General features: G+C 41.8%; 8 protein-coding genes across 9 annotated transcripts in view; 5 read left to right on the top strand and 3 right to left on the bottom strand.

The window, feature by feature from the left end:
* The window catches only part of LOC308303786 (uncharacterized protein), a gene marked incomplete at its 5' end in the record, with an annotated part of 150,924 nt that extends 140,109 nt beyond the window's left edge, over positions 1 to 10,815 (top strand). Inside the window, 6 exons of the mRNA XM_080748280.1 lie at positions 1,619 to 2,567; positions 3,408 to 3,531; positions 5,789 to 5,872; positions 6,443 to 6,715; positions 8,183 to 8,251; positions 9,066 to 10,815. Of these exons, the coding sequence (XP_080604406.1) occupies positions 1,619 to 2,567; positions 3,408 to 3,531; positions 5,789 to 5,872; positions 6,443 to 6,715; positions 8,183 to 8,227 (1,475 nt within the window). The 3' untranslated portion in view covers positions 8,228 to 8,251; positions 9,066 to 10,815. The remainder of the gene's footprint in view (positions 1 to 1,618; positions 2,568 to 3,407; positions 3,532 to 5,788; positions 5,873 to 6,442; positions 6,716 to 8,182; positions 8,252 to 9,065) is intronic.
* Positions 10,816 to 55,638: 44,823 nt separating this feature from the next.
* LOC308302702 (uncharacterized protein) lies at positions 55,639 to 61,017 on the bottom strand. Its single transcript, XM_080746993.1, has 2 exons — positions 60,725 to 61,017; positions 55,639 to 58,375 (listed from the first exon to the last, which is right to left on the bottom strand). Exons 1-2 carry the CDS (start codon positions 60,927 to 60,929, stop codon positions 57,240 to 57,242), a joined length of 1,341 nt encoding a protein of 446 aa, XP_080603119.1. The 5' UTR covers positions 60,930 to 61,017; the 3' UTR covers positions 55,639 to 57,239.
* A 2,052-nt stretch (positions 61,018 to 63,069) lies between these two features.
* On the bottom strand, positions 63,070 to 68,715 carry g6pc1a.2 (glucose-6-phosphatase catalytic subunit 1a, tandem duplicate 2). The gene is made up of 5 exons (XM_080747663.1): positions 68,386 to 68,715; positions 67,709 to 67,818; positions 67,303 to 67,426; positions 64,497 to 64,612; positions 63,070 to 64,281 (listed from the first exon to the last, which is right to left on the bottom strand). The coding sequence occupies exons 1-5, from the start codon at positions 68,616 to 68,618 to the stop codon at positions 63,779 to 63,781; spliced, it is 1,086 nt and encodes a 361-aa protein (XP_080603789.1). The 5' UTR covers positions 68,619 to 68,715; the 3' UTR covers positions 63,070 to 63,778.
* Positions 68,716 to 69,316: 601 nt separating this feature from the next.
* On the top strand, positions 69,317 to 75,502 carry LOC308303316 (glucose-6-phosphatase catalytic subunit 1-like). Of its 2 annotated transcripts, none has more exons than XM_080747665.1 (5): positions 69,317 to 70,183; positions 70,732 to 70,841; positions 71,604 to 71,709; positions 71,912 to 72,027; positions 72,935 to 75,502. In XM_080747665.1, exons 1-5 carry the CDS (start codon positions 70,131 to 70,133, stop codon positions 73,438 to 73,440), a joined length of 891 nt encoding a protein of 296 aa, XP_080603791.1. In that variant the 5' UTR covers positions 69,317 to 70,130; the 3' UTR covers positions 73,441 to 75,502. The 2 variants fall into 2 exon arrangements, with proteins under 2 accessions (XP_080603791.1, XP_080603790.1); XM_080747664.1 differs by having other exon boundaries at positions 69,317 to 70,348.
* A 1,902-nt stretch (positions 75,503 to 77,404) lies between these two features.
* psme3 (proteasome activator subunit 3) lies at positions 77,405 to 86,245 on the bottom strand. The gene is made up of 10 exons (XM_080747023.1): positions 86,105 to 86,245; positions 84,625 to 84,657; positions 84,446 to 84,508; positions 83,827 to 83,931; positions 81,978 to 82,026; positions 81,020 to 81,138; positions 80,453 to 80,589; positions 79,199 to 79,253; positions 78,913 to 78,999; positions 77,405 to 78,736 (listed from the first exon to the last, which is right to left on the bottom strand). Exons 1-10 carry the CDS (start codon positions 86,144 to 86,146, stop codon positions 78,656 to 78,658), a joined length of 771 nt encoding a protein of 256 aa, XP_080603149.1. The 5' UTR covers positions 86,147 to 86,245; the 3' UTR covers positions 77,405 to 78,655.
* A 901-nt stretch (positions 86,246 to 87,146) lies between these two features.
* Positions 87,147 to 103,921, top strand: nbr1a (NBR1 autophagy cargo receptor a). Its single transcript, XM_080748049.1, has 22 exons — positions 87,147 to 87,416; positions 88,152 to 88,214; positions 88,410 to 88,428; positions 88,618 to 88,640; positions 88,964 to 89,146; positions 89,489 to 89,566; positions 90,306 to 90,553; positions 91,423 to 91,542; positions 92,486 to 92,791; positions 93,174 to 93,333; positions 94,091 to 94,390; positions 94,497 to 94,616; positions 94,928 to 95,003; positions 95,110 to 95,220; positions 96,597 to 96,761; positions 98,252 to 98,437; positions 98,576 to 98,742; positions 99,230 to 99,672; positions 99,921 to 100,006; positions 100,766 to 100,853; positions 101,457 to 101,556; positions 102,134 to 103,921. The coding sequence occupies exons 1-22, from the start codon at positions 87,315 to 87,317 to the stop codon at positions 102,341 to 102,343; spliced, it is 3,354 nt and encodes a 1,117-aa protein (XP_080604175.1). The 5' UTR covers positions 87,147 to 87,314; the 3' UTR covers positions 102,344 to 103,921.
* A 688-nt stretch (positions 103,922 to 104,609) lies between these two features.
* tmem106a (transmembrane protein 106A) lies at positions 104,610 to 112,448 on the top strand. Its single transcript, XM_080748282.1, has 8 exons — positions 104,610 to 104,797; positions 106,310 to 106,588; positions 106,928 to 106,991; positions 107,378 to 107,549; positions 107,886 to 108,026; positions 108,624 to 108,667; positions 108,941 to 108,991; positions 111,237 to 112,448. Exons 2-8 carry the CDS (start codon positions 106,435 to 106,437, stop codon positions 111,343 to 111,345), a joined length of 735 nt encoding a protein of 244 aa, XP_080604408.1. The 5' UTR covers positions 104,610 to 104,797; positions 106,310 to 106,434; the 3' UTR covers positions 111,346 to 112,448.
* A 997-nt stretch (positions 112,449 to 113,445) lies between these two features.
* Positions 113,446 to 117,445, top strand: arl4d (ADP-ribosylation factor-like 4D). Its single transcript, XM_080748045.1, has 3 exons — positions 113,446 to 113,551; positions 115,746 to 116,045; positions 116,689 to 117,445. Exons 2-3 carry the CDS (start codon positions 115,872 to 115,874, stop codon positions 117,121 to 117,123), a joined length of 609 nt encoding a protein of 202 aa, XP_080604171.1. The 5' UTR covers positions 113,446 to 113,551; positions 115,746 to 115,871; the 3' UTR covers positions 117,124 to 117,445.
* Positions 117,446 to 144,179: the final 26,734 nt, after the last annotated feature.

Below are 144,179 nucleotides of genomic sequence, written 5' to 3'. Positions count from 1 at the left end.
CTGGCTTTGTGTTGAAGTGTCCTTGAGGAAGACACTGAACCCCTCACTGCTACCGATGAGCACGGCGCCTCCGCCATCGGTGTGTGAATGTGTGCGTGAATGGGCCAATGTGACGCACATTGTAAAGCGCTTTGAAGGAAGTAGCTACATACGGTAAATATGTAGCATCTACATGTAGTATACTGTAAATGCACCATTTACCATTTCGTCGCTGTCGGATGGAAACATATTTTTGGATCATTGTTTTTTAAAACATTTAAAGCCGTGAAAATCGCTGATCCACAACCGCGTTGTGAGCTTGTAGATAGGCAATTTTCTCTGCTTTTGTGTGAAACTCTTAGTAGATACATAAAAAAAAAGAAAAAAAAAAAAAAAAACGTTTAAATATGGCGATAGAAGGTTTCTGTCCGACAGCAACGAGGTATAGCCAGTGGATCTGTATCAGTATGTGAGTCATTTGGCTCACTACGAGCGGGGTTGATTACTGATGAGCAGTAATTACATTTTGGGGACAGGCCTGGCTGTCGAGTGAAACATAAACCCTAGGACCCTTTTTGTTTTGGTATCTGAACCTTTTGCAGATGCCAAATGACCTTCAGTATTAATGTTTACAGTGAGCATACATTAGAATGCTCTCTATCTTGAACTGTGTTTCCATCTTTGCTATACTCCCATTTCTGTTTCCCTTGTGATGTGCTCGCTGTAGATGTATGTGTACTAGCACTGCTTCAGAAGTCACACTGCAGTCTTCTTAATCAGTGTTTCTCAAACTTTAAAATTTCAAGGTCTCCCCTTAACTCTGACAGTGTACAAATGCAACCAAATGAACCCTAACGGGTTCATTTGGTTCCATTTGTACACTGTCAGAGTTACAGACTAGTATGGGTCAATTTAGACCCCCATAAAGGAACCCACAGAGTCCCTGGAATCCACTTTGAGAAACACTGTTCTTAATTATATCGCCTGAATACATTTGAACATAATGTGACAATCAGTGGTGTAACATAACTAAGTACATTTACTTACTTCTACTCCACTACATCTTCCAAATATTGTACTTTTACTCCGCTACATTTATTTGAAAAATGTAGTTACCAGTTACTTTGTAGATTATTTCAAAACCACTTCAGCCCTATATACATTTTAGCCATTTGAAAATAGACGATCTACAAGCTCACAATGCGCCGCGGTGCGATGCATTGTGAGCTTGTAGATCTTCTATTTTCAATATATTTGTATACATTTGAAAACTTGTGAAATGGGACATTTTGCATATTTCTACTATTGTACTTTAAGTACATTTGGATACCAATACTGTTCAACTTTTACTCAAGTAAATTTTAAATTCAGGACTGTAACAGAGTATTTCTGCATTGCCGTATTGATACTTTTACTTAAGTAAAAAGTTTGAGTACTTTTTCCACCACTGGTGACAATAGGTTTATTCAGTGTGAACTTTGATCGACTGCTGGCAACCATAGCAAACATGTGTGTGTGTGTGTGTCTAGTCAAGTGTCAGCTCTCATCTCATCCCTCCACCACCACTGTACCCACCCTCCCCCCCACTCCCTTTCCTCCACCTTCTCCCCTCCCTCCATCCCTCCCTCCGTCCATCCAGGTTACCAGAGCATAGATCTTGAGATGCAGACCCCCACAACGCTGAAGTACGCGCCCCCGACCCCGCTAAGTTCCGACGACTTCTTTGGCGAGGACAATGCTAGCGCAGACTCCCCTAGTAGGTTGACCCCCGTTAGGCCTAGTGACCTCTCCCTTGCCCAGACCACCACCAACGGCGGCAGCCCGGCGGCGGAAGAGGCTGCCGGAGCCGCGGAGGCGCCCAACGCGGTGGCGGAGGATACGTCCCTCGACGCCAGAGGGAGGAGGAGTCAGGGCGAGGCCCCCGCGCAGGAGGAGGACACGAGACCGATTCAGGAGACGGTGGCCCCGTGCGAGCGAGCGGATAACGACCGGAGGGCGGCGGAGGCGGGGAGAGTGGAGACGAGGGCACGAACCCCAGAGGCCCCGGAGGCCTTTGAGAAGGAGCCCGAACCCGAACCCGAACCTGAGCCCGAACCCGAGGCCGAGCCCGAACCTGAACCCGAGGCCGTGCCTGAGGCCGAGGCCAAGCCTGAGGCCGAGCCCGAACCCGAGGCCGAGGCCGAGCCCGAACCCGAGCCTGAGGCAAAGGCAGAGGCGATCGCTTCCTTAGAGGAAACGGGAGTGGACCAGGGAGCACCTGTCGAAGCGTCAGACCATTCAGCCTCGGACACCACCGGCTGGTCGGAGACGAGAGAGGAGGGGTCCAGTGGTGGAAGGGAGGAGGAGGAGGAGGAAGAGGAGGAGATGACCCAGGAGAGGCTACGGAGTCTGCTGGAGGACATAGCGATGGAGGAGGGAGGCTCGGAGGACGAGGAGATGACGGAGGAGAGGGTGATGGCCATCCTCAGTCAAGTGCAGCAGGCAGAGAAAGACGTGTGTTCAGTTTCAGGTTGGCACGCTGACAAGACCGCCGATGGGACGCAGCCACCGAGTCCTGGCACTGCGAGAGTGACGTCGCATGGAGGAAGGTAGGACGGCGTTCACTCTGTCTGCCATCTCATCAACCTACACACTAACATCTTCAGCGTTACTCACATCTGCAAGTACATTTGTGTTCTTGCAGATGTTTGGTAGTCCAAGTCTTTTATGCTTTTTTCACTGCTGTTACACTGCTGACATACTCCACCCCGACTATTAAATGACTTCTCTCATACTGGTGCTGAATGATTTCAATCTATAATTCTTTATTTCGAAATGCTATCAATATTTATAAAGGCATTTTGCTAAATGTCACTGTTACCGGCAAAATCTCAAGTGTGCTGATCCATACAAAATAAATGTATTATGAAATAGAAGCTTAGAAAATATGACAAAAATCGTCGACTACCTTTTTTCACTTATGAAAACCAAATCAAAACTAAACTATGATGACTAATACTAAGACTATGATGACTAATACTAATTTATGTTTGGTTACGCTTGGGTGTTGCACTCTGAAAATAGCAGATCTTCTAATAGCAGATCCGCTGCGACACGTTGTGAGCTGGTAGATCGGCTATTTTCAGCATGCGACCAATTGTAAAATCAGGCATTACGACGCCACCAAGGCCAGCTGAAAAACATTTTCATCTGCAAAGTCAACTGTAGATTTAGTCGACTAAAATCATATGATATTTACTCGACTAAAACCAGACTAAAACTGAAACTTTTCAGATGACTAAAATTCAGTATGACTAAAACTAAATGGAAAAGACTATGACTATAACTATATAAAAAATTGCTCTCAAAATCAACACTGGTCTCCACTAAAGACATTCATTCCTTCATTCTCCCTATGCGTTCTCCCTCCGGCCACGGCCTTCCCCCAGCTCTGACAGTGCAGCAGACAAGGCAGAGGCTCAGCTAGACAGACAGGTGGACGGCAGCACAGCGGGACCAAGCAGAGGTGACAAGGACGAGGAGGAAGGACATCAGTCCCAGCACAAAGTCCAGGTGAGCTAAAAAAGTTCATGTAACCTCTGCGAGAGAGAGAGACCACACTTTTACTGTGCACCTTATAACAGGTAAATATTTCCCATGTAACAATGAAAGTCTTTAAGAATTATGTGGATATAACCCTTGTTCATATGTTCAAAACAAGCCAAGATTGGGACACTAAAGGAATATTGAAACTGACAACACAACATAAGTGCTCATACGCGCACGTGCACACACGCACGCACACACACACACACACACACACGCACACACACACACACACACACACACACACACACACACACACACACACACACACACACACACACACACACACACATATAGGGGTGACTAAATGTACTGTATGGTGCTGGACTGCGTTCATCAGGAGGATGTTCTGCAGTCCAGTTCTGATGACGAGATGACCGTCACCACCAGGGTGTACCGCAGGCGGCTCGTGCTCAAGGTACCGGCCCGGCGCGTGTCCGCTAGCGCAGGCTGTGTTTGGTGCAGCAGAGAGAAAGAGATGGGATCAGAGAGTGTGTGTATTACTGTATATTGTTGTTGTCGGGTGGAAACAGTGGTGTGTTCTAGACTTCTTTTTTAGGGCATACTATAATCTATGATCCGCGGCTATTTGTGTGACCAGCGCATACGCCAGTGCATAATGCCTATCAGATACGCTAGTTTGAAAGGTTCACGAGAGCATACTCTTAAAAAAAAAAAAAAAAAAAACGATTTAAAATTGTGAAAAAATATATGAAAAAAAAAAACATACATAGTTCTCAAATACATTTTGTGGAGTAAAAAGTACAATATTTGTATCTTAGATTTAGTGGAGTAGTAGTACTGGAAATTGGAAATACTCCAGTAAAGTACAAATACCTCAAATGTTACTTAGTTACTTTACACCACTGGCAGATCTACAAGCTCAAAATGCATCCCATCACGACGAGTGTAGATAAGCTACTTTTGTGTAACACTGTAGCATGACAAAGTAGGGCTTTCATTTACAAAAAAACGTAAAAAAAAAGTTAAATTTGAAGATACCGCACCAGGTTTCTAGCCGACAGCGACGATATGTGCTTGATAGAAAGTATGTGTGTTTTTGTTCAAGTCTAAAATAATTGAAGGTTTGTGGAGAAATTGAGGAGAAATGTTGCGCCTGTGTTGCGTGAGAGAAAAGGGTCGTTTTTGTGTGACGTTTGAGCTTTGCCACTGAATGATGCAACAGCTACACAACGCTTGGGAGTGTTAGCCGCTAAGCATCATGAACGGTGTGATTACATGCTCAGGCTTTCCCATTTGTTATCTGCCAGCAAGTAGCAAGGCAATGGTATCAAAATAACCTATCCAAGCACAGTTCTGAGGCGAATTTGCACAGGTTTAATATAGGTAAAAACTGTCTCTGTTCCCATGTTAATGGACCCTAATAGTAGAATTCAGCTGAATATCAGCATGGTGTTGAGTTGTATCTAGTGCAGTATGGCTGAGTCATTCCTTAGGTGACATACTGTAGGTTTGAATAGATGTGATAACTGTAGTCTTTTTGCTTTAAGCACTAACCTTGGTTGGCTTTCCCAAAATATATCCTAACCCACCAGTGTGGGATTTACTGAACATAAATGTTTTGAATTGAACAAAAACATAACAATGAAATAAATCTATTTATTTCAGGTGTTAGACATATTGACTGACTAGGTTTTCCCAAACTCTTTTGACCTGCCTTTAACTATAACCTCAAAAACATTGGCGTTTGCATTTTACACCTTAAAAAAGTTTTTTCAACAGAGTTCTGCCCCCCAATGAGAACAAATCACGGTATACTTTGTTGTATTGCGCTGTGATATTGGAGATCTTATGTGCTCACTATTAGTTTCAGATATTGGTGGAACTCACTGTAAATCTGCGATACGGATTTGGCCTTAAACGGAATGTTTGCCAGTCAGTATCTTTGTAAACCCCCAGTCAGATTCTGGCTATTGATTGACAATTTTGCACCAGTCCAGTCTTCAAAGTGACCAGTCAGGGATCAATAGGACTATAAACTCTCCTGTCTAACTCTCTGATGGAGAAGTGCATGAAAAAGGCTTCCTTGCTGCACCGAAGCCGGTGGTGGTTTTATTGTGAAATGCAGCGTATTTTGTCTTTGCAGGTGAACAAAAGAAGAGAATGACTAATAATAATGGCTAACAACCTTCATTTCCTACCCATTTCTTTTTACCTTCCCCGCCTCCATCTGTCCGTCTGTCGGTTGGTGCTTCCACCCCAGGGACAACAGGCCAGGGACATTCCTGCAGAGTCTGTGACGGAGGAGCAGTTTACAGATGAAGACGGGAACGTGGTCACCCGAAAAGTAACCCTTTCCTCACCTTCCTCCATTAACCCCTCCACCCCGTCCAATTTCTACACTTTCAGAGTTGAATTGGTTATCAGGGTTCAAAAGTTCTTACTGTAACACAGACAGATGGAAAGACACAAATTGTACAGCACTCAATACTATATACTCTCTACCTTAGAGAGTAACTATGAACTGAACCTGAACCTAGGGCTGGGCAATTAACCCGAAATATATTATTAGAACCTTGCTAATGTAAGTAAATTGAATAATCAATTTTTTCCCTGTCATATATCGACAAATTGACACAAAAGTAAAAGTAATTTTTATAAACGATAAAAAAAATCTATTAGTCTGATTAACTACTAATATATATATATATATATATACACACTAGTCCTGTGCCCGGGGGGTGTGCAAGTGTGCACAGTATCTAAGGGATTGAATATATATATATATCTAAAAATTGAGGCAAAGGTTTGAAATAATGGTGACATTGATTTTGAAGTCACATCGCCCAGCCCTGAACCCCATCCCCTCCCCTAACATGCTTCCATAATGCACCTCCCCCACCCCCACCCCTTACAGGTGATCAGGAAGGTGGTGCGCCGCTCTGAGGAGCGGACAGGAGGTGGAGGCGATGCTGTGGGAGCAGAAGGAGATGGTGTGGGTGATGATGATGATGATGATGGTGGTGGTGGAGGTGGTGATGGGGTAGCAACAGGTGGAGCGAGCTCGGCCTCCTCAGGAGGAGGAGGGGGAAAGAGCAAGAAGCGTGGCAAACGCTCCCGCCAGAACCAGAAGACAGAAGGCTCCGGCAACTCTAAGGGCCCCAAGGAGGCCCACAGGGTCAGGACTGAGGTTGGCGTAAGCCCCTAGCCCCGACCAGTGGTGGAAAGTACTCAGATGATTTACTTAAGTAGAAGTGTCAATAGCACAGTGTAGAAACGCTCTGTGTTTGCAAGTAAAAAGTCCTGTGTTCAAATGTTTTGTAAAGTAAAACTACATCAGTTGTATTGGCACCATTCAAAATGTGTCACTTGTACATCTAAGCAGATCTACAAGCTTGTAGATCGTCGGTTTTCAAATAGCCGAAGTAGAAAATACGGTTTAAGTGGTTAATGTTTGATTTGTATTAACATATTTCTACAAAGCAACTAGTAACTTAAGTTGTCAAATACTTTTTTGTGGAGTGAAAAGTACAATATTTTAGAAGTATCATTTACCTTTAAAAAAATGAAATGCTTGGTAAAAGTACCTCAAAATTGTCCTTTAGTACAGTACTTGAGTAAATGTACTTGTTACTTTCCACCACTGGCCCTGACTAACCGCCTCCCTCGGCCGAGCCGACCATTCAACCGCGCACCGACTTAGAGCATGGGCTGTAGTTTTGGCTTCCTGGTTTCTCAAAAGAAACTCTTGTTCAGGGATCGTCTGCAGCTGGGCTGAGGCTGGAATAATCTAAAAATGTCTCCACTTTAAGATGGCAGTGTGTGACCCCATTTCACAATGCATCACATAGGATTGAAAGTTCAGATGTGTAAATCCGCCTACCAGCCCAGTGGAGATGATAACAGTGCTGCTGAGATACTTTGGGGAATCAGTCCTTGTTCCGACATAATGTATCCACTCTAGCTACAGTATCTGCCATAGCATACAACACCACACACTCAATTTAGGTTCATCTTTATAAACAAGTGGTTGGTTGTGTTCCATATCACACTACTATTTAGGCTGTATGCTAGTATGCTAACGTGGATACATAGAACACATAGCCATGTAGCGCATGGAATGCCATGGCGATGGCACAGAGCATCTATCGTCTGATGCTATAACACTGTAGTGACTTGTAGTGGCTGTGTGCGTGCGCGCGCGCGTGCGCTCTCTGAATTCACTTTGTGGGAGTTGAGAACTGTTGATATCACTGCAGCCGTAAACTAATATAGAAAATAGAATTGTGAATCATAACATCTCTTCTTTTTCTCTCATTCACTTCTTTCAGTCTTAGCATGTCCCATCATGGCCACGAAAATAATAATAATAAAAAAATAACATAGTAAAATAGCAACATTAACTTCTTGTCCCTTTCCTTCAGCTCTTCTTTATTCCAACATGTTTCCAGCTGTCTCCTGAAGTAGCGAAGCTGAACGTTTGCTGTGTTTCACATTTTGCATCCAGAGTAACCTTTAGGCTGAGTAGTGTACTAACTTCCTGTCCCTTTCTCTCTTTTTTCACTCTCTTAAACTTTCTCTCATTTTATTTTCTCCTTTGGTAACCCCCCATTCTGTTATTCTTTTGCCCCCCCTCTCCCTCTCTATCCCCCATCAGTCTGGAGAAGGAGCCAAGGGGAAACAGGGGAAGAGGAAGTCGTAACTCCCCAGTCCTGAGCTGAGTCAGGTACGTGGCTCCTGTTCTGTATGCATTGATACTGATGGCAGACCACAGGAGTAGTGACGGAAAACTTTTCATGGCGTGGCTCTGCAATAGTGATGGGAAATCCTGTTCATTTCCGTGATTGAACGAATCATTTTGTTCACGGTAATGATCCGTTCAAACGATTCGTTCACGTTCATGGTTCATGGCGTGATCGCCCCGCGATAAACACTATCGCGGGAGGGTTTTTATAATGTTGCGCGTACAGCACCAACCTCCTGTCCTGGGCTAGGGGGAGGGGACGAAAGCGCGAAAGAAACATTTTAAGGACACGAATGAATCGTTCACGAGTCTTGCTAATGATTCGGTTCTTATGAACGAATCACCCATGAACGACACATACTCTGCAAGAGGCTAGTAGAATGTGTGTGTGTGTGTGTGTGTGTGTGTGTGTGTGTGTGTGTGTGTGTGTGTGTGTGTGTGTGTGTGTGTGTGTGTGTGTGTGTGTGTGTGTGTGTGTGTGTGTGTGTGTGTGTGTGTGTGTGTGTGTGTGTGTGTGTGTGTGTGTGTGTGTGTGTGTGTGTGTCTTTCTGTCTGTCTGTCTGACCATTAGACCTCTACAGCTGCCTATCACTACATATGTTATAACTGATTGAAGCTCACAACACGTGGCGGTACTTTAAGTAAATTTTGATGCCAACACTCATACTTTTTTCATACATTTTGAATTACGGACTTTTACTTGTAAGAGACTATTTCTATATTGCAGTATTGATACTTTTACTTATGTAAAATATGTGAGTACTTTTCCCACCACTAACCAGGCTTTATGTTCCAGGTCCACGGAAGCCTATTCTTCGACATCACAAACCCTAGGAGGGGCTCAGTTGTCTGCAGCCCTTAGAAGAGCAGAGCCCAGTCAATCAGCCCACCTGTGTCTGTCTGAAGCTTTCACTTTAAAACGCATGGTTTTCAGCAAGACAAACTAAATGGGGAGAAAAAAAAGGACAATTATTTGATTTCGCATGAGCATGTCACCAAACTCACTATTACTGTCAAAACGGCTAATGACACCTACAGTATGTGGACACACACGTGGACGTGAGCAAAGACTTCCTTGTCAGTGACAAACGAAAAGGGGAGCGTTACAACCACAGCCACACACACTCCTCTGTCTGAAGGCATCTGTGGCCCATTATGGCACAAGTGGCAAATGTTGATTGTTGACGACTATGGAAGACTTTTGAAATCCCTCTGTCAAGACACTCGCCTTATATATTTTTTCCTCCTGGACCCAAAGTAGTGGGCGGTACCATGTGGTTGTTTTTGTTTGTTTGTTTTTTAATGAAATAAATAATAAATGGGTTGATTTTATTGTATATAAATTACACTGTATAAAATCAAAAAAAAAGGGGGAGGGGGGGGGGGGGAGAATCAGTTGCTTCACATATTGGTTATGCACTGGTTAATTTAGCTTGTTGGGAAGCTTTGCAAAGTCTGTGCATTGGGTTGAAAGTCCAATACAATTCCACTGCATTGGATTTTTGGGTGTTTGCGACCTCTCGTTTTTGAGAAATGAATACAATGGGGCTAAATAATTCATGTAAATGTGAAAGAAAAAAAACAACTGCTTGATTTTAACCAAGGTCGTTTCTTTAAAGCCAAACTGCTAATCTAAAATCAGTTTTGTCTGTGGAAGAAACTATTGTCTTCAGACTACAAATATTTTTGCTGCATGTGATTTTACTTTATTTTAACAATTTCCTTTTCTTTTTTTCTTCCTAATGCAAAACACTGTACTGCAATTAGAGAGGGCTTGGTGGTACTTCTGCCTGTTTGAGCTCATAACATGACCATTTGTCACCTCACCTGTAACTTGTTTTGTTTTGTTTGTTTTATCTTACTTTTTTACAAGGATTGGACATGTACAATAAGTACACACGCCTCACTTGAGTGGCAAGATAGCCAAACTTAAATGTTAGGCTTCAAATGTTAGACTTTCAGATTGATTTCATGCCTTCTACAATTTCCAAGCGAGAAAAAGCACCCATTGTATCAGAATGTAACCCGTAAACAGGCACATTGTGTGAGTTCCAAACAGCAACCAAACCCATGAGTGTAACAGCAATTAGAAGTTAACAGTCTATCTGTAAGCCCATCGTGTGTACTAGCAGTGTAACTTTAGGCTCATAGACCTGCTGTGGTTTTAAACTGGTACGATTTTTATTTTATTTTGGGGTTTGGTGACTTTTACATTTTATTTCATCAGCTGTCTACACAGGAAGTGAATATGTGATTATGAACCCTATGCAATCCTGAGTCTCTAATGCTTTGTTTTCTCTGCAAAATGAATCAAGAGTGTGATCTGGACCACAAAGGGTTCCAACTCAGATGTCCCGTTCCTCTGTAAATCAATGCTGAGTCTTTTGATTCTTTTTATTTTATTTTATGTTTTTATATATATATAAGGCCACCTAACAAGCATCCATTGTTGATGATAGAACTGATACCAATGTGTATGAAGAACCAACATAGCCTACACTGGATGATCCAAGTAATTATTTAAGCAGAAAATAAATTGTTTAAACTGTAAATAAGTGAGTCCATCCATGTTTTCCTAGAGTTATTCAGAAGAAAGACAGGATGCCTTTCTTGGATCTATTGGGGGAAAAAAAATGTGTGCACACGCACGCACGCACACACACGCACACACACACACAGACACAGTATACTAGGATATGTGCTCAAGGATATGTGCTCTGAAATTATGTACAGGTGCAATTTTGTCTGGGACCACAAGAGGGCTGAGTAACTGCAGATGGCCGCCTAATCTTTGTGTGATATGAGCTCTAACACAGAGTAAAAGTAATATAAATAATACAAAATTATCTTTTCTGTTTTTATTGAGCCCGAAGCCTGGCCCGGCCCTACTAATTTACTTACTTACTTATTTAGGGGCCTACCTTACCCTAAATCTCGGGTCAGGTTCGGGTAAGGTCGAGTTTGGGCAAAATATCAGAACTCTAAATCCAGGTTGACCTGTAATTCCATGCTAGAGTCATTCACCTTCAGTTAAAAGGCTAACATACAAAATAACTAGGGCTGGGATGCGATTAAAAATTGTAATCTAATTAATTACAGGCTCTGTGATTAATTAATCGCAATTAATCACATTTTAATCGCACATCGATATTTGACCTGAGAAGCAATTTTTTTCAAGTAAAACACATTTTGTTGTACGAGTGAATCAATGAGTGAGTTTTTTAAATCAAAAATTTGCATCCACTGGGCCAAGCAAAGCGCTCTGATCGGCTACTTCTCCCTTTGCGTTTGTTGTCTCTTCTTGGTTGGTGCATCGCTATGATCGGTATGCCCAAAACTGAAGGTTCTGTGGTGCAAAAACTAAGTGCGATTAAAATGCGTTAATTCTTTTAATCGCGTTACATTTCTGTAATTAATTAATCGCAATTAATCAGTTAAAGTCCCAGCCTTAAAAATAACACTTCAATAGTACTAAGAGTCTACAGGTAGAGTGATGGTGTAGACTGGAGGTTTAAAGATCAGACTCTGAGTACAAACATCCAGTGTTCAAATCCCAGTCCTACTGAGAGCCTTCACATTTTCAAGGCTGAAATACAAAAGAACAAGTCAAAGCAATAAGAAGCTTGTGCTCAGTGACTGAGCTATGGTCTGGTGGTTTAATGAACAGGCTCTTAACTCAGAGACTACATGTCCCCCCCCCCCCCCCCCCACACTTTGACATTTTCAAGGCTAAAATCCAAAACAACAATTCAAATCTACGAAGAGACACCTGCTGGGAGCTCACAGGTGCCTTGGCGGTGGCGCAGTGGATTGGACTCAGGAATGGAGGGCTTCGTCAGTTGCCTCTGCTGCAGGCAGATCACGGGTTCAATTCCCACCATCTGCAAGAGGCTCTCTGTGCTGCACTTTGTAACTTTGTTTTGAAAAGTAATTCATCAGTCTCAGCGCAGAGATTTCATGATCAAATCCCAGATATCATGGTAATTAATTAGCCTACTATTTTTGGCATCACATAGAGAAGATATTCAAGACAATATCACTGGTTTTCATGAGTTAGGGTTAGGGTTAAATTAAACCTAAACACTTACAATTCAATCCAAAAGCCACAATTCAGTCCAAAAGCCATAATTAAATGTTGCACAAAAAAAAGGACAAATATGACGCCTTTTCAACAGACTCTGTCTGTCCTCTGCCCACTCACACAACCGGCGGGCGACGCCGTCCATACGACGTGCATACGACGTCCAAGTCAGACCTGCCACACAAAAAAACAACCATTATCAGGCCAGCGGACGGACGCCGTCAATACGACGTGCATACGCCGTCCAAAGTCAGACGTGCAGTCTCAGACCTCACCACCAGTCGTCGCAAAAACACGCATGTTGCTCCCTTCCTGCCTTGCAACCGGCGGACCATCTAACATATCTAACATATAATTTTCCGAATGTCTGTCTGTCTGTCTGTCTGAGTGTCTGTCTGAAACCGCGTTTCTCCTCAGTGGCTGGTTCTGGCCCTGTTACAGATGTTGTCCAAAATCATGCAGATCGGTACACAGTATCTCTGTAGCCGTTAAATGGAACGGGTATTTCTTACATTGATGCTCCTACATATTAGCATCCCTGCTAGAAAAACCAGCACAGACCAGCACAATTTTCATGCTGGTCTGTGCTGGTCTATGCTGGTTTATGCTGGTTCATGCTGGTCTGTGCTGGTGCTGGTGCTGGTCTATGCTGGTCTGTGCTGGTCCCATGCTGGTCCACCAGCACAGACCAGCATGAACCAGCATAAACCAGCATAGACCAGCACAGACCAGTACAGACCAGCACATGTTGTGTTTTACTGCTGGTCTGTGCTGGTGCTGGTGCTGGTCCAGCACAGACCAGCATGAACCAGCATAGACCAGCACAGACCAGCACCAGCACAAACCAGCGCATGTTGTGTTTTACTGCTGGTCTGTGCTGGTGCTGGTGCTGGTCCAGCACAGACCAGCATGAACCAGCATAAACCAGCACAGACCAGCACCAGCACAAACCAGCACATGTTGTGTTTTACTGCTGGTCTGTGCTGGTGCTGGTCCAGCACAGACCAGCATGAACCAGCATAGACCAGCACAGACCAGCACCAGCACAAACCAGCGCATGTTGTGTTTTACTGCTGGTCTGTGCTGGTGCTGGTGCTGGTCCAGCACAGACCAGCATGAACCAGCATAAACCAGCACAGACCAGCACCAGCACAAACCAGCACATGTTGTGTTTTACTGCTGGTCTGTGCTGGTGCTGGTCTGTGCTGGTTTATGCTGGTCTGTGCTGGTCTAAGCTGGTCATATACAAATAGGGACAAACACCCATTTTAACTAACAGGTTCCAGTGGCGCCGAGGATAAGTGCAGGACTGATGTGCCGGAGGTAGTAAGTTCAAATCCCACTCACACCCACAATGTCAAAAATAATGTCACAATCTAATATGGAATACAGAACAGGATTCAAGCACCAGAGCAAAGAGCAAATTAAACCAGCAAAGACCTGGTCCACTTCTCAGGGGGGTCCCCCGGGGGTCCCTGACCACACCAGCACAGACCAGCACCAGCACAGACCAGCAGCGCTGGTCTGTGCTGGTGCTGGTCTGTGCTGGTTCATGCTGGTTTAGATGGTGGGACCAGCACAAACCAGCACCAGCACAGACCAGCTAGAAAACACAACATGCGCTGGTTTGTGCTGGTGCTGGTGCTGGTCTTACTGCTGGTCTTGTGCTGGTTTTTCTAGCAGGGATGCAAGCACCAGTTAAAGTTACTTTCCATCCCTCATATACTGTGTGCACAGTGCACATCCCATAATCCACACACTGCACATCATTTCGGAGCTCATATCTTTGAACGGGTAAGGGCTAGTTGAAATAAATACAATAGGCTACCGACACAAAATACAACAACATGAATATGACTAATACTGTGTGGTGATTATGATGATGATTGGTTCAATAGGTAGGCTTGAAAGAGCTAGGTCAAAATCTTCCTCTTTTCTAAGTAAATAAACGTTTATTCAAACAGGTGAGGCAAAGCAAGCAGGGGATTGAAGAAGACCGATGTTAGCTTTTTGGGAGCGTTTAATATTAATATTAATAATCATTAAAAAGAAACTGTTGGAAACATAACATTAAGAGACCCATAATGTGTCTGTGTGACCGACCCACAGATGGGGTCGCGCCAAACGGAGCCAACGCTTGGGATACAGTTTGGTCTAATTCTGTAATTAAAGCAACAAAGTAGATTTATTTGAGGTAATTGTACTCTAAGTAAGTGTGTTAACATGTTCTAGGAGGAGTTGACCCCCAAACCCCCGCTGAGGCGGGGTCGTAAACCCGATGTTTAAAAAGTGTGAAACTGTTGGAACTTAGAATCTGAACGCCGCCGCTCCGGTCGTCGCGGCGGCGATGATTGCCGATGAATGACGAACTGGCGACGCCAAGAACAGCATCTGCTGGAAGCGGGATGTTGTTTCGACGTTTCAAATGCGTCTGGAACCGGGACGGTGTTTCGCCGTTTCTGCGTTGCAAGAAGACGAAACACCGTCCCGGTTCCTGACGCATTTGAAACGTCGAAACAACATCCCGGTTCCGGCAGATTGCAACGCCAACGCAGCTGTTGTTCTTGGCGTCGCCAGTTCGTCATTCATCGGCAATCATCGCCGCCGCTGCCGCGACGCCCGGAGCGGCGGCGTTCAGATTCTAAGTTCCAACTGACTCAGTTTCACACTTTTTAAACATCGGGTTTACGACCCCCCAGCGGGGGTTTGGGGGTCAACTCCTCCTAGAACATGTTAACACACTTACTTAGAGTACAATTACCTCAAATAAATCTACTTTGTTGCTTTAATTACAGAATTAGACCAAACTGTATCCCAAGCGTTGGCTCCGTTTGGCGCGACCCCATCTGTGGGTCGGTCACACAGACACATTATGGGTCTCTTAATGTTATGTTTCCAACAGTTTGTTTTTAATGATTATTATTATTATTATTATTGTTACCCTTATCATTATTATTATATTATAATATGATATTATATGATGAAATGAATATCAATATCTATACTGTAAAGTTCAGTGGACTGAGAGAGACGGTCTCAACCCCAGCCTCCACTCAGCAGGGAAGCAAAACGCTGGTCCGCTGGGATGGAGAGTGACGGTCTCATCTCTTGCAGAGTCGTTACAATAATATTCTCTCACAACATGGTTTAGTTGGTGGTTCCTGCAACGCTCCTTAACGGGACGCTGGCGAGGAGCTGACGCTGAAAAGAAGTGCTCCTTCCCCCACCATCTCCTGAAGGCCAATCTGTCTGCTTTCGAGAGATTCTAGGCTGACTTGCAGCAATGAACTGTAGGAGGACTGGGAATCGAACTTAGAACCTCTGATATGAGAGTCTGATCATTAGATCACTTCACCATCTCTCACTATAGATGATACCTGGTGCTTTTGGTGTCCCTCCCCCTGTTTTCTGAGAAGTAGGCTAAAGGTGTGGGGTTATGTCTGGAAGAACCCTGTCCAGCTATACTTTTACAAGAAGAACTAGAATTGTAAATGGTGAAATTCAACTGACTTTATTTAGTTCAGAGTTTTAGCCTTGAAAAGGTCAAAATACTCCAATATTGAACTGTAGGAGGACTAGGAATTGAACTTGGAGCCTCAGATATGAGAGTCTGATCCTTAGACCACTACACCATTTCTCACTATAGATGGTACATAGCGCTTCTGGTGTCCCTGGCCCTGTTTCCTGATAAGTAAACGTGTGGGGTTATGTCTGAAAGAACCCTGTCCAACCATACTTTTACAGGAAGAACTAGTATTGTAAATGGTGAAATTCAACTGATTTTATTTAGTTCAGAATTTTTGCCTTGAGAGGTCAAAACACTCAAGCAATGAACTGAAAGAGGACTGGGAATTGAACATGGATCCTCTGATATGAGAGTCTGATCATGAGACCAGTAGACTATACCATCTCTCACTTCGGACAGTTTCTGGTGATAACTAAAAGTGTATGCTTATATCTGAAAGAACTCTGTCCAGCTATACTTTTACAGGAAGACATTTTAAATGGTGAAATTCACTCGACTTTTTTCTGGATTCAAAGAATTGACAGTCACCTGAATTCACCAATGGGCCTCCATGTACCTTAACAGCATGGGACTTGAACCTCCGATCTATCTGTAGCAGAAGCAACCAATCAAGCGCACCACACCATTGAGCCATGGCACCTTTGCACCCTCAATAAGTATCTCCTTAAGTATCTCCTGGTGCTTTTGATAAACAGTAGGTGCACCGGTATTTGAATATTGAACCTCTGTGCCAAGAGTCTGATCTTTATACCACTACAATATCTCTCACAACAAATATTTTCTGGTGCTTTTGAGTAATGTATTGTGAGCTTGTAGATCTGCACATTTTTGGCTAATGTTCCTAAGAATAGCTACGCTAGGGTTCAAGTGATTAATGTAAAAAAAAACATGATCCTATCACACAAAGATTTAGAGGACCCCCTGTAGTAATTCTAAGGACCCCCTGTTGAAGACCCCTGTTATGGATACAACATTTCATTGTCTCACCTAATCCAGGTCATAATGTTCTTGCTTAAACACATCAGAAGTCAGTCTGCAAAGGAAAGGTTCAGGTAGGATTGAACCTACAATCTCCAGAACATGTAGCAAGTGTCTCTACACGCCCAGCCATCTGCTACTTGACATTCAGTTTCAATTTGATTTAAGGAACAAGAAACAAAGATAGATTAATGAAAAAATGTTTAACAGCATTGTGTGCTTGTCTAGATATTTGGATGTTTATGAACCACAATGGAAACAAGCTTTTCTGTCATTATCCCCTCCCCCACAGGTACAATCTTAACGGTTTCCATTGTGAAATAATTTATAAATGGTGAAATTCAACTGCCTTTTATTTACAGGCAAGTACTCCAGCAATAAAGTGTAGGAAAACTGACATCTGAACATGGAACATCTGAAATGAGAGCCTGTCCTTTATACCACTGCACCATCTCTCAATGCAGACATGCTCTAGTGCTTTTAATTAATTATTTTAATTTTGAAAATCTCAAAGTACTTCAGAAATGTAGAGAACTGAGACTTGAACATGGAATCTCTACACTGAGAGTCTGATACTTAGACCACTACACCATCTCTCACTGCAAGTTTGAGAATTATTTTGTATTTTAACCTTGAAAAGGTCAAAGTTAAACAGCAATGATATGAAGGAGACCTGTGATTCAAACATGGGACCTCTGTACTACACCAGCTCTCTGCAGATGTTTCTTGATGCTTTTGAGTACTTCTTTTGTATTTTATCCTTGAAAATGTCAAAGTAGACTAACATAGGAGAACTGAGATTAGAACATGGGATCTCTACTGAGAGGCGACCATTAGAGAACTAATCCACCACTCAGTCACATTCAACAGCTCATCATCATTAGACTTGTAGACCCTAACTCTGTCACACTCAACAGAGGCAAACACTCCAGCATTGAAGAATAGGAGGCAGGGGATTTGAACAAGGAGTTAAGTCTGATGACACCACTAAAACATATTTAGCAGATTTGTTTGCTGATGAATTTTAAAAGAAAATGTAGGATTTAATTTATATATTGCCAAGATTCAAGGGGGTTATATGCCACAAACACCTGCTGTTATTTCCTCTTTTACTCAATGCAAAGTATATGTCTTGCTTCACTGCAACCATCACTGCCATCTTCCTGCTTTAATCGGAAACAAAACGACTCATGCATAAAAGTTGATATTTCCTAGTTGATTTAGAAAGGGTGGCCCATGATTCAGTGTAACCATATTCGGCAATAGCTTTTACTTTAACCAATAAGATAGACATGATAGACAGGACACAAAGATAATTTCCCTACACCTCTTGTGATAAAAGCAGAGCAACAACTGAGCCAAGGGTTTCAGTCCGTCTCTCTTTGCTCGGAACATTGACTTAGAGGTGTGGCACAGACTTTGGTGGAAACCCATTCCTTCCTCTGGGAAACTTAACTATTTTTAATACAAGGTAGTAGTTTGTAAACGCTGCGCTGCCTCATCACTGCTGAATAAAGACTTGCAATTATACTGTACTTACTGTAATTACTGTACCTTGCCCCAAGGTTTCGATACAGATTTCCTTTCCACCTGGTCCATCCACACAGAGCCACAGTAAGTCTGGGTGAGTAGAGTACTCTAATTGAAGATTCTCGGATGAGTATATTGACCTGTTCATTACTTGAGTATTTCCCAATTTCCAATATTGTTCTACATTTATTTAAAAACTTTAGCTATTGTTACTTTTTTTGTAACTAGTTTGATTATCACAAACATAACATTTGAGAAAGGACTTTCTGCCTAATGAGTACTTTTACTGTTGGCACTTTAAGTACATCCTGAATGATACCAACTTATTTCTGCACAGAATAGTATCATTAATGCTCAATGGTGAACAGGTCAAGAGCTATCAAAACCCAGAAATGATATGACATTTCAATCATATACATTTATCCTATTGTTTGGTTTGTTTGTTTGTCTAGTTGTTCGTTTCTCTTTTAACATTGTTCTTGTCCTTGTCCTTTTTTGTTTAGATTTGTCTTCTTTTTGTGACCTTGTGTGGGGTGGGGTAAGTAATTTGTTGAGTAAACTACAAATTGTTCTTTTCTGTTGTACATATATGTTGTGCTATAAAAATAAAGCACCAGTCCAAATGTCAATCAGTTTAAGCGCTTTAATTATACATTGGTTATTTGAAATGAGCAGATCTACAAGCCCACAATATACGTGTGATGTTGTGAGCTAAATCTGTGACAAATGTAGAATACTGTTGTGGGTGGGAAAAAAAGGAGAAAAAATTGTATGAGGTGTACTTCTACCTGGCACAAAATCTTTTCAGATGGTGGTCCGCCATCCATTTAGGGGTCCTACATGAAAATGTTTGAGAATCACTGATTTGGCTGACAACTAAAAAGCACAGAAACATCAGAGGGACCTGGTGACCTCTTTCAGAGTAAAGGAGCATCTCCTTTTGGGTTAGAGATGTAAGACAGTGGTCTGGTTACCTTAAGGTTTACAGTTCTGTATGAATAAACAGACCATTGCTGTCATGTCCTTTTTGGTGTGATATAATCTCTCTCTCTCAAATTCAAATATGCTTTTTTGGCATGACAAGCATTCTTACATTGGCAAAGCATTACTCTCTCTCTCTCTCTCTCTCTCTCTCTCTCTCTCCTTATAGACATGGCAGCCCACCAAATTACGTCCTCTGTAGTTACAGTTCAGCCAGGCGTGTACCAATCCCATATGGGCATCAAGTCTGAGGCGTGGAGTAGCGGCCTCTACAGCTGCTGTGATGACATGAGCACCTGTGAGTGTCTGGGCCTGAAACAAAGCCTGTGGGTCAGAGACAAAATGGGGTTGCAAGATGACAAATTAAAATAAATGTTTTACATTTTTGTTCCTCCAAATATTTAATCAATTTTGAATATAAGAAGAAAACTTAGACTAGGTCATCAAAAACAAAATAAAGTATTCAAGTAACTTGTATGTTTATTTTCAAATTTTGTTCCTTTTAAATGTAACAAAACCATATGGGCCCACCTTGACACCCGATCCCCAAGTTATCATCCCATAGATTGGGATGAGATCAGCAGCAAATCATCCTGATTTGCTGCTGATTTCATAACTTGGGGATCGGGTGGCCTTGACCACATGTATCATATTATTTTCATTTTCTGTCCTGTGTGCATCCCTGACAGGCTGCTTTGGTTTGTGGTGCCCATGGTGCTTGGCTTGTAAGACTAGCTCAGATTTCGGAGAAAATCTGTGCATGCCTTTGGTGGACTTGCTGTTTGGGGCTGCTGTCCCTGCCACGGCTCTGGCCATGAGGACTGCTATGAGGGAGAGGTATCACATACAGGTATAGGCAAAGGTTAAATCACTTACAGCCCTGTACTATTCAATTGTCCTTTAAACACTTTCTTAAAACACACTTGTATTGTATCAGGACTGGAGTATAACTATAGCTGGTTCCATTTGTACACACTCAATGTTATTGGGGTCCTTGCAAATAAAACATTTGAGAGCCACTAGTAATAGGCCTAGTGGACTCCTAATATGCCATAGTGTCATAGTAAATAAGTTGCCACAGACAAAGGACAAAGTCTTACCAAGGACAACATTTGTCCGTGTACAGACATGTTGATGACCCCTGCGTCTGTGCTCTCTCCTCTGCTGACTCCTCAGGGTTCCATGTCTGATGACTGCTGTATTGTCACGTGCTTCCACAATTTGGCCTGGTGCCAGATGGCCCGCGAACTGAAGTACCGCAAAAGACTCCTGAGTCAGACAACCACTCAGACGACCACTGTGGTCCAAATACAACCCCAATAAGGACCCCCAAGACCAGGGGTCTTCAACAGGGAGTCTGCGACCCCGAGGGGGTCCTCAGAGTTACTACAAGGGGTCCTCCAAATCTTTGAGTGATAGAAACCTTTTTTTCTCCTTTTTTATATTAACCACTTGAACCCTAGCGTCCATATTCTGAGAACTTTAGCCAACAATTGCATATCTACAAGCTCACAATGCCTCATGCTGCGAGGCGTTGTGAGCTTGTAGATCGGCTATTTTTGGCATAGAGCTTTGGTGTAGAGGGGAAAAAAAGAGTACAGAGTGAAAGGTCAAGTTTATTAAGTATTGATAGTTCAAGTGGTTAAATATCTGAAAACACAAATTGACTGTGCTGTCAAAAAATGAAACTATATGGAATCTATGAACAGATTGTGGGGGCCCCTGCTTCATCTCTCTCTCAACTAAGGGGTCCTTGGCCTGAAAACGATGAAGACCCCTGCCAAAGACCCATACTATTGAATGCTCTAATTGTATGGCAAAGTATAAAAAATAAATGATATGTTAACCCCTTTGGTCTTTTATTGCATTCGATTCACAAGTCTGGTTAAAGGACTCCAATTTTCACTTGTATAAAAGTATCAATACTGCACTGTAAAAATAGGAGTTCAGAATTAAAAATGTACATTAAAAAAATATATGTATAAAGTACCCATTTTGCAGAATGTCCCATTTCCCATTTTCACTAATACTTGTAGTGGAGTACAATATTTGACTCTGTAGCGGAGTAAAAGTTAAAGTATAGAAATGTTGAAATACTCCAGTAAAGTAAAAGTAGTTCAGTTACTTTCCACCACTGCAAGATATGGTCTATAGGACTCTGAGGTCCTCAGAGTTACTACAGGGGGGCCGCCACATCTTTGTGTAATAGGATCATGTTTTTTACATTAATGATTTGATCATCCCCACGTTTTTAGTGGAACAAAAAATAGCAGATCTACAAGCTCACAACACCTCGCGTTGTGAGCTTGTAGATCGGCTATATTTTGGCACAGAGGATTGGTGTAGAGGGAAAAGAAAAGCAGACTAGAAGGTATTGTCAGTTCAAGTGGTTAAATGTATGAAACTAGTATACACATTAATCCTACCTACACTGACGATACTGTGCTGTCAAACAAGCTGTATAAGAAATTGATGAACATCTGCTACACCAGGGGTCCTTGGCCTGAAAACGTTGCAGACCCCTGTTCTAACCTACATTATGGTATTGGTGCTCCCCCTGCTGGGAAGGACCTGAAATGTCTCCTGGCTGTATGTCTTTGATAATGAGAAAGATGCTGAGGGAGAAGCATTTTATGAACACATTAATGGTCAAACTGACATGTCTGATATAGGAAACAGGGTGAAAACTAACAGCAACATTATCTACCCTCTTCATCTGCCTCTGTAACTTTCTTACAGGGGTAAGAGGGGCCGGGCAAGTAATCCTTCAGGAAGCCACCACTCATGCAACCCGTATTTATTGTCATAGCTGACTGAACAAATCCAAAATGTATATAAATAAACTACATTTTGGGCAAGATTTTCATTATTTCCCCTTTAAAAGGACAGATCGATAAGCTCAAAATGCTTCATGTTGCGACACGTTGTGACCTTGTGACATCAGCTATTTTTGCTATATTAGGGCTTACATGGTTTAATTAATCTCTTGCTCAGTAAACCGTGAATTCAACATGCTGTAGAGATTGTGCTGTTTTTGAGTCGTACTCACTCCTAGTCTCCAACCATGGCATAGTTGTTTAACATCCCAATGAAAAAAACTCACTGCCTGCCTGGGTATCTGACTTTTAAATAGAGTTTACATCATAATGCACAAAGTGAAACACACACTTGTATCAAACCATTGCTGTCAGGGTAATCACAGCACATTTATTTTGAATAACATTAGGACGCAACTTTCGACATTTCTTTTTAAATAAGTTGAGTCCCTGAGGGTTTTTTAGCCAATTATTTTCACCCCTTTTTTCGCCCCAATTTAGTAGTTATACCAATTGATTCCTCCCCACACACATTTCTGTTTTGTCACTGCTGTTGTATCCTACTGACTCACCTGCCAGTGAGGAGCCCCCACCAGGAGGACATAGAGCCTTCGTCCTACTCCTCCCGCCCAACACTCCCTGCTGACAGGTGCTGCTCCAGCCCGTAGGAATACATGCAGTTGACTGAGAGACCTTATTTCAAACACCCATACCAGTTACCACCATTACAGACATGTTAATTGTGAGGTTTCGGCCCTGTGTATCTGACCGTGTCTTTTAAGATCCTCTTTCCGTAAAAATGTTTTACCACACACACCGCAGCCGTGAGCTCTCTCCTCCTCATGAACACCCATGTGCTTGGTCAGCGAGCCGCTCGCGCTGAACCTCTTGCCGCAAACATTGCACAAATACGGCCTCTCTCCCGTATGCGCCCTCATATGGATTTTCAGAGCTCCGCTTTTGTAGAACCTTTTCCCACATACACCGCAGCTGTGCGTGGACTGTCCTGTATGGATCATTGTGTGGGTCTTCAGAGTGCCTCGCTGTCTGAAGCCTTTGCCGCATACGCTGCATAGGAAAGGTTTCTCTCCGGTGTGAATTCTCACATGAGCCGTCATGTATTCTTTAAAGCTGAAGCCTTGGCCACAGATGCTGCAAACATATGGTTTCTCCCCTGTGTGAACTCTCATGTGTCCCATCAGATTTCCGTTTTGAGCGAAAGCCTTTCCGCAAACGGAACAAACATAGGGCTTTTCACCCGTGTGGGTCCTTAAGTGCATTTCTAGCTGTCTATGTCCCTCAAAGTGTTTTCCACAAACCTCACAATCGTTTGTTGTAATGTAGGTTTGCAAGTGAAGTCTCAAACTCTCTTCAGATTCAAAATGTTGCCCACAAATGCCACACAGGCTGGCATCCTTCTCCTCTTCTTGTACGTGCTTTAAAAAAGAGGCCCTATAGCAAAAAGACTTTTCACATACTTTACAACTGTATTTCAAGAGAGATGACTCATTGCTTTCCTTGCTCTTAGATTTTATCTTGTTGGATATTTGAGCTCTCTTCTTTGACTTTTGTTTTGTTAACCGAGCCGTTTCCTTTGGTCCATCTCCTTCACGGTCATCAGCTTCACTCTGAGATCCTTCGCTTCCCTTCCAGTCCTCATCACTGTCACCAACCTCACTTTCAGAACAGTTTGCCTCTGACTGTTGATCTTCTGCAGTGGCTGTATCCCTGCAGCTGTCTTCCTCGTTGTGGGTTTTCAAGTGCAGCCTCAAGCTCTCATCCGACTCAAGATGTTTCCCACAGACCCCGCAGAGGTCTGTTCTCTGCTCATGGTTCAGCACATGTTTCAGAAAAGAGCGTTTATACCGGAAAGACTTCCCGCAAACTCTACAACAGCTATTTCCTAAATTCTGACATGCAATTTCGGTGCCATGTTGCCTCGTTTGTTTTTGAGAATTCTGCATGAAAAGACCTTTGCGGAAAGACCTACCGCACATTTCACAACACCCGGCACCCTGACTTATGTTCTGTCTCTTTGTTTTCTTCCATTTTAAAGACTGTATATGCGCATGCTGCTCCTTGTCACTGTCCCCGTCTTCTGCTGGGGCTTCAGAACAGTTTGAAGAAAGGTCCTGGTTCTTACCAGGCTGTTCTGACAACCCTGGGACCTCTCTTTCAGGCTCTTTTTGTAACTCTCCTTGCACGTGTTGGGGATCCGTGTTGTCCTGATACTGATTGGGGCCTGTCGTCTCCTCACAGTGCTCCTTCTCTGGGGTAACCCCCTTTTCAGAGGTTGACCCAGTGGGATCCGCTCTGTCTGGAGAAGGGAGACCAAATAAAATAATTCAGCATCCAAAATAATTCCTTTACCTCATGAATTCACCTTAGTAACCTACAATGGGATTAGTTCACTCTGTTGGCTGCACTAGTATTTTGATGTTACCCAAGTTGGGGGTGATTTTAACTATACTAATAATTAATACAAATTATTAAAATAGTGAAAAATAAAAACACGGCACCGCTCATCTGTCCAAGTATACTTGGGTATTGTGTATCTCCTTTCGGAACCTCTCCCTCCGCTATATAGCTCCGAGATGAGGTTCCTGGAAATGACCCAAATTAGATTTTTCCAGCGATGGTTCACCACGTTTACAAGATTCTTATCTTTACCAAACATTGTATCCAAAAAGTAAAGGTCGCATACCCGTCTCTCAGATAAATCGTTTTTAAGCGGTGGAGAAAATCGAAGCTACCTGGTATTGAATTAGTTTTCAAAATTCAAAATAGTTTAATTTGTGGAAAAAAAGAAGGCACTCCATGGATATTTGTTTTCAATTTTATTTGGGTGTGGGTAGTGTATTACAGCTTAAGGGACATGGATAGGGGGCACTGGCCGGAAAAAGGATGCTCTACTGCTCTAGAGTCTAGATCAATTCCATTGTTTTTCCCATGAACCCACTCACAATGATGACTGACTAATAAAAATGTTCATAAAGTGTCCCACAACAGTGGTTCTCAACCTGTGGGTCGGCCGGTCAGGACCCCCAGGGGGGTCCCTAGATTATTAACTTGATGTGCAACATTGTTTTCTCAGTCAACAGTAAACAACCCAACATAAAGTTTAAGTGTATAGAGGGTATCTGCATATTTCTAAAGTGACAATTTAAGGCCATTTTAAAACCTCTACAATGACAAATTAAACACTGGCCAAATTGTCAAATATTAGAGGCAGAAATTGTAAAAAATACATGCTCACAACGGATCTGATATTTTCACAATAGAACCTTGTTATACAAAATGTAATGCTTCAACTCTTTGTGCTCATCAGGTTGGAGGGGTCCCCAGTTAAAATATGATTATTTTGGGGGTCCCAGCCTGAAAAGGTTGAGAACCACTGTCCTACAACATTATTAAACGAGCAATTAATTAACAGACCTGCTTTGTGTAAATATGTCTCTCTGTGATCCAGCAGTTTCCGTTGGTGGTTAATCTCTCGCTGTTGTGAGTGAGACACATCTGCCTCACATTCAGCCAACATCATTTCCAGGATCCTGAATATCTCTTCAGCAACCATTGTTAGTCTCTTGTGGACAACTGTCCTCTGCTTTTTAGGTGACATTTCTAAAGTACATAAAGATATGAGTTGAATTAGAGCAGTATAGTCCAGGAAATCCCTTGAATGAAAACAGATAACATTTCCAAAATATAGCAGCAAGTGTGTATCGTTTTTATGCCTCGCTGAGGATAAGTCACTTAATGGGATATTTCACTTTCAAAAAAGAATTGGGACATTTTGAATCAAGCAACTTCAAAACTGTCTGGGGTGTTCACAAAAGCCTGAGTAGATGATAAAATTACCTAATTTTTTGGGAAAATGAAATATCTCTTTAAATGCCTTTTTGTTGTATTCGTAATCATTTTACACACTGTTCTAATACATTCTGCCCCCCCCATAACAAATATTAGGCTTATTATAATTACTAATAATGGTAATAATAAATACATTTATTCTAAAATGTCCAATAAGAAATTTAATTCAAAAGAACATCTCTTCTCTGAATAACAGAGGCCAACAATTGCTAAATCGGAGGACTTCCATGTTGTGACTTGTGTTGCATTTTTTCATTTTAGGGTATTACAGGACAGCACTTATATTAGTTTTATAATATTTTAACTCCCATAGTAATGACATGAACGGATGAGTCCCCAAATAATGATGTCATGTTGTTTACAACCAGTGGCAACATGCTGTTACGCCTAAAATTATACTCCGTAGTGCGGCGGTGTCGCTCGCCAAAAAGAACAGATCTACAAGCTAACAACGCGTCGCAATGCGACGCCTTGTTAGCTTGTAGATCTGTTCTTTTCGGGCGCGACACCCCCTGCTTCACATACCTGAATTGTTGTGTAACATCTTGTTCTCTGCTAACGTTATGATTCTCTCCACTGCTCCCAGTATGTCTTCTGCGGCGGCGGCTAATCGCTCAGCAACAAGCGCCTTCAATGCTTTAATTGTAGACATTGTGAGTGTGTATAATGGAGCGCTTATCAATTCGCTTGGATCTCCGAGATCGTGTTTCAAACAACCTGCGTTAAATGATTGTGAAAACTGCAGATAATAGTAGATAAACACCCCGACGCCTCCATTTTGACCGACAATGAGAACTTCCGGGGTTCAAGTAAAAAAAAAGAAAAAACATGTCCTGCAAAATTAAATAATATCACATTTCATTGGCAGTTGAATGATGTGCAGCGCCAGTGTGTATGTGCAAGCCAACATTCTTGCACAGAATTTCACGTGTACAGAAGTACAGACAGACACGGTCCAAACAGCACTTTTAAAACCTAGCCCACTTTTGTGCCGCTATAATAATGCAAAAGGTTTGTAGTCCTCCTGTTTTTATATGGACCATTGTATCGTTCTATCTTATCTATCCTATAATTAATTCAAGGGCTATATATTTGTCGGGAGAGTGTTTTCTGCAGGTCTTTCAGTCCGAGTGTATCAAAGGGTGCGTTCGGAAATGCGCACCTGCAGAAAACACTCTCCCTATATTTGTCCATGTCGGTATAACTCAAGTCAAATTATGTGAGAAGCTCCATGTAGATCATATTTTGGTATGATAACCCTTTGAGTCAGAACATTGTCTGCATAAACACACAGTGAACACAATACTGGGCACACCAGTGGATGATGTCTACAAAAATAATCACAATAGTTCTGTTTGAACAACCATGTGTTGCAATGTCCTTACAGTCTCACTACTGTAAATAAATAAGTAAAAGCATTGTAGGCTATACTGGAGTACTGATAGAACATGAAAATGCGAAATAATTATTGCCTTGAAACATTTAAAGGAGTAGTTCACCCCCAAAATGACTTTTTTTCTATTGATTACTCAGGCCATGGAGAGTAGAGTTCAATAATACTTTTTGGTTTTTGTCACATTCCTAAGACAAAATTTTGATTTGAGTAAATTTACCCCCATTGATTCCGGATGGTGACCCGTTTCGAAACGGGTCACCATCCGGAATCAATGGGGGTAAATTTATTGTTATCACATTTTTGTCTTAGGAATGTGACAAAAACCAAAAAATATTATTGAACTCTACTCTCCATGGCCTGAGTAATCAATAGAAAAAAAGTCATTTTGGGGGTGAACTACTCCTTTAAGTAGCCTATTCTGCACTTAAAAATAAAGTACATGTGAAATAACTTCATTGTTAAAGGACAACTTTAGTTTTTTTTTACAACAAGGGTTCATATTTTAGATTGTAATTACATAATATAAAAGATGAGTGTTCAAATTATTTAATTTACTTCTTTCTATTGTTTTAGAGATTCTTATTTCAGTGGTTGGGGGCATGCATACAAGTGGCTAAATATGTCATTTTACACAGAATAAGCCCATTCCCAAGATACAACGCAACCTTTCATGGCTGGATGTGACTTATGGGGGATAGAAGTGTTACTGTAAATAGCAATAAAGAAAGTGCTGGCTTATTGTCTAAAAATACATATTTAGCCACTTGTACGCATGCCCCCTTGCGTACACATGCCCCACATTTTAGCACGGTAAACGCGATAAAACAAAAGAACGAAGCAAATGAGAACATTTTAACACTCACTTTTTCTTTTCTCTTATTACAATCTAAAATATGAACCCTTGTTGTAAAAAAACAAAGTTGTCCTTTAAAATGGGTCTCGAAATGGCAAACGTTTTCATTTATTCTAAATGACTGTATTATTAGAACTTAAAATATGGATAAAAATTGGGTAATTAATTCAAATTTGGTTCAGAGAATGCATAATTGCATATGCCTACATTGAAATTTCAATTGTAGAACTGAACTGTAATCCTTCTTAGGCGATTAAATCAAGTTATAGATTTTTAAACAGGACCTAGGATTTTTCACACTTTCCATCATTCTGATCGGTTATATTACATTATGTCAGATCATTTCACAAAATGCTTCTGGTTACATTTTTACACTTTATTACACTGAAGAATACAATCAAGTTCTCCTGGGCTTCATAAGGTAGCAAACAGTATATGCTTGTTTGGGAAATCAAGCAAGGAACTACATAGATTACACCCATAGGTGTTGTAAGCAGAGTCAGCAGACCAATGGATTATTATCCATAAAAATACACAATCAATTTAGAAATCACAAACATCAAGAAAATGGTCAGTTCACTGTGTGCATTGAAATGTTTTTGACAAAATATTCTGTCACAAATTGTGCAGCTGGCTTGGACTGGCATGTCTTATGCACTATATATTTGGCTGACAGGGACATAAACAGGCCTCCAAGTTAAGGGCTTTGCACACAGGACCGCTGCATTTTTTCCGTTTGCCGCGTTGGATTTGGTGTGCAAGGCTGTGCGGAATCCACACTGCGGATCCAAATAGGAGTCATAAAAGGAGTCAATGAGTTTTTACCGCATGCGTCAAATCGAACTGGGTTAAGCCCTTTGCACACAGATGCGTTTTTCTCACACGGAAAAAAAAAAATCATTTTTTTGTTGATAGTATTGAAACGCACAGCCGCAGCCACCTGCCGCATGGCAAATTCGGAGCCGGTGTGCATGAGGTCATAGAGAATCATTGTTTTCTTTAAAAAATATATATATATATATTGTCAGTTTTTTCCGTGCGAAAAAATGCGTCTGTGTGCAAATCCCTTAAACATGTCTAATTCGGCATTGTTGGACTTGGAATTACATTGTTGGGACTCTTAACATGGATTTTATTGCTGCCAGCTCCGGAATAGCAGAGCACATAAATGGTGAGTAAACAGGATCCCCTTACATATTACATTCAACCTCAAATGTAAAATACATTGAAAAAACACACATAATAATAAACTATTTATAAAGCGAGTGCTTTTACAATACCAGGATAAAACACAGCCATGAGTATAACAACATAAAAAATAAAAATAATCAGATGCAAACATGGGTGAATTAGCTCATGGTGAGCCGCTGTACATAAAATTGTAATAAAACCCAAATGCTATGCTTACCTTTAGCAAACAAGAAAACAAATATCTGTAGGTAGCTGACCTTATATAAACGTATTGTTATAATTTAAATTATATCCCACAATTTTGTAACCCATTTTTCACCGCATGAGGTTGGGAACCCCTGCTTTAAAGATGCAGTGCCATGATTTATTTCCCCCCTAAAACATGATTATTATTATGGGGTCGTGAAATTGTTGCTTTATTAAACTTTTTTTTTAAAAGTTTTTAAAGCATTCATGTTAAAAATAAATCATGATTCTGTTCATTTTGAATAGCTTGTATACATGATTACTGTGCAATTGACAGTTTGTTGATAGTATTGACATTGGTTCTCAGTTATTAAAATGGCAGTGGTATGGCCAGTTGGCCACCCTGCTTGCTGTACCATGTACATGTTGTGTACATGTTATGTCATGTTTTAAAAAGAAATATGTTGTAGCCCCGACCCTCCCACCCTACGAGGTGGTAGGGGGTCCCTGCACAATCTCCCAATCAGTTTGGGGGTCCCTGGCCTGAAAACCTTGGAAGATCCCAGGTGTAAGCAATTAAATAGTTTGGGAATTTTGTTTCTAGCTGTGGAAACAGTGGGTCATTTTCAAATCGGACATAGGCCTAAATGGGTTAATTATCAGCAGCGATATGCCGATATCATAGCAACGCATCAGCAATTACACCTGCCCAACTTTTTTATGTTTACTCTTTCTTTTTTATGTTTACTCTTTCATGAAGTTTCCGGTCTCCTCTTTCATGAAGTTTCCTGTGTCTCCGCATGCTGTCTTCCCGAGAAAGCTTTTTTCCACAGACTAGGCATTCATAAGCTTTAAGAGGTATGTGCATTGACATGTGTTTTTTCATCGTTCCCTTTAGACGAAAGCTTTGGTTACAAACACTACACTGAAATGGTTTGGCCCCTGTGTGTATAGATATGTGTTGGGTCACATGATCCTTTTGACGAAATCGTCTGTCACAAAATTTGCAGCTGTACGGTTTTTCACCTGTGTGAAGTAGTTTGTGTTTATCCAATGTACTATTGTGGCGAAAGCTTTTGCCACAAACTGTGCAACTATATGGTTTTTCTGTTCTATGTACTCTCATATGTGACTTCATTAGCAATTCCGACCTAAAGACTTTAGAACAAATTGTACACGTTAAAGATTTTCCGTCTGTGTGTTTGTCAGTCATATGTTTTGCCAGAGCAGTTAACTTAGTAAATTTCTTACCACAAACATTACATGTCCTGTGAGCTTCAAGGTGAACTGTCAAACTCTCGGCATGCAGTAAATGATGTCCACACAACCCACAATCATTTAAATGGACATCCACGTGTTTTAAAAGATCTACATCATTATTAAAAGCTTTCTTACACACTTTACAACTCAGAGGTGAATCTGTCCCTGTCTTACTTGAAGACCTCTGTGTGGAGGTGCGCCCATCATCATCTGTTGGTTGTGTTTTTTCACAGTCCTCTCCATCAGAATTAACTATCACTGGCGGACCGGTATCCTTTGGCTGCTCTACACAACTCTTCAACTTCTTCAAAGGGTCCCTATGTTTTTTAACCATGCTAGTGACTTTTCGTTTCTGTGAATTTCTCCCTGACGGACGTCCCTTGATCTTACTTGAAGATGTACCAGTGTCTTTTAGGGGCTCTGGACAACTCGCCGGTGATGTTTCTTCTTCCACTGACATACCGGCGTCAGTGGTACTTAGTATTTCACAGTCCTCTCCATCAGAATGTGTGTCCCTTTGTATTGGTGGGGTATTTTCTTCAACATTACTTTCCGTGAGCACTGATGTCACCTTGGAGCCGTTTGCCTCTGCTAGGTCCTCCTGTGGCAACTCAACGTCCCCCTGGTCCAGACTGCAATCCCCCTGGTTCTTCTCAGGGGAAACCTCCTCCTCATTGTGGATAGGGAGGAGGTGCAGGAGATCTATAAGTTGTAAAGGGATTAAGGGAAGTGTATATTAAGAGCTAGAGCTGGTAATGCTGAACAATTTTGGGAAAATATTTAATTGTGATTCCCAGTCCAATATCACAATCCACTCTATGTCAAGTCCCACCCGTTGTCCCGCCCCTCTTCGCACCCATTGGTTGCTGTGTCTTGGTGGGACAAAAGTCCTTTCTCTCCATCCACTACCATTGAAATTCAGTTGCTTCTTATTGTTATTCTGTGTATTCAATTCTCATTTGAAAATGGGTTCAGTAAAAATGAGCCTTTCAGGTGCAGTATAGTGACTGGACATGTTTTTAAATGTTTCCATTTATCCAAAATGATGATTTAGCAAATTCAGCAGGTGAATTGAGAGTCAAATTGAGGTCAAGCTTTGATTCTGCTTGCAGTACTAGTGCAGTGCCAATTCGGAAAAGTGTACCCTATCATAATGCATTGTTCATGTGTTAATGCAATATACATATACAAATATATTGTATCCTTGCTTATGCCTTTTGCACATTTTACAACCAATTTGAACACTGACTGCATTATGTAAATAGATGGTAATACGGAGTATGTATTTAAAGGAGGACTTCACCACTTTTCAACCAATCTTCATAATAGGTCCTCACTAATGTTCATGATAAAATATTAAAAAAAAAGAAATCTACTCAGTCTGGGTCTCATTGGAGAGCTGTGGGTGGGTCAAATCCTTCCACCGGTGACATCATCAATGGGAAATGCAAGCTAATAGAAACTGCAGACTTTCTATTCCTGAAAAGTTGCAATGTTAAAGTGGAAGCCATTGTTCTCGTGATAATAAAAAAATATATATATATATTTTTTCAAAAATATTGTTTAAAAAAAAATCTGTCAAACGATGATGTCACCAGTGGAAGGATTTTGACAGCTCTCCTATGAGACCCAGACCGAGTAGAAAATTATTATTTTTTGTCCGGAACAACTAATTTCTCTGTGACCACATCCACCTTCATTGTCTCCACCAGCCGAAGGCAGGGGGAGAGTATGTTTTCGCCCCTGTCCGTGCGTCCGTCCTCCGAGTTTGTGTACAGCTAATCTCCGGCGCAGTTGTCCCGGTCGCTGCCAAAATTAGCACACACACTCCCTGGATGCCAATTCAGAACCTCTGCCCCACATTTTTCAAATGGCCCTGTTCTAGCGACACCTTGAGGCCGATTTTTGCAAAATACATTTCTGTACACTACTCCTACAGATTTTGACCAAAAATCACGCAAATCGGTAGACAGTGTCTCTACAGTCATGTGATTGACACAGATTTGTCTGATTGTCCATATTCCATCCTGATTGGCTGATATTGGCTCTCAAAGTTTGTAAGATTGGTCCATTTTGGACAAAATGCCTCAAATCACAAATGCAGAGTGCAATTAACATGAAATCGCGCACACACGTTCCCACTAGGCCGAGGAAGAAATGCCACTAGAAATCAGCCTCATGGTGGTGCTATAACAGGCCGATTTGTGGTTTTACCTATAACTCCACCGATCAGTTTCAAACTTTGTAAGCGCACTCCCTGGATGCCAATTCAGAACCTCTGCCCCACATTTTTCAAATGGCCCTGTTCTATAGGGGTGTGCGATATTATCGATATGGCAATACATCGCGATCACGTATTTGGCGATACTGTATCGATCATTCAGGCCGTCCTATCGCGATACTTTTGGAGAAAAAAAAAAGAACATAACATGCGGTAATCAATGGGCTCTAATCCTCGCTCTGTGTGTGTGTGTGTGAGAGAGAGAGAGAGAGAGAGAGAGAGAGAGAGTGGAATCAGTGGAGGGAGGAGCGTGTGTGTGTGTGTGTGTGTGTGTGCGTGACTCACGTCTCACGTTGAACAAGAACAACAAACGATAATTCCAAATAAAGTCCACGGGAGTAGTAGATATGGACAACACTTGTTGAACCTGGCACTTGTTGTCCAGGATAGCATTTTTAGTTCCCTTAAAACGACAAGTTCTACCGAAGCTAGCTTAGCATTAGCCTGACTGACTGTGGAAGGGACATGGAGGGAGTGTTGCCTTTCTTGCGAGAGAAACAAGCAAACAGAGCAAAAGTGTTGCCTTTCTTGCGAGAGAAACAAGCAAACAGGTATATAAAACATCTTTGGCAGCCACTAACACATTTCTTAACTCTCTTTTCTCCTCCAAATAAATTTGCCTAAATTAAATAGGCCTATTATTGATTCTGCTTTTAAAGAAATATGCTATTAACCAAGTAAGCAGAAATGTTATTGAATATAATTGAAAGAGAGTGACATGGTGTGTTTTTTGCCTTGAAAATAATCAATGGCAATATTGCCTGTCTGAATGGGAAACTTTTTTTTTCATTAGGAGGAATTTCCAATGTTCAGTTAATTCAATGTATGTATTTTAAGCTCTACAAAATTTGTTTTCATTCTTTTGAATTTTGCAATATATCGCAATATTATCGCAATGTATCGTGATGTATTGTATCGTGAACCAAGTATCGTGATGAGTATTGCATCGCGAGATTCTTGCCAATATCCACCCCTACTGTTCTAGCGCCACCAAGAGGCCGATGTTTGCAAAACACATTTCTGTACACTACTCCTACAGATTTTGTCCAAAAATCACGCAAATCGGTAGACAGTGTCTCTACAGTCATGTGATCGACACGGATCTGTCTGATTGTCCATATTCCATCCTGATTGGCTAATATTGGCTTTCAAAGTTTGTAAGATTGGTCCATTTTGGACAAAATGCCTCAAATCACAAATGCAGAGTGCAATTAACATGAAATGCCACTTCAACATTTTTAAATCAGCCTCATGGTGGCGCTATAACAGGCCGATTCGTGGTTTTACCTATAACTCCACCGATCATTTTCAAACTTTGTAAGCGCACTCCTGGATGCCAATTCAGAACCTCTGACCCACATTTTTCACATCAGCCTTTTATAGCTCCACCAGGAGGCCGACTTATGTAAGACACATTTTTGGATATTACTCCTTCAGATTTTACCCAAAATTAACACAAATCAGTACACAGTATCTCTACAGTCATATGATCAAGACGGATCTGTCCCGTATTAAATATTCAATCCTGATTGGCTAAGATTGGCCTCCAAACTTTGCAGGATTGATCCGTTTCAAACAAAATGCCTCAAATCAAACACAGCGTGCAATTGTAATGAAATTGTGCAATGTGCACGCACAATCGCAAAAGGCCAAAGAAGAAATTACATTACAAAATGTTCAAATCAGCCTCATGGTGGCGCCATGAAAGGTCTAAGATTGGTGAAGAACACATGCCACCCTTTTTACATTGGCCTATTATAGCACCACCAGGACACGTGGCTGGTGGAGACCTGTGCTCGGAAGAGCACTTCTTCTAGTTTACTTCTGTTACACAACACTGCTTCTAGCTCAGCAACACTAGCATGGATTTTTTGTCTGCCAGACATATATTATTTTATTTACTTAGCTGCGCTCTCTACAAATCTGGTCAGTGGTATTTATAGTGACCAGATGTGTGTAGTCTGGGATCAGTAGCATTTCGGGTTTCTGATCCGGTCGAGAGCGGAAACATGTTGTAGTCATCGGACGGACTACACTTTAGCCGGAACTAGGGGTGGGCGATACTGGATAAAAGCATTATCACGATATGCTTCATGCAGTATCACGATACACGATATTATCACGATACTGTTTTATGCGGGTTTTTAGGTTTATTATGATTATTAGACCCTCACATATATTCTATAGATAATCTATTCATTTGTATGCTGCAGATAGAAAGATAGATAGACTAATCTATGATTTTTTTAATGATAACATTCAGATTTTTGATTAAACAATTATCATTTTTTACCTCAAAATATTTACTAGTTGGTGTGATGATGGTTCAGGTCATTCAAATGGGTCCCAGAAATGTTTTATGGGTTCCCTTAAAATGTTATCAGAGTGTTGTGAGCTTGTAGATCGGCTATATTCAAAACAATTTGGCGGGACCTCTCTGGGGGTCTCGACCCACAGGTTGACAACAACCCATGCCTTACCATTGAAACTTGAGGGAAAACAAATTACCTTATGGTTGGTTTATTAGACCCACACAGATATTCTATAGATAATCTATTCATTTTTATGCTGCAGATAGAAAGATAGTTTTTTTTTAATGATAACATTCAGATGTTTGATTAAACAATTATCATCTTTTACCTCAAAATATTTACTAGTTGGTGTGATGATGGTTCAGGTCATTCAAATGGGTCCCAGAAATGTTTTATGGGTTCCTTTGAAATGTTTCTTGAGTGTTGTGAGCTTGTAGATAGGCTATATTCAAAACAATTTGGCGGGACCTCTCTGGGGGTCTCGACCCACAGGTTGACAACAACCCATGCCTTACCATTGAAACTTGAGGGAAAACAAATTACCTTATGACCAACCAAAGTCAGGAGGTTTGTTATGATACAAGCTTTATTTTTAGAGAATTACTCACTCATTATCATCCTAGCTTTTCGCTTTTCTACTAACAATAATGGCATGGTTTTTATGACTAAGCCAATTATATAAAATAGACGCAAAATAGACGCGACGATTTCACCGCGATTCGCGACGACACACGCATGCATCAATGGTGAAAACATAAGCACTTTACAAATAGCAGCAAATAGCTACTTGTTTATAGTTAATAAAAACAGATGCATGGATTTACAAGGTGATCTAAATCATCTCATCAATACTGCCAGAACACACAGCTATGGATGAGACTCCAGCACAGTTCAGCTTTGCAAGCAGTGAGATGGCTGATAGCGATAGCAGGACGGATAAGTAGTTTGCGTCCTGTTAGTTTAATGCATCCATTATAAAAAATATGCTTCAAAGAATGCAGGCCAAGCTGCATCACTGCTTTACTAAAGTCCCGTGAAAGTGAAACTAAATCGTGGACCACTGTGCCGTGCTCCTGCACACAATCACAACTCAGTCAGTGCTGTAGACACTCTGTAGCCTGTCTGCGTGCTGCACGGGGGAGGGGCCGTGAAAGCAGGGGACAGATCCTCAAACTATATGACACGTTGAGCCGCGACACGTTATAGCTTGTAGATCTGTTCTTTTTGGCGAATTACACCACAGTACTATAGAAGTATAAATTAAGCAATAGAGCTGCGACTCATGGAACGTGCACTCGCTGTATCCAGAGCCTTTTCTAAATGACTGTTTGTATCACGAGAGAAACGATATTCTGAAATGGCCTATCGTGGCAAAGCTGTATCGCCGAGACGATAATTATCGCCATATCGCCCACCCCTAGCCGGAACGACCAAACCGGAAACAGTTTTAACCCAAAATAATTCCCCGCGCTTAAAGGCATAATTTAGCCTACCCAATAAACCTCTTGATGCGGCATAGTTTTGCTTATTTGGGGAAAGTTAGCTTGGTATATCTATATTTTAGTCCAATGACTGGCAATTCTCGAGCATATAAATAGGGATTGGGGAAACAAACAGGGGGGACCAAAACAAAGCAACACCACTTCTGACTGTTTCCGGTTTAGGCCACGCCTGGACTAGACTCGCGTGGCTAGACTGTTGACTCCGCAATTTGCAAATGCTCCTCATTAACGGCCGGGCTACACCAAGCCGTTTTTGCGCGCGTCAGCGCGTATGCGGGTCGTGCGCGTTTTGGATAGATCCAATGTATATCAATTCAGCCGGCTACACCAGGCGTACGGATAGCGCGAACCACGGATACGCATTCCCTAAAAATAGGATCGGTTCTATTTTTTAAGCACGCGTATGCGTTTTGTACACAGAGTCAGACTATCTGGTCTTCCTCACGTATACTCCCTCCTTGGTGTAGCCTGGAGCGTTTACGCATACGCAAGCGTCTTCATGGACAGTACGCGCGTATGCGCACATTTTTTGGTGTAGTCCGGCCGGAGAGATTGTGGAATAGTTGTCTGGCTACACGAGACTACGCCTAGACCGGATCACACAGCCTGTTTAAAACGAATACCAGGCTTTCCTCCGAGGTGGAAAGTCTGGTGATGCGAGGTTAGGTTAGATGTCTGTGTAGGACATATTTTAGTTTCTGCCCACAAAGTCTATCATATCATACAGAGAGGTGGAGTCCTGATACGTTTCAGCCATGGAGAATGTTTCAACAACATAAACATTGTTTCGATGAGTAGAGTAATGAAAAAGTACTCACATTTTATACTTAAATAAAAGTATCAATACTGCAATATAGAAATACTGTTACACTTACAAGTAAATGTCTGGAATTCAAAATATAAAAGTAAAAGTATGAAAGTATTGGCATCAAAATGTACTTAAAAGTACCAAAAGTAAAAGTACATTTCTTTTTTGAAAATAGCAGATCTACAAGCTTACAATGCAATGTGAGCTTGTAGATCGGCTATTTTCAAACCACCTTGGTATAAAATAGGGCTAAAGTAGTTTATGTATGTTTTATAATATAATAATGTATATCTGCCAAGTAACTTAAGTTGTGAAATAAATGTTGTGGAGTAAAAGTACAATATTTGTATCCGAGATGTAGTGGAGTGGAAGTAAAAGTTTTCAAAATTGTAATATACTCAAGTAAAGTACAAATTCCTCAAAATTGTACATAAGTACAGTTACTTATTAAATGTACTTCTTTACTTTACACCACTGCTTAAATGTAATAAGGACATTTACGGAATACATATTTTTGCCGCCTCAAAAATACAAAATAAATAAGATTTTGAAGGGAAAAAATTATGCCAGTGTTCTCAGGGGTCCACTGTTCCGGACTACCGTTATCTTGAGCGGCACGTTGATGTTATTTACACATTGTGTGGTCTGGTCAACAATTTGCAGAGTTCAGTGAGTTATCAACCAACCTGCTCTTTGTAAACGAACGTCGGGTTTCAACATGGCGTCCAGTAGCTTCGTTGCGCGCTCGTTTTCCTTCTGCAGACGAGACACGTCCTGCTTGTACTGGTGTTCAACCTCCCAGATGATCCTCGCGGAGATGCCATAGATCTCTTTGGCAGCTATAGCAAGCCGTTCGTTTACCAATGTGTTTAGCAGTTCGAGTTGATCCATGATCAAGAGTGATTTAATATAAAAAACGTAAACGAGAGCTACGTAGAACGAGAGTGGATCAAACTGAAGATGGCGTCTGGCATATCACTTCCGGTTGTGCCAGTCAAATGTTTTTGTTCTTCAAAGACGGATTTCCGGCAGACTAGATACATATGGATGTTGTATTACTGCCTCCTGTGTTTCATTTTAGGAATTGCACGATTTGGGAAAAACAACAAAAATCCATCTCTCTACCCACTCCTTGCAATAGACTTGATGTCCTCTCCCCTCAGTCAGCACAGCATATTATTCACATCTTTTACTTTTTAGGGGGAGAAATAGGCCTATATTACATTATTAAGTTAATACTCAACAACTTATTGTTCTGCTTGTTGGAGGAACATCCAACTTTAATCATTACACTGCATGTACTGTACCTTTCAGCCGAGCTGCTCTAATATGTAATAGGGCACATTCTCTTTAGGATCTCCAATATCATTATGTTTCTGCATGAGAGTTTGATGGTGATAAAAACTATGAGGTGGTCCCAAGGGCAAAAGACTAGTCTGGTAAACCATCCCGGGGTCGTGTGATAATATGAATTCATGGTGGTTTACCAGGCTAGCAAAATACCACACTAAAGTAAAGTATATTTTTGTACACTTTGTGTAATAAATGCAGATAATATTTGTATGCTTGTGTTTGAAACCCGTAGCAACAAATGGATTCCTCAATAACCCTCATAATCATAAGTGGAAATATGCAGATAAAATAAAATGTAATTCTGATGTCAACTGCTTCAAAATATATTGTAATGACTGGTGGGGTGAAGATTCCCAGGAACAGACAAGACAAGCCAACTTCTTGATACAGGAAATATGTTTATTTCTCAAAAGAGCTCCATGGGAGGGGAGTGCTCACTGGCAATCACCCCTACTGCCCATGGCCATGTGGTTTGGTAACCAGTCATGACATATATGAGACAAAACACAATTGCAAAATGACATCAACAACATTAATCACAATAAACGTAAACATTTCCTAACTCAAATAACACAATAACAAGACTAGAAACTAGAAAGGTGCAATTCTGGGAAATTGCAAGTGTGGTTGCACTGACAGAGTTGTGGGTTGCGGCCTGGACCCAAGGAATATGGTAAAGCCTGGTGGGCGAGGTTAGGAATATGGTGGAAGGAATAGCGTCGGAGGCCGTGCGATTAAAATTTGGTGCTGATCAGATCCTGCTTTGTGATATATGGCGTCTTGTTCTTAAGAAATATTATATTATTATTAAGCCCTATTATGTTGTCTTCTGAAATCATTTAGAGAGGACTGATCCTCTCAAAAAATTGTGGTTTTGCATCAAACACCTAGACATGTGATTCAAATTTGGGGTTGATTGGATGTTTCTTTCATGATTTTAGGCCTTTTTTTTGTCAAATAGGCCCCTTCCACTAACTTTGGAAGCCTATTACAAACAGTAGGGACTATCAAAATGTGTAGGCTACATTATTTTTGTTGAGATTTTCTGTTCTCTTTGTGCGTTGATGTGTTTGATCAAATATTCTGTAACAAACTGTGCAGCTGTATTGGTTGACCCATGTGCCTGTATGAATTATCCACAGAATCACTCTGATAAAATAAATAGATAAATTAAACTGTCCAGCCTGTTCATTTTTCCTCTGTTCCCTTCTTTTACACACTAATGTGTAATCCAGAACTGTCAACTCAGCTGTCATTACATTTGAATCTAAATCTAATAAATTATCAAAATATGAATTAGTTCAAGTACTAATAATTATTTTTGGTAATTAATTGAAAATCACATATGTACAGCATTAGCTGGTGGAACAAGGCCACATCATGTGCACTTAATTGAAAAGGCATTAAGTGAAAACGATTATAAACCTTTTCACTGGAACCTGATTTGTAAGATTTGTAAGATTTGTAAGATTTTATTGAAGGAAAGCCCCATTGCGATGCAGCATCTCATTTTCAAGAGGGACCCAAGTGAACCTGACATACAAAAACATGAACAGCAGGCATACATACATATAAACATACATACATGGGTCAGTGACGTGACGCCCCAAAAAACATGTTTTTAAAAAAACTTTAAATAGCAGGCATAAAAATTATTTACTTTTGTTCTACTCACTCTCAACTTTATGGAAACACATTTTGTTTTTAGATATTTTATTGGAATCAGACTTTATTGAGCAGTTTGTTGTACTTGTGCCTAAAACCGTCATCTGGTGTGACATGACAATAATTGTTCATAAAATGAAAATGGAGTACACCTTTCTTAAGTTACTCACTTTATCAAAGTCCTTTATCATAACTAACCTGTGATCCACTATAGTTTTGTGAAAATTAATTGAATCTGTATATTTTTTTCATAATCAACACTCTGTGAGGCCCATGTTGTCGATCTTTCAACATATTTTAATTTTATTCTGACAAAAACTTTCTTTAAAATTACACAAATATTTGTGACTCTTCCTGATACTATTTTCTATGTAAACCATACACATTTTTTCGGTTTCATCATTAATAAAGGTATGATTTCTCACTATTTGGTATGTCACACCAGATGACTTAGTGTCACACCAGATGACCATATCTTCATGTGTCAAAGCAAACTGTGTTTTAACCTACCTATTAGTGAGTACTGAACTTTACTGATTGATTAAACAATTACCCAGGAAAAACAGCAACAGTAAAATTGCTTTAACATTAAATAACATGGCCTTAATATTTCTGAACAGGATAGTATTGTTGGGCCTTAACATAGGATAACAAAGAATTGTAGTAGTAGATGGATGATGAGGATGTGCACAGGAATGCTACGCACACCTAAGTCTTCTGCCGGCCCACGGCAGAAGGATCTTAAAGAGACAATAAGGTGCATAGCCACACTGGGAGCCAAGGCAACATTTTATTAACACCAATTATTGGAAACAACTCAGCATTCAGGTGTATTACTTTTTTCTGAAGTCTCCTGAACTTGAACACAGCATTTTGAGTTGAACAAATTTATTTACGAATCATGTCGTTACACCACATCTCCACTAGCTAAAGAGTGCTGGGTTGTGCAACTCCGAAAATAGCTGATCTACAAGCTCTCGCAGCACAATGCGTTGAGAGCTTGTAGATCAGCTATTTTCGCTATGTTTGTCTCGGGTCCTACCTTACCTCATTGTCCAGTCCAGTGAGTGAAAGTACAAAAGTATTAGATTAGATTAGAATAGACATTTAGACTGCATTGTACATCAGCCAGTCACATTTGGTGAGGGTATAGACATTTAGACTGTATTGTACATCAGCCAGTCACATTTGGTGAGGGTAGCAAACCGTTTGCCCTGTTGCGGTTCTGCTATGCCACAGACAACTTCCTGCTCTTTGTAGAAAATGCAGTCTCGCCCCTTTGGCCAGACAAAACCATTTTTAATTTTTCCAAGTTGATTCATGCAGTTTATCTCTAGCCCCTCCTTATTAATGGTAACAATCTGCCCCACATATGGCTTTCCCTCATATTTGATTATGACAAACTGTCCTTGTGTGTATTCATCTGAGGAGGTGTCTGAATCCTCAGCTTGGGCCTCTCCAATAGATGCACTTGTGTCCAGCACCTGAGTAGAAGACCTTCAGGAGGAGACATTTAAATGTAATTTATTTGTCAGGTAGATTGTTTTTAGTAGTAAAATGTAATTACTAGCAAGTCCTCAAGTTTGCCAAGTATGTTATACTCACTGAGCTCCGGAAGCTGTTTTGGGCCTGCAGCTGACCTGGGAAGGGGGCAGTTCCGCAGATGGGCCACCACTTAGTTAAGGAAGAAAAGGAATGAATGGATGACATAAGTTACTTTATTGTCATTAAACAGGTACAATTACAGGTATCATAAAATTGGCAAAGAGAATGATTTAGTTATACTTAACTCATCACTTGTCTTGTCACCTGGCACCTCAGCCCTGGAGACTTGGTCGAACTGTAATTTCCGTGGGTTGTGACAGGTGCAGATCTGAGGAAACTGGCAGAAACAACTCAGGTCTCTGTAAACTATCTTTCCCGGGAAGATAGAAAGAACCTGGTGCGTAGTGCTGATGCCAGTCACTGGACGCACTGATGGAGGGACCATTTCATCCATGTTGGATATCTTCTCTTCTTCGATCCACATGACAGTGACTTTTTCAGAGGACTTCTGTAAATACTCACACAGATCCCTCGGTGTTTGTAGGTCACTGCCTCCGAGGACATACATGTCTGCCTTACGCTTCAGCACCCCTCCCACACCATCAGGTGCGCCCTTTCCATGGGAACGCTCTGAAAAGTTCCAGGTGACCCTCTTGAATCCCCATGTATAAGGAATGCTGCTCATGAGGAAGCAGTTTGTGCGATTCCGGTTACCACCCATTTTCTGTTGTCAAGTGTCTTATATTAACTGCTTATAACGGATAGTTATTATAAAGTGTTACCACAATATAAGGTTTAGGTTTCTGTGAAGGGGTTTCTGCTCTGTCTGATGAATTTGCTGTATCACCGAATGAAGCTAAATTAAATTATGTAAAAATGTTTAAAACGTTGTTTTAAACATGTTAAAATGTTTTAAATGGACAAAAGAAACATGGGACTTGTTATTTATTGTTATGTCTGTAGGAAAATACAGTATATATCATCTGGTGTGACAATCAAGTCATCTGGCGTGACAAGCAGATATGTCAGACCAGATGACGAAGTGTCACACCAGATGACGTTTTCTGCATTTAGGACTACCTTGAGGCTACCAGGTACACATTAGCATGCTAACAACATGCTAGCTATAACAAAACAACCTAGATTTACATGTAATTATGACCAAAGTTTCAAATAACTTTTGCTTTATTAATGAAAAAGGTGTCACACCAGATGACATCCAGAAGTGCCACACTTGTCAAAGTTTCAACAAGATGGCATTTCATGAAAATGTTAAAATCATAACTCACCTCAGACACCTGTCTTGCAGTTGTGCTGGGAGTGCTGAATAGCCTTACAGAAGAAGGACCTCTCTAGCCCAGTAGGTGTCCAAATTATTGCCTGTTTAATTTTTCCAAACTAGTGTCACACCAGATGATTTTGGTTTGGGGGACAAAATCTTTTTGATCAGAAATGACTGAAAACATTATGCTTGGACTTTGAAAAGATATAGGCTCACAAATAGACATTTTTTTTTGCCTAAATTCATTTTTAAATGAATTTTAGCAATTCTTTTTCTTAGTTTTATTCAAGTTCCCACTTTGAGAAACAAGGTCGGGACAGTCACACCAGATGACATTTACCATGTTTGGTTGAAGATTCTGAAGAAATGAGGAATGAAATGTTTTAATCTTGAGTAAGTTCACATAAAGCTTAATGTCCTGCACAATATTCAGAAGGTTTTTGACAAATATATTTTTTATTTATACATGTTTGACACCGAGGACAGCGAAAACGCTACGTCACGTCACCCACCCACATACATACATACATACAGGACAGGGATACAGAAACATACTTACACAGATAGCTTGCTCACCCTCACCCACCCCCTCCCCAACACCCACCACTTCAGCTGATGCGCAAGTAAGAGGCACAATACAAATACATAAACAATGATTATACTTACAGGTACGGTCAAATTAAAAACACATACAAGTTGTTTCAAGATGAGAGTATAGGGAAGTCTTGAAGTGACCAAGTGATGAAATAGATCTTAGAGATAGAGGAAGATTATTCCAATCAGATGGAGCTTTATGGCTAAAAGACCTTCGTCCAACCACCTTAGTTATTGTTGGTACATCAAAGTAAGGATAACGCAGGTGCCTAAGTGGATATGATGAAGTAGATTGAACCAAGTACTCTTGCAGGTAGGAGGGGCATTTAAAGTAAATACATTTGAAGATGAAGAGAAGCCAGTGCATTTGCCTTCGTGCTTTGGGCTGCAGCCAATTGAGCGAGTTGTACATGTGGCAGTGATGCGTTCTATATGGACACCTCAGGACAAACCTGCACAGAGAGTTGTTTAAGACGTTAAGAGGCTTAAGATGCGTATCTGTGGTGTTGAGGTACACAACATCAGCATAGTCAATGATGGGGAGTAAAACTTGAGAGATAATCCTTTTTCTAACTTCAAATGAAAAGCAATTAATTGAACGGTAGAGTGAGCTCAGGCAACCATACGTTTTCTTGATTGCGACCGTAAGGTCGCAGTAAACCTCCACCGGCCGTCCGTCGGTCACACGTGCGGTCGACCGCACGTCACACGTGCGGTCGACGTGTGATGAGGTCACGATGAGTCATCTATGCCCAAATATAGATTTCTAGGTCAGATGGCCCATAGAGTTTGTGATGTCAAACCTAGCAACCCAATATAAACAAACCTGATGTCAGACCTGAAGTATCCTTTTATACCCATATATGGAGATACAGAGATCTCCATATATGGGCATATTAGAAAGCCCATATATGGGCATATACGGATGACATCAGGGATATCCATATATGGGCATAAAAGGGACAAGGGCTTACAGTTAAGAGATCTCCATATATGGGCATATCAGAAAGCCCATATATGTTCATATACTGATGACATCAGGAATATCCATATATGGGCATAAAAGGGACAAGGATTTACAGTTAAGAGATCTCCATATATGGGCATAAAGGGACAAGGACTGTTACAGTAGATATAGAGATGTCCATATATGGGCATAAATGAACAAGGACTGACAAACACTGAGATCTCCATATAACCTATGGGAATATAAGGGACGAGGACTGTCAGCTTGTAGACCTATTTTCTAAATATTGTTGTACATTAAAAACTTGAAATGGGTCGTTCTGCATAGTACTTGGGATTTGTTGATGTAAATGTTCACATAGAGTGTAATAATTGGTAAAACAAACTTTTGGCCTATTTGTGGAGATAAGCGACCAACGGTCGCTTATCTCCCGATTAGGGAGTCTTACTGGTAATATAGTCAATGTGTAACCTGACTTTCGCCAGATAGTTGCAGCAGTGCGTAACGCTCTGCCTTACATCTGGGATCTCTCGGCCAGACTCTATGTAAGGGGCGGGCCATTTTTTGAATTTCTGTAGCAGGTGATTGGATGTGGCCGTTTCTATCACAGTCTGGGAGTGCCAACTCCAACCACTCATATTGGCCTGTCTGCATGACGTTGCAGACAGGCAACGTCATGCACTCAGGCAACGTCACTCTATTGGCTCAGAGCCGCTCAGAGCCCGCCCATAGCTGCCGCTGATTGGTCCGGCCCGGGACTTTACGAGTGTTATCAACGCTGGCGGACCGAGCCCAGATGGTAAAGCAATGCAACGCAATGCTGCCACCATCTGGCGAAAGTCAGGTAAGTCAATGTGTGGTTTGAAGGTGAGTTCTGGATCAAGCCAAAGTCCAAGATATTTAAATGAGTCTACTTTCTCAAGATAGGAGCCATTTGAGAAATTGATGCTAACACCCAGAGAGCTTGCTTGACTATTTCTTGAGCCAAACACCATACTGCAAGACTTCCCCATATTCAACAGAAGTTTGTTGTTAAGGAGCCATCTTTGAACTCTGTTAAAGTCAGACTGTAATGATGATTGAATTTGTAATAAATTAGAGCTAGAATAGTAGCTTACAGTGTCGTCGGCATATAGTTGGATTTTGCTGTGTAGGCAGGTGTCCGGTAAATCATTAATAAAAATGGAGAAAAGGAGTGGACCCAAGGTGGAGCCTTGGGGGACACCTTTCTCAACAATCCCGTAGTCAGACTGAGTATCTTGAAGGACAACACACTGGCGCCTGTTATGGAGGTAGGCATTGAACCAAAGAAGGGCATTTCGCTGTAGTCCAATGGAATAAAGTTTGTCTAGGAGTAGGTAGTGGTCTACCACATCAAAGGCTTTGGACAGGTCTATAAAAATTGCTCCAGTGAGTTGGTCGTTACCTGAGGATAATAGCACATCGTTGGTAAATTTTAATAAGGCTGTGGTGGTGGAAAAATGTTGCCTGAAACCAGATTGGACCGGGGATAGAATATTGAAGCGGCTCAGATACTGTGAGAGCTGATTAAAGATGAGTTTTTCAAAGATTTTTGCAGTGGTACAGATGATAGAGATGGGCCGGTAGTTATTAGGATCAGATGTGTCACCATTCTTAAAGATGGGAGTAACTTTTCCACATTTCCAAATGGATGGGAATGAGCAGGTAGTCAGAGACAGGTTGAATACATCTGCAAGGGGAAACATTAATGTGTGGGCAGCAAGTTTGATGTACTTGGCCTCAAGGCCATCCGGACCAGCACCACAGCTTTCCTTTAGGTCACAGATCACACGATGAACATCCAAAGGTTGGATCCTCTTAAAAGAAAAAGATCCATTTTGGCTGTTCACTGATAGGGAACCAGATGTGATATATGAGTTTGCATCCTGGGAACTAGCAGAGATGGAGGTGAAATGATTGTTAAGGGCTTGAGACATGAGTAAAGGGTCAGAAATTATTTCATTATTAATTTTTAGCTGTTTTATCGAGCTTTTATTGTTTTTGTTGAGAAAATGATTCAATTTATTCCAAAACTGTTTAGGGTTATGGAAGTCGTGTTTGAAGCTGTTTTTATAGAAGTCAGATTGAGCGTTCCGTGTTTGGGTTTTGCATTGGTTTCTCAGATGTCTGTAGTTTTCCCAGTCAGCAGGTTCATTGGTTGTGCGATGTTTGCGCCAGGCTTTGTCCCTTTGTTTAAACAGATTAATAAGATGTGCACTTATCCAAGGTAGACGCCTTCCCTTAACTCTCATTGTTTTGAACGGAGCGTGAGTATCAATTACACTAGTGATCTCTGAGTGAAAGAAGTTCCATGCGTCCTCGACCGTAGGAATTAGCTGAAATCTGTCCCAGTTAATGGAGATTAAGTCATTATTAAAATGATCTACATCAATATTCCTGCCTTGTCTTACTGTAATATATTTAGGGGGAGACTTTGGTATTTTTATTTTCCAGACGCAGAAAATAAAGGAGTGGTCACTTAGGGCATCTGACATTACACCAGACATAGAAATTCTTTCAGGATTGCTAACGAGTATCCAATCTAACAGAGTTGAAGACCCTCGAAGAGGATCCACCCTTGTGAGTTCAGTGATTAACTGACAAAGATTTATACTGCTTAATATTTTCTTGTCGTTAGAGGAGGCGTGGCTTAGCCAGTCTTTATTAAAGTCACCCAGAATTATCAGCTCATTTTGCCTCCCCAGGGAGTTAATAGTTGACAGTATACATTCAGTAGAATTAGTTGGGGCAGAGGGGGGCCTGTAGATGTTTCCAATGATTAAATGTTTATTGTCATGGAACCTTATATTAATGAAAAGACATTCAAAGTTGACAGGATCAACAGAGGGGGTGAGACGCTCAGATATTAGATTGGATGAAACGTATGTGGCTACCCCACCTGCTCTGGAGGGCCTGTCAGCTCGATATAATATAAAGTTATCTAATTGAATTTCTTTATCAGTAATTTTGTTCTTCAACCAAGTTTCGGATATAGTGATAATGTCGGGATTGTAAAGACTGACCCAGGCTTTAAGTTTATTTATTTTTGGTGCAAGGCTCTGTATATTTATATGAATGACCTTTAGTCCTTTAGCTGATTCTATTGTACCTTTTTCAGAGATAGATCAATGGAGTAGTGAGCGGAGGTAAGAGTATAACGTAAGAGCAGCAAGCAAGACACTAACAAAACAAAAACAAACAAGAACAGGATCAAAAACAATAACAAGAACAAGAACAAGAACAAGAACAAGAACAAAAACAAAAACAAAAACAAGACAAGACCAGAAACAATTCCGGGGACAAGGACAGCAGCGACACAGCAGACATACCACACAAAGCCGTCACTTGACGACATGGTTACCAAGCAGTTATCCAGTAGGCTAAGCAGCATAGTAACATTGGGGTGAGTGTTCGTAAGACTAGGGTGTGTTATTTAATGTGTTTAGCATTTTTTAGAGACAAGGAAGGTAGAGTAGAGGTAGAGTGTGGTGGTGCAGTGAGACAGGACTGGGGGACGAGAGGGACAGGCCCAACACAGCACAGAGAAGGCAGGTCCCATCGATGAGGCATCGAGGTACATTCGGAAGGAGACAGACCACCCCCGCCCCCCGCCCCTCTCCCCCCCCCCCCATGAGACCCGCCAGTCCCCCCTACCCAGTCCAGCTCCCAGTACCAACACCACATCACCATCCAAGTCAGCCCAATCAAAACACAGGACTGTGTAAATTATCTTCTAAAGCCAAACATCAGGAAGGTATTGTAATGGAACAACAACAGCAATCATCATAATCAGCATTGATATCGGGTCAGCAGGACCAATACCAGAGCGTGAGTGCAGAACAGTTGATTTAATATAACAGATATATACATTTTTTCTTTATATATATTTTTTTTATTTCTTTTTATTATTATTTTTATTTTATTTAGAATACATTCGTTGTTATTTTGGGTGCAGGAGTGAGAGTGTGTGTGTGTGTGTGTGTGTGTGTGTGTGTGTGTGTGTGTGCGCGCGCGCGTGCTTGTTTGTGTGCGTGTGTGCACGCGTGCGTGCACAATGCAGCAGCCAGTGATAGGAGAAAGATAGAAAATCGAACCTCTGTTCGAAGTGGAGCTGTGTGTGTGTGTGTGTGTGTGTGTGTGTGTGTGTGTGTGTGTGTATTGCAGTTGAAAACAGCGCCCCTCCCTTAACATGTGTGGTCAAAAAAGGTACTACACCACAGGCTTGAGGCTACATACAGACAGACCCACCCACAAACATACATACCTACACACACGGCCACGTATAGGGAAGCTTGTGTTCCACACAGCTCCAAAAATAGAGTCAAGGGAAATAGATTTTTCTATTTCTATGTGCATTGATTTTTAGTGCTAATCGCTCCATCTGCGATTTGCAATAAGTTTTCCCGTTGCCTCAATAGTCCTTAGCATCCTCATTGACATCAGTCACACAAGGAAAGTATAGTGTTTATGCTTGTCACTTTTAGCCCTGCGGGCTGAGGGAAAGCGTCACAATAGTTCGCTGTGCGGGAGAGGGGCAGGGGCTTTGTATGCGTTTTAGCTGCAGTTCGTGTGTGTGTGTGTGTGTGTGTGTGTATGTGTGCGCGCGCATGCGTGTGTTGACCGTCAACATATAGTTTATCAACTGAGATGACAGCTTTCTTTTTCTCCGCGAGGAAATCTTTCCTTATGGGGAACAGAATTTTGCGCCGATCCATGATCTCACGGGGGAACTGGTCATTCATCCCGAAGTTAGTTCCTTTGAGTTCCCTTCCCTTTTGTTTTACCAATTCTTTTTGTTTGTAGTGTTCAAACTTAACAATTATCGGTCTGGGACGTTCACGATCTTTTATCACCGCACCAAGACGGTGAACCTAATAAAAAACATAAAAAGGAAAAAAGACTGCATGGGTGCTTGAAAGTTAAAAAAAAATCACACCCGTGTGAAGTGGAGCTGTGTGTGTGTGTGTGTGTGTGTGTGTGTGTGTGTGTGTGTGTGTGTGTGTGTGTGTGTGTGTGTGGATCATGTGTACCGATTTTTGTGACATTTGAAGAAAATATGTAGGAAAAGGAGCAAAAAGTGTGTTTTGGAGAAAATTCAAGATGGCGGAAAATCTATCATGGCGCAAATGGGCGTGGCCTATATGGGGAGATGCGTCATGACCCAAGGAATCCAGGGAAAAAATATTTTTAATTTTCCGACCTACGGTTCAAGAGTTACAGGCCAAAACGTAAAGTGGGGTGTTATGGCGCCACCATGCGGCCAAATGACACAATTATTTTTTATTTAATCCTTGAAATCATTATGAACCTCCTCTCCAAGTCTTGAAACTCTAGCCCCTATGGTTTGCGAGAGACAAATAATTGAATGTGAGTTTTTGCGATTCCCATTATAAGTCAATGGGGAAAATTAATTCACTAATAAATTAATATCAATTAAACTATTGAACCTTTCTCTTAGCAAGTTACTAGCCCACGATTCCCGAGTAAGCCGGTCGATTTGACATATGGCGCGAGTGTGTGGTGGCAAAACTGTGGGACTAGTAGCGTGCCGAAGTTTAGGAAGTTCAGGCTACATACAGACACACACACACACAGACAGACAGACCCACACGGCCACGTATAGGGAGCCTGTGCTTCACACAGCTCCAAAAAAAAAAAAGTGTGACGAAGGCGCTCTTTGGTGGGGGACTGAAAACTTGAAACCAAGGCACTCTTCTAGTGAAAACGTTAAAAAGCCTTTATTATAAGATGGCTAGTTCTTCAGGGTATATGCCCTGAAGAAGGCTGTGTAGGCCGCTGAAGAAGGCTGTGCAGGCCACTACGCATGGGTTATCCCAGTTTTAATCATTTCAATATTAACAAAGGCTTTTTAACTTTTCCACTAGAAGAATGCCTTGGTTTCTTTTTCCGTAACAAAAAACAGACGTGAGACTGAGAGTTCAATTCACCTACAAGTCTCCAGTATTGGGCTTAAAAAGCCATACCAACAGCAGCATTTGAGGCTGGCTGAGTCCTAGCCACAGGTGCACCAATCCCAACAGCAGCACAATGCCAGCACATCCACCACGACCGGCTCGCATAAGCCAGCATACCAACCGTTGGTTTAACCCTTTCAGTTCATTGTCATAATCTTTTACTGCAGCGCTGGGCAGTGTTGCCAAAATTTGTGAGAGAAATAAGCCAAACAAGCCAACTCTTGCAATATAAATAAGCAAAAAAAACAAGATAGTTTAGGTAAATAAATTGACTTGGCAACACGTTTATATGCATGCCTGACAGAGAGAACCCGGAAGTTCCCTTTCGACTTGGGGGCGGGGCGTCCCTCCTGCAATCGGCCAGGAATGTTGTCTATAGACATAGACTTTTAGAATAGAGAAGTCACAGGATTGCTTCTGGTATCCATCAAACCACTGAGTTTGATGCCCGGACCTGGATGCCGTTTTGGTCATAACATTTCCTTTTTCAGTCAGGTCTTCAAGCAGGAGCCGGCTAAATAATTTTGCACGTTGGATGAGAGAGGTCCTACAACATTTCACTCACTTACTAGCCCTACTAGGTCTCGGCCCCTGAGTTCTAAGTAGTCAGATTCACTTCTACTGGTTGTCTTTTCATGAAGTCTCATAAGCCTCAGCATGCTGTCTACCCGAGCAAGCCTTTTACCACAAATAGAACATGGAAAAGCTTTCTCGTCTGCGTGCCTAAATGTGATTTTTCCATTGTTCCCTTTAGACCATGGGTCTTCAACAGGGGGTCCGGGACCCCTAGGGGGTCCTCAGAGTTACTACTGGGGGTCCTCCAAATCTTTGAGTGCTAGAAAGTTTTTTTCTCCTTTTTTATATTAACCACTTGAACCCCCTAGTGTCCTTATTCTGAGATCTTTAGCCAAAAATAGCAGATATACAAGCTCACAACGCCTCGTGCTGCGAGGCGTTGTGAGCTTGTAGATCGGCTATATTTAGCAAAGAGCTTTGGTGTAGAGGGGAAAAAGAGCAGTCTAAGTACAGAGTAAAAGGTCAAGTTTATTAAGTATTGACGGTTCAATTGGTTAAATATCTGAAAACACAAATTTACATGAATCCAAAATACACTGATGATTGTGCTGTCAAACGATGAAACCATATGGAATCTATGAACGGGTTGTGGGGGTCCCTGCTTCATCTCACTCTCAACTAAGGGGCCCTTGGCCTGAAAACGTTGAAGACCCCTGCTTTAGACGAAAGCTTTCCTCACAAATAGTACACTTGAATGGTTTATCGCCTGTATGCGTTGTCATGTGTTTGGTCACATGATTCTTTTGACGAAATCTTCTGTTACAAACTGTGCAACAGTATGGTTTTGCCCCTGTATGATTTACCATGTGTTTGTCCAATGTACTTCTGTGACGAAAGCTTTTTTCACAAACTGTGCAACTGTACGGCTTTTCTGTCGAATGAACTCTCATATCGTCGTTGTCGGGTGAAAACCTTGTATGTCCAAAACCGTTCGTTTTGCATTTGCCATTTAAAAAATGATTTAAACTAGTGAAAACAGCCGATCTACAAGCACACAACGCCTCGCACCGCGAGGCATTGTGTGCTTGTAGATCTGCTGTTTTCACTACTTTTGTGCGACAGGCTTGTATGATGAAGCAGGGCTTTACTTTGCAAAAGAACGTACAAATTTGAAACTTGGAGATACGAGGTTTCCACCCGACAATGATGATTATGTGACTTCAGTAGCTTTTCATTTCTAAAGATTTCGCAACAAATTGTACAAGATTTTACCTCTGTGTGTTGGATTCTCATATGTTTTGCCAGAGCACTAAACTTAGTAAATCTCCTACCACAAACATTACATGTCCATGATGTCCTGTGCCATGTAATGTTCAACTTCTTCACAGGAGAACTTTGAACTTTCACCAACATACCACTGTCTTTTGGTGGCTCTAGACAACTCTTCAACACCTTCACCGGTAATGTTTCTTCTTTCACTGACGAGCCAGTGCCTCTTGGTATTTCATGGTCCTCTTCATCAGAATGTATGTCCCTTTGAAGAGGTGGGGAGTTTTCTTCCATGTTTCTTTTCATGAGCAGTGATGTCACCTGGGTTCTGTTAGCTTCATCTAAAGCCCGTATCAGAGTCCGGTCCGCGGTGTAGTGCCGTGTAGTCTTTTTGAGTCATAAAACTACAACGTTAACGCTCAAAAAGACTACACGGCACTGGACCCGACTCTGATACAGGCTTTAGTCCTCCTGTCTCCTACAATTCAGTGGCAGCTCAAAGTCCCCCTCCTCATTGTGGACAGGGAGGTTCAGGAGTTCTAGAAGGTGTAAAGGAACATTTTATATTAACAGCTAGGAAAATATATATATACCCAACCGTAATGCATTGTGCAGTTTTTGCACATTTTATAAAATATCGACTTTAGGCACCCCCAATAACATCCATACTGCAGTGCTGACATGATTATTATGTTTAATAAGTTTAATTTATCCAAGGCCCTTTGCAATACCCATTACATTCATCCATTCACACAGTGAATAGTCAATGTGTTGTTTTGTTGATTGGGGGTGGGGGCCAATCCTCCATCATTGGGGTCCCAGATGAAAAGTTTATAAAATAAAATAAAAAACATCAAATGGGGTTCTGGGGCCTGGGCCTAATGAATATCAAACTGGGGGTAGCCTACTTGTAATTGAAATGTTTGCGAATCATTTCTGTGCATTGTGTAGTTTCCTGAGAATGGTACAGCCCTAAACCAATTTTTACATATAATTGAATTAATTATCTGCAGTATTTACGAACCTGTTCTGTATAAACGAACGTCGGATTTCAACATCACATCCAGTAGTTTGCGCTGGCGTTCGTTTTCCTTCTGCAAACGAGACACGTCTTCCTTGTACTGGTGTTCAACCTCCCAGATAATTCTTGCAGCTGCACCATAGATCTCGTTGGCAGCTACTGAAAGCCCCTCATTTATGTGTTTAACCTGTTTAGTTTATCCATTGTGAATATTGAAGAAGACCAAATTAACCAAATTAAAACGTGGTGCGATTGGATGGATGGAACAGACACAAAGACGTCTGCTTCCGGGGGAGCAGCTAAACGTTTTTCTACAGGCAGACTAGATACATATCGATATTATAGACCTATAATTGCTGCCTCCTGTGTCTCATTTTAGGAATTGCTCGAAAAACAACAGCAACAAACATCAAAACCCCTTCAATACCATGGACTCAGTCTCATCCTCCCCAGCACTGCATATTCATACATTTTCCTTTTCAGGGGGAGAACATATTTAATACTCTTTTACCCTTCTTTTTTTTTTTTTTTTACCCATTCTGCAACTTTCTGTTCATCAGCCAAAGCGCACCCAAAGTCTTTTCAAGTCAATTCTTGTCAATTCTCATGTCCCAATTAAGACCATTTTTGTGATGTATTTATTGTATTTTTGTTGTAAACAACTTTTTTTAAAGAAACGAATATGTCATGAAATAATGTTGTAACATTAATATTATAGGTTTACCAAATTTACTCAAAATCAGTTGCTGAAATATTGTGCAGTGAATTAAAATGCAGTCCATTTACCAAGTTAGCATCCAGCAGTTTCTAATTGAAAGATTTCCAGTTTCCAGGTTCATGTTGCTGGCAAGTAGACTAAAATGTATTGCTCCTGATATTCGTGTCGTGAAGAATACCACATTTCAGGGCCTCCTCTTCATCAGGTACTGTATGCTTCTGGAAATCCAGCCGGGTCAGGCGCCTTCTACATACATTACACCAACAGGTGTTGTCAAGCAGACCAATGTTTTAGCGTCCACAAAAATGACCAAGCATTCCAGATGTAATTTGCTTCAAAATATACTGTAATGACTAGGGCTGTCAAGATACACGATTATTTGACAATTGTCGCTTAAATAATTGGGATAAACAATTTAATTGTATATCTGTAGTTGATTGGAACATTATGAATACAAATTACATTTGTTTGGCTTCGTAAACAAGGTGCACAATGAAGATATGACTAATTAAATTACTTTTATACTCATACTGGAAATAGCTGATCTACAAGCTCAATACAAAACATATGTAAACTTTTAACATGGAAATGACAATTTAATTATTGATGCAAAATAAATTGCGATTATGCAATAATGTAATAATTGTGACATGCTTAGTAATGACTGATGGGATGAAGATTCCCAGGAATAGACATGACAACTTTGTGATCAGGAAAGCAGTTTATTTGAGGTTCTCAACTAAAAGGGCTCCAACAAACCACACCTTGCAATAACAAAGACGGAGAGGGGAGTGCTCACTGCAATCTTCCCTAATGCTTATGGTTTGGTAACCAGTAAATGTGACCAAAGTCACAAAATGACCCAACTCAAATAGCATAATAATATAACACAAATATACATTAAGTGTGCGACAGCAGAGTCAGCCTCAAACAGCTTTCATGCCATTAACACCAAATTAGTCTCGCGTGGCCAGACTGTTGACTCCGCGATTTGGAAATGCTCCCGTCATACAGTCTGGTGCATCGAAAGAAGAACGATGAGTACCGGTTAAAGCGGAAGTGAAGCCTCCTCGTCACTTCCGTTTCCGTCTCACATCGCGCACATTTATCATTATATAAATAAAAATCATAGATGCATGTTTAGCTTGCTGCTTAGCAGAAATGACATTTTAAAATATATTTTCTTGAACGGTAATGCCCGTTTCCATTACTCGCCGTTCGGGAGCTGCTGTTCCAGACTCTATATAGCATTCAGAGATAGTGGAATAGTTGTCTGGCTACGCGAGACTAACACCAAATCAACTGCCTGGATGATCCTGATCAGGTTTGCCTGTATACAGCTAGAAATGTGGGACTTTTCATCTGCCTTATGAATACAATACACACAAATGGGAATATACATGACTGCATGAATTGAAAGTAAAATAAATAAATCTTACATGGACCATACCATCCATTATCATCTTTATAAATGTAAATGCAAATTTGGTGGTTTAAACTTTAAACCATATTAACTGACGGCTCTCCAAAGACGCTTTTAGCACTAACCCATGTCTAGTTAAAAAGAAAAATGCCCACAATTTTTTATTTTGGTGATAAGACTAGTTTATATTTTACCGCATCTCATGCTAAACTATATAATAATGTTGTGCTCCATCACAATCAGGTTTCAATTCTCTGCAAGGTGACTGTCACCACACTGAAATGGATGGGGTCCTGTCTCTTCCATAAAAAAATCAAAATAAAAAAGAAATCTAACAAACAGTATTCTATGGGAAATGTTCAGCTAGCAGTAATGTCAAGCATAGTATTAGTTGTAGTCAGTGCACTAAACCAGGCCACCGGTATTGTCTTTTAAATAAGATTTGAATATTGTTCAATATAATTAAATAAAAACTAGCTTTAAAATTTTTCCTGTACTGCTTTTTAACACTAATGTGTGTCAATCAAATCACATGCAGCATTTTACACAATGTCCGGTTCTGTGAACAGGTTAAGGATTATGAATTGTTACCAAATATCTTTAACGCATTTAAAACAGACTTGTGAGTTGAATCTACATCATAGACATGGGATATACAAACTTCACGCTGTATATAATAATTCTGTTATTTTAAACCCATCGTGAATAGGTTTACAGCAGACTAACGGACACCCCTATTGCCAAGTAGCCTGCCGTTTACCAATGTGATACACAGTGGTATGTCAGGTAAGCTTTTATTACTATAGTCTTCAAAACCACCTACAAATTTTGAACAGTTTTTTTCTATATTAATGTAATTCTTCCTTTTTTGAAATCTGGATTTAGTGTTTTAGTCAGAACTGACAAAAACAGTCCATGACTAGAACTTTCAAACAGGCTGGCCAAATCATTTTGCTTTTCATTCATGTTTTCCCATGATTTTTTCATAAACATAAATAAATTATGTTAACATTAAAAAAGGGGAGGGACAAAAGATAAATGTAATCTGCTCTACGAAGGACTTCCTAAGCATTCCGCTCCACTTCCCTCTACTGGTTCTCTTTCATGAAGTTTCATATGTCTCAGCATGCTGTCTAACCGAGCAAGCCTTTTACCACAAATTGAACATGGAAAAGCTTTCTCGCCTGCATGCCTAAACATGTGATTTTTCATCGTTCCCTTCAGACGAAAGCTTTCGTTACATATGGGACACTTGAATGGTTTCTCCTCGGTGTGCGTTGTCAGGTGTTTGGTTAAGTGAGTTTTTTGGCGAAAACTTTTGTCACAAATATGGCAGGGGAATGGTCTGTCTCCTGTATGAATTCTCTTGTGTTTATCCAATGAAGCACTGTGGCGAAAGCTTTTTTCACAAACTGTGCAACTGTATGGTTTTTCTGCCCGGTGTATTCTGCTGTGTGACTGCAGTAGACCTTCCTTACGAAAGGTTTTACAACAAATTGTACAAGTTAAAGCTTTTCCCTGTGTGTGGTGGAGCCTCATATGTTTTGCCAGAGTAATAAACTTAGAAAATCTCTCACCACAAACATTACACGACCTGTGAGCTTGAAGGTGAGCTTTCAAGCTCTCTGTAGGCTCCAACTCTTGGCCACACAGCCCACAATCATTTGAATGCTCTTTCACGTGGCTTATAAGAAGCTTCTTGGTATCAAAGGATTTCTTACACACTTTACAAACCAGAGCTGATGAAGCATGACCTGGTAAATTATAATCCTTGCGTGGCTTTCTTGCAGTCCATTTTTTACGTTTCACCGACGTACCAGAGTCTTTTGGTGGCTCTTCACAACTCTTCCACGCCTTAAGAGGTGATCTTTGTTCTTCCGACACACCAGTCTCTTTTCGTTGCAGTGGATTTCTTCCTGGCGTCGGTGTGGAGAGGTGCTCATCATCATCATCATCTGATTGTTCAGGTATTTCACAGTCCTCTCCATCAGAATACATGTCCAGTGGTAGTGGTGGGGTGTTTTCTTCCACATTACTTTTCATGATCAGTACTGGTGACGCCTCAGATTTGTCAGCTCCATCTGGGTCCTCCTGTCTCATCTCCTCTTCTGGTGGCTGAAAGACCTCCTGGCCTAGACAGTGGTTCCCCCTTTTCTTCTCAGAGCAAACTTGCTCTTCTGACAGTTCTAGAAGGTGTAAAAGAACATGTATATTAACAGCTAGCCATTAGCTCAAATGGTTTAACTTTGGACCATAACAACTACTGGGCTGGCTCAAGAGGAACACACACCGAACACGGGTCTGCCGCGCCGATACCCTGCTGTTCTATTTTTCCAGCGTTGCCGCGCAGTGAACATGTTCGCCAATGGTTCTCCCCACTGGGGGAAATGGATGTGCTGTGTGGCAGCGCGCCGCTTCCAGTTGGGGTTACCGCGACGTAACGCTGTGCAGCCGCCCGTGTCCAGTATGTGCTCCCCTTTAGAATGTCATTTCGACCTTTGAGGCACCGACCAAACCGCTTCCATATCAAGTACTAGGCTTGTTCTAAGTGAGGGCGGCAGATATTATGGCCATCTTAATATACATTATAGGCCTAAAGCAACAAAGCAGCACAAGCAATGAGGGCTTAGATATTAGTTTGTTGTCTCCTTCGCATCTCCATAATAAGCGTGCTCACCCAAATGTTGCTCTGTGCTACATAGTTAACGTTAGGCAGCGTTAATTTTGACAGCAAATTCTGTTTAAGTCTTAATAATAGCACACCTTTAATTTTAGTCTTCTGAAATGGTTTAGTAGAGATGTGCCGATTGATCGGTGAGTGATCGCGATCGGCCGATAATGCCTCTATCGGCTTTGCCTCAAAGCCGATAGAGGCAAAGCCGATCTACAAGCTAGATCAGCTATTTACACAATATTTATCTGTGGGACTGAATGTAACCTCATCTTCAACTCCAACAATTTGAATTGAATACTAAAGGACCTCAGCCTGCAATCTCCTAATGTTTTTATACTTAATACATAATGTCAATGTTTTGTAAGAAGAATCATTAAATATATAAATGCTGCTACATAACACAATAAATAGAAGAATTTGATGCTGTGATCGGGAATATCTGTATCGGCCCCAAAAATCGCAATCGGAGCATCTCTATATGGTCTTAGGACTAAACATCTAAAATCGTAGTCTTTTAGTCTTGGTCAACAAAATTAACACTGATGATAGGCATTTAATTTGGATTGTGATATCAGATGCAATACAGTTATTGTCGCTCCAAAGTACATAGATTTACGTGTTATATATTTGTTTTCAACATGCATGAATAAAACTATAACTAAGTCCAATAAAAAGATCAATCACAACTTCTGATATTTACAAACTAGTCCATATTTAGAAATCAATCGTTAATCATATAATTGGAAATTGAAGTTTGGGGCTTTCAGGTCAGCCCTAGTATTTTTACATGTAGTTTGAATTGGTATGTGCATCAGTATGCCTAATTAAATTAGGTAATAAGAATGCATAGTTGTTTTTTTTAAGTCTGCATCCGCCTGCAAAAAAAGAGTTGCGATTTGCACCTTGTTGTCGCCATTGTTACATCCCTATTAGCACTAATTCAATTGCACCGAAAACCCTTTTCCATCGACGACAAGTAAAAGTGGTTTGATAGGCAAATCTTTTTTTTTTTTTATACACGGCTATACGAAAAAATTTTATTATTTAATGTTGGGAGTGGGACTAAACAGCAACATTGTTGTAACGTTGCGATAAAGGGAAATGGCGGGCTAGCCTAGTTGTGAATTGTTAGCATTTCCATTAGCAATAGACTACTTACTGTTGCCAACAAAACAAAAATCGTCTTCTAAATCATAATTTCCAAACAACGTTAGTTGACTGTATGTCTGTATAATGTAATGTAATATTTAGACGGTTCTCTTAACTTGGATGTAAAACTACGCAACAAGAGCCAACGTGCGTTGCCAGGATGCGACGATGGGCTCTTGTGCTTAGCATTGAAATGGCGGGCTAGCCTAGCTGTGTTAGCATCACCATTAGGCCTACTTACTGTTGTTGCATTAAAGCAAAAACACTTGCCATATTCTAAACCTAAATTATAGACAAGTTTTCCTGAATAACGTTTGCTAGCAGTTTCGTAGTTGACCATGAATGTAATATACACACAACAGTCAGCCAGTTCTCTTAACTTGGATGAAAACTGTGCAACAGAGCCAACGTGCTTTCCCAGGATGGCTAACGCCGGACTCTTGTGCTTTTAACGTGACTCGGGCGTGGAGTTTAGATCAGATTTATGGAATTTCTTAGATTTGTTTGTTTTTGGAGTTTAAAATGTATTGAAAAATAAAAATATTTTAAAAAAAGAAGAAAAAAAAACATTTGGAGTGTATATATAATTAGATGTAGGAAAAGCAAACTAGATGTTTACTCCAGTCGTGGACCAATAAAAAAAAATCAGTCCGCGACCCACACATGGGTCCTGACCCAGTGTTTGAGAACCAGTCTTATGCGGTCTACCAACCTGATCTTTGTAAACGAACGTCGGGTTTCAACATAGCATCGAGTAGCTTTCGTTGGCGCTCGTTTTCCAACTGCAGACGAGACACGTCTGCCTTGTACTGGTGTTCAACCTCCCAGATGATCCTCGCGCCCATCCCGTAGATCTCCTCGGCGGCGATAGAAAGCCGCTCATTCACCAAGGTCTTGAGCATATCCAGCTTATCCATGATTAGGACGAGACGAGTGTGAGCTAACACACGCTTGGAACTTGACTGAAACAATTAAACAACTCTGATCGTCGGACTCACGCCTTCAGTGTTGTGTGTTCTGCTTCTCGAATGTTCCGATAACACAAGCGCACTTTATTCTTCTTATGGAGTTCCGGTAGGGCTATACTTCCGGCAAACTAGACGCTCCGACCTTGTATTGTTTGCTGCCCCCCACCGCTCGTTTTAGGAATTGCACGATTTGATTGTCTGCTACATTGTAATTATTTTGTGATTTATTATTCACACATTCTCACGGTTTATATGGAAAAATAAATACATATCAAATGTGAAATATAATAACATTTGAACAATGTACTATATGTGTGTGTGTGTGTGTGTGTGTGTGTGTGTGTGTGTGTGTGTGTGTGTGTGTGTGTGTGTGTGTGTGTGTGTGTGTGCATTGATGGTAAAATAAGTGCAGGCAGACAGTAAGTGTATAGGCTTATGCAGTGATGACATAAAGTTTAAACTATCTACGATATTGCTTAAACCAGTTAGAAATATTCAATATTGCACAGACTGGGTATTCTAAACAATTATTAGATAACGCTCTTGGTAGGTACATGAGTTCAAATAGCAAGAACAAGAAGTGTTATGTGTGTAACACTTCAAGCAGAAGTTGAACCTTCCTTATATTCAAATGTTACTGTCAGTTGATAATGTGGTTCAGCTGTTAAAGCGTGCAAGAAAGAGCCTGGTTGTTTTTGATAGACAAGATTTGCCCCAAAGAGATTGTGACGAGGATGAGGGGTATCATATCAGAGATGATCTTGGACACTCGCTTCCAGATCATACAGTTCATCTGCTACTTTTGTGTGATGCTGTTCTGTAGTATAATGATGAATGAAGGGCATTCGTTCATGAAAAACACACAAAAAGTTATATAGACATGAGGTTTCTGCCCAAAAGAAACAATATGTCATTGATTCTTGCGGGGGGAATTTGTCTGAAATGCAGCATCTAGAGACCAGCTCCAGTAAGGCAGGACAATGCCTTGCTCAAGAGCCCTGTCAAGACAGAGTATGTCCCTATCATGCATGTCTTTTCAGTGTGTGTGTGTGTGTGTGTGTGTGTGTGTGTGTGTGTGTGTGTGTGTGTGTGTGTGTGTGTGTGTGTGTGTGAGTGTGTGTAGTAATTCAGCAAGTAAAGCACTGTCACATCATGAACATTTACAAATGTTTGGGCCTTTCACAAATAGAATGGTATTCTCCAGACAGACCCCACGGTTTGCAGGGGCCCTGAACCCCAGTTTGAGAATTACTGCTACTGCACTACTATCGGTGACAACAGCAACACAAAAGGGACTTTGTGAAATTGTGACTACAGGATAGTTTATCACATGATGATGACACTCACACTACATTGTTATGAATATACAGCAGTTTGTTATAGAGCATGTTTTTAAAACATTGCTGTCAAAGAATGTAATTTAATTGAATCACAAAATAAAGAATGACAGCTCAAACATTAACAAAAAACGTACTGCATAATAAAAATAGAGCCAAACCTTGTTTTGACAGGTGTTTTACACAAGCCCTGGCTCGTGTAGCTTGACCCTGACACGGCATGTGCGATATTGACATTCAGGGTATAGATACCAATGGGTTGTCCAACTCCCCAGTTTCATTTCCATGCAGGTGATAATCCTGGCTGTGCAAACAAGTGACAAACGTTTTTTACACGTGGCTTGTACATTTTACAGCGATGTTCATGTATGTGACAAATAGTAGGAATCTTAATCTTAGGGATCTTAATATGTTTTATAATTTTTGAACGTTGATTTCATAATGGAAGTCAATGCTGAAACCCAAATTAGTGGCCAATGGCCAATTTCTTTTTAATGTCAAAGATGACTTACAGCTACTCTGCCAAATGCCCTGACATCATCCATTAAAGGATGTGATCACTGTTTTCTTTTTTATTTTCTTTTTTAAACTGGTCCAAAAAGAAAAAACTAAACATTTTTTCTACTAAGAAAGTAAAAACAAAATAATATTGAATGAATGAATGCTGGAGTGGATGGGAACTGTGTTGATGCCTGGAGGATACTATATATTATAGCCGTTTAGGCTACAGTGATTCCATGGTGTAGTCAATTCAGTGCTCAGTCAGTTATATTTTAAACTTTTTTTATTAAATAAGTTCGACACAATTTCAATATCAACCTTTAAAAAATAACACAAAATAACATGTCAAAGCCCTGAGCAAAATTGCTCTTTTCCTTTACAATGAAAGAATCTTGCACTCGCTGGACCAATGTGTTGATCCAATCCTTGAGAATCCTAAACCATTCATAAATTACAGTATACAGTATAAGACAAAAGTCAAACCATGGGTTCTTGATAAGTGCCATTGTACATGCTGTGTCATTTGTTGCTCGCTGTTCAGAGCAGTCAGAATTCCTGAGCACAGGTGTCGAGAGTCCAAACGATGCCAGCGTCAGTTTGTGTCTGCCTCCCAGACAATCTATACACAGTAAAACTCTTAGTGTTCATTTACCTCCAAAAAGGGCAGATATAGGCCTACGGGTGGTATACAGGTCCATTTGGTTCCATTTGTACAAAATGGTACGGGTCATATACAGGTTCACGAGGGTCCATTTGGTTCCATTTGTACACGCTTCAGAATTAAATGAACACTAAGATATTATTACTGTGTATCATTTCATGAAGCACCAGAGCAAAAAGCTTTGGGCAGACCAAAATGTGTCACATGCAGGGTGCAGACCGCACGCGGACCTGGGCAGACCTGTCACACGCAGGCTCCTGTTTCATCAGTTTTGTGCCTTGAGTTCTCGTGTGCTCCTCTCACGAGCTCTTCTTGTTCTGCAGGCCCAGGGCGCTGTCCACGCAGTATGGGATGATGCTGACGGTGACCAGGGGCACGGTGGCACTCTTGCAGAAGGACAGCAGGTAGTAGAGGGAAGCGGTGTGCGTGGGGGGCTTGAAGGAGTCAAACAGGTGCAGCAGGAGCAGGGAGCTGATGATACACAGGGCCTTGGCCAGGGTGCTGTTGCTTTTCTTGGTCTCGGTGTAGAGTGGAGAGTGCAGACCTAAGCCCAGGCCAAACAGGGTCCCCATGTTGCGCAGCAGGCTGGCGAAGGGGGTACTGTCCATGTGGACCCACTCTGCCTTTATGCACCACTTCTGGGCTTTCTCCAGCGTCCACAGCAGGTCCACACCCAGAGCCTTGAGCAGCAGGTAGAAGCCAACGGCGAAGGAGGTCAGGAAGAGGGTGACATAGAAGTAATTCTTCATGCTGGCACTGTAGATCCACTGGATTCTGCTGAAGGCCTCGGCCACAATCATACCTGATATAGAATGAACCACATCAAAACACATGAGCATCATTTGACAAATGCCAAACAGTAGAATATAACATTATACAACTTAGACAAGGCTTCAGAAATTTATTTGGTCTTACTGCAGAAAAAAAAAGAAAGATTCTGCACAGAATCATGGCACAGGTCAGGATATTGCAAGTAGGGTTTCAGGCCACCCAATTGATACATGTTATTGGACTGACCTGTGATGACACCGGCTATGACCTGATGGGGGAAGTGAGCGGCAATGAAGACCCTGGAGAGACACACGCACACCTGGACACCCCAGAACACCGACCACAGAATGGCCTTCAGATACCTGCCGAGATAAAGAGCCGATGAGCGTCAAAATAAATGTCTCTAAAAAGAAAAATCAATACAACGTAAAATTGCTCATGGCTTGTTTTCAAACAAAATGGAGTCATCAGATCAGATGTCATAACAATATTATATCACACCTCTAAGTTCTTAGATTTGTAAATATATATATATACATTTCTCACAAAGGGTCGCGCCAATTCTTGACTATCTGGCCAACCACAGCGTTTCTCTGACGATTCTAGTTGTTGTTGGGAGTTTGTTCATGTTTTTGTGAGGGTATCAACCCTAGGAGACACGGGGAGAACATGCAAACTCCACACAGAAAGTCCCTATCGCCAACCCCACCTAGGGTGTGAGCGATAGGGCCTAAACATGGAGCATGCAGCATGCTGTTTGGTACTAGGTACTTTCTTAACCACACAACTTCTGATTTGAATATTTATTTTACAGATGGGTCCCCACTTAAAACAGTACAGACATTTAAATACTTAGGTCTTTGGTTAGATTCTGAACTTTCTTTTAAATATCATATTGATTCAGTTAGGAGTAATGTAAATAACAGACTCAGATTAATGTATAGGTCAATAAATTGCTTTACTTTTCAAATAAGAAAACACATTGTTCAGCAGCTTTTACTTCCCATTATTGATTATGGTGACATTATCTATCAGAACACTTCAGAGACACATCTTCATTCATTAAATGTAGCCTACAATAGTATCTGTAGATTTGTACTCAGGTGTCCCTACCTTACACATCACTGTGTTCTGTATGATTCGCTCAACTGGTTATCTCCTCATGCTAGAAGACAGTTTCATTGGTTACTCTTTATTTTCAAATGCATTTATTTTAATTACCCCTCATATTTGAAGCAGCATTTATGTCCCTATAGTTCGAGATATCCATTAAGACATACTCAACAACCTTATTTTGAAGTACCTAGTAATTTACAGACAGAAATTGGGAGACGTTCATTTAAGTTTAAAGCACCTGATGACTGGAATAATTTACCTATTGCAATTAGATCAATTACCTCATTTGCTGTTTTCAAAATGTCTTTGTTTGATTCACTTAAATGCAACTGTTCCTGTTTTTGATTTTCGTTTTATATAATTGATGTTTTCATTTTATTTGGACAGTTTATTATTATTATTATTATTATATATATATTTTCCCCCCCATTTATCATTATTGTCTTTTGATGATGTGCAACAGATGTAGAATGGTCTTGGATGGTGCATGTGAGAGCCCTTATATGTTTTGTCAATGTATTATGTTTGTTATGTGATTGTTTCATGTCATTGTTTGTGTGTTGAGCCTGAGGACACTCTGGAAGACGAGATGCTGCATCTCAAGTGTTTAATCCTCCAATAAATTTTCAAATCAAATCAAAAAATGGAGATGTGGAGAACACTATATATGGAGATAGTCCAGTCCATCATGTCATATGGGACTACCGTCATAGACAGTAGCCATTGTTAGGCCGGAGTCAATGGCTGTCTGTCTGACTGTCTGTACAGGAAGTGATGTCACATGACATACTTTTTATGCCCATATATGAGTCATTCTGTACCACATCTCCATGTTTAGGCCAAACAGGTTCGCTCCATTTCTCCATGTATAGGTCCAAATGCCCAACGTCGAGCTTGACAAGGAGCGAACCTTGTCAAGCTCTTACTAGTATAGGCAGTATACTGTATGTTGTCACTGTCGGGTAGAAACCTCATATCTCCAAGTTTCAAATATCTATGTTTTTCATAAAGTAGCCTAAAGCCCTGCTTCATCAGGGTCGCACAAAACTAGTGAAAATAGCAGTTCTACAAGCACACATCGCCTCGCGGTGCGAGGCCGATTTGAAAAGTATGGATTGCAGTGATAATGTTTCATGGATGGGATCAGCGCGTATCTTGGTATAGACATTTCACAACCAGTCAATGAGCTCCATCAGAGCCCTTGTCTGGCAGGGATAACTATTCAAGGCTATCATCATTTCCTCATCCTTGAGACAGTAGGATTTGGACCAGGCTGGGTATACATAGGTCGCTGCAGAACCTCATCCACCCTTTCTTCTCTCTCCTTTTGGTATCTTTATCCTCCTCCTCCTTTTTTTTCTTTTTTATCCTTCTCTTTTGGCTACTGTCTATGACGGTAGTCCCATATGACATGATGGACTGGACTATCTCCATATATAGTGTTATCCACATTTCGTGACATTTCCTGACATCACACTGACATCACTCCCGTACAGAAGGAAGGTTACGGAAGGAAGGTTACGGAAGGAAGGAAGGAAGGAAGGAAGGAAGGAAGGAAGGAAGGAAGGTCACTCAAGCGACACGGTTTTTCAGAGTATATGCGACCTTCGGTCAACAATTATACAAAATATAACTAGAAGGGACGATATCAAAAGCAAAGGCATGATACCCCCCCCCCCCCCCCCCCCCCCCCCAGCAAATCCACCCCAGATCCAACTCTGACAGTGTGTCACAACATGTATACAACCCTGCAACAACACCCCACATTCACAAGGTAGGTCAATAATCAACCAATGTGCTGAACAGATAGGACGTCTGCATGGCTGATAAGCACTGGGAAAGGAAGATGGTAAACAACGCTAACGTCATGGAGGGGTGATAGAAGGACTTTGAAGAGTTCAGCTCTGCAGAACTGCCAGCTGGTTCTGGAACTCACCAGCTCTTGTTGTCTGTGGATTTTTTGTTGGTATATTTCTTCTTGCTGGTCGAAATGGCCAGGATGGCAGTCACCAGTGTGTAATAGACACCTGCTGCTCCCATTGCGTGGCCGGATGGGCTGCCTGCAGAAACAGACATCATGGGTACAGTACATCTAAGTAGTTGTAATAGTAATATTTCTCTTCTTTTTGTTTAGGCATGGCACTCAACTCAAACCTTATTTGTGCCACGGTCTAAATTTAAAAAGAGATTATATTAGATTATATTAAAGATTAGATTATTATTCATCAAACATTTTGAAGACTGCTTTAGGAATTATGCCATTTGGACGTCAGTTAACCTAAATAATTACAGTAAACTAGGACTAAAGAGCAAAAGGTGCATGTGTGAATGACAGTTCTTACCTGGTCCAGTTTCGCATGTCATAGGGTACTGTTCAATATGAGGAGCAATGCTGTTGGCATAGTAGGGTGAATCATGCACCCACCAGTAAGGTCTCTCCCCAAATAGAATCCTAAAGAGATTAACAGGAGTATATAGTGATTAAACTGCAACCTTTGGTGCCTAACAGTCTCAATAACACACAATAGTCTTCATGAATGGTCTGGCCCTTAACAGAATGAGTTAATAATAATGACATGCCCAAAATAGGGACACCATGTTGAAAGTTATTAAACTGGCACAACAATGTGTGTGTGTTTATTATACACACACACACACACACACACACACACACACACACACACACACACACACAGCTTTGGACACTTTGGAAAACCGTGACCTACAGTATACCCTACAGTAAGATCATTTCTGCAACACTGCTCTGCTAAACATAATATGAATATGAATAGACTCTGGGAGAAACAAATAACTAGAAAGGTGCAATTCTGGGAAATTGCATGCGTGGTTGCCTATTTATACACATCATTTGCAAGTGTCGTGTGAAGCTTGACCAATAATCAAGCTTGCAACACTCTTTTGGGGTTTACTCTAGTCTTTTGGGGTTTACTCTATAAAGTTGGAAGAGAACAATAGTGCGTTGCACTATAGGGCAACCGCACCAATTACTTTGACTCACCATTTGAATACCAAGTTAAGCCAGTCGCCGATCACCGCCACCCAGATGAGCTTGATGCCCACTGACGATCGCAGATGGAACCAAAGGGGGAAGAAGATAAAGAAGGTGTTCCTGAGGTCTGCTGCCCATGACACCCAGAGGAACAGGCCCTGGGCATCCTTGTAATTGGTCTGCAGGTAGTGTGTAGTGCTCACCCCAAAGCCCTGCAGGGCATCCATTACAGTGTTAATCATCTTAGCACCGCTCCCGGTGGGAATTCTCTGTGGCTCAAGGGAGTAAGAGTAGACAGAACTGTCACGATTCGTGAGATAACCCAGAGGCTTTTTATACTGGAGGGACCCATCACCAAAACGCATGCACAACTGATCTTTGGACCTTGCACATGTGTAATAAAACACAAGGAGACTGGGCAGTTACGGGAGGTACGTGCTGTCACTCTAGACAGATCTCACGAAAAAGTGCAAAAAATAGCAGGGAAAAAAAGAAGAAAAATGCTCCCAAAGGAAGTGTACTGATGATTGATTAATGAGGTCCAAGTTAATCCTACCACAGGGGCCTACAGTTATAACAAGATCACTATGGGCTGTTCTTTGTCACTTATGAATGGAAAAGTACTGTAATCTATCTAACACTACAGTATCTTTTGTAATTAACATTGCCTCTGGATATAAACTGTTAGGCATACACATGGAAATGGTCAAGTTTAAAACCCGGAATAACGATTTTCCTCTTCTATTTTTACTATTATGTTATTTTATTTGACCTTTATTTAACCAGGCAATCATTAAGAACATCTTCTTTACAATGGTGGCCTGGCAAAAGTGAAAGGCTCTTGAGGGAAGGGGGTAGCCAAGTGGTGGGGAAATAGTTAAAACGATTAGGCCTTACAATGTATGTACAGTATATAAGGCTTACATACTGTACAGTAGCAGCTGGCATTACATGTGACATCAAGTATTACATAAATGACATGACATTTGTATCTCTGCAAACCTTTAGACGTTTGGTGAAATAGTGAAACCAATCACAGTCAACCGGTAATGAACAGATCAGTTACATAATTGATTGTTGACGATTTGGGGGAAGAACAAAAAAAGTAAAAGAAAAAAACATCTCTTGCCAGTGAAGATCCTGCAGTAATCTATTTTCTGGATTATGTAAAAGGGTCAATGATTAAATGATTGGCCAGGGGTTGAGAACAAGATAGGCTAGCTAGTCATAAAGGAAAAAATGGACGTAAAGGTTAGGCCTACATGACCTAATGTTTTTTGTTGTTTTTAGGATACTGGCCTCTTTGTAACAATATGTAAAGTGTTACCTCATAGCAGGTCAAAAGGCCATCTGAGAAAACGGAAATAGTCACTCACATAATAAACTGGCCAAATAGAAGCACCAAACTGGAATGATGAATTTCATCCACTTTGGACCCAAAGTGATGTTTTCTTTGACAGATGAACGATTCCTTAAATTCTACATTCTATGATGGGCAATTGCTTGATCAGCAGAAGGGGCCCCAGGGGTGTAAAGGTTACCAGTCTACACTATAATGAAGGCAAACAAATTCCCTAGCCTTGAGTAAAGTCCAGTGGGGATCACACATACACAGCAGAGCGGGGCTTGCCAAAACTTCCTAAAAAGCGAATTGGTTTGACAGCCTTTCACGGCAGAAAACACTCAGTGAAACACTCACTCAGCCGATTCTCGTTCCCCAGACACAGTGCAGTGTTCTCAGGGAGACCAATATCATGGATCTTCTCCACAGTTGGGGGATTGAACTGGCAGTCCACCTGCAGAATAAGTATGGCCAGTATGAGAGCTGGTTTAGCCTGGCGTCCACGGTGGCTGATCTGCACACCACGTTCTTCTTTTTCTTTCCCATCTGGTTCCACTTGCATAGAGCTGTAGCGCTGAGGCTTATCTGGGTGGCCGTTATTGGGGACTGGCTCAACTTGGTTCTGAAATGGTAAATCTTGTCTTATCTTCTTTCTATGTGCATTTAGCGATTTATTAACTAAATTAACTTATTCTAGGTAATTCTATGATATCTGAAACACATTAAAACAGGCGTCTCAAACTCAATTTACCTGGGGGCTGATAATCTTGTCTTCTTACCAGTGTATTTCTCAATGTTACATATTTAGTCTTTCTTCACTTTTCTCCCCTAATGCCAGACTTCCAAACGTGCTGCCAGACAAGTAGAATGTGGAACACAGCATAGTGGTTGCTGAATCATTGCACACTGATTATTATTTTCATGTGGGAATTGTTGGAATACTAAAAAGATAAAAGGGAGTTTGAGAATCTTTTTGTTTGTTTTTGTAATATTTTTTACCCTGTTCATGGCAGGGTTCTTTTTGGGGAGAGGCCGTATTGGTGGGTTCATGAGACACAGTTCTACAGACCAGCACAAGCCCCTGCACTGCAGCAGTTTCCCATCACATGTGAGACAGGACCAGGTATAAATAATTCACAATTAGGTTACCTAAAAAAGTATGATTGCCACAGAAGTTAGATCTCATATTTTCAACTAATCAAAATAAACAAATGGTTTACAATTTTTAATTTGTCTTTTATAGTGAACCAATTTTGATTTACTTGTTCCATATGGTTATTACTGTCACAATACCAAAACCTGAGGACGCTCAGCACTCTTTAAGTGAATAAACTGATATGATATTAAATACCATGCAGGTCATAAAGGCTTGTACCCTAGTTTTTTGAGCATTGTATTGATTTCATGAAGTGGGTAAACTAACTAAACACATGTACAGTCCTACATCTTGGAGGAAGAATTTGGTTTGGACAGCACAGTATCTCATGTTTGCTTTTATTTATTTTTGCCGATATTGTGATGATTGCACCTACTCTAGTCTGTGTATTTGTATTTGATTTTGTGACTGCGTGTGCATGCATGCATGTTTTGAGTGTTAGTCGAACTGATGTTTGAAGGTTTTCTTTTTTTTCATAGGGGGACCTGGAACATGTTCAGCTTGGCTGCTCAAATGAAAATAGAATGATGTGTATGCCACTTTTATCAGGGCTTTTGACAGTATTTTTTAATTTGTGAATCTTAAGTGAATCTAACCTGTATATCTATTAAGATGTACAGTAGTAAGCTCACAATGTGTCAAATCACGACGTGTTGTGAACTTGTGGATCAGCTATTGTACTTCTGCCATACAACAAAGTAGCCTATAAAAGAGAGCTGATCATTGCAGGAAGCCCTTCGGGTCATGCCATGGGTGCTGCAGGGGTGTGGTATGTGATGGTGACAGCTCTACTCCTTCTGGCAGCAGAGAAACGGTGCCCACCTCTTCTCTACAGGTGCGTCTATATATATATGGCAATAAATCTGTCTGAAAAGTGACTCCAACTATTTCATGTTCATACTTTGATATAAACATGATCCAATATGAAAATACTGAATACTGAACTTGTTTAAGACTGGGGCTCTGACAGGTGGGTCTGGGATCATTGCTGCAGGTGGGGTTGGGTTATCTATTATTCCTGGTTACCTCTCTCTTAGGTTCTTGCAGGCAGGCCTGTGGATGCTGATGGGCCTGATAGAGATCCTAGTCTGCATGTCCAGGGTCTACATGGCTGCCCACTTCCCCCACCAGGTCATTGCTGGAGTCATCACAGGTCAGTTTACCTGCAGAGAATAGACTGACAACTGAACCTATTTGATAACCAACCACCAGTGTAGAGTGCACCAGGACTTTGTGTTTATTTGGCTGCAATTTATTGCCTATTTCTGTTAGTTAAAGGACTTAAAGGAGTAGTTCACCACTTTTCAACCTGTCTTCATATAATAGGTCCTCACTAATGTTCATGATAAAATATCACAATTTTTTCTACTCAGTCCAAGTCTCCTAGGAGAGCTGTGGGAAGTTCAGAATCCATAGTCTTGTGACATCATCATTTTCCAAAAAAAAAATTTAATCAATATTTTTGAAAAAATATTTAGATTTTTATTATCACGAGAACAATGGCTTCCACTTTAAAATTGCAACTTTTCAGGAATAGAAAGCCTGCAGTTTCTATAAGCTGGATTGACAATCGATGATGTCACAAGACTATGGGTTTCTGACCTGCCCACAGCCCTCCTCTGAGAAAAAAAAATAAAAAAAAATAAAAAAGCTATTTTTGAGTGAGGACCAATTATATGAACATAGGTTGAAAAGTGGTATCTCCTGCTGTGATGTACTACAACATTATGCACCTCATAGCATATAAAGTCACTCCCACTTTAGACAGGCTGGCAACTACAATTCTAAGGTCATGAAGCAAACAATACTTACGTAGTACAGGTACAGGCCAATTAAGTACTTTCAACCTGGCATATCATTATAGGCAAAACATTTCTATGTAAATTATATACAGTGTATATAAAAGAAAACAACCTGAAAAGTGCGACCTGATATATAATGACTTTTGTCGTTTATTGTTAAATAGGGCTTAAGTGGTTAAAAGGCTTTGTTTGATTTCTGCCTGGTGAGTTGTAAGGTTATGGCCACTGCTTAATGGTCCGTCTTCACTTCTATGACAGGTATAATAGTGGCAGAGGTTGTATCCAGGGTGGAGTTTATCTACAGTGCCAGCATGAAGAATTACTCCTATGTCACCCTCTTCCTGACCTCCTTCGCCGTTGGCTTCTACCTGCTGCTCAAGGCTCTGGGTGTGGACCTGCTGTGGACGATGGAGAAAGCCCAGAAGTGGTGCATAAAGGCAGAGTGGGTCCACATGGACAGTACCCCCTTTGCCAGCCTGCTGCGCAACATGGGGACCCTGTTTGGCCTGGGCTTGGGCCTGCACTCTCCACTCTACACAGAGTCTAAGAGCAGCAGCAGCAGAGCTTTCAGGGTGGGCTGTATAGTTGTCTCACTACTGCTGCTGCAGCTGCTGGATGGGATGACATTGTCCTCCAAAGACAAAGTGCTGTTCCATGGACTGTCCTTCATTAAGAGCGCAGTTGCGCTTTTAATCCCAACTGCTTTGGTGCCCGGGGCTCTGTGCTGGATCTTCCCAGGAAAGAAAAGCAACAAGAACTTGTGAGTCAGGAGGGGTCCTGTATTGAAAATGCACTTGTGGGATATGATTCAATTTATTCTACTAGAGTAGATGAATCAGTTCCTCCTGAATATGGGTAATTTGGTGCTAGCTGTTTAGGACAACTGGCCATATTCACACCGCAGCCATTTATAATGAAGTAAAAAACAAAATGGCACTGGGGATATGGTCACCGGGATGAGCAGAATCTAAATGTCATTTATTGTGGTGTGACTGTCTGTGACTGCAAACTTGTTAAATGGCCACTTCAAATGTGATGTTGTATTTACTGTTCTGAGTAGATTCTAAAAGATTATATATTTTTATAAGTATATATATTTGTGAAAATGTCTATGTAAATGGTGCATTTATATAGTGCCTTCATCCAAGGTGCTTTATAATCTATCTATAAATGCGAGAAGTCTCTGCGTGTCTGTCTGTCTGTCTGCGTGTATGTAATCCGCGTATCTCGAGAACCGTTCGTCCCACCGGCTTCAGATTCGGCACGCACGTTCTCCGCCGCGGCGCGGAGTGCAGTGCCCGGCCTCGACCCGACCCGACGCGCGTTTTTCCCGAAACGGCGCGAAACGTTCGGAATCTCCTTATGCGGAGCTGATTGTTGATTGTTGACATCAGGCTGTTCCGGAGGAAATCGGCGCAAGCGCTGACTCATTGTGACATCATTTCATAAAAGGCTCTGACATCGCGTACGCAACATGAGTCAACACAAAATGCCATGGTTATGTATCTCCATATATGGGCATATGGGCAGATCTCCATATGGGCTACATATATGGGCATATGGGCACTGCTGACTCATATGGGCATAAAGGGGACACAGATATATGGGCATAAATGGACGTATCGGCACAAGGGCTGACTCATACAGAGATGGGAACTGCTGACTCATATGGGCACGCGCGTCCTCCAGATATGGGCATAAAATGAATGCCCGTATGCGGAGCTGATGTCTGACATCAGAGTTTTCCGCAACCGGTACTGTGTGTGCAGAGATCTCCATATATGGGCATAAGGGGACAAAGGCAAACAGATGGTCAAAACGGGTCCTATGACAACAGGTATATTGGGGTTTGCATTAAAGGGTGGGGACAAAGGCAAACAGATAGATGGTCAAAACGTGTCCTATGACAACAGGTATATTGGGGTTTGCATTAATGGGGTCCGCTCCAAAAAAGATAAATAAAATAAAAGAGACAAGACAAACATAAGACAAGCAACAAAGCGTGGGACTGGGAGGATGACTTGAATGATGCAGATTTAAGCAGGCTGCGTATTCTGCTTAAAGAAGAAACAAACAAAAAGCGACAGAGATCTCATATATGGGCATAAAATGGACGCATATAAACAGATATCTCCATATGCTTAAAGAAGAAACAAACAAAAAGCGACAGAGATCTCATATATGGGCATAAAATGGACGCAGATAAAAAGATATCTCCATATATGGCATATATGGGCATAAAATGGACGCAGAATCACAAAGATCTCCATATACGGGCATAAAGGGACACAGACAGACAGATACAGAGATCTCCATATATGTGCATAAAATGGATGCAAATAGACAGATATCTCCATATATGGCCATATATGGGCATAAAATGGACCCAGGATTATATCTGCAGTGATCTCCATATATGGACATAAAATGGACGCCGACAGACAGACAGATACAGATATCTCCATATATGGGCATAAATGGACACAGGCAAACAGATGGTCAAGACGGGTCCTATGACAACAGGTATAATGGGGTTTGCATTAAAGGGCGGGGCATTCATTCCCTATTTACATCGTTCCCGAGTTGGCCAGGTCGCCGACTAGACGCTGGGCCGCCCGAAGGGCGGCCCAGCTTCTAGTGTTTATAATGTGTAAATGACATTTACCCATGCACACCGATAACAGGCTGGAGAAAGGTACTAGCCCGCTCATCGGGAGCAGTTAGTGGGAGTCGAGTGTCTTGCTCAAGGTCAAGACAAAGACTAGAGGAGCCGAGGATTGAACCGGTTTCCACTTTTTTTAATTAAAAAAGGAAGGTTTTAATAAAGCCTTTTATTGACATTGGTTTTTGGTATTGAATGCTGTCTCTGGTTCCAGCAAATTCTGTTGGTTTTCTTAGAATGTCTCAAAATGATACTGATTAATTATCTGGTAGGAACACCCATTAAATATTAACCAGAGCACGCTCCATCCACTCCATGACTCCACATAGCAACACTCTCTCTTTCAACACAGCCTCTGAGTTTAAACAGGCAGAATACAGAGTCTGTGAGTATAGACAACACGTATCCCGATTCGACCCTGCAACTGAACTACACTCAATTTATTAACCAAAATTTAAATATATAATTTCACTTCTTTGTAAAGTAAAAAACTAAATGGCAGAATGATAGACAGGTGCGTGTTCACTTGCAATTCTGGCCTTGTCAGATATCGTTGCTGTCAGGCAGAAACCTCTAATCTCCATTTTACTTTTGATGTTTTTTCATAAATTAATGCCCTATACCTATGTGTCATACTACAGTGTCACAAAAGCTGCAAAAATAGCAGCTCAAAACGCTTCACATTGCGACATGTTTTGAGCTTGTAGATATGCTATTTTATTTGCAATTTTTGAATTTGTATTCAGACAAGTAACGGGCTTTGGACATATGAGGTATGCAAACTCCTCCTGGTGACATAATAGCCATGGCCATGGGCTATTTCAAACCAGCAAATCCCAAGTCTCCTTTTTGACTGTCTTATCTACAAAGGCCCTCATAACTTGTTTTCCCGTGCGTCCTTATGTCGTAAGAGCTATATGGTGTAGCAATGCAACGCTGCAGTATGAGGGTAGGTTCCACTAAGCGTGTGCATACTGCATGCGCAAGTGCTGATGAATCACTCTAAGGAGGGGATTCCATTCTATAGACACCTGAGCAGCATTCTGTCACTGCGTGAACAGTGACGAAGGGGTGTGCCAGTGATCTCCACTGGCCCAATCCAGAAGCTGCCTCTCAGATCAGATGGCTGTTGACTACGTCAGAAAGGTTGAGCAACATTACAATGTCTACATTCCAGTCGGCATATTACCATACTGTAAACTCAAGCCAGTTCTTTTCCCCTGGTAATAGAGCCAGACCTATTGCTAATCTTGCAGACATATTCTCGCTGCCTATTATCTTGCTCAGTGTCACTTCTGATCTGAACTTCATTTGAACATAATGCAAAGGTAGCTGATTTCATTCTGGATTTGTTTTACATACAAGGTTTAACTTTGTATAAGATTTTTAAACAAAACATCCTGCTGGATACAATTGGAGCATATATATAGTCTACCAACTTGACCAACTCCATCAACGAAATATGGAAACAATTATAACTGAGCAATAGCTGAGGTTAAACAGTATACACTTAATCATGCTTTTTGAGCTGCAACCATACTATGCCTTACAGTAAGCCTATATTATCATAAAACTAACCTATCAAGTTGCCACTGCTGCCATCTATAGGTCAAAATGTTCACCATACTGCACTGCTCTTGTCCTGTCTATGATATCAGACTTAGGAGACCGAACTGTACTCTGTTGTCACTCAGTGTTAGCTAGGACAATGGTTCTCAAACTGGGGTCTGGGGGGCCACCGGGGGTCCTTGACGACTTAATGGTCTGTAACTCGGGAGTGTACTGTGTGCATTGTGAAATGAGGATAGAGTCCCATGGTCTGTCTGATACCGACAATAACCATCTCCAACCTACAACTACACACCATGAATACAAAAACAAAACAAGCATACAAGATGTATGTTAGCCCTATGAGGAAAATTACATAAAGATATTAACATAACAAAACCAAAGTCTCTTATCAAAAAGTGTTTATTCAATAAATTCAACCCCTTAAAACATAAGAGATGCTTTGGTGAATAATGACAAGTTTTCTTCTGAGAACTAAGAAGCCAGTGAAGCTAAAAACATCACTTCATACATCTAAAAACATTACATAGACTTACAGTATCTAAAATAAATAACTATTCTGCCTGATCTACGTCCAGCATACAAATTAAGAGCTAGCCATTTATTATGACAAAACTGCAATTACTAAAAAGAGCCTTCTTGTTACTTGGCCTATGAACAACCGACCTTAAGTTGTGGTATACAGTAAATGTGGCTCTATAGACCAAAAGTAACAGCACATTCACTGAAGCAATGGGTGCAAAAACCTCACTTGACATCGTCTTGAACTTTGTCAAAAAACTGAGCCATTAATGAAACAGTTTCACAGAAGAGCCATGGATGGACAAGATGTTTTTAATTAGATTTTAAAAAATACATAGCGTTTTTTCTTTTTTACCCCTCCTTAAGGAAGACCTCACCGAGGTCTCTGCTCACCAACAGGTCTCAAAGGGGTTTAAAATAAGGACAATATTATTTAAAGTAATAATGTGACAAAACTCTTGAGTTTGTGTGATTAAACTTGCATTCACAGAAAATAAACATTACCTATATCACTTATTTGAAGACATGTAGGAAAATGTGTCTTCAAATGCAATGTGAATATTTTCCAGGAGTTTCTATAAAGTAAGTGGCTTATTGTGACTGGTGTGACATCAAATTCTAGAGCAACCCTAACTTGACAGTGTGTACAGCTCGCTGTACCACAGACTTGAATGCTTGCTTACCTGCGCCAGCATTGCTCAGTCTTGTTGATGTGCAAGTACTTGTCAGGTGTATTCCTATACTGAATGACAGAGGTGTGTGCCTGTCGAAGCTGGACAAAGGTACAAAAGGATAAATGCTCCTTCTTTGCTCTGGTAAAATGTATTCAAGAAAAAGATGTGATAAAATATCAGCTCCTTTAGAATTAATCTAAATTTTGAATCTAGATTTGCTAAACTTATCTGTGAGTTCAAATAAGTTGATACAAGTGTAATCATTTTCTGTGAACTCAATTTGCAGTGGTCTCAGGAGTTTTGCTACAACATTACCTTGATACAATATTTTACAATTAAAACAAACAAACAAACAAACAAAAAGTATGCGTAAGCCTTTCATCAAAGGAGGCTAATGGTTTTGTACGGGGCTGGACTGATTGTGTATGAGTGGGTGAAGTGGCGTCTGGTGCTATGCCTTCATACCAGGGGTTGGGCTAGTTCGACTAGCATGGTAGGGAACAGAGGCAGGTGTTCGAAAGTGATGCAAGATGGACAGCGGTTGGACATACATCAGTATAGTGCATCCGTATTGCTGCTTCTGGGCCTTTTGATCTTCTCAATGTTCTTCAGGATCATGTCGTGTAACGTTACCTGTGTTCGAACAGATATTGGGTTAGACGCTAGTTTTTCTTGCTTGCAAGAATGCTTATACAATAATGACAGAATAATTGGCAAGGTATGGGGTGTTCATGTTAACATATCCTAGGTTTGTTTCTACAAGACAACATTATGAAGACAATGTACAGTAAACATATAGACAGACGTACATATTGGTTTCTGAGCTCAGAAACTATGATCTTCAGACTGATGTATTCCTTCTCATCGATCTCTGTTACTGTACGCCTGTAGTCCTCCTGGGGAAAAAACCCTGTCAGTGTATCATTCCATCGTGTTTTCTATAGACTATATTTCCGCTGAAGACATACCAATCATGCTATGCTATACACGACGACACATATATTGAACTCATGTCATGATGTGTGCTTAAACAGAATGTGACACATTTTCATTCTGTTTTAAGCACACAAGCGTTGTAAAATTGCATTCACTCACCACATGTGGGTACTTTGCAATTTTAGACACCAGTTTTGCCCGTGTGATGTAGTATCTGGAATTGAAGAGAAGAAGAATAGCCATGTGTGCTAATTAAAAGTACATACATTTGACACAACAAAAAACACCCTTAAGCTAGCCTTACATCTAACAACTTTGGTAAGATTGTGGACAGATTTGGGAAATATTTCTTAAAGACTACCCCTCACACTATAAGATTTGAAAAAGACTCCCCAAAGACTGTAGGATGATTTTTCAAAGATTTCAGTTGTTAGATGTGTATGCCTATAAAGATTTTGTAAAGATTCCCTTTTATTTATTTATTTATTTATTTGCTGAAATATGCCTATTATACAGCCTTGTGTTCCTAAATAAATTATAATATTATTATAAAGCATTAGGCTAACCATAAATGAAAATAGCCGATCTACAAGCTCAGTCACAGCGCGTCGCATCACACTATTGCAGTATTGATACTTTTACTTGATTACTTTTTCTATCACTGCACATGCAGTGCACACACACACACACACACACACACACACACACACACACACACACACACACACACACACACACACCGAGCTTCGCCTTCCTCCCTCAGCCCTCTGTGCCTCTCCTCTCTAGATCTCTCCTCTCAGCCGGCGCAGATCGATCCTATCAACTTATTATCAACGTTGAATGTTTGGAATAATGGAAACGCGGAGAAATAACTAATAAAGGGCTGTCGTAGTAGCCGCACCAACAACGATCAGGCTGGCAGCTCAGGCAGCGTCTTTTGGGGAATGAATGGCTTGGCTTTTGGCTTGTTCTGTTTTGGTTGTAGGCTAGGCTACGTCATTGTATTCATTCAGACTCAGCCCCGATTTGTGAAAATATTAAACCAGTTTGATATTCTCGTAACAGAATCTGGCTCTCAAGTTGGGGTAAAAATCGAGTCGGACCACTACCTCACATTTAACGATTGAGTAACGACTGAGTCACGGGAGCGCGCCGCAAATAGCCCCGATTTTATTACGACTGAGAAATCTTTTCAAAGTTGTTAGATGTAAGAGGGCCTTTAAGGATGTTGGCCTAAAAGCTACTTTGCTAGACATCGCTCACTGATCTTGACTGTAGCACTCACTACTGTTCATCTGCTAGCATTTATATCAGTACATGCTGCAGCTTCAACAGAAAGCCGATAACCAGAAAATGCAAGATCTGTATTTATATATCTAGACACAGATATGCTTAGACTACTATATACAGTACCTTGATATCTGGTCCAGGTAAGACGCAGCCTCCCCCTCGACTGTTCTGAGTTCAGCTACCGTCTCCTCTTGGATTGACACGCCAAAGTTATTCCCGTCTTCTATCCTGGGGATTAGCAGCTGGACCCACATTTTAACCTGCAGAATAAAGCAGATCCTGACAATAAAAGTAACACCATACCTCGTCCAATACCAGGTACTGTATGATATAATACAATCACAATGGAACTAATGCAATATACCTACTTTTTAAGATCTTATTTATTGTTATCACAATGGGGGAAAACAGATAATACTATTCCATTTCTACGTACTACACGGTTTTATGGTCATGATTCACCAGGATCTTGAATGGCTTGATTCTAGGATTAAAATAATTGATAGGAATATCTTTGTATAAGTCTATGGGAAGTGGCACCAGTAAACCACGCCCACTACTATGCCCTGCCTATAGGCTACTGTACACTCAGCTGAAATGTGCCAACTGATTGACACTTTTTGAGATTTTAGGATTTTATACAGATTAATGTGAGAGCACTGAACAGAGAGAGAGAGAAACAGAACGTACTGTGTTGCATTTCTCTATGAGTGTCCTGATCTCTGGCTTGACCTTTTCGATCAGGTCCACCAGCTTAGCGTTGCTCTTCATCATCCCACCAGGCATGACGAAGACCTTGGTGCCAGTAACTGGGTGGAACAAAGTGGAGTGGAAAGGATTAGGTTTCAAACACAAGGGACAATTGTAATACAATGGATGGGTCACATTTGAAGACCCAGTTAGACCAAGTACAGAGTATTAGGTAAAGGACCTTCGTTTACTTGATTATGTGAATCAGAAATGATGTGGTGCATACAGTACCCTGGACTTTAATATTCATTTGTATGACAGAGAACCTTACCAACTTGATTTAAAACTAGTCAGTCTAGTTAACCATTTTATGGACTTCAAAGTGGCAGCCACAAAGTGTTTACTAATGATGAGGAGTCCCATGCAGATGGCGAATGGAACTCATATTGAAAAGCACAATGTGATGTGTCATGCAAAATCCACACATTAATTCCATCTTTGTTGTACAGAGTTGAATGCCTGTTCTGTTCAGCATAACTGCACTAGCTAGATCAGTGGTTCCCAAACATTTTAGCCTGTGACCCAAAAGGGAAATTAGACACTTTACCGGGACACAAACAAGTGAAAATAGCAGATCTACAAGCTCACAATGTGTCGCATCGCATTGCGTTGTGAGCTTGTAGATCGGCTTTTTTCACTACTTCTTAAACATTTTTTTTTTCCCCAAATTTTTTGGAATTTCTTTTTATTCACCATTTCTTTTTTTTATGTTTTGAAACAGGTCTAATAATTAGAAACAACATGTAGGAACCAAAAAAATAAGGGATCCATAAAAATGTGTCTGCGACCCACTAATGGGTTTCGACCCAGTGTTTGGGGAAACAGTGAGATAGACGACCTATGATGGATTGTAAGGATTTGTTGATTTCACTATACAATTCTTATACTCATTACTCACCCTTATCCTCCCCAGTTCCATCCTCAAGCTTCCTCTTTTTGGCATTTTGCTGTGAACACATTGAACAAAACTTAATTAGGCTACACTTGACTAGGGCTGTCACAATTATGACATTTTACATGACGATTAATTGTCACTCAAATAATTGTGATTTAATTGTGTTTTACACCTTGTTAACATTGTTCCTTTTACATTTCTGTTTGGCTTTTACAGCCTTTTAGGCTTTGAAGTTGCACATGGCAGATATGACACATAACTTAAATATACAAAAATATTACTGATATGTTGGACAACTTTATACTTTAACACTTTGCCGTCCGAAATAGAATGGTTGTTGGTAGATTAGCCGTGAAATTTCTATTATTATATTATGATCTGAACCGCATTCATTTTACCAGACATCCAGCGCTATATCACGTGGTCTTCATCCCCCATTACCATTCCGCGATCCCCCGTTGTTTTACTCACCCCAGTTCCCAGTGAAATTCTCAATCTGCATTGGCTTAGAGTGGGAGATTCGGCTGACGCATCATGTCCCCGTGCGTTTCGCGTGCGCGATCCGTTCACGTAAATGTCCCCTCAAATAATCCACGTGTGACTCAAGAGTAGAACTGAAAAGTATCGCTAGCATAGCCACCAGCACGGCTGCAGTAGAACCACTCGTGTACAGACAGTAACCGAATGGGGGAAGGTGCCTTGGAGAAGGAAAGGGCCATGACATCACTTCTGCTTCATGTCAGACCAGCCATGAGCTATCAATGCACGAGTGGTGACTAGGGAAGGTTAGACGATCGGCGATTTTCGGATGAAAATCATTTATTTCGTTAAATACGGGAAAGTACGGGAAAAGACGATTGGCTGCCCCTCCCCCCCTAGGAAGTCCGATATAGTACGGTTTTAACCCTTTCCAAGCCACGGGGAGCCCCTTAATATTAAAACCGTACTATATCGGACTTCCTAGGGGGGGGGGGGGGGGGTCTCAGCCACTCGTCTTTTCCCGTACTTTCCCGTATTTACCGAAATAAATGATTTTCATCCGAAAATCGGCGATCGTCTAACCTTCCCTAGTCACCACTCGTGCATCGATAGCTCATGGCTGGTCTGACATGAAGCAGAAGTGATGTCATGGCCCTTTCCTTCTCCAAGGCACCTTCCCCCATTCGGTTACTGTCTGTACACGAGTGCTTCTACTGCAGCCGTGCTGGGGGCTATGCTAGCGAAACTTTTCAGTTCTACTCTTGAGTCACACGTGGATTATTTGAGGGGACATTTACGTGAACGGATCGCGCACGCGAAACGCACAGGGACATGATGCGTCAGCCGAATCTCCCACTCTAAGCCAATGCAGATTGAGTTTTTCACTGGGAACTGGGGTGAGTATACAACGGGGGATCGCGGTATGGTAATGGGGGATGAAGACGTGATATAGCGCTGGATGTCTGGTAAAATGAATGCGGTTCAGATCATAATATAATAATAGAAATTTCACGGCTAATCTACCAACAACCATTCTATTTCGGACGGCAAAGTGTTAATATTAAGGGGCTCCCCGTGGCTTGGAAAGGGTTAATTAAAAAGAACATTGATAGTGGAAATAGCCGATCTACAAGCTCAGAACTCGCCGTGATGCGACAGCTATTTCCACTATTATTGAAAATGTTTGAAATTATATGAAAAATGTTCAACAAACATGGAAACGATTAGCACGATTATGACACAATAAATGTGATTAGACGATTATGTAATAATTGTGACAGGCCTACACGTGAAATGACAAATCTAAAATGTATGTGATGTGTAAAGCACCATCTAGTAAAGATTAAGTTTCCATTTTTCAACCGAGCCTCACCGCTTCCAATCCATCGTGCAGGTCTGACAGCAAAATGGGGTCGGGCACTGTCAGGTTTATCTCCGAGTGGATCTCCTTCAGTTCAGAGATGTTTATACAGGGATCCTGAAAGACAACAGGAAATGTCTAGATCTGGCTCCATTTTATCTTGGTCGCACACATTGTTGACAGGTTGGTATATTTGATTTGTTGCATGAGTTGTCTGTAGCCGTTTCCATATATTGTCAAGCACATTTTAAGAAACCTTTTGAAAAGTCACAAAAACGAAAAAGATGTGAATGAGGCAAATTTCCATCATATACTGATAATTGTATACTGTTATACTGTAATATTAGGAGTTGGGTCATCGAGCTAAGCAGTAGTAGGTGGGGCTAACTCTCGAGTCAGTTGAAAGGTACCTATATTCTCTCAAAAATAAGAATTTGAGGATCTTATTTTACAAGTTTGACTGACCAAAATCATTTTCAAATATTCTACTGTTATTAAGAACGATTAATCAAAGAGAGAACAGCAAGTGGTTTGAGCTCATATTCAGTGCATACTGCATAAACGACAACAATTGCGATCATGATTTTGCTGGTAGATAAGTTGATGGAAACACAGCTTTTGTGCCACATACTTTGAGAAAGTGATCCAGTTCCAATAACTTCTTTGGGAAAAAATTTGCAACAAGGTCCTCCGCCTGGAAGAGAGGGAAGCTTTTGGTCAAGTCTTGCTAGCAAAACATGAGTTTATTAAAGCCAACTCTGTGTAACTTCGTTCATAATCCACTTTTAATTGGAATTGATTGACACTCACTTCTCCTGTGATCCGTTCCCTAAAAGCATCCACCTGTTAAGACAAAAACGTGAATTGTGATCAAAACATCTGAAAGTGACTGTGTGCACTTAGATGGTTAAATGTTTGTTAAAAATGCTAAAGCTCTATATTCCTATAGTAATCAACTAATCATTGCTGTTTGTTCAGTAACAGGGGTCTAAATGTCTCTCTAGCACGTAAGGAGAGAGAACCCCCACAAAGATCATTCATCAGCTTGTGTTCCAGTTCCAATTTAGTCTACTCATTTGTTTTGTCACGTGCAATTACACTTGGTTATTCTGTATTGGACGTTGGTGTATGTATCCTGTATGGGATGAAATTGATATTGTGAAATGAAAATGCATTTTCTGTTTACAGTACTTAAAGAGCTGGAGAGATCCATGTTAATGAACAAACGCTCTATAGGAGTGATTGCTAAGGGAATATAGTTATTTAACCAAATGGCCCCATAGATCTTATCTAATTTACAGGAATTACAGCATGAGAATGTAGAAGAATTGTTTTATTGATTGACCTGTCATCTGTCCTATGCCATCTATCACATCTATACAGCATGGAATCATGGACAAAATCCAATGATTTAAAAAATAGTCAGAGGCCAAATCTCATCAAATGGTGGTCCGTGGCTCAAATGCCAAATAATAATGGACCTTCATATGACAAAGGTTGAAAACCACTGAGTTAGCAGCATAGGAGGAGGCCTTGTATTATGCCGGCAAATGGTTGACTGGCTAAGAAAAAGCTCAGATCGAGATGTGTGTATTTATGCATGCTGTCACCCATTCAATCATCACTGAATGAGGGCAGGCAGCTGACCAGCTGTATGGTGACCGACAGGTTTGTTCTGAGGAGTGCAGAACAAATCCACATACAGCAGCGGGGTTTCAACCTGTGGTCCGGGGACCACCAGTGGTCCTTGAGGGGTTTGAGGTGGTCCCCAGCTAAATGATGAAGAGTTGGTAATGGTAACCAAATGGACCCTTATAGAGCTTTAGCTCTTGAGTGTAAAATGAAACCAAATTGCCCCTTAAGGGGCCAAGACTCTTGGCCCAAGAGTTAAGTCAAAAAGAAGTCTACACGATTAGAGAATGTAGAAGATTTATTTTATTATGATCAACGTTTGCCTGTTTTATCTCTCCTGTGGAATCAACAAAATCCTCCAACAACAACAAAATATTCGAAGTGTTGGGTCTGAGAGCCTGTATCTCATCAAATGGTGGCCCGTGGCTCAAATGCTGAATAAATAATGGACCTTATTGGTGTGAAAAGGCCCAAGGGTTGAAACCCACTGCCACATTGCTCCTGTTTCAACCCCGGTCGGGTCGGTCCCGTCCCATGCAGGCCTCATGTGGGCTCCCTGCCTTCAGCAGCACACCAGTAGCATTAGCCTGGATAGCAACAACATGCTGCACTACAACGTTATCATGTATGACGACCCCCCCAGCGGTAAAACCTTTACCTTGGTTTTGATTTCATTGTCCACTTTAAGGAGTGAAGACATCTTACACTTGATCAAAGAAAGAAAGATTGTCCTAACAACAGCATTCAATGTTCCACAATATAAACAGACGTTTCTGTTCTGTCAGCCCGGCAGCCACACTTTGTGTGAGCTTAAAGATGACGTGATCACCGCGCGCGACAAAATGACAGTCGAGCAATTTGCGCGTGCGCGGGGAGAGCCACGAAAACGCAAATGTTCCTCGTATATTAGATTAAATTGTTATTTAATATCAAGCAGAGTTATTTCTTTATTTGCATAATGTACAATCTACAAGCCTGGTTGTGAGCTTTGAGCTATTTTGTGCACTTGTTTGAAGATTTGTGTCCCAAATTGCTGAAAGTGTGTCATTATTATGTGAAGTGTCTATGAAAGTGATTGATTTATTGAATATACTTTATTAGCAGTACGCATAGGAAAAGCACATGACATTGATTAGTACAGTTAAGTTCATATCTGAACTTGTATACAATGGCTAGCCTACTAATAGGATTTAAACCCAAGAAAGCACAATGGCTTGTTCACATTGGGGTCCTTTTATACTTAATTCATAGAGAAAATAATGTGCGCCGCCCGGGAATCGAACCCGGGTCGCAAGAATGGGAATCTTGCATGATACCACTACACCAGCGGCGCTTGGGATCCGTATCAATTAATACCCCAAAAGACGTTCTTTCTCTGGTGGAAAGTAACTAAGTAACGTAAAATTACAATTATTATGTGGTATTTGAGTAAAACACGTGACGTGAGTACTTTTTCCAAGTTCCAACACTGATAGGCCTATATATTAAATTAAACGATATTACCATCAGATGGTATTTTAAAATAATACTCCGGTACAGTAGGTGGCTGCATGGACCCAAAAGCAACGGCTGCAACCTGCCATGATAAAACTACAAAAGAAGAAGAAGGGGAGGAAAAGAAAAAAAAAGAAAGAAAAAAACACACGCGTCATCGTATTTTTCTCAGACGCAGCTGACGATGTAAACAAGAGGAGGTAATAATCGAGGAGGGCAAAGAGAGAAAAGACAGAATAAAGAAGCCAGCAGGGGGAGGGGGGGGGATCATCAAATTGTTCAGTTTTTTTTGTTGTATATCTCCCCGAGCAAATGATAACCGGTTATTATCATAATAATCGGTTATCGTGCATAATAAAACCGCCGCCGCCGCCATGGGGCTCCCCGTGACCATTAAGGTGAATTTCAGGGGGAACGTGAAGAGGTTCCTGGCTCCAGACGTGGACACATCGGAGTGGGACTCGGTGGAAGCCTGGGTGAGCAGAGCAGCCAGGCGGACAGGACAGGCAGGCTGAGGCGCTGCATGGCGCAGTTTGCTGGAGAACAGAAGGGAGAGAGAGAGAGAAGGCCCCGAAGCCTCGCTTTATCCAACTCCCAGTACGACGTCGGTGTCGCGAGAGAGAGCGAACAGATCTACAAGCTTACAACGTCTCGTTGTAAGCTTGTAGATCTGTTCTCTCTCTCTTTTTGCCAAGCGACAATGAGGATTTAAAGGGACAGTACACCCCAAAATGGCTTGTTTCGTATCGATTTCTCACCCAACGGAGACTTGAATTCGTGGATGTTTGTTTGTTTTAGTCGCATTCCTAAAGCCAATGATTTGATGACCACCAGCAGTGGTTCCCTATGGAGACAGCAAGAGCGTGCTTTGTTCCCTATGGAGACACACACGAAGCGTCTCCTCAAATTATTGGTTTAGGAATGCGACAAAAACAAACATCCTTGAATTCTAGTCTCCATGGGGTGAGTGAGTAATCGATAGGAGGAAAAAAAGTACATTTTTTGGGTGAACTATCCCTTTAAACACAAAACAAATGGACCGTTTGAAGGACATTCTGCCATGTTGTTGCTATCATTGTCGGTTTGAACATGATGAAGTCAGCGTGTGGTTGAATAGAATAGCACGCGTTGTATATTTTCACGATCTACATAGGCTATTTTTGTTTTGCCGTTATTATTATTAATACATTTTTCCCCAATGATATTTTCAGATTAAAGCTTCGTTCGGCATCAGCCACTTTCAGGTGAAATATTTTGATGAAGACAATGAAGAGGTATGAAGAAGGGCAAAGTGGTTATTATGGCATGCTATTCTCCTTGCTATTATACAGTCGTAGATGTATTATTATTATCATTCGGCTGGACTGAGCTTGTGGTGTAGGCACAGTGCAACCATGCTATCTATTCTCATTACTATTATGTTTTGCTCAAAACGAGTTACCTATAATTGTCTCTCTCTCCTGTTTCAGATTTGCATAAACAGCCAAGGTAAGCAACATGTATTATTTATTCGATCAGTTTTCTTTATCTGTGAACGTTGACCTATAAACATGTCAGTAAATAGAGTAAAGTGCTACATGTAAAATGTATGAAATATTCAAAGTATTACTTTTTGAGTCACTGCAGTGCTCAGTATTCAAACCATGTCTGACTGGTTTGTTTACTTTTTCTCTCCAGAGGAATATGAAGAAGCTGTCAAGGTATTTATTGAGTATCGCATAATGCATATATCACAATCTTTTCAAATGTGATTTAAGGCCCTCTCATCCCTACAGTCCAGCCAGGCGGAATTGTTTTTCTTTGGCTTTAGTTAATAAACATGAGTCATCAAATGTCACCATTACAAAATGACAAGCACATGAGCAATGGTTACTGTATTACTCGGGACTCCTCACGTTGTTCATAAGACACACACATAGAAATCTTTAGTGTCCAACACATGCAATCTCTATGTTGTGCCTTTGAGGCAATTATTGTACAGAGCTCCAACGGTATGTGCTTGATATTTGTTTTTCACAAGCAGAGTGCGGAGAAGCAGGGCAACCAGTTGCACATGAATGTTTACAAGATGAAGGGACAGGCCTGTGGTGGCCCACTGAAGACCGAGGTGAAGGAGTTAAAAGGGGATCTCCGGCCAGCTCCTCCCTACCCCTCCAGGGTCAAGACAGTGGAGAAAGGCACGCAGGTCACCCCTGAGAGAGAAGCTGTAAGGAAAATGCATATGGTGACATTCTTGTAGAGTTTTCTATTTATATACACTTTATTTTTAGCAGCGGTGATATGCCAGCGACGCCACAATGAATTTCTGTTTTGTGCATTTCCATAATCAGTTTCGGTATCTTGTGTGGATTAAGGAATGTTGTGATTTATGAAATACCTTCACTAGCAAACTAGCAAACTGTAAATTGAACGCACAAGCAGAACCAAGCTCTTGTATTTGGATGTCATGACCCAAATGCAGTCATGCCCTAGTTCCATACTAGTGCATACTAGTTTTTTTGAGCTCCACACATTTGTGTAAAGGGTGTGTCTGTTCTGTGTGACACAGGTGGCTGTAAAGGACAGCAAAGGCAACCGATCAGAGGATGAACCGCCCCCGGTATGGTTCAGATCATATATGGAGAAGGTGAGGTTTTACTACTGAAATATAAACACTTAGTAACTTAACCACTTAAACCCTGTATACTTCGTTGACTGGAATCCCCCAGGGGTCTATACTAGGCCTCCTCCTTTTCCCCCTCTACAACAAATCTCTTCACCACAAATGGCTGATCTACAACCACATTGTGAGATTGTAGATCTGACATCTTTCCTGAATGTTCACCCCAGAATATGGATGCTAGGGTTCATGTGGTTATTAGTACTTAGTCTTGTTTTAATTTCTAAAAGTGGCTTAAGCCTAATGTGGGCTTTATGCTCACCATTCCCCAGGCTAGCTTACACAAGCAGTCTGCTCTTCAATCACTGCTAAAGTAGAGCACAGAGTAGTTGATCGCGTCTGAGTCCATGGTAACAGGATTAAGAAGGAAAAAAAAACACTATTAACACCAGATGTGAAGAGTAGTTTTGGGTAGTTATGTTATAATAAGGTTTGGTACATTTTGAAAGACATGAGATCAGTTTCCCCTCACGTGATGCTGTAATTTCACTGGAAACAGTCAGTGGTAACTTCGGTCAAAGTTCAACAAATATGAACTTTGAGTGGAGCGACTCCGGACAAAATCACCTCTACAGGTCAACACTTGCTCATCCAGTGCAATGTGAGTTAGCTGGTCATGTAGCAGGTACTTTACCTGCTACTAAGTGTTTTTATTTTTATATTGTATTCACATTAAACCTACATGAATCGTCCCCTTCTTCCCTAGTTCAAGGACGAGGTGGTCAAGGAGGTAGTGGAAAGGATGTGTAATGACTTTTCCGGTCAGTGCTGCACCCACAAAGCCACTGAAAGGACCCACGAGACCCCCAGGGCCATGGGTGGGGCCACAGGTGGCGCTACAGGTGGGGCCACAGGGCCCAGGGCTGGACTCTCTACCTCTAATGGGTCTCTCGGCTACACTCCCAACTGCAGCAGCTGCAACAAACTCACCTCTGAGGGCGCCTACAAATGCAGGTAGACCAAGCCCCTCAGATGCTTTGCATTGTGAAAAGATGTGGAAGTCACTCAGTAGGAGACAAATTTCGAACAAAACGGAATTTCAAAACCTGTTATGTGTTTTAGGGCTGTCAGACCATGGTTCGATAGTGAATGCTATTAGAATTGTAAAAAAGTCTTACAACTATCTTAATTTCAACTTGGGTTGTATGTTAAACCATCTTGCATTTTAGTGTGTGCCCCAATGGCCGATGCTGTCGTTGCTATGTTTGTACTGGACAAACACTTTGTAATATCAGACTTAATAAATGTTAATTTAGGCATATTCATAGAGCTGAAAACAGCCAATAATTAAACAGCAGCAGCATGGCAGAGATTTCAGAAATGAACTCAGTGGGGGAGAATTTTGGTTCTTGTTCAGTAAAAGGCAAAATTGTGGAACCTTGAGACAAAGTTGTATGCAAGCTATGTAAGCTACTAGATGGCCTGCCATTTCACACCACTAACAACATCTTGAAAACATGCACCCAAAGTGAATTTAGTCACATTTCTCAAATTGTGTGGCCTAATTCTATTTAAAAAAAGCATTCTAATACTGTATGTAGATTTTAAAAGTCATCACAAATGTTGTGTTGAACTTGACTGCTTCATGTTTATGTTCAAATAAAATGTACCTATACTAGTGTGTCTCTTATTGTATTGGTGTGCCCTCTTGTGGACATAATGCGCAATAACACATCCAAAAGTTACAGTTCACCTGTAATTGATTTTAGAATATATTTGAACTCAGATTAAACACACATTGTGATATTTGATTTTGCCCATATCACCCAGCCCTACTATTCATATCATTTTTTTTGTGTTGTCCCTCCCCGACCCTTGTTCAGTGTATGCCCTTCCTGCATCCTGTGTGAGATGTGCAGGCATAACCATGACCCCAGTCACAACCTGGTGAGAACCAAGACCCCTCTCTCTATCCCTGAGCATGGGATGTCTGGAGAGTTGAGGTAAGTCAGCCAGATAAAGAACTCACAGGAGAGAATTCACAAAAGGATTGCAGCCTCTAAACCTGCACAAATAAGACAACAAGAAACCATCTCATTCTCAAAATACCCCCAAAAGGGGGAAATACACGCCTAACTGCTCTGCCAATACTTTCCTTAGTGGGAACACTCTGAGCCCCCCACCTCATGGCTAAAATACACTTTAGCCAGAAAAGAAAATATTTCACCGGAAAGGCAAAATCTGGTCAATGGAAACTTTCTATTGACAAGATCTGTAGAGGGCGCTGTGGAGTAGCTAAAACCTCCCTTGAAATATTTTCTTTTCTGGACAAAAACCTGAGGTGGGGGGCTCAGAGTGTTAGGCTTTCAACATCTTAGAACAGTCTTTGTTTTGGTGAGTAGCGAAAGTGTATTTTTTATTTTTTACTACAGACGAGCGGCTGTGTGAGCGCAAGGGCTCATCTGTGATATAGCGTTAAGGAAAACTCCTTCTAACGCTATGGACCAGAGCTAGTGGTAAATTAAGTGCATTCATTAGGGTTGTTATGTCCAGACTTTCCAGTGATCATGGAAACGGTGATTGTAGCCATGTGAATGCATCGTCATGCCATATGTGCTCGGGAGTAGATATTCCAACCCTCTAGTACAGAGAGCATCAACCACATTTTTGGTTGTGGGACAAATTGGTCAACATGCTCATTTGTGTGGGCCAGATTACTTTGTGCCTGTACTGTGCGTGCATTTCTTTTCCTGACTTCTTCACAGCAATGGAGTACAGAGTAAAGCAAGATAAAAAACACTCACTAAGTCCAAGATTCAATAATGCACGTATCAGCCAGTTTACAGTAACTGATACATTATTCTTTAGATGCTCTTGTCTATGGGAAAAATAATCTTGAATGAAAAGGGTCAACAGATGGACGTTATTGATTATATGTCAAACCAGGTTCCCGAGGCGAGGAGACAGGACGGTACGCAAGGCTGAGCGACAGCGCCTCAAAGCCGAGCGCCGACAGCTGCGCGCCGAGGTGAAAGAGATCAAGAAGAAATTGAGACTGGAAAAGAGGGGTATGCAGTGGAGCGGGCCTTCTACCTCCGGCAGGAGCAACCCGACAAACATGGCTTCTGCCTCCACCCAGGCCCCGGCCCTGCCCCTGACTCCCGCAGCCGCTCCAGAAACAACCTCAGGTCCAGCCCAACCCCAAGGTCCTGTTCCGGCCCCGGTCCCTGACCCCCAGGCCTCCAGTCCAGAGTAAGCGCCACCCCGGGAGCGCGTCCGCCAGTGCTGGGCACTTCAATGCCCAGCATGGATGCAAAAAAAAAAATCTAAAAAAAAAAAGTCTTTTTTTTTCTCAAGGAAAAAAAAATCCAAATATGCCATCTTTGTAATCTAGTCTGTATGAGTGTATCGCTGGCTGCTCTGGTGGTGGAAAATGATGGAACTACCTCACAATGTGAAAACTGCTGCTGCTGCTGCTTCATAGATTTTCTAAGAAAAAGAATTTGCTTTTGAGCTGCAAAAAAAGAAAAAAAAATCTGGGATCCTGCTTTTTTGATTCGTAGAGAACAAAAGAGATGGGTCTCATAAGAAACCAGGGCTGTTTTTCAACAATGCTCTGTGCACTTGAAACCAGGGATCCCGGGGTCTCGCACACCTCCTTGGTGCCCACTATGGCTGCCTTGTTTCTGGATGAAAATCTGCCCGACGGCACCCGTCTGGAGCCCGGTACCAAGTTCATCAAATACTGGAAGATGAGGAACTCGGGCACTATCAGCTGGACCTCAGAGACTAAGGTACCCCCAACCCCTCCACTGAGGACAGGCTCTTCTATGCCACTGTTACTGTCCACTGCACTCTACCAGGGCTTGACATTACCTTTTTGAGGCACTTGTCCTTTGGACAAGTACATTTCCCCTTCACTTGTCCAGGCACAAAAGTCACTTGTCCGGATAAAAATTTGACAAATAAATAAGACCGCCCCCCCCCCCTTTGGCCCCCTCCACCCTCCACCACATAGTATTGGCAGTCCGTACAGCACAAAGCTGCTAGGAGCGTCACAGAAAAAGTGTAACCAAGAGCCAACGGACAAGTACATTTTTAATGAACTTAAATGTCCATAATGATGTATTAGTTGTCCCGGACAACAGGACAAGCCTTAATGTCATGCCCTGCACTCTACTACCTACCTATTTCATCCACTAACAACTGATTTTTTATAGATTTCTCATTCAACCTAATATCTCTTCTATCCTTTTTGTCTGAGCCCCTCATGATTGTTTTTTTAAGTTTAGTTGAATCAGTATTTGGGTTTCAGTCCTTTGTTTCGATTTGTTTTGTTTTTGTCTGTCACTCTTTCTGTACACCTACACCCCCCACCATTCCCCCCACCATCCTGTTGAATGTCGACTGCGTCCTTGCGTGTTCTGTGCTCCCATGTGCACGTCTGTGTCCATTTTGTCCTCCCGTGTGCACGTCTGTGTCCGTTATGGTTGGTTACTCCTGTTATGTGTGTGTCCACGTGCCCCATCCACCCCACACCACCCTCCCCAGCTGAAGTTCATGTGGGGTAACCTGGGCCTGGCGTCGGAGGAGAAGCGGGAGGTGCCCGTCCCCTTGCTGCAGCCGGGACAGGTGGGCGTGGTCAGCGTGGCTTTTGTGGCTCCGGTGATGGAGGGGACATACACGTCCCATTGGCGGCTGGCGCACTGCGGCGACCAGTTCGGCCCGCGCGTCTGGTGCAGCATCCTGGTGGACCCCGGCAGCCGCGACGCATTCGGCCATCAGAGCAAGAGACTGGCAAGTCTACCCCCACCACCATTATTAGAAAAACAAGCTCAAAACTACTTAACGGTTTTAATTTGTGATATCTTAAACCCACCCCCCATTAACCAACCATATCCTCATTATGTGTGTGTCTGTGTGTGCCTGTGTGTGTCTGTGTGTGTACATGTACCAGAAGGAGGAGATGAGGCCAACGGAGAAGGAGGAGAGGAAGAGGTCGAGGGACAACGTGCTGTCAGTAGACCTCACACACAGAGATTACTATTTCCCATCCGTTGATCTGCTCACTGCACAGGTACACACTGGGGACTGTTGTATTTTGTATGATAATATCCTTCAAAGAACGTTCCAGGATATTCATAAAACGAATGACCTGCCCACACATACATACTTACACAGATACACCTTTTCTAAAATGTTTGACATTTTCAGTGGTCGAAATGCATTTGCATGTGGACAAATCCCCTCCCAAAGCTGCGTTTAAAAAGAATACCTGTGTATTGTATGTGTGGGTGGGGCCAAGATATAACTGTAAGATGGAATGTGTCTTAGTTAGCGCTCACTGCCTCAGCCTTAATACACACTACATCTATTTTGTGTTCTAAGGACCTGCTGTCTTTTGAATTGCTGGATATAAACATTGTGCAAGAGTTGGAGAAGGTTCCTAACAATACTCCAGTGGGTAAGTTAAATGTGTATACTGTATAATTATTAATATGATCTTTTCTTTGCTTGCTCAGCTATAAATCTTAAGTGCTCTGATCATATTCTCTCCACCTCTTTGCTAGATTTGACACCCTGCATGTCGCCCCTGCCCCATGATGCACTAGTGTTGGAGAAGGTCGACCCTTCACCCATGAAAGATAACACAGAGGTCAAAGGGGTCAGAAACCTTTTCGGTAAGTGGGTGTGTGACAGCAGAGCATGTTACTGGACAGTGGACACTTCATGTACATGTTCATAAATCTATGGATGACTGTGTAGCGTCATGGCAGGAAAAAAGGCATTTGTGCTCGACAAAACCTTCCCTAGAAATCCATAAAATACTGCTAATGTAATTAGGGATGGGACGATTCACAATATTATCGTTTATCGTGATAATCATATTGTGAAGATTTAAATTTATTGTGAAATCGTCCTCCTTCATGCACTGGGATCATTTCACCTTTTATTTGCTACTTAAACCCTCTATTGGTAAAAGGTACTTATAAAGCTTGTAGATCTGCTATTTTTTGGCAAATGTTCCACCCCAGGATAATGGATTTTGATTATCGCAATAATATCGTGAATCACGATTTCTTTTGTCACAATAATTGTGATATGACATTTTCATATCGTCCCATCCCTAAATATAACCAGTAAGACTCCCTAATCGGGAGATAAGCGACCGTAGGTCGCTTATCTCCACAAATAGGGCAAAAATTTGTTTTTCCAAAATCTTCCTGATCCATGTTGATGACATGAGTGTAGACATGCTGTGTAGTGATTTTCGTGATTTTAGGGCAAAATCTGTAGGAGCAGTGTCCAAAAATGTGTTTTTAAAAATCGGCCTGAAGGTGGCGTTATATGGGACAGATTCATGGTGATGGGATGAGTGTAGACATACTGTGTAGCGATTTGCGTGATTTCAGGGCAAAAACTGTAGGAGCAGTGTCCAAAAATGTGTTTTAAAAATCGGCCTCATGGTGGCGCTAGAAGAGGGCCATGTGAGAAATGAGGGGTGGGGTGTCCGCGTTGCCTTGGCGGACGAATAGGTACCGGCCCCGGCTCTCCCGGACCCTCCTAGCCCGAGTTACGGCATTTTATGTGAGCTGCAGTGGAGGGGGTCCTCCACTGGGGGCGCCACCACTTTTGCATCCGTTCTGGAGCACCAGTAGTCGGTGGTCCCCGGGAATTCCCCGTGAGCAGCCCCGTTGGGGTGGTCATTTGGTCATTTTTGCACATTTGGTCATTTTTTACATCTGGGGGTCCCTCAGGGACCTGGGGGTCCCTGGAGCTCCGGGGGTCCTTGGAGGTTGTAGTTTGGCAGCCAAGGAGCGTGTGTGCAAAATTTGGCATGGATCGGGGCAACGGTTGCGGAGATATGAGCAGGGCAATAGTGTGACGTGTGAGGTGTGACAGACAGACGGACAGACTGACTGACTGACTCACTCACAGTTTGTGCAGGTTTTGATAGTAAGTGCGACCTACGGTCGCAATAATAGTATGTCACTGTATGCACATTCTGCATAATGCTAGAGCTGATGATGGCCGCTGTCCCGTGTGCTTGGTCCAGGAGTGAATCTAGGGCCTCAGCGGGAGGTCCCAATGGAGGAGGGGGAAGAGGAGATCAGCGGGGCCCAGTTTCTCTGTGAGACCGTCATTCGCTCCCTCACCCTGGAGGAGGCCCCTGACCACAAGCCGCCTTGCAGGCCCCAGCACAGCGGCCGCACACCACGGGGTAAGAGGCCAATATACTGGCGGTTGATTGTGGAATTTAAGCTACATTCTCTCATTAACTTGTGTTAGCGCTGAAGAACCTCTAGCATTTTAACATTTTCTGGTAAGTGTTGTATTTAGTTCCTGCTTCATTTGGGCTGCATCCTGCTGCATAAAATCTGAAGAAGTGGGAATGTGTTGTGAATGATGTTTTTATTTTACTATATCAGTACTTACAGTATTTAAAATACTAGAAGCTGGGCCGCCCTTCGGGCGGCCCAGCGTCTAGTCGGCGACCTGGCCAACTCGGAACAATGTAAATAGGGAATGAATGCCCCGCCCTTTAATGCAAACCCCATTATACCTGTTTTCATAGGACCCGTTTTGACCATCTGTCTGCCTGTGTCCATTTATGCCCATATATGGAGATATCTGTATCTGTCTGTCTGTCTGTCGGCGTCCATTTTATGTCCATATATGGAGATCACTGCAGTTATAGTTCTGGGTCCATTTTATGCCCATATATGGAGATATCTGTCTATCTGCGTCCATTTTATGCCCATATATGGAGTATCTGTCTGTGCCTCCAACTGTGTTGCAGACACAGTGCCGGTTCCCCCTTTAATGCAAACCTCATTATACCTGTTGTCATAGGACCCGTTTTGAACATCTGTTTGCCTGTGTCCATTTATGCCCATATATGGAGATATCTGTATCTGTCTGTCTGCGTCCATTTTATGCCCATATATGGAGATCTTTGACCATCTGTTTGCCTCTGTCCATTTATGTCCATATATGGAGATATCTGTATCTGTCTGTCTGCAATCCATTTTATGCCCATATATGGGGGCATTCATTTTATGCCCATATATGGAGAACGCGCGTGCCCGTGGGACGAACGGTTCTCGAGATACACGGATTACATACACATACATACACAATCACAGAGATTTTTTGTTGACTCATGTGGCGTACGTGATGTCAGAGCCTTTTATGAAGTGATGTCACAATGAGTCAGAGCTTTCGCCGATTTCCTCCGGAACAGCCTGATGTCAACAATCAACCCCGCATAAGGAGATTCCGAACGTTTCGCGCCGGTTCGGGAAAACCGCGTGCCGAATCTGAAGCCGGTGGGACGAACGGTTCTCGAGATACGCGGGTTACATACACGCAGACACGCAGAGATTTGTCGCATTTATAGATAGATATTTGAACCCCTTTCAACTTGGCCTCTCTATTTTGAGCATGTATAGGCAAAGACCTTTATTGTTAATATACTCCCCCCCCCTTTATAGCACATTGTATTTATAGCTAAATTAGGAGAGTTCCAAACTCTCAACTCCTTGCGATGTCATGCGTTGTGAGTTTGTAGATTGGCTATTTTTACTATGAGTACAGCTTGTGTCTTGAGATTTTTTGACATTTCAAAACCTCTCTCCTCTTTTTTTCACTTGCATATGCATAATAGTCTTAGGTGAGGTCTTGATACACTGTCCTTTCTTTCCTCTATAGTATTTCCTGCTGTATCTCGAGGCCCTGCCCTCTTCTTTGAGAGAGTGCTTGAGGTTGAGAAGGCAGCAAGGTTCACAGGAGCAGAAGCCGAACCCAGCGCTGTGAAACTGGAGAATGCAGCACCGCCCCCACCATACTTGCATCTCCATCAGCTGCAACATCTGCAGAAAGAAGACAATACACCTGGTTAGATTAATTCCCTCTTTTTGGTTCATGGATAAGAGCATGTCACTTTCCCAATGCATGACTTTGGTAGTAATTAATCTGTGGTGTCTCAAATATAGGACAGTATTTATTTCATACATATACATCATTTTCCATTAGAAGTTCTTCTGGTGGTGCCAGAGGTTGAAAACCTGCATGTCAACGATCATCTTATGGAGGAGGACGAGGCGACAGCCATGGCCGAGAAGGAGGTGAAGAAAGACAATAAAGAGGAAGATAAAGATGATGATGATGATGATGGAGAGAAAGAAGAAGACTGGGATGAGGTGAGCGTTAAAAAGCAGCTTGGCTTTGCCTCTCTGTATGTGTCATACTGTACCTATCCTGCATGTACAGTGTGGACACACCTAGACTGTTTCTGTTTTCGGCATGGTTGTACGTACATCACAAAAACATTTTCAAAGCTTCTGCAAAGTTGTCAGTAAACAGACACTGCAACTAGTCGTCATTTTCTCGTTACTTTCTCGTTTTCTCCCTATTGGTGGCCAATGGCTTCCCATATTCTGAACCAAGCTCCCAGAACCGTGGTAGAACAGTGAAGCTGCCCCCGCCTGCATTTAAGACGCTACTGCGTGTGCTCGTCTGAAACTGTGCCTAGTGCGCCCGAGACGGTCACAGATGCAGATTTATATAGGTAGCCAAGCTGTAAATGACATTTCGGGGTGGTTAAAAACTTTCTACTCAGTGCCTCCCCCAGGCAGTTGAAAAGACTCACTACTATAACCAGTCTATGTCCTCCTCCACTGTCTTCAGGTGAGCAGCCAGGCGTCCTCGCTCTCATCCTGCGACGATTACATCATCGTCCTCCCCGACTGCTTCGACACCAGCCGACCGCTGGGGGAGTCCATGTACAGCTCTGCCCTGTCACAGCCTGGCACTGCAGGAGCTGCCCTGGAAGAGGAGGTGGAGGAGGAGGAGGAGGAGGTGGCGGAGGAGGAGGAGGAGGAGGAGGAGGAGGAGAAAGAGAAAGAGGAGGAGGAGAAGGAGGAAGAGCCGTGCTGCGAGGAACTGGAGGATCCAGAGGGTCCGGAGGAGGCAGTGGTTCTGCCACCGCCCCCCGTCCAACCTGTCCACAGCAGCGTCAACCAAATGCTGTGTGCCTCCCAGACCCTGGACGCCATCACCCTTACCCCAGAAGTGGTGTCCCCTCCACTACCGGACCCCATTCTGCCTCCGCCTACTCTCTACTCACCTAGGTGAGCTGGTCTGAAGGGATCTTTCTTTTTGTTAAACACCATATACTTAGGTTCTATACTAGGCCCCCTCCTGTTTTCGTTCTACACCAGATATCGTTGCCAGAAATAGCCAATCTACAAGCTCACAATGCATTGCAAGCTTATTGATCTGCTATTTTCATGTTAAGTTATGGTTCAAGTGGTTAAATAATTGTTGTTACCTGGTGACTGTGTCTACCTAACCTGACTGTTGGTGGTTTGTGTTTCAGGTCTGAGGCTCTGTACCTGGCTGAGGACCCCAGTCCTCCAGTCTGTGAAGCATATGAGCCACGGCAACCAGCGGTCCACCTAAATAGTAAGTTCGGCTTAGAATCACCCCCGAGTGGGAGCTACTTACTACTACAGTATGAGGAAGTATATTGGGACACAGTAGCCCATGTTTTTCTTATATATATCATAATGCCCTCCTTTTTTCTGATACCTATAAGTTAACATTCCCCTTTTTTCTGATGCCCAGAAAGTTAATACCCCCTCTTTTCCTATTTATTTTATTTTATTCTTTATATACAGCATATATTTGGGGAAGTAGTACCTTTACCTCCCCTTACAAAACCCTTCTAAATTTGCTGAGATATTAAAGGTGTAAACATCTCTCTCCAGTGCTTGCAATCATTCAAAACCAACAAAAGAGGAATTGTGTGTTAACCTTTATTGATTCCCACTTGGGAACGAATATAAATGTACAAATCTTTAAAAGAAAGCTCCTGCCTGAGGATCAATATTGATACATCTATACTGAGGTTGAAATTCATGAATTGAAGTTATTGAAAAACAGGACCTCACATGAACTACAATAGGAAGGCGCAAGACAGAAAACTATACATGCCATATGTCAGGATAAGCTGCTATAACTATATTTAACTAGAGTACAGTTTTGTGACTTCTTTCTGACATAATATGTAGTTACTGTGGTCGTGTTGACTTTCGCCAAAGAGGAAGTGGGTTCTCCTTCCGTCAAAACAGGAAATAGCCTACCCTACCGTACATCATTTTAGTGATTTGATGCTTCAGCAGAAAGATCCCCTTCCTCAAACAGTGTTTTTGTGTTCTGCAGTATCATCTGGTCTGTCACGTTCCGCGGGCTCAGCATCCAGTGCCTTTGAGACCTACAACCCCAGACCCTGCAACGCTCTGCAGCCAAGGTACCTCACGTCATAGCATACCGTCTCATGTGTGACGTTCACCATACATCACATTTGTGCAACGCCAAAGATTTTAAGCCACTTATACCCTAATGCTTCTTTGACCGGAGTCCCCAGGGGTCTATACCTGGTCTATACCTTTTTCCTACAACAAATCCCTTTGCCAAAAATAGCTTATCTACAAGCTCAAAACACAACATGTTCTGAGCTTGTGGATCGTCTATTTTCAGCAAAGGTGTGCCTGTTATGACATGCCCAGAATGGGGATGCAAGGGTTCATTTGGTTAATAAACAACCAAAAAGTGCCCCAGAAATTATAACTGACCATTTGTACTGACTATGAAGTACAAATAGTACTTCTCTGAAGACAAAATCGAAAGTGTTGCTAATTCCCTGAACTGGTTCTCAAAGTGGGGTTCGTCGACATACAATGGTTCTTGAGGTGGTTCCAGGAAGAAAAGAAAAAGAATTGTAAGAGAATGTGTCAGAATGACTATTCAGATCATAGGTTTCACTCTTTAATACTGTACAGTGATAGACAGTTGTACAGTTATTTACTAAATCTAAAAACTAAAATCGTATTATCTTCTGTTTGTGCGCTAGGGGTCAAGGAGGCATCACAGAGGGACTGGTCAAGGGGGCTCTCTCAGTGGCAGCGTCCGCTTATAAGGCTCTCTTTACTGGACCCAACTGCTCTGTACAGGTACACCCCTCTCAAAATCCATTGCGACCATTTAATTCTTGGGTGTGTACAAATGGAACCAAATACAGGTCCATTTGGTTCCATTTGTACACTCTCAGGGCTGTATTTTGATTGTCTTAAGTACCAGCTCTTATGCCTTAACTTAAAGGCCTGCCCATACTGTCTTCAACCACCAAACGTTTCATCTGAGAGTTCCGACTTTCCGACGCGCAGCTTTCCGAACTCTAATTCGGGGTAATCCTTTTCAGAAGATGCGAGTGACGTCATTTTGAAGATGAACCAGACCTTTCCGACGAAAGGTTCGGTGGTCGGAGACAGTATGGACAGGCCTTTAAGTTAAGGCATAAGAGCTGGTACTTAAGACAATCAAAATAGAGCCCTCAGAGTTAAATGAACAACTGATGTTCTTATCCAGAGTGAGTCGACCTCACCATCCTTCTCTTATCCTCTCGCCCCTCCATTGACTGCTCTGACCTTCACTCCATCTTCTTCTACCCATCCTTCCCTCCTGTTTTCTGGTCACTTCACTCTCTCTCTCTGTCTGTCTATTTGTCCTCCCTGTCCCCTCTCCTCACAGCGGGGGGTGGATCCAGCAGCAGTGGTGGTAGCGGCTCCGGCCAAGCAGGACCCCTCCATGATGTCGGTGCTGCTGGAGATGGGCTTCAGAGACCAGCGGCTCAACCAGCGGCTGCTGAGGAAACACGGCTACAGCCTGCTGCACACCGTCAACGAGCTGGTCCAGATGGCCGAGGAGAACCAGAACCTGGTGGCAGACGCTCACCACTAATGGAGGGGAGGGGGCGAAAGGGAAGGGAAGGTGCAACTTCAAAGGCTATGTGGGTGGCGATGCATTTCCTCAGAGATGTCATTGTCAAGAGGAGATTTGTTCTCTTTAGCTGGCGAATGGGGGGGGGGGAGAAAGACCCCATAATGTAATTTAAGATAATTGACTTTCTGTTTTGAAGGAAAAAGTCTTCAGTTTGTTTTGATGCTTTATCTAATACAATTTATTTAATTTTATTATGCCTTTGAGTGGGTTTATTTGCAGCAAGTGTACTGAAGCTTGTTCCGTTGAGGACAGTGTCACTTGACATTAAAAAAGACAGAAGAAATAGGGTTTTCTTCTCTGTGGCGTGTCCATGCACAGCCTCTCCTTGCCTGTAGGTGAGATTCATACAAGTGTTGGATTTAACCACACATTTGTTTGTAGATTTGGGTCAAATCTAGGTAGCTTAACCCTTCCCCATGCCTTCCCTACCTGCACCATATAGCTTTATGCCTTGGTCAAAAGGACCAGAGGCTTGTGGTGGTGGACTATCTCCTTCCTTCCTAGACCTTTCCTCTTTGTATGGATTATATGGCTTCACGTTCTTCTTGCTCTGTAAAATAATATCATCAATAAATAACTAGGAACAGAGATGGTGAATATTACTGAATGTCAGCAACAGTTAAAAAAAGAAAAAAAGAAATTGCCCCGTTAAAGCCAGCTTTATTTTAGGATATGTTACTGGTTCTGTTCTCGGGCGTCGACTGGACATTGAAGTTCAGTGCGTAGGGGAAAATGAACGAGCAGGACTTTCCAACTCTTTATTTTTCTTATTGTAGTGACTCTTGCCTAAACAATGCAATCTCTTTCTGTATCAGAGTACTGTTATTTTAGATGTTGACGTGTGGAATGTATACTAAAATTATCCAAATGGATCACTTTGTTTAGACATATGTTTTCTACAGCGCCTGCATGACAGGTTAAGCTTGATTTATACTTTGTTGCGTATATGACACCATTAGCCGATGGAGTATAAGAATTAGAGAGAGATGAGTAGTGTTTCTTGTGGTCTTTAGCACAGTCAAGAGTAGAACATTTCATGTCATGCACAAAATTGCCTGCATTATCATCCGTTGTCACTCAAGAGCCAACTACAACACAGTCACGCAGTTTGCAGCATTACCGGAACCAAGACCTCTATAAGAGATACACATTCCTGAATTTCTTAATGGAACCAAGTTTATTTTTTATCATGTTTTCATGAATGGTGATTGAAGATTTACTGACTGATGTCATGTTTGATGATTTTACATTCTTTGTGTTGTGTGGGAGCATAGATTTAAATGAACATATGCCTGTTATGTTTGATTCCTCTGCCTTTGTGTGTAATGTATGTATGTGTTTTTGCTTTAGAATATGGAGTGGCTGAGGTGTTTGGAACCATTATGTTGAGGATCGTTACTTACCTGTGGTTTAAATGGATCATGCTATAGAGATATACAGTATGCTGAATATATTTACTGTGCTTGGTAAATGGATCTCCTACCATAGAGTGTATATGTTAAAATATCTGCTACTGTCAGTTCGCCAATAAACGATTTGCACAACACCGTCTCTTAAATCATTGATGATTCAGCAGTGACACACTTTTCTTTTTATTGTGACTTTGTGTTCCAGTTGAACCATGAACTCAACAAAAGTAGGTTAAAAGGCTAAATGACTAAAGAGGTGGATTGCTGTTCCTTGATGACGTAATAGCCTCTCATAGGAGCAACTAGATTAAATTATAATCTATGTGGAGTTGCTTCATTTCCGAACGCACCCAAAAGCAACTCCACATAAATTAGATTATAATTTAATCTAGTTGCTTTTATGAGAGGATGATGCACTGCCTCTCCTAAACGCTGCTGTGTAGCCTACTACTGTAGCCTATATTCTGTGTGAATATATATAGGCAATATACCGCATATAGGTCTATATATACTTTATATCGGTAAGATTTTTATTTTATTTTTACTGACTACTGCATAGTAGATCTACTGTGTTCTATCTATTCGTCTGTCATTCAATGTTATATGAGATAATGGTTTCCTGTGGAAATAAGCTAATACTAGGATCTCCTTTTAGTAGACCTTGTACCAGTGAACTGTACCGTCATGAAACTGTACCTTTTCCTATGCAAACTTCTAATATTCTTCAATCAATCAATCAAAAGAAATAGGCTAATACTGCATAGCCTACACAGACTTCAAGCTTGCCATTCGCCACAGACTGACCAAGGACAGTTTCACTTTCATCACGAAGAAGGAAGTGATTGTTTTTCTTCACTCGTGTAGAGAAGGTTGGAGAGTGGAGACAGACAGTCAGACACGCACTTTGTAGCTAGACTTCTCTAAGCAGTGTTATGATAGATGTGTTAAAGTCTTTGTCTTGATGTCCTTTGGTGAAGTAGGCTAATTGAAGACAGGTTGTAAGGTAAGTGCGCTAGAATAATAACTAACTCGCAGTGGTGTATGTATAATTTGGAGGTATCTTTTCAGATTTCAGTAGCCCTGTAGCCTACCTTTACTTTATTTCTAGGCCTACTCACTCTTTGAAAACTTGTAGTTAGGTACTTTTTAGATTTTGATTAGGCTATTATTACCAAATAATATACATGACCAACTGGCAACTTCAGCCCTTACGTCAGTCACATTCCAATCCTTAAAGTCACATCTGCTACATTTCGGCTCATAATAATGCATCGCGATATAGCCTACATTTGAAAACCTGAAATGGGACATTGTGCACAATGAGTGAGTAGGCCTAGGCTACTTTCTACTTTTGGTACTTTAATAGGCCTACATTTTGATACCAATAGTTTGGTAGGCTACTTTTACTGAGGTAGACCTACATTTTTAATTCGATACTTTTAAGTAAAACATTTGAGTACCTTTTGTGTGTGTGTGTGTGTGTGTGCGTGTGCGTGTGCGTGTGCGTGTGCGTGTGCGTGTGTGTGTGTGTGTGTGTGTTTGTTTAGGGAATGAACTCTGTCTTGTCTTGTTTTGATAATGGTTAATGAATAATGATACTAAATTTTTAGGCTATATCAGCTTAATCAGCCCTAGTAGTATAACTTTAATACCACAGGTGAACCCCTGCTGTTCAGCTAATTGTTATTAAATAACAGAATTCTGTAGAGGGATTTTCATACACCAAAAGAAGCATTTACTAATGTAATTAGCCCAGCAAAACTGCTCATTGGCACCAGTTATAGCAAGCAAGCATTTTTTTAACACTCAGAAATGTAACCTTCAGACTTTCAAACAAATACAGTAGGCTGCTGCTAACCTAGAAAATGGTGGACTCTGCTCAGTTCTCTCAAATTTATTATAGGAGTGTTATTTTATTGGACTTTTTCTGTTTAAGTCACCACTCTGTGAGCTCTTAAAGTTAACAAGAGTTACTGTATGTATGCAGGGGTGTCGCATCAAATTCTGGGCCCTGGGTACAAGGATTCACTGCGGGGCCCCCCATGGATGTTCTTCATAGGGGGAGGAGGTTTGACCCATTTAGACTGGGAACGCATTATTACACATTATTTTGTGCTTTAACTATTGAAAAATAGCAGATATACAAGCTCACAGCTGCTATATTTTTGAAAAATCGTGTTAAAGTCTTTGAATATTTCAAATCCTTCTAAAGATTTTGAAAAACCTATATTTCTATGTCAGTGGTGCTCACACTTTTTCATGTGAATTAAGGACCCCCAAAATGATATGTGTCTATTTGGCCACGAACCCCCATCTCAAAATATTGCACACATTTTCACTACTTTTCAAAAATAGCAGATCTACAGGCTCGCAGCGTGGCATCAATAGCTAAAGTATAAAATAATTAAGGCCCCTCCCTCCCACCTTGGGCCCTAGTAACTCATCACACTTTTCCCCCCCTTGTGACGCCCCTGTATGTAATTGTAACACGAGTGTAATGCATGTCTTTCAACAGGAGCTTGGGTGGCGTTGAGGGAGCATAAGTTAAGGAGTGTTTCATGGACCATTGTGAGGATCACTCCATGCGGTTTTGAGCTTGTTTCTAGGAAAACAAACCAGTAAAAGGAGACTCGTGGTAGAATGGTTACCTTTGGGCAAACCAATGGCAAAACCACAGAGGCTCCTGAACTGAAAGATGAGAAGGGAGAGCACGAGTACCTCTCCTATCCTCGTTATGGCAGTATATGTGGAGACACCTGCCCCACATGTCGTGGAACAGGACGCATTCCAAGAGGTAGGCTTCTACTTGCATGTCATTCGGACAATTATATATTTCGTAATACTTAGGAAACAACATCTTTGTGTAAACATTCTCTGTGTATTATTACACTTTTATTGACTTTCTCTGAAATGTTATTTAAACAGATACATTAAGAGAGAACATGCTATTTACAGCGATGGTGTTTATGGGCATGATTTAGCGATTCAGGGTGCAATGGTTGTATAGATTGTTGTCGCTCCTTTGGGAAACGAAATGGGTCCCGCTTATTTAGTAGAAACCACTCTTCAACATCTCTTCAGTGCGTGTTACAGAGTGCAGGAATTGGATGACGTACTTCTCTCTTTTTGACAGGACACGAGGACCAGCTAGTTGCTGTAATATCCTGCAATGACAAAAGACTGAAGCCCAGGCACACGTAAGAGTCATGTATCTTTGGATGGATGTGTATGTGTGTGGTGTGTATGTGCATGTGCATGCATGCGTGTGTGTGTGTGTGTGTGTGTGTGTGTGTGTGTGTGTGTGTGTGTGTGTGTGTGTGTGTGTGTGTGTGTGTGTGTGTGTGTGTGTGTTTGTGTATTGGAACCTCATAATGTCCTTGTGGTGTTTTATCATGTGATCATTGTGAAACTTTGTGTATTGTGACTATAACGTCACACAGGCTTGTTGATAACTGCTGTATCACTGTGTGTGTGTGTGTGTGTGTGTGTGTGTGTGTGTGTGTGTGTGTGTGTGTGTGTGTGTGTGTGTGTGTGTGTGTGTGTGTGTGTGTGTGTGTGTGTGTGTGTGTCCATGCAATTCCAGGAAACGCTACGTGTGCATCTCGATGGTTGTGTGTCTCTTCGTCAGCTGCCTCATCCTCTTCTTCCTTTTTCCTCGGACCGTCACGATCACCCCTGTGGCTGTCCAGTCTGTCATGGTCTACATGGGGGTGAACCCAGAGTCAAAACTTCAACAAATCTCCATGGAAGTCAAAGTAAATTTGTGACTACACAGTACATTTTCTGGAGTGTTACTTTAGCATCGAAGGGTCCATTTGGTTTCATTTTACACTCTCAAGAGTTAAAGATCTAATAAGGGTCCATTTGGTTACCAACTCTCCATCATTTTGCTGGGGACCGCCTGGAAACCCCTCAAGGACCACTGGTTGAGAACCACTGATCTAAATACAACCAACCGATAGAACTTACATAATCATAATATTGTGTGAATTACTACCAAAAGACCTTTAATACCAAAGAGAAAGATGTATAAATATCTAGACATATCAATGTCACACTCACTGAATGAGTTTTCTTCCCCACTCTTATAGAATCTCATCAACATCAGCAACCAGAACTATATCCCTGTTCAGATAGTCGAGCTTGACGTCCAAGGACTGATCATCGGGACAGTCAGGGGCAGAAATAAGATCTGCAATATGACCAGCCTCCAGTCACGTCACACGAAAACTGTGAGTTTCTGATAATAATTCTGTCACACCATAATTCTGTACATAATATATAGTGCTATAATAATAATCATAATCATATTAATAAAGGACAACTTTGTTTTTTTACAACAAGGGTTCATATTTTAGATAGTCATTAGAGAAAAGAAAAAATGAGTGTTAAAATGTTTTAGTTTACTTCTTTCTATCGTTTGAGTGATTTTAACGATTTTGATTTGCATGCATGCCCTCAGGTTGGGGGCATGCATGCAAGTGGCTAATTTAGACACGAAAAGCCCATTCCCAAGATGCACTGCAATCTTTCATGGGCAGATGTGACTTATGGGTGCAAATAGTAACAAAGAAATTGCTGCATTATTGTGTCTAAAAAGACATATTTAGTCACTTGTACGCATGCCCCCACCCACTGAAATCAAAATACCAAAATAGCTAAAACAATAGAAAGCAGTAAATTAAAAGATTTCAGCACTAATCTTTTCTTTTCTCTAATTACAATCTAAAATATGAACCCTTGTTGTTAAAAAACAAAGTTGTCCTTTATATACTATTATATTGTTTTGTGCATAGAATTTCTAACGACTGCTTATTACACTTTTGCAGTATACTTTTCAAATTGACCTGACAATCGATGAACCTGGCTTAAAGTGAGTTTGAAATTCTTTATTGTTGATAATAGAATCCATAACGGAAAGGTTTGTGTAGTTTAGCAGAGGAAACATTTATAGTTGGCCCTGTATAAAATAACGGTACAAGATACAGTCAGAGTGTAGTGCTGCTGAGTCTAGGCATATACTAATTTAAATAATCTTTTAAATGGACTAAAAAATAAGTCATGTAAATATATTATTTAAATAAATAATTGACATGCCATATTAACTCTATAAAGTTCACTAATTAATGTGATTTATCTGTTTCAGCGACTACTGCAGGAAGAGTCTCAAGGTTCATACATTGTTCTTGGAGTTGCAGTAAGTGTCAATCCTTTTCTTTACATCAACGGAAAGGGGTAACCACAGCAGTATCGCTCAAACCTACAAAGATGTTAAAGACTTCACTTGGTGTTTCTTGACATGGTTGAATTCTCTATAACACCCCAGTTCTATTCTTTACATTCAATGACATTTTGGCAAAGACTTGGACTTGGAATGGTTGAAATGAAACTACTAACAAATGAGAGAAAGAAGATAGCAAGGGTGCTACTGGTATCCCTCAAACCACCGGTGCTCATGAAAGGGAATACAGTGAGCAAAAGAGGACAGAATGTGCCACAGAGGCACAAAAATCCAGGTCCATGAACTCAGGTGGATTCAGAAATAAAAGGCCTTTATTTGGGCAACGGGCTAAAACATTAAAAAACACCAACAGGTTTCGGCAAACGCAGACAGAGTTTAGGCCTAATTGCAGGCCTACCAGGTATGTCCACAGTGAGGACCTGTAGCCTGCAGGCCCCCTGGTGGCATCCTACACATGTTGTCAACACAGCACAAAACAGGGTATACCTACAGTCTGGCCAACAGTATTTAATATCAAAACCCTGTTTGATGGTTATTGTCACATGACTCTGCATAATTTAGTGAAAAGAATCACGTTTTGCTACAATAAGTGACAGTTGTTGCATTTGTGGTGGTCAGTGGAATCTCCTCTGGCTCTGTGTTGTTTAGAGCAGTGGTCCTCAACCTTTTCAGGCCGCGACCCCCAAAATAATCATATTTTAACTGGGGACCCCTCCACCTTACGAGCATTAAGAGTTGAGGCATAACCTTTTATATAACACAAATCTATTGTGATTATAGCAGATCTACATGCTCACAACGCCTCGCGTCGGGAGGCGTTGTGAGCATGTAGATCGGCTATTTTCACATTGTCTGCCTCTAATATTTGACAATTTGGCCAATCTTAAATTTGTAATTTTAGAGGTATTAAAAAGTCCTTAAATCGTCACTTTAGAAACTTGAATAAACCCTCTATACACTTAAATTTTATGTTGGTTTGTTTACTGTTGAGTGAAAAAACAATGTTGCACATTAGGCTAATCATCTGGGGACCCCCCAAAATAATTTGGGGACCCCACAGGTTGAGAACCACTGGTTTAGAGCACTGGTTCCCAAACACTAGGTCGGGACCCATTTGTGAGTCGCGGACAGATTTTTATGGGTCCCTTTGTTTTGTTTCCTACATTTTGTTTATTAATTATTATTATTCAAAATATAAAAAAAAAAACATTCCCCATTTTCTGTAATTTCATGAAGAAATCAAAGAAAAATCAACAAAATTCCATAGAACATAAATGTTTAAGAAGTAGTGAAAATAGCTGATCTACAAGCTCACAATGCAGCACAAAGCGACATGTTGTGAGCTTGTAGATCTGCTGTTTAGTTTTCACTAGTTTGGGTCCCAGGCAAACGGAACCACTGGTTTAGAGGCTCCTCGATAGCTGATTCAAATCAGGGGAAGATCAGAGCAGTTCATGAGTTTTGCCATTTCCTGTAAAATAGGCCTCTCGCGGACTCCTGCAAACTTTGGAAGGCAATTGGAATTAAAAATGAAAAATCTGATTCATACATTGTTATGACATGATTCCAGAGATTAATGTGTACCGATTGGTGTGAATTTTAGACCAAATCTGTATCAGTAGTAGAAAAAAGTCTGTTTTCTGAAGAAAATGCAAAAAGAAAAGGCCACCATGAGACTGATTTGAAATATTTGGGTTTGAGTGTCTTCCTTGGTCTGCTAGGAGGATGTAATGGATCCAGCATTAGTCAACTCTCTCTCACTTCCTCCCTCTCTCTCTCTCTCTCTCTCTCTCTCTCTCACACACACACACACACACACACACACACACACACACACACACACACACACACACACACACACACACACACACACACACAGACACAAAGAAACACACACACACACACACACACACACACACACACGCACGCACGCACGCACGCACGCACAAGGTGAAGTATGACTGTAAACAGTGTTTGACTGCATATTTTGCTCTTTGAGTCACCACAGGAACAGAACATGCTATAAAGTATAATAATGTGTAACTTGGCTCCTACAGTACAGTTTTTTAAATTACAACTCTGGATGACCAGAGTCGGCAGGACTCTCTTGATAAACTTCACATTCTATGAAAACTTTGGTGTGGTTTTCTGCTGAAATAAATGAATAAAATAAAAATGACAGTTCTTTTGTGTTCCACAGGATGACGATGAACATAACCTACCTATCCCATGTGGAGCAAGTGTCTTTGAATACCTATGAGTATATTGACTGTGGTGCCAACTCCACCATCCCTCACCCTATGGCTTGAGCATGAGGGCAGAGTTGGTTCCTAACTATCATTTAGCTGGGGACCCCCTGGTTCTCCCTCAAGGACCCCTGGGGGTCCCCGGACCCCACTTTGAGAACCAATGCTCTAAAGAGACAAGCATTGTGAATACAATATTCTTTATAACTGGCTGTCTGAAAGATAGCATCAGTATTGTGCATAGCGGTATATACCGTACTTTTTCTTTTTACTTATATGCTGCTTTAGCAAACCCTGTGATTTCAGTCACCAGATATCGTCGCCGTTGGGTGGAAAGTTTGGAAAGCTCATATGTCCAAAAGTGTTACTTTTCAGGATTCAAATTCAAAAATAGCAAAAGTAGCAGATCTACAAGCTCAAAACACGTCGCACCGTGCTGCGTTTCGAGCTGGTGAATCTGCTACTTTTGATGCCTTTAGTGTGACACTGAAATATGATTAAGCAGGGCATTCATTTACAAAAAAACACAAAACATTTGAACATGGAGATAAGAGGTTTCTGCCCAACAGCAACGATATACTGCATCATCTGTTATCATGTGATTTGTTGTCATATACTGTACGGTGTTATTTGTAATATAATGTATCATTATTTTGTTGCTGAAATTGCTTATGGTCAGGGAATGAGTTATCGACTATATGTCACATATTTCCTAAACTGGGTGTGGACTCTTGATAATACATTGTATGTTTTTATTAGCACTTTATCATAGCCCTATATTTGTATTCTTTTGTTCATTATTATACTCTTTCTTAAAGACTTCATTATGTCCAGATCACAGATTTAAAGGATCTGTCCATCGCTGATCTTGGAAAGCATCCAAGGGCTAATAATGGCTGGAGTTTATACATCTCATGTGTCATTTCTATCGCTGTAGTATAGAATAATTTGAGAAGGGAATAGAATAGAATAATTGTATTTGTGTCTAAAACCACAACATAGATAAAATTACCAAAATGCAGAAGCTTGTTTGCACTGTGTTCACCGCTGTTGGAAATGCTGTGTGAAATTTACAGAGAGTACATGTAAATGATCAACATGCAGCTATGATAAATAAATCCCATGGGCATGGGCATTATGAAAAGAACCTTTTCAATAAAAACAACTGAAAACATGAAAATCATAATCTTGTCTATTTTGATACTATCATGGCTTATAAAGTAGAATGGGGGTATAGATAACTGTGATATTCAGGACTTTGTATTTTATAAGGTAATACTCGAATGATAACTCTTTTACTTTCAGCTTATTGTTTTGTAGCTACTCCTTTGGATTTCTGCCTTAGTTCTTGTTGAGAAAGGACACAAGATATATAAAGACTGATGAGGGGTTCTGGATAGTAAATTGTGGCATGCATATCACACAAATATTAACCTGTAGTTCTGTAAGGATAGGCAGATGTATAATCAGTGTATGACTTGAAGAAATTTACAACAATAATTAACAATATAATATATAATTGAATAATTGAAGATTGAAGCACTATTGTGATAAGAATTTAGGGACGTCATGAAAACAATGATTCTCGTTTACTTCCCAATCCTGTCCCACTTTATACGCCATTGGTTCTCAAAGTGCGGTCTGGGGACCCCCAGGGGTCCTTGAGGGTGTTCCAGGGGGTCCCCAGCTAAATAATGGATAGTTAGGAAACAAATGGACCCTTATGGGTTTGTAACTCTGCTCTGAGTGTGTACAAAAGGAACCAAATCCATTTGGTTCCATTTGTACACTCATTGATTTTACAATATAAATTGGATTCGCAGAGATAGAAATGCCATTAAATGGTGGTCTGTAGCCTAATGAATGAGCAAACTGGAGGTCCTTGAAATTAAAATGGTTCAGAATCACTGCCAGAGCCTTTAAAATATTCTCTTAAGGGGGTCCCCTGGGTATCTTTTCAAATGGGGGGTCCGCAGGCTCAATAAGTGTCAATTTGGGGGTCCTTGACATGAGAACCACTGAAACGAACAGCCACCGCAATCCCATACTTTGCCAGCAGGGGGAGGCGTGTAGACGTCCAGAGTGGACAGTGACGTCACACATGCTTGTTATTTCGGGTCCCTTCAGTGCTCTGTCAGTGCAGGGAACGGACGGGATCAGGCGTACACGTTCAGCATTGGAAATAAGCACTATTTGTTGAAATGTGGATGTGTTCTTCTTGCATTGGGATAATGTTTTCACCGTCCATTCAAGTCAACATCTAGAGCAGGTAGGCCTGTAAGCGACATTAGCCTACTTATTTATGCATTGCAGAGAAAATTCATTTCTTGATTTTAATGTTTTATTGTTTTTTTCTTTCTTTCTGTGAAATGTGTATAAATTGGACTGCAAGCATTTTGCATATCTGATATCTTTTAATAGCAAGACTTATAATTTTCTACCGTGAATTGGGTGGATTTATGTATGATATAGGCCATTATGTAGGTTATAAATGAGCAGTGTTATTTGTAAATTATATTTTAATGTACTGTAGGTGGCCTACTACTTCAATGCATTATCATTGCCTGGCTGTCACTGCTGTGCTTTTCCAGAATATTCACAGAATTTAGCAGTCTGTTGAAAGTAATGTTTTTTCCCTAGGACAGAAATGGGATAACTGTTTAGATAGCGGTTTCCCCCCTATTCTGTTTGATGGAGATCAGCACCCCAAACAACAGGATTAGCGCTGCAGCAACTGACTGTTGACAGAGTCTGCCCATGAATTGATATGTTGCATTAAACTTTAAATAAATCCGGCCCTAAGAAAACCCATTCTGGTTAGCAGTCTTAAGAGGATTAGGCTGGGTAAATAAGGAAGTAGAGTTACTTCCAGCCACCCAATTAAGTGTTTCGAGTCCCCACATTTCCACATTACATACATTACACTGGAAACTAGAAGCAGTGCTCTTCCGAGCACAGGTCTCCACCAGACCGTGCGTCCTTGTGAACTGATCGGTGGAGTTATAGGTAAAACCACAAATCAGCCTGTTATAGCGCCACCATGAGGCTGATTTAAAAAAGAATACGTGGCATTTCTTCCTCGGCCTAGTGGGAACGTGTGTGCGCGATTTCATGATAATTGCACTTTGCGTTTGTGATTTGAGGCATTTTGTTCCAAACGGCTCAATCCTACAAACTTTGGAAGCCAATCTTAGCCAATCAGGATGGAATATGCCAAATCGGAAAGATCCGTGTCGATCACATGACTGTCGAGATACTGCCTACCGATTTGTAGGATTTTTGGACAAAATCTGTAAGAATAGTGCACAGAAATGTGTTTTGCAAACATCGGCCACTAGGTGGCGCTAGAAAAGGCCCATTTTAAAAATTTAGGGCAGAGGTTCTAGTTTGGCATCCAGGGAATGTGTGTGCTCACTTTGGCAGCGACCGGGGCAACGGCGACTGAGATTAGCTGCTCACAAACTGCGAGGACGCACGCAATCCTACAAACTTTGGAAGCCAATCTTAGCCAATCAGGATGGAATATGCAAAATCGGACAGATCCGTGTCGATCACATGACTGTCGAGATACTGCCTACCGATTTGTAGGATTTTTGGACAAAATCTGTAAGAATAGTGCACAGAAATGTGTTTTGCAAACATCGGCCACTAGGTGGCGCTAGAAAAGGCCCATTTGAAAAATTTAGGGCAGAGGTTCTAGATTGGCATCCAGGGAATGTGTGTGCTCACTTTGGCAGCAACCGGGCCAACAGCGACTGAGATTAGCTGCTCACAAACTGCGAGGACGCACGGACGCGAAACATCGGCCACTAGGTGGCGCTAGAAAAGGCCCATTTGAAAAATTTAGGGCAGAGGTTCTAGATTGGCATCCAGGGAGTGTGTGTGTTCACTTTGGCAGCGTCCGGGCCAACGGCGACTGAGATTAGGTGCTCACAAACTGCGAGGACTCACGGACGCACGGACGCACGGACGGACGGACGGACGGACGCACGGACGGACGGACGGAGGGGAAAACATACTCTCCCCTCAGCCTTCGGCTGGTGGAGACAATCAATTCAATGACTGTTTAATAGGGTCACAAATGAGGAATTATTTGTGACCCTATTATGCCAGTCAGTCTGTCTCTCTGAGAGACTTAATACAACTAATAACACATTGTGATATTGTGTAATTTTGTATATTTAGGTCCAGACAGGTTGCATGCTTTGAAAGTTGAGAAATGTCAGTGAGTCTGATTGGGCAATGTATGTGATGTTCAGTATTACAGATGTGTTTGTAATATTATTTAGTGTGAGTGTTTCCACCCAGTGTGTTGCATGCATTGCAGTCTATCTGACATTCGTTTCTCAACTCCACTCACCACACTCCATATAATATGATCATGTGAAATAGCACATTCTATCTAAAAACACCCATTGTCTTCTCCTTGAATGTTAACTCTGTGCTGTGTTTGTTTTGATAAGGCCATGAGACTCACTCCGGTCCTGACCTTCTCCACAACCTAACAGGGAATAAATGCCAAACGGTTGACAAAGGATTTTATCTGACACCTGACCTGAAGTAGGTGATAGAACCGTCCGCTGGGCAGCATGGGGAACCAGCTGACAGATATCGCCCCCAACGCCCGCTTCCTGCCAAGCTTCCAGTCGCTGCACGTGGTGGTGATTGGCCTAGACTCGGCCGGCAAGACCTCTCTGCTTTACCGACTGAAGCTGAAGGAGTTCGTCAAGACCATCCCCACCAAGGGCTTCAACACGGAGAAGGTTGGTCTTCCTCCTCGAGCCCACCTTACCGTTTATCACCACGTCAGCGTGGGGTGGCTCAAAGTAGCTGACAGAGTACAGCATCTTGCAATGGGCCTGGTGTACAAGATACACTACACCTCAATGATACCCATGTACCTGACAAAATACTTCCTAAAGGTCAAGGATGTCCATGATCACAACACCAAAGGCAGCTTCACTAATCATGTTCAACCTAGATTTAACATTAAAACACTAACACTAATTCGTTCTCCAGCTATACCACCAACATGTGGAATGCCCTTCCGCAGGCCTTAAATTAGTGCAAATCCCATCCTCCTTCAAAATTGGTCTGAAAAGTCACCTTCAGAGGGCTGCTACTAGTGACTTGTAAATAGATTAAGCCCTTATGTTTCCATCCCCCCCCCCCCCCCCCCCATTTCTCTGCTTTTGTTATTGATGTTATCCTATGCAAAGTAATCTGTTCTATCCGTCTGTCTTTCAATGTTATATGAGATACATAAAGTGGTTCCAGTGTAAATAAGCAATAAAGATGACTAGGATCTCCTTTTAGTTGACCTTGTACCAGTGATTTGTGCTGTTATGAAACTGTACTTTTTCCTATTGCAAACTTCTAATAAATCCTTCAATCAATTCAATCAAGGTCAAGGTCGCCATCGGGAGTTCGCGGGCCATCACCCTCCAGGTGTGGGATGTGGGCGGCCAGGAGAAGCTGCGGCCCCTGTGGAAGTCGTACACGCGGCGGACGGACGGCATGGTGTTCGTGGTGGACTCCACCGAGCTGGAGCGCATGGAGGAGGCCAAGGTGGAGCTGCACAAGATCACGCGCACCTCAGAGAACCAGGGCGTGCCGGTGCTAGTCCTGGCCAACAAGCAGGACGTCGTGGGCTCCGCCCTGGCGGCGGGCGAGGTGGAAAAGCTGCTGGCCGTGCATGAGCTGAGCGCCGCCACACTGCACCACGTCCAGGGCTGCAGCGCCGTGGATGGCCAGGGGCTCCAGACGGGCCTGGAGAAACTCTACGAGATGATAATGAAGAGGAAGAAGACTGTGAAGCACAGCAGAACTAGAAAGAGATGAGCCTTTCATCCCCGCACTCTGGATATTTTCAGATCTGTTCACTATCGAGACCTTTTTAGTTCATAGGTTTCCCCTTTTTAACGGGATGGCTTCTTGTGCCAACAAAGGAACCAACTTAAGGTGGCCTCGGGGTCAGGAGAAATGGATTTTGGTCCTAATTTGTCTTGCTGTATGGACACAGTTACTCAAACACTCTTCTTGCTGTGCAGCTGCCATTTGTACTTAATGACTTTGTGTTATAGATTTCCAAAAGGACACCTTGAGAATTGGGATTTTAAGAGAGATCATTATTGAGCACTTGTCCTCCCTTGTTGAGAGAAACATTTCCTTGTAACATTAGCTTTTCCCACAATGTGATGAGTGCTTGGTGAAGTAAAGGAAAGCTGTCTTCTTTGGTGAAGAAAAGGAATTGACTGAAATACAGGCTTAGGTAAAGAATGATTTTTCTAGTCACCAGATATTTTATAAAGTAGTATCCACTTCTTTTCTCTCCAAAGTTGTAATACCGTTGCACTGACATGTGTACCCGTTTATCCACATTTTGAATAGGATTTTCAAAAATATGTTTTCAGCAGTATGAAGTAAAATGGCATAGAATTTATGTTCATAGCCATGGAACAATAATCCTAAATGCATTCCTCTCATGCCACAGAGGTTTCACTTGGACTAACAAATAGTGTTTATACAAATTGTACAATTTCTTTAGTTTTGTTTAGTTTTTTTTTTTATCATTGAAGATTTAATAAATCAAAGCACTGTACTGAACGTCCATTGTAATCTTTGTACTTAATGTTACTGGAATTCAGGGCGCCTTGATGGATTGGTGCCATAGTGTGCACTGTGCATGTGTTACTTGGGACACTTGAATGACATCCATTTGACAACAAAGATTCAAATATCTTTTAATATCTTTTCAAATGTGTTATCTGGGAAGAAAACTCTCCATGGGAATCTGGTTTAGTTTTGTGCCTATGGATTTACACTGTAGAATAGATGGATTATTCAAAGAATCAAATTCCGCCCCAGGTAATAAAATGAACATGACGACATTTCCTTTCATAACTATAAATAGCCACAATTGGACCTCTGCTGCCACCCTGGTGAAGACAAATGGAATGTCCTACAGCATATAGCATATGAGCCATGACTGAAAGAGCAAAGCCTACAATACATGTGTACATGCATGCAGTATGATGCAGATGTGATGCAATGAGTGCATAAATAGCTAGTTTGACTATTGCAGTTGAATGTATTATTCTGCAGACACACTCAATTACAGTTAGGCCTACAAAACAAAAATGGGTACACTTATAACTAGAAGAAGTGCTCTTCCGAGCACAGGTCTCCACCAGGCCGTGCATCCTGGTGGTGCTACTGTATAATAGGCCAATGTAAAAAGGGTGGCATATGTTCTTCGCCTTAGAGACCTTTCATGGCAATCGGACGCTGCATGCATGATTTGAAGCATTGTGTTCCAAAAAATGTATTTTGCTAAAGTCTACCTGCTGGTGGCGCTATAACAGGCCAATGTGAAAAGGGTAGCATTTGTTCCTTGACATAGTGGGAATATGTGTGGCAAATTTCACGGTAATTGTCTCCACCAGCCGAAGGCTGAGGGAGAGTATGTTTTCCCCTCCGTCCGTGTGTCCGTCCGTCCGTCCGTCCGTGCGTGCGTGCGTGCGTCCGTGCGTCCTCGCAGTTTGTGAGCGCCAAATCTCAGTCGCCGTTGGCCCGGTCGCTGCCAAAGTGAGCACACACATTCCCTGGATGCCAATCTAGAACCTCTGCCCTAAATCTTTCAAATGGGCCTTTTCTAGCGCCAACTAGTGGCCGATGTTTGCTAAACACATTTCTGTGCACTACTCTTACAGATTTTGTCCAAAAATCCTACAAATCGGTAGGCAATATCTCGACAGTCATGTGATCGACACGGATCTGTCTGATTTTGCATATTCCATCCTGATTGGCTAAGATTGGCTTCCAAAGTTTGTGGGATTGAGCCGTTTTGAACAAAATGCCTCAAATCACAAACGCAAAGTGCAATTATCATGAAATCGCGCACACACGTTCCCACTAGGCCGAGGAAGAAATGCCACTTAATTTTTTTTATCAGCCTCATGGTGGCGCTATAACAGCCCGATTTGTGGTTTTACCTATAACTCCACCGATCAGTTTCAAACTTTGTAAGCGCACTCCCTAGAGGCTAAGGATAAACCTTTGCCCTGCATTTTTCACATCAGCCTTTTATAGCGCCACCTTTGGGCCGACTTATGTAAAACACATTTTTGGATATTACTCCTTGAGATTTTATCCAAAAATCATGCAAATCGGTACACAGTATCTCTATAGTCATGTGATCAAGTCCGATCCGTCTGATATTTCACATTCCATCCTGATTGGCTAATATTAGCTTCCAAAGTTTGCAGGATTGCTCCATTTTTGAACAAAATGCCTCAAATCATCAACGCAGCTTGCGATTACCGTGACATTTGCCACACATATTCCCACTAGGTCAAGGAACAAATGCTACCTTTTTAACATTGTCCTGTTATAGCGCCACCAGCAGGTAGACTTTAGCAAAACACATTTTTGGAACACAATGCTTGAAATCATGCATGCAGCGTCCGTTTGCCATGAAAGATCTAAGGTGAAGAACATATGCCACCCTTTTTACATTGGCCTATTATACAGTAGCACCACCAGGACGCACAGCCTGGTGGAGACCTGTGCTCGGAAGAGCACTGCTTCTAGTTGCAAGCTGCGTTGATGATTTGAGGCATTTTGTTCAAAAACGGAGTAATCCTGCAAACTTTGGAAGCTAATATTAGCCAATCAGGATGGAATATGAAATATCAGACGGATCAGACTTGATCACATGACTATAGAGATACTGTGTACTGATTTGTGTTATTTTTGGAGAAAATCTGAAGGAGTAATATCCAAAAATGTGTTTTACATAAGTCGGCCCAAAGGTGGCGCTATAAAAGGCTGATGTGAAAAATGCAGGGCAAAGGTTTATCCTTGGCCTCTAGGGAGTGCGCTTACAAAGTTTGAAACTGATCGGAGGAGTTATAGGTAAAACACAATCGGCAGTATAGCGCCCTGCTTATTAGCTCCTCGACCTAGTGGAACGTGTACGCTTCGATTAAAAATTTGAAGTGGCATTTCTCCTCGACCTAGTGGGAACGTGTGTGCGCGATTTCATGATAATTGCACTTTGCGTTTGGAATTTGAGGCATTTTGTTCAAAACGGCTCAATCCTACAAAATTTGGAAGCAAATCTTAGCCAATCAGGATGGAATATGCAAAATCGGACACATCCGTGTCGATCACATGACTGTCGAGATAATGCCTAGTACCGATTTGTAGGATTTTTGGACAAAATCTGTAAGAGTAGTGCACAGAAATGTGTTTTGCGGACATCGGCCACTAGGTGGCGCTAGAAAAGGCCCATTTGAAAAATTTAGGGCAGAGGTTCTAGAATGGCATCCAGGGAATGTGTGTGCTCACTTTGGCAGTGACCGGGCCAACGGCGAGTGAGATTAGGTGCTCACAAACTGCGAGGACACACCGACGGACGCACGCACGCACGGACGAACACACGGACGGACGAAGGGGAAAACATACTCTCCCCCATGCCTTCGGCTGGTGGAGACAATTAATTAATTATATGACCATGTGATGTTATGCCATTATAGTCTCCGGCTGCATTCTGTTGCCTGTTGTGTTTTAAAGACCTTGACATTCATGTCCAAAATATACAGCATATGGGAACTAATTGGACCCATTCTGTTAAGTCACCGTGTCATCGGTTTGTCGTTTAGTATGTGAAACGGCACATCATGTCTCCGTCTGGACGTGTACACTTTCTTATGGTCTATGGGTTTGCTGCTCTGACATCACTGTGATGTCAGGTGAACCACTCTAACGGAATGGGTTTGCCGCTCTGACATCACACTCTGACATCACTGTGATGTCAGGGGAACCACATTAACAGAATCCCTTTTATGCCCATATATGCAGTTCCCTGATGTCATCAATATTTTGGCAATAAAGTGATTCTGATTCTGATTCTGACTAAGCCCCTATCTAAGAGGACTTCATATGGGAATGCCAATATATATGGAGGCCACATCGGCCACATACCACACTAACAGAATCCATATATGGCCAAGACAGCTGATATCTGTGTGGCTGGTTCTACAGAAGGGGATCTCCATGTATGGGCATAAAATGGATTGTATGTATGATGACTGAGGCGTCTTACTGGTATATATTAAGTGTGTCAGTGGTGGTGGCTCAGATAGTTGGCATGCACTTGGGCAGAGATGGTGTTATGGTGATGGTAGGTTCCAATCTGGTTCTTTCACTGTACCTGCCGCCCATCTTACTCCACTGTATTTTTTAATAATGCCGTAAAATAAAGGCCCCAAAGGTGTCGCGAAGCAACGCGTTGTGAGATTGTAGATCGACTATTTTCACTCAATATTAAACTTTTTATTTTTTTCCCCTAATTTATGAATTTCTTCGTTTTTTTTTAGAATTAAAAAATGTAGGAAACCAAAACCCAGTGTTTGGGAACCAGTGCCTTATACCAAGCAGAGATTCTGGCCGAAGGTAATGCTAGATTAGGGCTCATCCTCTTGGGAGCATGATTCTGCATGAATGTGCTCAGCAAGTTGCCCAGCAATCTGCCCATTAGATTTTGAGATATCTTGTGTATAAGTGGAGGTTTTGGCCAAAGGGTGTTGCTAGGGGAGAGGAAGTCCCATGGAAATCCAGCTACGTTTTTGAAATATGTGTTGAACGGATGTATCATAGATTACGTGTTTGTTTAGATTCCTTTCAGCAAGGAATTTTGTCTTTCATAATTGGTTCTTTTTTGGACAGAAACAAATGAGGTTATGGAAAGATAATCTGCTTCTTTCTCTCCTCCAACCTTCCCACACAAGTCCATTTACTCTGATTTCCACTTCATCCCCAGCTGCTGACATTGCAATTAGACCAATCAGTGGTGAGCTGGTTGGTTGTGAGTGGGATCAAATCACTATTCACCATGGGGAATAACTATGATAAATAGATGTGTTTGTGAAACTGTCTATTATCAATGGCTGGGCATAAGCTCTACCTCAAAAACACAGGATTCCATTATACATGCATCATCACCATACTAGTCTCTCGATTATAGACTTCCGCATTGCTGCAAAAGGGAAAAGAGCGACCGAACTTTTCCTTGACGATGGCTAGCCAGATTGTCACCATACAGACATGCTGCACTGTCACTGTCAGCACAGCAGGGAGCAGGGACAATTTTGTTGCAATTAGACCTCCTTCCTGCTGAGTAAACTCCAAAGAACCTGGTATGCTCGCAGCAAGCTCTGGTTCAAAATACATGTTCATACTTTGAATACTTTTCATCCAAGCATTTATGAATAAGCAGGGACAGAGAAACAATAACCCCTCCTGTTCTCTGTATAGTCACATTCCATTAAAGTGTTGTTTGAGAGCACTCAGCCATTGACAAACATACTTTAGCAGAGGTCCCGGAGTACAAGCTACTGCTGTAACGTTTTTGGCTGGACCAGCAGGCCAGCCTACCATACTTGAATTGCGTTGACTGAGGAGTCACTGGCCACTCGTCGACTACAAGCCTGAGGTTCATGACAACCACCAGCTGTTCAGCTAAACTCAGACATCAGGAAAAGATTTTCATCCTCTACTTTATACCAGGTACGTATAACTTGCGACACTTTGCAGTTGAAATTGATCAGCTAAATTGTTTTACATGTGTTACTGGGCAAGTTGTTTGCATTTTACACTGTTCATACAATATGTGTGGGACTTGCATTGGTCTATATGCTATGGTCTCTCTCCTCCTGCTATCTCTTTATGTCTGCCCTCTCTCCATTAAAGGGGCCACACCATAAAAGGCAACATTTTCCATTTTTTCATGTATTTTATTATTCCCAGCTAGTGTATCTTTCCACCCAAAAAATACAATTCATTAACTCTAAGCCTTGGTTTTAATTTCTGTGATTTTCTGAGTGGGTGTGTCCGAATGGTTCTCTCTCTGAAAAGGGGACTGGTGTGATGTCACACCAGGGCCCATTTCCATAGTACTGCCCCTCCACTTTCCTTGCAACTGCAGAGAAGGGGCGGTACTTTTGGGATGGATTCTTATGGGGTTGGTGGGGTAAAGTGATGCTAAAGATTAGCAGGGTGCCATGCTAAAATTAGAACGATACATTGTATCGTTCCAATTTTAGCCCAAAGACAGTGCCCCGTTGCCAACAAAGGGCTTTTAGTATTGCATCTGAAACGGCTTGGAATTAGAGACAGACAGAACATGAAATTTCAATATCCGAGTGGTTGTATAGGCTAAACCCTATATAAAACCATATTATGGACCAATATTTATATAAGATATATATTTTTAAAAGCATGGTGTGGCCCCTTTAAGCCCTATTCATACTTTGTCACATCACACAGTCGTGCGAGGAAGCATATATCAGGCATTAATTAGCCTAACTAGCCCAGGCACATGGCCACCCACCCACATTCTGGCTCTGTTCCAGATTTCTTTCTGTAACTACCGGAGTTTTCCCTTGCCACTGTCATAAAGTGCCTGTTAATGAGAGACCGTTTGCGTTTGGCAAATTATACAGCACTCTCTACACCTGCTCTACATGACAAAGTGCCTTGACTTAGGCCTTCTATTGTGATTTTCTGCTATACAAGTACAATTGCCATGCCATCACTATACAAAATAATTCAAGCTGTAACATTCACCATTACTAAGTAGTATTAACTAGTACTTCTTTTTAAGATCTGGGCACTTTAACAATCCAACAACAAAACAGGTTATGAAGAAAAGAGCTCTCCGTGTGCAAAGAGGTTATGAGGGATAGCACACAGTTAACCTCTTACAACCTGGCATTGTGTGCCATTTCTTCTAAATGCATTTAAAAAGAATATTTTTTATTTTTAAATAGTATCTTGCTTGTATATATCTGCAAAGGCAAAATCCCACTGTTTTGAATAGCCAGTACTCCAGTTAGGTTAGCAATCTAGATCTAGAACATACATACTGTATACAGTACCCTTTAACCCTCAACATTACACACAAAACCTACATCACAGTACTAATATAAACAAATATCTTTAGCAATTCCAATAGCACAGCCACATCACAACCACCCTCTGCCATTCGACACGATGGTTCAGCCCAGTCACACTGGAAAGACACAGAACAGCAACTTGGAACAACCTACAGTATGGGCTGCAGCATTCAATCAAACAAACAAACAAACAAACAAACAAACATATATTGCACTTTTCTTCGATATTGCACTCAAACCATATTGCACTCAGAATTGCACTTGCTCTTAAATGTGTTGCACTGGGATGTATTGCAGTGTGAGTTGCCCATCATGATTCACCTCCAAACATTTGCACAGGTGGAGCTCGTCAGGGCTGAGTGGTCAGCTCAGCTGGACAGGAAAGAAACCCAGTCAAAACAAAGTCAAAATATTCAATAAACAATAAAATCATGACTTTCATTACCGTGCAAATGACACTAAAGTGCTAAAGTGCAAATATGCTGTGCCAATAATCAATCCAATCAATCAATAAGGTACAATATACAATACATGTGCAAAGGATAGTTTACAGAGTACTTATAATGACATTTGTTATACTACTATTTATAGTGATTCTATAACAGTTCTCCACAGCATAACCGGTCAAAGGTCTGTGGTAATCCACTTTATTATGTCCCAGTTTTGATATTACCAGCCCAGGGGTTGACCTTCAAAGATGTTATGAAACACATGCCCACACTGCATAAACCCTATAATTATTCCATACACTTTTGTTTGTTGCAGATGGCATGATGAGATAATGGTGCATAATCATTTTCTTTGACATACACAAGGACACGTTATCCACCATATGCTACAGTATCTGTTGCTACTGTATGCCAGATAGTGAACTATACGCTGTTTTACGAGATGGCATCTTGATGTGTTGTCACAGATAATGCATGTGCTGTGTGCACAGCAACATATGCCCGCGCACGCACGCGCGCACACACACACACACACACACACACACACACACACACACACACACACACACACACAGTATGACCTCTATGGCCTGACTGTCCGCATTATTCACAACGGTGATCTCATTAAAAACTTTTCAGGACACCTTTTGCAGAATCATCTTGACACAGCAGCTGCTTCTCTGAATAAATTAGCATCGCGATGGGAGCTAATACTGAAGCCGGGAGACACGGCTCTCTGTAGAAGCACCAACACCCGCCAAGAAGGAAGGGAATGGTAAAACAAGTGGAAGAACAATGTAGTGGAGCTTATGTCCCATCTTAGAGAAAGGTGATTGCGTGCCTCGATGCCATGCTGGGCTCGAGTTGTGACTGTCATCCGTCTAATGAAAGGAGCCCATGGTGGTGATTAATAGCACTTTTTCTTGCCATTTTCTTTTGGCTGGATTTTCCCCCATAAACGATGTATTCACACTGACTCACATGCATGCACGGTCACAGGTTCATAGGTAATTTCTCTGTACCTCCACCTCACAATTCCTCTCTTTCTCTCTCACTCGTGTTTCTCTCCACTGTACCTCACGTGCGTCTCCGGATGGCAGCTGACAGGAATACGCCTTGAGGAGGGAAGTCTCGGGGGCCGGAGAAACAGAGGATTATGGGGGATTAGTCAGGGCATGCCGTCACCCGTCAACAGGTACTGTATATCCCTGGAAATATGGGGTGACAGGGTGCCACCATCTGTGTATAAGAGGTGGCCACCTCTTATACACAGGTCTCGCTACCCCTTACATCTGTTGTGGCTTCAGGCTCACACAAACACCAACCACAAACACTGTGTGGTTTATTGGAAGTCCCTGTGGCAGAGATATAGCAGGAGGAAGTGGTGCATCGTCCCCACTTGCCTCTTTCGACCGGTTCGCCCTGCTTTGACACAACCAGGGCAATGCCCGTTGGGAACACATGCCCCTCTGGTTCTGCAATACCCGTTGTGCCCGTTGTCAGAGTGCCTGTTGTACCTGTACCTGTCAGAAGTACAGTAGAGTGATTTGGCCTTTTGCTTTGGTGGCTTCAAATACTATTTACCTCTTTGGAGTTTTGATCCTATGATTCAACAAACTAGACCATAGAAGTCCCAGTTGGTTAGCCTTTTTCATTTATTTGGAAACGTCTTTGAGATAAAAACCTCCAGACAGTGATGTTCCACTGCATTCCTTCCTCAGAACCTTCAGATGAAATGTGATGGTGCACTGAACACAAATCTCAGCCTCTCAGCATCTCCAGCCAGGCGCAGACATAATTACGTATCACCACGGCAACCCTGGGACAGCACTTGCAGCCACTAAAAGGATGACCTGAGAGGGCAATAGTGGGGGTCAGATTGCTTTTGTGGTTGCACGTCCAATCCAGCTGGGGTTACCGAGGGGGCAGGGAGATTAGAAATGTAGCGCAAATCAATACTGGAATACCAACTCTTTGTCTCTCCTTCTCTGTCAGACTCTCGTTCTTTCAATCAATCTCTCCTTCCCTTTTTATTTCTTACTTTGCTTGCTTGCTCACTCTCTCTCTCTCTCTCTCTCTCTCTCTAGGCACCCTCCCCATCCATTATATATATTTCTCACTCTCAACCAGGGCTGATATTGGTGCGAATCAGAGTGAAAACATCTCATGTTTCACACTGATCAGGGATTTGTGAGAAGCTGACACTGCTGTGGAAGTAAAAGGGGGTGGGGTGTTCATGCCACTACGCACAGTGTGTATTGTGAAAGTCTTTTGAAGGTTGAAAGGGGGACTATGTTTGTGGGAGGGCCAGATTTGTCCTCCTGTCTTTTCATCCAAAATGTCCATAAACCAAATAGAACTGAGGCCTTTAAGCGTTGAGCGACTGGCAAAGGCCTCCCAGGGATATCCACGGCTTGGGTCATAAATTTGGAGAGCTTATTCAGTGAAGATGCTACATCACACTGTGTAATGTTGTTGTCTATATAGGTGACGGCGAGAGAAAAACATTCACACATGAAACCGGCGTTTATATTTCTTAGTTGTAAAAACAGCTCTCCAACGTGGGGGAGGGGCTCTTGTGTGCGAGTATGGTCGAACACACTTGCATCCACCACCACCGCTCTTGGGTGAACCCCAAGGTACAACATAATATGGATCTAATCGTCTTTCTTTTAGATGTCCTTGGCCATTGGCTACGGACAGTAATTATTTTCACATGAATAAGGGATCTCACCTCTGGGAAGTGGGGCGCGTGTATTCATATTCATAAATATGTTTCGCTTCTCTGCAGACTCCTAGGCGTGGGGTGATTCATGGCTCCAGGGAGCCTCCAGGAAATTATGGTCTGCATATTTACAGAGATTGAAACATTCAAAACAGAACATTTCAGTGGGGGCATGAAACACAGACTTCATCAATGATTTCATGGTTTAGTATTTCACTGGATTTGATTACATTGCGAGTGCAATCTGATCTGGTATTGTTTGTGTTGCCAGTATTTCTCAGTCGTGCACCACAGATGCAACTTCACAAAGGTCACATAGATTCCACATAGTTTCACCGGATTGCTGTAACTTGGCAACACACTTGGCCTTGGAGACGCGTCTATAACCACGCCTGCTTCCGTACTCGGAACTGCTTCTTGCGTTAAATAAGCCCAAAAACCCAGAAAGACCAGGTGACTCTGTGGGGTTCAAAGACAAGCATTGAACTTTCAGTCCCAGCGGCATGAGATTGAATCTCAATCGATTGACTAGGGGGACGGAGTGTCGCCAAGTTACAGCCATCCGGTGGGAAAGAGACATCGCAGCGGAGCTTCCTTGCCGCCTGGTTAAAATAAATGTTGAATAGCTCTATATTCTGATTCTGACTCTATAGGAAACATCACAGTGTTTGTTCAGTAACAGAGGTCTCACTGTCTCTCCAGCTCATTTGTAAACAGGAACTGCAATTTCAGGTTGCGATACCAATTTAATTTATCAGAGACAGTGAGAGAGAGCAAGAAACAGGATAAACAAGTGAGATTGGAAGTGATGACAAAGAAATGAGCAGACCGAATTGGAACAGGAGAACTATAAAGTTCAAGCTGATACTCTTTCTGAATTGGCTGAAATTGGCAACCCACCTGAAAATGTCTTTTCAATGCATTAAAGAGCTGGAGGAGACCCCTGTTATTAAACAAACAGTCTATATCAGGGGTCTTCAACGTTTTCAGGCCAAGGACCCCTTAGTGGAGAGAGAGATAAAGCAGGGACCCCCGCAACTCTTCATAGATTCCACATAGTTTCATTGTTTGACAGCACAATCATCAGTATATTTTGGATTCATGTTAATGTGTGTTTTCTGATATTTCACCTAGTGAACCGTCAATACTTGATAAACTTGACCTTTCACTCTGTACTTAGACTGCTCTTTTTCCCCTCTACACAAAAGCTCTTTGCTCACAACACCTCAAACAAATAGTTTCTATCACACAAAGATTTGGAGGACCCCCTGTAGTAACTCTGAGGACCCCCAAGGGGTCCCGGACCCCCTGTTGAAGACCCCTGGTCTATATATAACAACGTATATATAATAAATTATTATCACAATATAGAGCTTCATCATGAGAAATAACCAAAACATCTCTTAATAACTCTACCTTTAAATAAATAAACAATGCATTGTAATATGACTTTGATATCTTTTCCCCAAGCTGTTACAGAAGAAAACACAATGTGTTATTGTATTCATTTCTTATCATGGATCACTACATAGCAAACCACTGCCACTCATTGCTCCCGGTGAGCAGGTTGGTGCCTTGCATGGTTTCCTCCGCCACCGGTGTATGAATGTGTGCGTGAATGTATCTCTGTAAAGCGCTTTGGATAAAAGCGCTATATAAATGCACCATTTACCATTTACCACTCCAATTGAAATCCAGCTTGCTTGTCTTCCTTAGCTCTTATGTGAATATCTTGTTTACAGATCTTTTGTTGATTGTTTATTACGTCTCAGTAGGTCAGCCCAGATTTATGTACTGGTCCTGATTTGGCTGCAATTAATCCATTGTCCCCTGACATGTAACACAACACATTGAACACAACACTGACGGTTTCATTCTGATCCCATGTTGGGATTACCCAGAATCCCATCTGGTGTGTGCCATGGTGTGTGTGTGTGTGGTAGCCATCAGACTCAACACCTCCTCTTTAATCCAGACTATTACATTGATGTCTAAAGGATAATGGCCAGGCGAACATAAACAGGGCTGCTCTGGTATGGATGCACTGCATTGCTGTGTCAGGACTCAGGAGGAGCCAACGCTGATGTGTTGTCTTCTGTTTTCTTTCCCCGCTAACACAGCTGTGGGCCCACTGGCGGTCCTGGTTATATGCTGAGTTCAGAGTTTTAAGACTGGCCTAGTTTGGATCCAGTGATAATAAACATGAGTATAGGAATTACATGGGATCCATTTGGGTCAATTTGGCTTCGCCCCAAGCAGCCCTTTGGGATGGATGAGTTGAAACTGTTATCTCTCCATTCTGAGTAAGACTTGTGATACTTCACGGCAAACATGCTGTGAATCCCATGCCCACGTGGCTTTTGTTGACATTGCACCCTGCCTGCGGGATCAGGATCACAGCACTGTCACGTGTGTGTGTGTGTGTGTGTGTGTGTGTGTGTGTGTGTGTGTGTGTGTGTGTGTGTGTGTGTGTGTGTGTGTGACTGTGTGTGTGTGTGTGTGTGTGTGTGTGTGTGTGTGTGTGTGTGTGTGTGCGTGCGTGTGCATGCGTGCGTGTCCTCCCCCAGTGTCACCTCGATCAGCGCTGCGGGTGGTTAGCTTTGCTGCAGCAGCCACACATTCTCTTGTAACCCTGGCCCTCCGCTGTTTGCCTGGCCCAGCTGTAATAGAGGGTTCACCAGGTCTTGTGGAGATGGGGGGGTGTGGTGATGGTGGGGGGGAGGTGGCACGTGAGATGACACATGTGAGCCTCATGGTCAACACTTTGTGGTTGACACCGCCCTATCTCAGGGGAGATCATGTCCACTTTCTTTCTATCTTTCTTTTATTCTTTCTTTCTTTCTCTATTTTTGATTGATTGAACACTTTTTACCAATTTGCTAAGGTACAATTATACAATAAAAGGGCAAAAAAAGGTCCTAAAGGCTTGTTTCCATTGTGGTCCCCTCTCTCTCTCTCGCTGTCTTTAATGCTCTTTCTAAAGGCAGAGGGTGGTTGGTTGGCTGTGGGCTCCATGCAGGGTGTCAGTGGGTAAACAATCTTTTTGTTAGCGTTATCGGAAATCTTTATTCAGTGACATACAAAAGCTGGTCTCATGGATCTGTGGGGAATTACGCCCAAAAGCACCAGGTAAATGGACTAAACTGTCGTGTGTGATCCACTTCAACAGAAAGCAACCAGCTTTGTTTTCTGCAGTACATTCATGCGTTCCACTTAGAAGTTGATTCAGGTGTACTGTGTTGTGTGCTCTCACTTGTTGCGCCCCATTGAGGAGTACTTTATTAGTAAATGAATTGCACTCGTATTGTTCTATATGCCACGAGGAATATACTCTGTACTGTCTTGTCTGGCATGGAAAATAATCTATCAAACTGACAAGGCCTTTCAGAACATAATATGATATAATTTATAAAATAAATAAACCAATACACTGAGCATTATTTGGTACATTAGTTCATGATCATCATGCGAGTAGAATGAACCAAAATCTGCACTTGTAGAGGTGAAGCCAGGAATCCTGGCCTGGCCTGGGTTGTGAAGAGGAACCCATGCGGATCAGATCGGGTATTTGGGGGCCTTGCCTCCCAAAGGAGACTCTCATAGACCCCTCTTTGTTCATCCCAGCTATGCTCCAGTCTCATGCACCACTGCAGCATTGCTTTTGTTCCTCTTTTTCATGTTGGTCCATCAAAGATCTCACTGTTCATGGGTCCATGGGAAGGCGGAGCAGCACACAGCAGAATCCGGACCATAAGCTAAGTGGGGAACATAGATCCTGGGGAACATAAGGATGCGGATTTGCACATGTTTGGCTCCAATGCGGTGCACACTTCAAACAAAGAATGCAGATGCCGTCCTTCTCACCTTATTAGGGAGCTATTTTGACACAGCCCAGATTGTTCTATTCAAAAAAGATACACAGATATAAAAACATTCAGAAGTCCAACATGTATTTAGCAAGAAATGCTGTCCAGGTGTTTTTATGCAGTAGTGAAATAATGATATGACACCCTGTTTACCAATACAAAACAAAATCATTCACCTCTTCTCCCTGTTTTGTGCTTGATTGATATCATATCAATCTGCATAATCAGGATTTGATCAGTGTTAATCTCTCAAGAACAGACTCTATGGAGACTCTAAGGAACTTTTTTTGATGATGGCTTTGCCAGATTGGATCAGTGTTGGCTGATGGATGAACATGATGTGAAGGCTCTACCATAAATTCATGTAAAGCTATAATACATAACTGAGACCAACACATTTCCTATGGGAATGCAACTAATTCTGCTCAAGCCATCATACCATTTTTCCAATCCCTCCAATGTCACAACATCCATCTTATATAACACTGCTTGTGTGTCGAGCATCCAGGGAATGGCAACTATTTGACCCCCTGTGTCCACTGGTGACATGCACATGAGTCCTCCCTCTTCGCTTTAATCCTATTAGAGGGCTATAGCTCTGGGAGTGTTGCCAGGAACCAGTGCACTTTATTGTTCTGGGCCTTGGTTACAAAATGCTCCTGAGTCAAGTCTAGACGTGAGGGCAAGCCCTCTGGAGACTCCGTGCAAGGCGGTCCCATGCTCTGCTAGATCATCAAGAAATAATATGTCAAAGAGTCGGTTATTACATATTTACAGTATGTCAGAAATGTCCCGTGTTCAAGTCAGGTGGTGTTATTCCTGGTTCTCTGTAAGTATTTACCTCATAGCAAAATCAAATATAATCACTAGGAAAAACTTGGTAGGTCTTTCACCCTTGCATGCACAATAATGCATTAGAGACAAGTCTGTCAATACTGTTAATGAATTGATGGTGAAGTCGCTCAACCTACTGTACCTACAGTCACTTCCTTAACCACATGAACCCTTTGCGTCCATATTCTGAGCATAACATTTGGCAGAAATAGCAGATCTACAGTATGATGCAGTATAATGCAGCAAAGAGATTTAGTGTAGAGGTAAACTAGAAGCAGTGCTCTCCTCTCTCTCCGCCAGGTGATGCATTTTGGTTGCAGGCATGCATTGTTTGGTATTGAGTGCATCGAGGTGTGTGTGACATTTGGACAAAACGTGTAGAAGTATTGTAAAAACAATTGTTTTGAAAAGATCTGCCTCCTGGTAACGCTATAACAGGCCAATGTGAAAATGGGGGCAATCCTTCCTCAGCCCTAGTTGAAATGTGCATGCAAAAAGTTTCAGAAAACGCAAGCTGCGTTCATGATTTGAGGCATTTTGTTCAAAATGGACCAATCCTGCAAACTTTGGAAGCCAATGTTAGTTTTTAGAATCTGCCTCAGTCCTAAATGGGTTAAATGACCTCGTGAAGTTGGGTGCCCAGTGATCTGTAACTGTAGCAGATGAGTTTGACATGAACCCTTCTTCCACCCTCCCACTTCCCATTAGGAACTCATTAAACTTGGATGGAAAGACCTAGGAGGCGTACAGTAATGATTTGCCCCGGGCATCGTTTAACGTGACCGAATGTCCCGTTGTGCTATCAAGGGTACACTGCGCTTTGAGAGAATATACCTGCTTTTACCAGGATGTACATCTCACATTCAGCAGTTATGTTTCATGTACGTTATTGCTAACAACCAGACATATCAGTGAGTGAAAATACTGTTTACTAAGACGCCTCAGGGCGACAAGCGACCTCACCCTAGAGGGCGAGGTCGCGCCACAGTGACGTGGACATCAGGGATGTGGATATCAGGGATCTCCATATACCGGTATGGGCATAAAAGGGATTGGTTCCCCTGGCATCACAGGGATCTCCATATCTCCATATATGGGCATAAAAGGGATTTGTTCCCCCTGGCATCGCAGGGATCTCTCTAACAGGGCATCATTAATATTGATGACATCAGTGAACTCCATACATGTATATGGGTATAAAAGGGATTCTGTTAGTGTGACATCACAGTGACATCAGAGCATGATGACATGATGATGACACATTTTTACAGTCTATGGGTTTGCCCCTACGTGTCTACACGTCTACGGACAAGCTGTGACATTTCTCATGGTAAACTGCGACCTTCAGTCGCAATTAAAGGTGTTCCTATTTTCTCAGGCACATTATGGATGGAGGAAACGCACAGGAAACGCACAGGTCAAGGACACGTTTGCAGGACAAACTTGGATGAGATGAACACTCTTGACTTGACAAGACAGCCTGCCTTGAAGACAACAACGATCCCTGTAACTGTGGAAGTGCTGTCTACAATGAGCATGATCTGCTCTTTGAGAGCTGTGACAAAGGAAACAGGTTAACAGGACGCACAAAGCAATTCACTCTCCTCTTGTCAACTGTAGGATAGCTCACACTCCAGCTTGTGTCAGGGGATGACCAATAAACGGGTGGGGGTTATCGTATTACTGATCTCTGGTGGCCTGCTGGCTGCCAGCATCAATGCACAGCAGATACTGTACATTTACAGTATGATCTCCTGCCAGCTTTGAATATTACAATAAGAGACAGAGGGAGGGAGAGAATGTAAGAAAAGTATAGAGAGTAAGAAATGGGGAGAAAAGCAGAGAGAGTAAGGAGAGGGGAGAAAAGGAGAGGGAGATAAATCTGGGTGAAAAAATCACACCTAGTGTGAAGTGAGCGGTGCTATTTATGAGTTAATTTCATTAAGCGTCCCGCAAAGCTAGGCCAATGTGACCCTGGGCGTATACAACAAACTTTGGGTGCTTTGTGCAAAGATGTAGGCCAGATGTAGGCCGTCACGTGAAGCTTGGCCAATGTGACCCTGGGGTGTACAACAAACTTTGGGCAAACAGATAAAGCCAGATGTTGCCAGATATTTACCCCATTGTTCTTGCCTCTGGTGGCATCGCCTCCTTTTTTGTGTAGAAACAGGAACTTTGTTTGGTTCCTCCCGGGTGCTTACAACATGACATGTTTAGGGCAGTGGTGCTGACAGATTCAGAGAGCTTAAAGAGACAGATGGAAGGAGCTGTAGGTATACAGTATGTTTACATCTATATCTTTCATCTTCTCGTAGACAATCTCACGGTTAAATAGTTCCAGGTCATTTTCACACGATGGGCAGACAGATATAGTGCTAGGCTCAGGCTCTGCTGGGTGACAAAGTCATCTCCCATCAAATGGGGCGAGGATGTCAGAATCAGGCTGACATAATGAATAAGTGAAGCCAGCTCAGTGGAAAAGCAGCCTGTTATTTTGCCTTCACACGGTAGCCACTGTGAATGGAGTTTCATGACATGCTAGATACAAAATGAGAGAGGCTTCATGTGGCCTGATGGGCCTGAATCTCACTGATACTGCAGCATCAATTATTTTAGCTTTATCCATTCATTTGACAGTCTATGGTCCAAACATGCACACACGCACACACACACTCACGCACGCACACATGGTCGCACGCATGCACATTTACAGAAGTATTTGTATAGTTATAACAGGTAAGTATTAATTCATATTTTTTCACCCAATTATCCATCCATCCAGATAGAGGAGACAGAACTGTTACATAATATGACACATGAGGATAGCTTGATTTGGCATGTATGATGTACCCACATTGCATATACTGTACACTTTCAGTATTTCCTACACTATTGGTCAGTAAAGAATGCTATGGTGTCGCCTATGAGAGGCCTGGAGCTGACAGCTGCCTTCAGGAAGGAATCAAGGACAGGCAGTGAGCAGGAGTCAGGTCAAGTCAAGTCATTCACTCTGCAATAACAACAAACATGTGGCACGTGTTTTTCTACATGCCATAAATGGGTTTCTTTCTCTAATCTGCCCGGTAACGGTTGCAGAGCGTGCAAGCTTGCATGCGTCTTCTTCATAAGTGTGCACTCGGATCTCCCACCATCCTACTACTACTCATGCCTGTGTGTGTGTGTGTGTGTGTGTGTGTGTGTGTGTGTGTGTGTGTGTGTGTGTGTGTGTGTGTGTGTGTGTGTGTGTGTGTGTGTGTGTGTGTGTGTGTGTGTGTATGAGGGTGTGTGTGCGTGCATGTGTGAATGCGTGCAAGCATGCATAAGTGTGCATGTTTGCATGTGCAGCCAACAGTGAGTAAGTGGGTTGAGGGGAGTTGAGGAAGGGGGAGAGAGGGAGCAGGCCTGTAGAAAAATGCTTCTACAAAGGCTAAAGATAGTGCTGTGCTCGCAGGCACTCAGTAAGGCCTGTCCCTCCCAAGGTTACACACACACACGCACGCACGCACGCACGCACGCACGCACGCACGCACGCACACACACACACACACACACACACACACACACACACACACACACACACACACACACACACACACACAAAATACACACAAACAAAATAGTGATTTCAAGTTTTTCCTCTGACTGGCCAAAATATATTCACTGCAGAAGTAAAGGATTGCTTACATAGAATGGAACTGACATGGTCATGTTCGGAGGAATATACTGTACAGTTAGGGTACACATGTCGTAGTGTAATTATTATACTTCTCTATATTGGCCTCTATGCAAACTCTAGACTGTAAAGTCCAGTGTTAATTTAACCCAGAGTAAAAACATGAACCCTAGCTTCCCTATTATGGGGCAAACATTTGATTACAGTCAATACTACAGTAGGGTTTAAGTGTTTAAGGGTCTATTGGGTCCTAACCTCGCATTACCAGACTTTCCACCTTGTAGGAAAGCCTGGTATTCATTCTAAACCGTATGATCCAGTCTAGGCATGGCCTAAACAGGAAAGATGACTGGAAAGAAGCCTGATGACTACAACTACTGTAACTGCAACATGATGTAACATTAAATCCGTAATCATTTTTCAATTATTTATTCTTGCTAGTCGCGCTAAAATAAAATAATTAAAAATAAAATAATTAAAATAAAAGATGAACTCACCAAACGATTATTATACCAAAAGAAATGAAACGATCATACCAATTTAGAACCATTTTAAACATGTTTCCGGCAAACCTGTAGTCTGCCTGCAACAACATGACGTACAGTAGGTTCTTTCTGCTCCCGACCGGATCAGAAACCTGCAAATGGTACTGATCCCAGGATAATTGGGTCCAATCCAATTTGGAGAGGATTTGAACAAGCCCATATAGCCTATAAGGCCAGTTTACACTTGAGTTCTTCCAAAGTGTTTTCTTTTTTTGTGTGTGTTTCCCCTATTTGCTCCACAATTTAGCCCACCCAACTCCCCTCCCCTCTGAACAGGCTTCCCAAACAGCAAGAGTGAAAAGTGCAGCAAAAAGGACATTTGAGTACTCACCAAGCAACACTGACACTGTCAATGACTGCCAATGGGTAAGTGGCATTAACCAAATGAACCCTAGCGTTCCTTTTCTGGCCGTGGGCGTGACATGATGAAAACATAGATCTACAATTTCACAATACGTCTCAGCGTATTGTGAGCCTGTAGATCAGTTATTTTCAGCAAAGATATTTGGTAGAGGGACAAAAGGAGGGGACCAAGTATAGACCTCTGGATGATCCCAGTCAATGAAGTGGGGTTTAAGTGCTAAAGCAAGTTAATAAACATCAACAGACACGGACTGATTCATTTCCCCTTTAGCCTTAATGTGTCTGGTTACCTCTGTCTGGCTCACAATTAGCTGGTCTCTAAAGATAGACACTGAGAGCACTCCAAAAGGTTGCTCACTGTGACAACATAATGCAGAGATACGATACGGTTGCATTTCAGTTTGAGGTAAATATCAATAAAATCAATGCCAGAGCTAACAGCTGTGACAGAGTATACTGTACATAACAGTACATAAGTGACTTTAAGTGTCTTTAATATTTAACACAGTTTGCAAAGCTGTCTGTCTCTTACAAAGACCAACCAAGACAGAATATGAATTATTCTGTACTTTTAGAAATTGTTTAATTGTCTCATTTTCTGAGTGAGTGGTGGTCAAATGGAAGTAGCTGCTGGCAGTGTGCAGAGGTAAGAATTAAAATAGCTCATTTTGATAGTGAAATTCATATACTGTATGTATATGAAGAGGCATTATAGAGACCAGGATTACTGCATGTTTTTTGTGAGGCTACCTACCCTAGGAGACATGGGGAGAACATGCAAACTCCTCACAGAAAGGCCCTTTTGCCAACCCCACCTAGGGTATGGGCACTGATGACGAGGAGGAGAGAACACGACCCGAGCACCCACAGCGTCCCCGGCGGGAATCGAACCCAGGACCTTCTAGCTGTGAGTGTTAGATGCCTAATGGGACACGCTCTGACCAATGTTTAAAAAACATTGATAAGTCACACCTCTTGTCAATAATATTAATAATAGATATTAGAACTGACACAGAATTACAGGACATGCAGCAAGGGTATAATTCCAATGGTGACGTTGAGTAATCGTAGCATTGGTGAGTATGTGATATGTATTACACGATGATAACCAAATGTTATGAAAGAATAAAAATTCAAGATTACTAATCTTTGCTTCTTTCTTGTGTAGGATGGAGAATCCATGTAGCGCTGGCAATATATTATATTCACACAGTGGCAATTTTGCTATTATTTCATACTCATGGGGAGTAGCACTAGCACATATGCTATTCTCAAGGCAGATTTTCATTTGTTTTCTTCTAAATGCTACTACTGAAGGTGCAATTCCTAAACAGGTGATAAACTATTATGTCCACCACGACTTGCCAACTCTGAAGGTATGTATGTCCGCTTGTGAGACCAGAGGCTGACCAGCGCCTGTCAGCTTGATCTGGAGCGCCTCATGAGCCTCAAGGCCTAAGGCCTCAGGACCTCGCGGTTGATTTTTATTTCAATAAATTCAAAAGAACTACACTTTAACTCTTCTGTATTCTTTCATCAGTTTAACTCCACACTTGAGGATTACACTGGTTGCCAAAGATATACATTTAAAAGTAGTAACCATCCACAACTGGTTGTGTCGAAGAATACTGCAGCTCCTCACTGCTGAATGGCCCACTGGCCCTGCCTGCACTCTTCCCCAGGCTTTTAATAGCCGAGCCCTGGTGAGTAGATTGTTCAATCACTCACGCTCTGCAGCTCACAGAGGGAGAAGGAGAGTGGTACCCTGGAGACGGAAGGAGAGGACATAATAAGAAAACACACCACTGCAACCGCAACACTAACGTAACCCTGGCGTAGTACCTTCAAATAAACCACTGTATGTACCCAAAGTTGAAAAACACAGTTCTAGTATAATAATTGTTTTTCTAATGGCAATCGTAGAATCTCTACCAACGCTGTGGGCGCTGGGGGCGTGTTTCCTCCTCTGTGTCATCAGCACCCACATCCTAGGTGGGGTTGGCAAAAGGGCCTTTCTGTGTGGAGTTTGCATGTTCTCCCCGTGTCTCCTAGGGTAGATATCCTCACAAAAACTAATCCTGGTCTCTATACTGCCTCCCCTTGGCCCCCAGTACGAAGAAACGTACATACAGTATACAAGGTTTCTGCTCGACAGTGTCGATAGTTTACAGTTTACAGTTTAGGCATTTAGCAGACGCTTTTAATCCAAAGCGACTTACAATAAGCAGATACAACATCACAATAATAAACAAGATAATAGGTCAGTACATTAACAGCAATATAACAATGTAAATGGATATCTATCTAGAGAAAAACACAATATAATCAAAGTTCTAAAGAAACCAAAAAAAAAATGCTAACTAGCTTCATGTATGGTCATTGATTGTACTGTAGTGCTAAGGGTTTAGGTGGAGTCTGAAAAGGTGAGTCTTCAGTCCACGGCGAAAGGTAGCGAGTGAGTCCGTTGTTCTAAGTGCGACAGGGAGTTTATTCCACAACTTGGGAGCCAAGAGGGCAAACAGTCTCGGACGAGTGGAGATGGGACAGGATAAACTCCTGTCCCATCACTAACTAAAGAAACAGCCAGGTCTGTAACAGATCTATCTGTACCCTGCTTCACAACAACAGTCTGTGTTATTCGGGGGACAGACGACACAGAATGGTGATAATTGGCCCACTCTATACCCAAAGCAAAAATGACCTCCCCCAGTAAGATAAACGCCAGGGGTCAAGACCCCTTCTCTCAACTCTGTGGTTAACACAGCCGCAGTCTGGCCACCCAGGAAAGAGGCGGAGTGGTCAGCAAGGTCAGTCTCATCCCCATGTTCTAGCGAACGCACGCGCGCGCGCGCACACACACACACACACACACACACTCTCTCTCTCTCTCTCTCTCTCTCTCTTTTGCAGGTGCATAGGCTATAGGACATGCAGTGTTGTACACATGGACACTATTATGGAAAATATCATGATCTCAAATGTTGTGTTGCTGTGTGACTTATGAACTATCTCACAGCACCTTTACTGAGTGGACATGGAGCTTGCATTTCTCAAGTTTGATCAAGGTCAGCCAGGCAGATGGTGACATCCATTGTCTTGTCACACCACTAGACTTGTATTGTTACACACGTGTGCTGACATGAGACAAATAAGCTTCAGTATCTGCTCACGCTCAACTAAACAGTGGATCATGGCCAATAAAAGGACCACAGACTGATTGGGAATGCATACTGATTTCGGTTTGAAAGGAATTCAGGTCTAAAAGGCACCTTGTGTGTGTAAATTACAATAGCGAGAGCACGTACAGAGGCAGCGTCTAATGATATGGTACAGCAGAATCAGAGACCATCTGGATAATTTGAGTAAAATGCCACAGTCAGATGAAAACCTTGCATTCCCCCCAAATGGCAACTTTCTCAGGGAATGAAGCACAAGCGCCTGTTTTTCCATCATTACTGTGGGGGTTTTAAATTACTTGATTATTACTAAATTACTTGTTTTACAAATTACTTTGTATGTAGGCCTACAAGGCTCACACGATTTTGAATAGTGTGTAGGCTACCATTCTTCAGTTCAAGTAAAAACATGAAAAATCTATTGGAGCTATCCCATGTCATTTGACCTGACAACAGTCCCAGTTGTTTAGGATGTTGGAGCTCCAACTGAATCAGAAGGGGATAGAGCCCCCTGCTGGTATTTATGCATCAGTGATCAGTATGTTATGGGGCACAGGGGTCTCCCATCATATAGTAAAGTATCTATCTATCAGAGTAAATCACTCAGAAAATGTAAATGTAATTATGAGCTTTATGGCTTTTTGGTTTTCCAAAGGTTCAGGAATCAGGACACAGTATAATTTATCAATTTTATAGATGTAGGGGGGGAATCTGCTCCATAATTGATCATTCTTTTGTCCAGGCCCAGAGACAGACAGCTGCGTTGAATCCCTCTGACTGGCCCTGTTGGCAAAGGTCATGGATCTCCCCCGGGGATGCTCACGGTTAGGATCTAATTTAGCTAGTGGGGTGGTATGAAAATGTGCATATAAAAGGCCCCTTCGATGTTAAAAGGTAGATGTATTGTACATGTACATACAGAGCAAGCTATTTTAAGAGTACTGTACTATAATACATATCTTAATGCTAGAACCCTGTCCCAATTCTGTTAATGTCATAATAGGCTAACTGAAATATATGATTTACAAGCTCCCAAAACATTGTGTTTCAATGCATTGTAACACATTGTGAACTTGTATATAGGCTCTTTTTGACAAAGAGATTTGGTGTTGTTGGAGGAAATGAGTGGGCCAAGGATAGATCTTGTGCAAGCCCAGTCAACGCAGTACACTGAGTACAGTATAGTATAGGGTTTAATTTGTTCAAATTATGAAATGGAGGGCTTATTGTCATTTTGATCTTACCTGATTTTCATATTCTCGCATTATTGGAGACGGTCATTTCATACACATGAAATGGTTGTCATCTGACCTACATTATTATTGAAATAAGTACTAGGGCATGCTAGATTGTTTGTAGATTTCAGTTCAGACCAGACCAGACCAGCAGTTATACTTCCTTTGAAGGTTGAGGATCAACCAACAAAAGCCCAGATCACTACTAACACAAAGATCCATGAAAATCACTGGAGTAATTTTTAACATAGCAGACACAGTACATGTGTTAAAGACAAATTCCCTTTCCTATCTTATAATTATGCTATCCCTGGCTAGGTGTCAAATACAAGAACAACTGGATATTTTTAAACTAGAATCTAGATGCAATCGGTGCCACTGATAGAGTGTATAATTTTAAGCAAACCCTCAAGTTATGTATGAAAAAATACATAAACAAATAAACCAAAGCTTGCAATTTCAAACTTTGAATTGTCGTTTGTTTTATTTTTATGTAGATCGGCTATTTCCACAATTTCTGCCTCTAATATTTGACAATTTGGTCAATGTTTTATTTGTCAGATGCCCTCTATACACTTAAACTTTATGTTGGTTTGTTTACTTTTGAGTGAAACAATGTTAACATATAGCTTAACATCTGGCAACCCCCCAAAATAATTTGGGGACCCCTCTGGGGGTCCCGCCCCACAGGTAGAGAACCCCTGTGTCTAGTGTGCATCAATTCATGTCACTAACACCACTTTGATAGGCAGGGGTCAGGTGGCGCTGTTCCACTCAGCCTGCCAAACAGAATCCTGATGAAGGATAAGGATGGGGCAACTGTCAATAACGATGCTACTAAATCAATGCTGGGCCTAAGTCTTCTTGTCCAGATGGGGCTTGTAGTGGTAGTCACAGATTTATCCTACATTAGCATGAGCACTGCAGAAATGGTCTACTCTTACTTAAACATGCAAACCCTAGCATCCGTCCCGACTCCCTATCCTGGAGGCTGCTAACATTTGGCAAAAACAGCAGATCTACAAGCTTACAAAGCGTTGCATACTTGCATTGCAATGTGTTGTGAGCTTGTAGATCGGCTATTTTTAGCAAAAAATACGTAGGGGAAAAAAGGAAGGGGCTTAGTACAGGCTTCTGGGGCACTCCATCAGTCAGCATATCATACTTGGGTACCACCTTGTTTACAATCCTGTGAACCATGCACATTTTCACCTGTAGGAGTAGCGTGCAAAATAAGGTTCATCTGAATAGCACTGGCCCTTTAACCTTTAAGGGCAGAGTGCATATAGGGCTGGCCAGTGTTCGAGGCCTTCTGTTTGCCCAGAAGCCTGAGCCAGAGTGTTTGGGGAGGACCTGGAGGCACGAGTAGTGCAGCCTAGCAATTGGTAAGAAAACTTTAAGTTAATGTAGAGGCTTTGATAATTCATAGTTGAGTTATATCCTATTTACAGAGTTGGCAGGTTACTGGTTGAAAGGGGGAGCTGAACATTGTCTGAGCCAACAAAGGCTAGGGGACTGGTTTTAAGAGGGTTTTTGATATGTGGAGAATGCTGGTCAATTATGGCAATTATTCTCTGTACTTCATAGAGCCTCCAGATCCACAGCTACTTCTGTGGCTGTGCTTATCCAGTGAGAGCTACATAGCCTATTTATTGATGTATCTCGACAACACTGCAAATGAGGGCAACCTCAATGTTTTTTCGAGAATAAATAAAGGTTTGAATGAATTAAAACATATATTGACAGGGTATGTTTTGGAGTTTGTATTTCATATAATGTATAATGTAATGAATTTCTCTATTGATGGGTAACCAGATTTATATTATATATTGTTGGAGAACACCAACCTTTCACAGTTTTTCCCATGTGCCATATACATAGTGTTAGTTGTGAATGGGTTTTATAATTGTTTGTTGGACCTTGTGCCATACAGTGTTAGGACATAACGTGGATACTGGGCCAGTACTTATTGCATGGTTTTGATTCTGTTTGCAGCATTTACTCGAATTCCCTTATTTGCTTTATTTGTTTTTGGGTTTTTGCGTACTCCGTTCCGGCACTTGATTCATGGACAGATGAATCAGTCTGTAATTGACGGACCGATTTGCATATATTTTATTATGGGTTAAATAAGCACACTGGGGATTTTAACAAATGTATTTGACACACACACACACACACACACACACACACACACACACACACACACACACACACACACACACACACCCCTACATATACCTGTGCTCACAGGGGGGCTTAATTTCTTTCCACAAGGTCTGTTGTTGCTATGGCCTGCTATTGGTCTGCATGTTGATACATTGCCATGGAAACAGCCAAAATGGTGATGGCCATTTGCCTTGACCTGTGATGCGGGTCAAGAGCACCCTCTGCATTGTTTCAGTACAGCATCCACAATATACATAATGTAATGACATCCACCCTGGATGCTCATCATCAGGGACTTAATTACAATAAAAGGAGTATGCGCTGTGCCCCAATGGCTTAATTTACGCTCCATCACACATCACAGTGCTGCTTGCTGACAAGGACTCATTCACAAGTTAGTTGCTACAGAGTATATCATTAAGGGGTGATTTTTCACCAGTTAAATCAACAAATCAACTGTATATAGGCTATCTTTTGGCTTTGTATCACCTGCTCAACAAGTATGTAGGCCTTTGTATTTCGTATGTTTTACTGGCATAAGGCATTTATATTTGCTACAGAAGGATGCCCATCACCCCCTTATCTGTGTTGATGATTGCGACCATAAGGTCGCAATCATCATCATGATTTTCATCATGATTCTTTTAAAATCAAATAATTTTGTAAACGTGGTCAGTTAAATGAACCTAATTTATAGCAAACTGCATCCTAATTACATAAATTACATTTAACATTCATTAAAACTCTGACTGGAGAGGGAGTCGGGGAGATGGGTGGATTATATTATAATGACTATAATGATTCTAACAATGTCCTGCCAATCAAAATTCATGTTGACATGACACACTGACTATCTAGAAAACAAAAACATAGCACTTCATTTCAAAAAGGTTGTGACCCCTG

The sequence above is a fragment of the Nannobrachium achirus genome (genome assembly GCF_963921795.1).
Source record: "Nannobrachium achirus genome assembly, chromosome: 18".
NCBI classification, from domain to species: Eukaryota; Metazoa; Chordata; class Actinopteri; order Myctophiformes; family Myctophidae; genus Nannobrachium; species Nannobrachium achirus.
The sequence above is the reverse complement of the archived record's forward strand: the minus strand, read 5'-3'. Positions and strand labels throughout refer to the sequence as shown.

Bases quoted from the DNA above. Each gene is read 5' to 3' on its own strand.
- g6pc1a.2 (XM_080747663.1), bottom strand. From the start codon at position 68,618: ATGATTAACACTGTAATGGATGCCCTGCAGGGCTTTGGGGTGAGCACT. The intron at 67,427-67,708 runs GTAAGAACTGTC...CTGTTTCTGCAG, and splicing joins GACATGCGAAACTGGACCAG to GCAGCCCATCCGGCCACGCA. The intron at 64,613-67,302 runs GTGAGTTCCAGA...TTATCTCGGCAG, and splicing joins TCCACAGACAACAAGAGCTG to GTATCTGAAGGCCATTCTGT.
- LOC308302702 (XM_080746993.1), bottom strand. From the start codon at position 60,929: ATGGATAAGCTGGATATGCTCAAGACCTTGGTGAATGAGCGGCTTTCT. The intron at 58,376-60,724 runs GTTGGTAGACCG...TACACCTTCTAG, and splicing joins CGTTCGTTTACAAAGATCAG to AACTGTCAGAAGAGCAAGTT.
- LOC308303316 (XM_080747664.1), top strand. From the start codon at position 70,131: ATGGATCTTCTCCACAGTTGGGGGATTGAACTGGCAGTCCACCTGCAG. The intron at 70,349-70,731 runs GTAAATCTTGTC...TGTTCATGGCAG, and splicing joins CTCAACTTGGTTCTGAAATG to GGTTCTTTTTGGGGAGAGGC. The intron at 70,842-71,603 runs GTATAAATAATT...TGATCATTGCAG, and splicing joins CACATGTGAGACAGGACCAG to GAAGCCCTTCGGGTCATGCC.
- tmem106a (XM_080748282.1), top strand. From the start codon at position 106,435: ATGGTTACCTTTGGGCAAACCAATGGCAAAACCACAGAGGCTCCTGAA. The intron at 106,589-106,927 runs GTAGGCTTCTAC...TCTTTTTGACAG, and splicing joins AACAGGACGCATTCCAAGAG to GACACGAGGACCAGCTAGTT. The intron at 108,027-108,623 runs GTGAGTTTCTGA...ACACTTTTGCAG, and splicing joins AGTCACGTCACACGAAAACT to TATACTTTTCAAATTGACCT.
- psme3 (XM_080747023.1), bottom strand. From the start codon at position 86,146: ATGTCTTCACTCCTTAAAGTGGACAATGAAATCAAAACCAAG. The intron at 80,590-81,019 runs GTACGTTCTGTT...TTTATTCTGCAG, and splicing joins TCATAGAGAAATGCAACACA to GTTAAAATGTGGGTCCAGCT. The intron at 78,737-78,912 runs GTACGTCTGTCT...GTTCGAACACAG, and splicing joins CTGAGCTCAGAAACCAATAT to GTAACGTTACACGACATGAT.
- arl4d (XM_080748045.1), top strand. From the start codon at position 115,872: ATGGGGAACCAGCTGACAGATATCGCCCCCAACGCCCGCTTCCTGCCA. The intron at 116,046-116,688 runs GTTGGTCTTCCT...AATTCAATCAAG, and splicing joins AGGGCTTCAACACGGAGAAG to GTCAAGGTCGCCATCGGGAG.
- nbr1a (XM_080748049.1), top strand. From the start codon at position 87,315: ATGGGGCTCCCCGTGACCATTAAGGTGAATTTCAGGGGGAACGTGAAG. The intron at 94,391-94,496 runs GTTTTAATTTGT...TACATGTACCAG, and splicing joins AAGCTCAAAACTACTTAACG to AAGGAGGAGATGAGGCCAAC. The intron at 98,743-99,229 runs GTGAGCGTTAAA...CACTGTCTTCAG, and splicing joins AAGAAGAAGACTGGGATGAG to GTGAGCAGCCAGGCGTCCTC.